The sequence below is a fragment of the Hemibagrus wyckioides genome, linkage group LG20, assembly GCF_019097595.1.
Source record: "Hemibagrus wyckioides isolate EC202008001 linkage group LG20, SWU_Hwy_1.0, whole genome shotgun sequence".
NCBI lineage: Eukaryota > Metazoa > Chordata > Actinopteri > Siluriformes > Bagridae > Hemibagrus > Hemibagrus wyckioides.
The window spans coordinates 12,899,029-13,043,207 of record NC_080729.1 but is presented as its reverse complement, the minus strand read 5'-3'; the positions used below and the strand labels follow the sequence as shown (position 1 = coordinate 13,043,207).

The window sequence follows — 144,179 nt, the reverse complement described above, 5'->3', positions numbered from 1 at the left end:
GTTGGAGGTTTCATGGCTAAATTTGACCAGCCTGGTGGCCAAGCTTCATTGATTGCACATTCCACCAGTAAGAGCAGAGTGTGAAGGTTTAATTAGCAGAGTAATAGCACAGTTTTGCTTAAAATACTGCAATGCACACAACATTATGGGTGATATATCAGAGTTCAAAAGAGGACAAATTGTTGGTGCACGTCTCGCTGGCGCATCTGTAACTAAGACAGCAAGTCTTTGTGATGTATCAAGAGCCACGGTATCCAGGGTAATGTCAGCATACCACCAAGAAGGACAAACCACATCCAATAGGAGTAACTGTGGACGCAGGAGGAAGCTGTCTGAAAGGGATGTCCGGGTGCTAACCCGGATTGTATCCAAAAAACATAAAACCACAGATGCCCAACTCACTGCAGAATTAAATGTGCACCTCAACTCTCCTGTTTCCACCAAAACTGTCCGTCGGGAGCTCCACAGGGTCAATGTACATGGCCGGGCTGCTATAGCCAAACCTTTGGTCACTCATGCCAATGCCAAACGTCGGTTTCAATGGTGCCAGCAGCAAAAATCTTGGGCTGTGGACAATGTGAAACATGTATTGTTCTCTGATGAGTCCACCTTCACTGTCTTTCCCACATCCGGGAGAGTTACGGTGTGGAGAAGCCCCAAAGAAGCGTACCACCCAGACTGTTGCATGCCCAGAGTGAAGCATGGGGGTGGATCAGTGATGGTTTGGGCTGCAATATCATGGCATTCCCTAGGCCCAATACTTGTGCTAGATGGGCGCGTCACTGCCAAGGACTACCGAACCATTCTGGAGGACCATGTGCAGCCAATGGTTCAAACATTGTATTCTGAAGGCGGTGCCGTGTATCAGGATGATAATGTACCAATACACACAGCAAGACTGGTGACAGAGTGGTTTGATGAACATGAAAGTGAAGCTGAACATCTCCCATGGCCTGCACAGTCACCAGATCTAAATATTATTGAGCCACTTTGGGGTGTTTTGGAGGAGCGAGTCAGGAAACGTTTTCCTCCACCAGCATCACGTAGTGACCTGGCCACTATTCTGCAAGAAGAATGGCTCAAAATCCCTCTGGCCACTGTGCAGGACTTGTATCTGTCATTCCCAAGATGAACTGATGCTGAATTGGCCGCAAAAGGAGGCCCTACACCATACTAATGAATTATTGTGGTCTAAAACCAGGCGGTTCAGTTTCACTGTCCAACCCCTGTATATATATATATATATATATATATATATAAAAGTAATAAAATAAACCAAACAAAAAGTCAGTAAAAAGAAGAAACAACAGCAAGTGACATGGACAGCAATCAGACAGGGAGCAGCCAGCACAGGAGAAGAAAGAACTCCTCCCAGTGTCCTTTTATCTGTTGGTGGAAGCATTTCTGATAGCAGATAGGTCAGCAGCGTGTTGCTTAATGATATCTGACAACTGCGTGAGCCAATCGGCAGTCAAGGGAGGCAGCCTAAGAAATCGACAGAAAAAAAAAGCAGGCAGAACAGAGAGAGAGAACAAAACACAGGCACTCCCACAAGAACATTTATGGACGTAACACCCAGAAATACAGAGAAAAAAGAAATTAGCACATCTAGCATTAGCATCTAGCATTATTGTAAGGAGAGAGCTCCCTCCAGTGTTCAGTCTCTCTGCATGACGTGACAATTATACATTTGACACAATATTTGGTTACCAACACAACAAATAGGAAGTTATCATGATAGCCAAAGGACTGTAAAATTTTGAGGCATGTTTTTGCCACGTGAAACTGTTTTTAAAATGCCCCTCTTTCTGTGGAGAATTACCAAAACCAGCATTCATAAGTCTGCTAACGTAGAATTGGCCAGAGAATAGAGCCCCAAAACAGCTGTCTAGAAAGAAACCATATAGGAAAATATGTAATATTTTTATGTCCATGAACGATACATTACATTAGATGAATAATATTATTAACTAAATCAAGATCACTACGTCTTAGTTCCTGTATTTTGTGGCATCTATTTTAATAGTTATTCCTCTTTATGACTCATGATTAGGATTTTCCACAGGGTATTTTATGTAATAAAACTAGATGCGGACTGTGAAACTACTGAACATAATGCCAGTGTCCAGGACATATTGGAGACGTATGAGGACATACTGAGTAACATTATATTGAGTTGGATGCAGCACTGCTGTAGTCTGTTGTAAAATGGTCTGGGCTTAAGAGGAGTCCCAAACTGAATTAAGGCTAAATAAAGGCTAAATAATTTAAAGAATTCTTGTTTTCACTCAACCTTTTTAATATCAACTAGCCACAAGAATATTTTGAAGAGTCCTAAAAGACTGCTTTTTCTTTTCTGTAATAATTTTAATGTTTGTATATCTTACTATTAGTGATAACTGGTGTTTTTTAATTCATGCCTTTTATAGAAGTCTATATATATCTGTTTGTGTTCTGCTTTGTCTGTTGATCTGGCCTTCTGTTTAATCATCAGTCTTTCCTAATAAGTAAAAGCATCTAAATGCTTTCCCAAAACCAGGTTGATAAAATCATGCTAAAAAAGTAAGAAAGTTGCTCACTAGTTAACTAAATTTTACAGAATACAGCATTGACAGCTAGCTAGGCTACTGAGAAAGTACTGTTGGATACCATGGGCTGGTTCTGCTAACTACCAGATTGTAACACTAAGCTGGATATAAAATGCACCTTAAATCCTACCTAATTAAAAGAATTTGATTCAGCAGTGTTGAGTTGTTGGCATTAATTGGCAAGTTATAACTGCAGCTGGAAGATGTAAATGATAGGAAGGGAATACAGTCCCCAAATACAGTCACTGATATGGTGAATGTAAGCAGAATTACAGCAGACTGGGTGATATGATAAGTTTCTCTGGCTATTTACGAACAGGATTACTGATATGTTTTTCTATGCACCCTGGATTTTTTTGGCTGTATCGATGGTAGTCATGTGCGCATCCAGGCACCAACTAAAAATGAGTACCTTTTTATACACAGGAAGGGATTTCACTTAATTAATGTTCAGGTTGTGCGCAAAGCAGAGATTAAATTCATTTATGTGGTGGCATAGTGGTATGGGTTTGCCCATGATACATGCATCTTGTTTCTGTTTTTTCACTTGTTCTTGTCTGCCCTACTCCAAGCTGTGGGTTGAAGGCCTGAACTGTGCTTGTTGTTTTGACCTTCAGTATTGTCTGTCAGTTTGGATCTCCGCCTTTGTGTTAATAAAACTGCTTTACCTGCAATTGCATCTGTCTATAAAACTCTTTACTGCTACATAGATACATGGATGGCTGGACTGGTGGTAAACAGTAACACAGGTGTTAAAGTCAGCTTCAGCTGTCTGGAAACAAGGAAGTGAAAGCAGAACCTTCATCATGTGGTTCACTGAGCTGTTGGTACCTCTGTCTCTTCATATCTTCACATAGTCTGTCAAAATGCAACGCTTTAACGCTTTCTCTTCACAGTGCTAATTAACTAGAGGAACAGGCATCTATATGATCTATATCTATCTGCCCATAGAACCTTGGCCAATAAAAGTCCAAGCCATTGACAGGGGTCCTATTGGGGAAGAGGCATCATACCCTATCACGCTCTAACCCTCTTTCTGCGGGTTGGCATGCTCCATCACAAGCACATTAGGCTGCTGATTACCACTGTTTCCAGGCATCCTGTGACCTTCCCTAGATTCAGCTCCACAACCTCTAACTGTCATGGCTGGACAAACAACTTACCCATAGGTCCCCTTCCAGCCTTAACCACTGCATTCAAAGTGCCTATTCTCATAGTTGCTGGCACATCCATAGAAAGACCCAAGACAAACACACAGTTCAATGTTCCCCCTAAAACCTGGACGTCAATGAAGGCTTCAGGATAAACAAGGCCAACCCACTTCCCCACATCAACCCTAAGGCTGTGCAATAGAACTGCTGAACACTGATGGTCATGTTTACCACTTGTTTAAGGTGGAGCAATTGGCTATGGAGGAGTACTGTTGCAGTAAAGGAAGAGGCCACTTCTTAAAGGCAAACACAGAGAGAAAAGGAGGAGCTTTTTACCACGAGCAATTTAGACAGTTTAACCAGGACAATACATAGAACCTGTATTTTTCTAGATTTGTCTACACAACACAAACTACATCTTCCAGGTTTTTTGTTTTGTTTGGAGAATATTGTTATACTATATATATATATATATATTCTGATTCCAAATCTATGCAGACACACAAGGAATTTGTTGTGGTTTTTAGGGTGCTCTTGGTACATACATACATATATACATATCTGGAGTGAGACAGTAAACATTAAAATAGATAGACTTAACAATAGATAATAATATGTGTATGAATCTGGAACAGAGGATTTATTTGCAGATTTCTACATTATACACTCTATATACAGCTGTATAAATAAAGATATATATCTTATGTATTTACATGGTTCTTGAGGAAGATTCTTCCTATTCTAGATGGAGAATAAGTTACAGAAATGAATTACAGAACACAGGTAATCATTCCTGTGTTAGCTGTTCAAGCTGGAGATAGATGTTCTAGTGCACAGAGATCTGTAGCGTGTTCCTGAAGGGCAGGAACAGTGCAAACAGGTTATGGCCGGTATAAGAGGGGTCTGTGATGATGTTATCTGCCTGTTTCTTCACTCTAGAGTTGTACAAGTCCGGAAGATTGGGCAGGTGCACACCAGTGATTCATTCTGCTGACCTAACAGTCCGTTGCAGTCTTCTTATATCAGATGACCCAAACCAGACAGTTATAGAAGGGCACAGAAACGACTCAATGACAGCTGAGTAAAACTGTGTCATCTACACCTGTGGCTGGTTGAATTTTTTCAGTTGACGGAGGAAGTACAACCTCTGCTGGGGCTTTTTCACAATGGAGTCAATTTGATTGTCCCACTTCAGGTCCTGGGAGATGGTAGTTCCCAAGAACTTGAATGACTCCACTGCAGCCACATTGCTGTCCATGACGGTGAGTGGGGGGAGAGCAGGGGGGTTCCTGCAAACTTCATGAGCTTTGACAGAGGGGTGTTTAGTGGTGGAGTCATTTGTGTAGAGAGAGGAAAGCAGTGGGGAGAGAATGCAGCCCTGAGGAGCTCCAGAGCTGATGGTGCGGATGTTAGATGTGTTGGATGTGAGTGGTGATCCACTGACAGATGGGGGTGGGTACAGGGAGCTGTGTCAGTTTATTCAGGAGGGTATCTGGGATGATGGTGTTGAAAGCAGAGCTGAAGTCCACAAACAGGATCCTTGCATAAGTCCCTGGGTTGTCTAGATGTTGGAGGATGTAGTGCAATCCCATGTTGACTGCATCAACCACAGACCTGTTTGCCTGGTAAGCAAACTGCAGGGGGTCCAGCAAGGGTCCAGTGATGTCCTTCAAGTACTGTAGGCCAACATCAACCTCTCAAATGACTTCATGACCACAGATGCTAAAACCACAGGTCTGTACTCATTTAGTCCTGTGATTTTTGGTTTCTTGTGTACAGGGATGATGGTGGATCGAAGAAGGAAGCGATTTTGCACAGCTCCAGTGATCTGTTGAAGATCAATGTAAAAATGTATGATAGCTGGACAGCACAGGCTTTGAGGCACCGTCTGAACCTTTGGCTTTCCTTTGCGGATATCATCTTCACAGATCTTGAGTACAGGCTGGGGAGCAGTAGGGGGCGAGGGAGGGGGGGTGCTGATGGCTGTGTTGTGAGATGGGCAGAGTGAGTGTCAGACCAATATGTATACCAGTGTGTGTATATATATATATATATATATATATATATATATATATATATATATATATATATGTATATATGTATATATGTTATTTAGCCAAAGCATTAACACAATTTGTTTATAAATTATTGGCATTTTGTTTTATTTGAGTTATTAAAGCTCTGCAAATACTGCATGATCTTGGGTTATTTTTGTGTTGTCATTTCCTTTAAATATACACTCTAAATAACAGTTATATTTTGAATTTAGGAGAAATATTGTCAGCAGTTCACAAAAAATGAAACAAAACTGTTCATCTCACCAATACATGCACCTGTAAGAAAAAACATAAGAATCTGGTTATTTTGCAGTGGTCTCTTATTTTTTCAAGAGCTGCATATATATATATATATATATATATATATATATATATATATATATATATATATATATATATATATATATATATATATATGTATTTGCTGTTTGTATATATCTATTTGTATATGGATGCAAGATATGAAAATTTATACTGATCCCGATAACCGATAATTAAGTCCTTCTCATGGCTGATACCGATAACCAATAAGTTCATATTTTTATATTAGAATTTTCATATAATCTGCTGTTTGTGCACCCAGGAGAATAGAAAATCTAAGATGCACTGATGAAACTGATATTTTAGTAGCTCTGGCCTAACTGTAATAGGAAACATCAGACTCTTCAGATGTTTTGATTTTTTGTGTAAGGCACTACAATAAGAACAGAAAGGGTTTAACAGAACTATGACAGAGAACTATGGTTTATCTGCAATTAACAACTCATTAACAACAAATTTATATTAAAGTATTTCATGCATAACAAAGAAATGCATCTATTCAACCTTCTTAGTGCATGAGGATGAGGAAGGTACAGTATATAGCCCTTAAGTCACATGCTCCGTGTTTTAGGCCTAGCGCTAGTAGCTGCTGCTGCCGCGGCTACTTAATATTCTTTTAATACAGCTTCACCGTGATGACGACCCTTCATGTGAGATATAAGCAAATAGCAAATAGCAATGGCATTGTCCTCCGCTGCCACCGAGAAAAACTTCCAGACCGGCAAAGACATGTTCACAGATGATGTCCTAATGAGCGCGACACAGACTAAGAGTCACTGCAGGTTAAAGCTGTGAAAGCAGTCACAAGCACTCGGCAAGCGGATGAATCTCGGATAAATCAGACTGATTGATTGATTTACCAGCAAGCGTACTTTATTGGATCTAGTTATCGGATTTAATTTATTTATCGGAGCAATAAAAATGACATCATTTTCACCCATATCGGCCGATAACTTCAATCAGTCTGATAAATATTGTGCATCCCTAATCTATATATATAGATATATATAGAATTTGCAAGATGTGTACAAGATGTTTTTAAAAAAAACATGAGTGAGAAGGCAAAACAAATTTATTTTATTTCTTATAGAACTCAAGTTCATATGTAAGGCATAACAGAATGGCACAATCATCAAACAAACATGACAAATAATCCCTGATCAAAAGTTTGCATTCCTTTAGTTCTTTGTATTACCCCCTTTAGTATCAATGATTGCCTGCATATGCTAAACATTTAGAACATATTTCTGTAATGTCTTCAGAAAAGCCTGAAGACTTTGAGTCACCATGCACTGCTGAGGTGTGAAAGAAAGGATGTGGTTAAATTTTGACACAATTTTGACATTTGCTTGGTGCATTTAACCATGATTTACCAGCCTTTTGTTTTTGACAGCTGACAGAAAGAAAATATTTTAAGCAAACATTATTCAAGTCAAGTCAAGAGGTTTATATACTGTATAACTGATCAAGTACACAGTGAAGTGAAATAAGTGCTACACAAAACAACACAGAACTAGGGCTAAAGAGTAAGAAGAAGAAAAAAATAACCTATTGGCATAAAGTGCATGTGTGCAACAGTGCAAGACAAGAGACTGTGCAAACAGACAATACAATTTACAAGACAGTTACAGTTACAATAAAGACACATAAAGACAGTGCCAACCAGTAAACAGCAGCATTTAGATTGCTGAGGAGTCTGATGGCTTGAGGGAAGAAACTGTTACAGAGTCTGGTTGTTAGGGCCTAAATGATTCTGTACATTTTCCTAGATGGCAAGAGAGTAGAGTGTGTATAAGAGGTGTGTGGGTTCACGGTTGGCTTTGCAGATGCAGCATGTGATATAACTGTCTGTGATGGAAGGAAGTAAGATCTTCTCAATTGTCCTCACCATCTGCTGCAGAGTCTTGAGTTGCATAAGAAATTTCACACATACTGTAAAAAGGTAACACACACATAAGCATGAAACACAGACATGATCAAATTTAACAAGCCACAAGCTACACTAGTAGTCCACTAAGACTACAGATTAATCTATCTATCTATCTATCTATCTATCTATCTATCTATCTATCTATCTATCTATCTATCTATCTATCTATCTATCTATCTATCTATCTATCTATCTATCTATCTATCTATCTATCTATCTATCTATCTATCCATCCATCCATCCATCCATCCATCCATCTACAGTAAACTCTTTAATCTTAGTTGTGTATGATCCTGGGAAGATTGGGGATTTGATGTGACTCATATTTATTTATTTGTCTGTATGATTAATTATCCTCCCATTGCATCTCTGTTATATTATTTCTGGCGCTTTAATTTGTAGTGATAAAATGCAGCTGTTTTGCCATCTAGTGGTACAAGCCTCTTATTTAGAATACAAAAGAACAGAATCAAAAAGAATACATTGTGACTGATGCTACTCTAAATAGTAATATGAATGCTGATCAATGGCAATTCCAGCCAGCTATGGCAGTTGGATCAGATTTGACTTCAAACCAATAGCTTTCTAAACTATTCTTTCTGCTTCGATATGAACTAGCCATTCAAGCTAAAAGTAGATGCCATTGGTGTTGGCGCCAGTGCTGTGCTCATTTAGAATGACGACCATGGGGTGGATCACCCATTGTGCTATTTCTCAGATAAATTCCTGAAACATTAGTTTAACTACAGAACAAAATTGAAAATTAGACCTTTGCCCTGTTGATGGCACTTTAAAGTGCATTTTGGTGACAGTACTGCTCCATTTCATGTGTACACTGACCACAACAAGTGCATAACACCAACCAGAGGCTGATGCACTGGTGTCTAATTGTCAAGGGGTTTAATCTGGTTAACCACTGTAAAGGTACACTACATAGTTGCTGACACTTTCTCATGTTGCTCATGCCCTATTGTGTGTTATATGGGTTGCTAACCAGTGGGGGGGTGTTACAACCTGTGAGTTATGGGTTGTGTTATGTAAATTGTCCTGTGTGTGTGTTTAGTCCTATAGATTGGTCCACTCTGTACTCCAGCCCGGGCCTTCCTGCTGCTCCAGCTTCAAGCATTACCACTTCTGCCTTAAGATGACGTCATCAATGGTGACAGTAAAAGGCTGGGATGGAAGCCAGTACCCCCTACTTCAGTGCTCACTTGGCATGTTGTGGTTGCGTGTAAGTTGAGATTCCATTATGTGTTTTTGCTTATGCTAATTCTGGTCTTGACCTTTGCCTGCCTAGAGGTCAAGATCAGTCTGTTCCTGGTTTCTGGTTTGGATGCTTAGAGTTAATAATACTTATTTGTGCTTGTAAATATTGATACATACTATATATTTTTCACCAGTAGTTGGAAGGGCGTGACTGCCATTAATATTGGGGAGTGGGTTTTCTCTCTGTTTTTGTAATGGAGGTTAGGGAAGGTAATTGTCTTTTTTTGCTTTTGTTCATTGCTTTTTGTGTAGGTCAGTTAGTCCTTAATCCCAATGTGTTTCTGTTTGTTATTTTGTCCTTGGCCCACCCTGAAGTCATCTTAAGTGATGTAAATATCACTATATCACAATATATCACCTTAATTCACTGCTGTGCTTTGTGACTCATTCCAGTTTACTCTGGGGTATCACATACATGTTCTGTTCCACGTCCTATTTATAACGCTGTGTTGTTTCCATGTGTGTTCCAACCCTAGACTGGATTATAACACAGAGATGACACATTTTGCTCTCTGAACCTGCCTGGTCCATCCTGACTTCTTGTTGTAGTTCTCATCACATGGAAACAACTTGCTTCTACAGAAGATGGCCCCACATGGACAGCCTGAAGATACATGAAATGACAGCACTGTGAGACATTTCAAGATGTTTAAACTTAGAAAGAAATATATATCTTAGAAATAAATATTCATCTGCTGCCTTAAAAATGTAAACTCGACTGGAAGATAACCTTTATTTCAACACCCAAATAGTTAAAACAATAGATTACTTTAAGTTTAATTTTGAACTTGAGTGCAATATCCAAAACTTTTCATGCCAATTGATGTTAAAAAGAAAAAAGAAGTTCACATAATTCATTCATCAAGTTTTGGCCCTGTTTTGCCCTCAAGTCTCCGTCACTGAACAAAATAGACTTCATGTTAAATCTAGAATAAATTTCCTGTTTACACAATTGCACTTTTTGACCATGTAGTACAGTTATAGAAGAGAAGTTATTTATAATCAGACTCTCTGGTGTTGCCCAGACAATGATGGGTTCTCTCAAGGTTTTGCCCTGGCTTTTATAAATGTAAAATTTTGTTTATTACTGCTGCTTTATAACGATGTTCATTGTTAAAAGAGCTATACAAATACAATTTTAATTGAATTGAATTTCATAATTTTTCCCATATGCCATAATAAAAAGCTCAAAAAAGTCTTTTTTGAAAAGGCAATTTAAATGTTGCTCTGTCATTCTTGTATGTAACAGTGACTTTTTAAATACCAGTTTTGCATAAAACGTCACCTCTACCATCTGTCTCTACGGAGCCATGGCCCATAGCACAAGACTTTGTATTGCTTTGTTTATCTGCATCCCTGAAGTAAAGAAAAATAGAGATCACTAATTTACATGAAAGGTGCTTTTAAAAAAAACTATGCACAAGGTCAGATCTGACCCCTGTTAATTACTTGTGGGTTAATGTATCAAACTGAACAGTGAACTGCAGCAGTATATTGAGGGAGGCCACTCATATTAGCCAAGCTTACCAAAATGCCAATATAGGGAGGACACAGGTTATAAACAGCAAGCAACTTTAAAACAGGGTAATGGAAGACACACAGACTGAGGGGCTGAGAAATAATGGCTGTGCAGCTTTATGTAGCAAGGACCTTTTTGTTTTTTAAATGTCAAAGGCACTCAGGTCAAGTAGATCTACCACCTTTCACTACAGACCCATGACCCATAGCATAACATACTTTATTTTTGCATAGTTTCGTTTATCTCAATAACTGAAGAATATGTGACTTGTAAGATCTTTCCCCAGTTTTGGTCCAAGCTAAAATACTGTCTATATTTTCTGTAATAAATGGTCTGATTTTCCTCTTCTGTTGTCAATTAGGATTATGTTAATGTAAAGAATAGGCACTTGGACTTTTACAGATTGATGATGCCATTGCTTGACTTTGCATCCTCCTTAGCCCGTACCCTCTTGGATTAGTAGCTGCTGTTCAGTAGGTTCAAAAGCTAAAGAATGTGAGCAGTAATGGAGCATTGCATAATGATCACTTTGTGAACATTCAAGTATTCTAGCAGCATCATTGTTGTCAACTTTGTGAAACACTGAGGGACTTCATAGTTACATGCTGTAATGAGCAACAGAATAGTTTGAATATCTCTACAGAGTCTATCACCATTTTAGAAGGAAAGTGAAGTCCTCCATAGCCTGTAAAGAATATGGCACCACAGTGTGCAGAAGGTCTGACTTGTAGAGATGAAAAAAAAAGAATAATACCCTCATTCAAATATGTATTTTTCAGAAAAGGAAAAGCAGAATAAGGCCATACACAACACTGTGCAGCTAGCAATAGCCACTAGAAACTAGTGTGTGTGTGTGTGTGTGTGGTGAGGGTGATGAAATTTGAGATGAGTAAAGGCAAAGCAGAGTATGTAAGTGAGCTGAATTTTGTTTTGCAAAATATTTTGGAAATCTGAAACTGGAACTTCTCCTGGGTCTATTTTGTTGTTATTGTTTACAGACTGAATTGTGTTCATTGCTAATCGTACATTTGTGTGCAGTGTAACTGATTACTAGCACACATAACATACATATACAGTATATATATATATATATATATATATATATATATATATGTGTGTGTGTGTGTGTATACACACTAACATTCAAGCATTCTAACATCACCATTGTTGCCAACTTAGCAACTTTGCCACTATATTTAGAGACAAACCGGCTAGTTGCCAGCTAGTTTTGCAAAATCAAGGCAAAGTAGAGCGCATGCACGCCAGTGAAAATTGCACCATATGAATGACCAAAAACTCGGTCGTGCAGTGTAAAAGGAGCTCTGACTGAAAAATACCTCGGCGATGAGCCAATGAGAGAGCAAGATACAGGCCAGCGGGCAGTTCGGGGAGGAGTTATAGACCACAATATCAGCAAGCACAGTTTCAGTTGGAGCACAATATTATAGTTTAATAGAGTTTATAGGTTTTAATCAGAAATAATGTCCTAAATATAGTTACACCAGTATAAATAACCTTTACAATTACATCAAACAGAAATAAAGCAGAAACATTTGCTTGACCAGCCGAATCAGCAGCTGCACATTGCAACTTATCAATTCTACAGAACGCACAATCCTTGTTCCCCCACACTGACCATTTGGGTTGCGAACTTTTTGCGTAGTTAGATTTCCAGTCTCGCACGAGAACTCTGATCTCATGGGTGATCTTGCGTTATTTCCTTATCATTGGTTGTGAAACGCAGTTTGCGGACCAGGCAGAGTTGTTGGCGATTCTTCCTATTGTGAAGTCATGCAGTGTGAAAGCTCCTGTCGCCGATCCACCGTGCAGTGTGAACACATCAGCGACTGAATGCTACCCTAGATAGTCGTGCAGTATGAAAGCAACAGTGATACGATGACTTATAAAATCGTGCAACGTGAACTCAGCATAAATGGAACATCTTTGGTATCTAGTCAGAGGCTATGTGAGAGAAAAAAAACGTGTGTATAATGATGAAAATAAAATTATAAAAATATATAAATATATATAAAACCAGGATTAACAGTGCAGAGCTGCATCTTTGAAATGGCATGGAAATGATTGCTGGTTAACATTTAGTCTTAATGCACCATGTTTTAGTCACAATTTCATACTTATTTCATTGTTTGACAACAGAAGGAGAATAAAATGGAAAAATATAGAAAATTATCACATTATCCCTTGTCCAGAATGACTTACAGATGCTTTTGAAGTCACTGTCAATCAATGATCAAGACTGGTAGTCTTGATGCACCTTCCTTGTACCCTGAGAGATGGTGGGACGGAAGCAGTGCTAGAAGATTGGATGTTGCATGGTACAGTGAAGGGTTTAATAATTGCTTTGAGGTAAGCAGGTACTAGATGTTTTTGGTTTTGTAGGCAAGCATCAGTGTTTTAAATCTGATGCAGGCAGCTACAGGAAGCCAGTGGAGGCAGCATAACAATGGGGTGGTGTGGAGAATTGAGGAAGGTTGAAGAGTTGAACAAGTCACACAGCTGCATTCAGGATCATTTCCATGAAAGGCTGAATGGTGCTCAGATGTAGACCTTTTTTAATTTTTCTTTAAAGCTATCATGTGGTATTACAACCAACAGGCTTCCTCCACCAAAAACATCTATGCAAGCTGAAATGATATGCTGCAGTTCTGTAAGAAAAAAACTAAGAAAATTCATAAAACTTAAAATTATTCAAGTAAAAGCTGTATTAAAACACTTGGAGGTGTACTATGGATTCAGGAAGTCATAGTGAATGCTGAGCATCAACCTTTCCAATATATAGCATGAATACCTGGAATGATGCTGTTTACACGTATGTGGTATTTTTCTCATACATTCATAGTTTGCATAGTGCCTTGGGCCAGGGAAGTTTGAAGGTGATCCCAGACAAGTAAAGCAAACAAAACTGTATGGTCCACTTCAAGGAAAAAAAAGGTCCTAACTTACTTGGTATTTTCTTAGATTTGTTTATTATTTTGCATATGATGGGGATATTCTGGTGGTCATTTAGAAAATGCTTGCCATTCATGGGACTGTGTCACCTAAGAATAAGATGGACCCGCTTGCATTTTTTCTGATACTGCTCACAGGTGTGTGTGTTCTAACTATGCTACAGTTATAACTATCTTTACAACTATCTGAGGAATTTTCATCAGTTACTCCATGATTTTCATTTAAAATATATAAATTAATACACTGGGTTTTTTTGTTATTTGTAGGAGGCTTTGACATCTCTTCTTCTGTGTTCTACTATGTGAATGAAACTAAAACCTGGCAAGAAGCTCAGAGCTACTGCAGAGCAAATTACATTGACCTGGCTACCGTAGACAGCATGGAACAGATAACTAGTTTGAATGAAAGTGTAAAAATGGTGGATCCTGGATATAATGGTGCTGCCTGGATTGGACTCAAAAGGAGCTGGGGTTGGTCTTCGGGAGACTCACTTAACACCAGCTTTGCTTCTTGGGGCCCTTACCAACTGAATGAAGGAAATACAGAAGCAGCATGTCTGTGGTTTCAGCCTAATGGATGGAGTGACTACTTCTGTACTAACTAAGTTTTACTTCTTCTGTTATGATGGTAAATAAAATGTTTTATCATTAGATTTATATCACAAATATATATTTTCTGCTTCTTATTAATAACATGACACAGTCTCATAACAGGCTCATCAACTTGGGGTAACATTAGTATGTGCTAGGTGTTTAGTGTGAAGAAGGGACAAAAAATGTAAAGAAAACTCAGTTTGAAAAAGTTTGCCCAGAAAAAGCTGTCAGATGTTAACACTGAAAAAGAAAAAAAAATCTGCTTTTGAACTTTTTTTTTTTACCAGTTATATACTTTGACATTTCTACTTTAAGAAATAATAATAATAATAATAATAATAATAATAATAACAATAATAATAACAACAACAACAACAACAACAACAATAATAATAATAATAATAATAATAATAATAATAATAAAATAGATTACACTCTTTGCCTAAAAAGTCATGTTTAACAAATTAAGTGATTAATACCATCAGTCTGCTGCACATTGCTTAAAGTTAAACTAAAAATATTTTTCTCAAAATTTCATTATGTTTTTGTAATATTTTCATAGCATGGCGAATCTAGGGATGTGGTACCTTAGTGGTTAAGGCACTGGACTACTGACTGGAAGGTCTTGAGATTGGAAGCTGCCACTGCTGGACCCTTGAGCAAGGCCCTTAACCCTCAATTGCTCAGTTGTATAAATTGAGATAAATTGCAAGTCGCTCTGCATAAGGGTTTCTGCAATATGCCACAAATGTAAATGTAATCAGATCAGCTTCTCCACAGATGATAGTAGTCATATATTCAAAATTATCTGATTATTTTGCCAAGTAATAAAAACAGAGCTCAATATGAAGAGCCAAGGACCGCTCCAAGTTTTCAAATACCACAAATGACTTTTACTTCTTGAGTTGAGGCAGACTGATGATCAAAGTGCTAATTCATTTCCTGTTCTAAAAAATGCCAGTATTTACAGTATTTTTAATTACTTGGATGAGTTATAAAAAATAAAGGTACACAGGCAGTCTTTCAATGGAATTGCAATGAAATGCAATTTTCTCCCTTTTAATGAGTAATCATGTTTTAAATTGCTATGAAAAAGTTACAAAAGAAAACGGTATTTCAGTTCAAGTAAATCTATAGATAACTGGACAGTATATGTAGAACATGTCAAAACATGTGAAGGGTTTTTGCAATCTGTCAAACAGATAATTAATAATGCATTTCTAACTGCATCCCTCATCAGACTCACCTACTGCGAGCAAAAGGTTCATCCTGATCTCAAGTTCAAAAACTTGGGCAGATTCCCGGACTTACTGCAGACAGTACTACACAGATCTTGCCATCATCAACAGCACTGAAGACTCTGCAGGTGTAAATGCTTACTCAAGGTCAGGATGGATTGGCCTGATCTCATCACAGTGGTCTGATGGAGCATTCTCGACATTCCGGTATTGGGCATCAGGGAATTCAGAGTCATCTGTTGTTAATAAATGTACTGCCATGGTTGTAGCTAATACTGGGAAATGGATCAGTACAGGATGTGACCTCAAATTACCCTTCATTTGCTATGGAGGTAAATGTTAACTAATAATTTTTTATCATACTTATTCAGGACATCCCTGTTGTGCAAAATATTATGCCAAATCTGGCTAAATCCATATGAATCTTTTGTTGATTTTGATTTACAGTAAGGTTGGAATGACTTTTCAATCTCTGAGGAACACTATAATTATAAAACTATATTGTACTGCCACAAGTATGTGGACACCAGACCAGTCATTGCTGATTCACACAGTGTGGCTTTGGGAATTTGCTCATTCAACCAGAAGACCCATAATGATTTAAATAACACTAACTGGCTAGTCAATTTTATTTTTTTCCCCTAGAGTACTGTTTTACTTCCACAGACATTTTCCAAGAGAATCAAGATAAGAGCAACAATTCTGAGACAGTATTCTTGTAACAAATTTCCACCACTCAATTTATGCATTTTCTCCCTTTTTTAGCATAGAAAAATAAGTAAAATAATATTTTCCAGCATATATATATATTATATATATATATATATATATATATATATATATATATATATATATATATATATATATATATAATTTTATTGCTTTTGCTCCCACCAGACTGGATTGCAATAGCCATAACATTTTTTTACTTATTTTCAATGTAGGACTCCAGCATGTTTCTCGTCATTATCACTATGTGGATTACCCGAGGACTTGGGTCAGTGCACAGAGATACTGTAGATACTATGTTTACTGATCTGGCTACCATAGACAGCATTAATGAAGTTAATAGTCTCGTGAATCAAGTTGCTGTTGGCTACAATGGTTCTTTATGGATTGGATTAAAGAGAAGTACACAAAAACAGTGGGGCTGGTCTCGAGGGGATGAGCCTCAATTCAGTTACAGCAACTGGGATGCAGGGAGGCCAAATGGTTTTGGACAATGTGTGGTTAACATCAACAATGTTTGGCTGTACAGTACCTCTATATTTTGTATGCTACCATGGTAAGTAAATGTATTATTTATGTACAAATGTTCAGTTTTGATTTAATAGAATGCTGTGATAGTAACCTTTTCTATCAATGCTATATTACAGAGGGAACAGGATACATCATGGTTCAGTCTAACAAAACCTGGGAAGATGCACAGAGTTACTGCCGAAGTTATTACACTGACTTAGTCACAATCCGCTCTCCATGGGAACAGAAGAAGTTAATAGAGCTTGTTGGTAGAGGGGTCTTTGTCTGGATTGGCTTGTTTCTAGACACATGGCAGTGGTCTGACCAGTGGGGACACTTTTTCAGAAATTTAGGACATTAGGACAACCAAGAAATTTAGGCATTAGGACAACCAAGTTCCACATCTGGTGACTGTACTGCTATGGCTACAAATGATTCTGGAAAATGGACTGTTCAGAATTGCACTGCAGCACTTCCTTTTATCTGCTATGGAGGTGAGTCTCAATAGACAATTAGATTATTATGCAACATAAAATTAAAAACTAGTGTGCTCTTATTCTCTTTATGATCAACGTATATCCCTTTATGTCACTTTACAGAAGAAAAAAGATGATGAAGAGAAAAAAAATAATAAAGATCAAAATGTCTTACAGTGGAACAACAAATCTGAATGACGTCTCAATGCAGGCAGCGATCCTAAAAAAAGTAAGTCTCTGTGTGGTGCACAATGTACAAGTAACTATATTTTATAAATGGAATCCCAAAGCAATCAGGGACACAGAAAATTCTGATCATTCATCACATTATTACCTGTAACAGAATCCTGTATACTACCTTCAAAAATGAACCATGGATGATAATTATAAAACCTCTTCATTTCCCTGCTAAATTATGCAAAACTACTGACCTAAGGGTGCCAACTTCAATCCTGTTTTCAATGTTCAATGTTTCTACAACCTACCTTTATAATAACTTTGAGATGTTATTTGAGAGTCACACATTTTGTGTGCTAATAGCCATTTAATATCCATATATTTAAATGTATGATGTCTGATTTACTTGTATTTTTTTGTTGCAGATTGAAAAAAAAATATATAGAGTGGAACATGGCTAATGATACCAAACTGAGCTGGATTGTAATGGGTGATGGAAATGTTTTTTTGAAAAGCGAGTGATCAGTGCTGATTGGTTAGAATTCCATTCACTATAAAATATTTAAAAGTCTGGGATGCTCATTTATCACATATTATTCAAGAAATAATCATATTATCCTTTAATCAATATTTGTATATTAAGAATAATAAGTGACACACTGCTCCTGCAATTTATTTTTACTCAGGATTTAATCTACCCTCTTGATTTATATGATTTATAATGCTTATTCTTTTTAAAGCCTTAATATTACCCTTAATATAAACTTATAATATAATATAAGTACTCTAAAACATGCTTTGGGGTTGGGTTCATCTTTGTGCTTCATGTTAATTATATGGTTCTGATTTAATTTTCTCCTTTCATACTTTCCATGCTACTTTAGTGTGCTTTATTGGCGACTGATAAATGAATAAAAAACATATTAAAGTTTGCTGTTTTTATTTATGACATTTTCCCATCTGTTTTAACTGAAATACAACTTAAATACAATAAAGTGAATCATATAATCCTTACAAAAACATTTTAAAAATATATTACTGTATTTATTCATATAAAGTATAATCATGCTGTACTTAAAGTACTACTACTTTATATACACTATCTATGCATTAGTATTTAATTATATGTTACAAGTTTCTCTGATAAACACTTGTCTCTTTTACCTTGTGACAAAAGTAGACATGTTAAGACTTGTGACAGAAGTAGACACTCTTGGTGGTTCAAACCACATATTATGGCAATTACAATCAGCAGATTGTGTGGTATTTCTATAGTTATTCCTAATCTAATCCCTGAGAGTTTCTGTTATGGGTCACCAAAGCAGGGACACTGGACCGGGGAGCATGTTCGGGTGTATACCTTCCACATTTCCACTAGTGCTCCCTGATGGAATAATTAAACACAACAGACCTTCTTTCTCTGTTTATTTCTCATTGTATTCTTGTCACTTACCTGGTAGTCGATTGCCTGCTTTAACCTGAGTTTGCACCTTGGCCTCACCTCACTCAAGCCTGCTGTGTCTCACTGCATCTCTGTCTCTGTGATGTGTCGATTGTGCTTCTTACTTTTATTCTGTTAAGCCGAGTTTGAATCCCTCCCTCCCTTCACACCACTCCAACTACCACCAAACCGTCCTAGAGCACATTTTTAATTTGCAAGAAAAGTACATTCTGTGTCTTTTTGGCCTACTTAACTCTGCTTATTATGTCTCCACTTTATACATATTGTACATATTGTTAATCATGAATGGTGTTTGGTGTTTAACATTTTTAGCAAACCATGTACAGGAAGATTTGATTGAAATCTTTAATCTTGGAAGAAAATTGGAAGTATTGGTTTTTGCATCCAGAAGAAGACCACTACATTGTTGGCAGTTTTACACAGTTTGCTTCAATCAAAAGTTCAACAGTACCTCTGCAATAAGTAGTATTTTATGACGAGTAACAAAGTAAATTTAATTTAAAAGTTGAATCGATCAAAAGACTTGCAGTTGCTGACAACTGAAGAATTACTACTATTTATCTAAGCTTTTTAGCTCATTGCTTAATAATACGGGACACACTGCTCCTGCAAGAAAAAGTTTTTATTTTCACTCAGGATTTAACCTCCCCTCTTTTTTACTGATTTATAATGCTTAGTCTTATCTGATAATGTTTAGTCTGAACTGAACAAAGTTCCCAGGAGTAAAAACCTATTTATTCATTTATTTATTATAAACTTGCTGTGTCTTTCATCTGTAAATTATGTTCTCCATAACTGATTTTGTTCAAGCCTCACTTAAGGAATTTTCTGAATAATGTATTGAATTTGTGATGGGTTTTTTTTTTTTTTTTTTTTTTTTTACAGGTTTAGAAATCACAACCCACCATTATCAAAAATATAAACTATTAGACTATAAATAATGTTAACTTATACCTTGTGTGTGCCTTCCAAAAGAGTGTGCCAACTTTCTAGGTTTCACCAGAAGAGGGGGACAAAACACCACCTGTTATCAAAACATAGCATAGTGTTCAGTGCAGTGCAGCAAGAGAGAGAATTTTAATTTTAGAAGGACTTTATTCAAAGCAGCAACTAACGATTATTTTCTGATTGACTAATCTGCTGATTTTTTTTTATTAATCGATTTGTCATTTTTATTACTGTAATTTTTTATTAGGCTAGTGATTATTAACATTTTATTTAAGCATAGTTTTTATCTATTTATTTATTTTACAAATAAAAATGTTTGAACATTGTCCTGGTAGGAAGTGTGAAATGTGTTAATTATGTCATGGATGCCCTGACCCTCCACAATAGAAAGAAGCCTTATATCCTTTGACATATATATACACTACCACTCAAAAGTTTGGACACACCTAATTCCATGGTCTTTCCTGATGTTTATTTCTTTCTACATTGTAAAACAATGCTGAAGGCGGTCGAAATACACAATAATGTCCTCTGAACAGTTGATATTGAAAATGTCTTGGTATGCTGAAGCATTCAGAGTTCCTTTCACTGGAACTAAGGGGCCAAGCCCAGCTCCTGAAAAACAACCCCACACCATAATCCCCCATCCACCAAACTTTACACTAAGGCACAATGCAGACAGACAAGTACCGTTCTCCTGGCAACCGCCAAACCCAGACTCCTCCATCAGATTGCCAGATGGAGAAGCGCGATTCGTCACTCCAGAGAACGCGTCTCCACTGCTCTAGAGTCCAGTGGCGGCGTGCTTTACACCACTGCATCCAACGCTTTGCATTGCACTTGGTGATGTATGGCTTGGATGCAGCTGCTCGGCCATGGAAACCCATTCCATGAAGCTCTCTGCGCACTGTTCTTGAGCTAATCTGAAGGCCACATGAAGTTTGGAGGTCTGTAGCGATTGACTCTGCAGAAAGTTGGCGACCTCTTCGCACTATGCACCTCAGCATCCGCTGACCCCGCTCCGTCAGTTTACGTGGCCTACCACTTCGTGGCTGAGTTGCTGTCGTTCCCAAACACTTCCACGTTCTTATAATACAGCTGACAGTTGACTGTGGAATATTTAGGAGCGTGGAAATTTCACGACTGGATTTGTTGCACAGGTGGCATCCTATCACAGTTCCACTCTGGAATTCACTGAGCTCCTGAGAGCGACCCATTCTTTCACAAATGTTTGTAAAAACAGTCTGCATGCCTAGGTGCTTGATTTTATACACCTGTGGCCATGGAAGTGACTGGAACACCTGATTCTGATTAATACTGAGAAATGAGAAAGCAAATACTTTTGGCAATATAGTGTATATATATACATACATATATATATATATATATATATATATATATATATATATATATATATATATATATATATATATATATATATATATATATATGACCAGTGAGGACTCTTTTCCAGAAACTGGGCATTAGAGCAACCAGGTTCGACCTCTGATTACTGTACTGCTATGGGGCTACAAATGATTCTGGAAAATGGACTGTTCAGAATTGCACTGCAGTACTTTCTTTTATCTGCTATAGAGGTGAGTCTCAATAGGCACTTGGATTATTATGCAACATAAAATTAAGCACTAGTGTGCTCTTATTCTCTTTCTGATCAACATACATCCCTGTATGTCACTTTACAGAAGAAAAAAGATGAAGAGAAAAAAAATAATAAAGATCAAAATGTCTTACAGTGGAACAACAAATCTGAATGACGTCTCAATGCAGGCAGCGATCTTAAAAGAAGTAAGTCTCTGTGTGGTGCACAATGTACAAGTAACTATATTTTATAAATGGAATCCCAAAGCAATCAGGGATACAGAAAATTCTGATCATTCATCACATTATTACCATTATTACATTCTAATTATGATGCTAATTATAAAACCTCTTTATTTCCATGCTAAATTATACAAAACTATTTCAACTGACTGAAGGGTGCCAACTTCAGTCCTGTTGTAATATTCTACAACCTACCTTTATAATAACTTTGAGATGTCACACATTTTGTGTCCTAATATCCATATATTTTAATGTTTGCTGTCTGATTTACTTGTATTCTTTTTGTTGATGCCAAACTAAGCTGGATTGTAATGGGTGATAGAAATGTTTTTTTTTTAAGAGACAGTGATGATAGGTTGTGCTGATAGGTTATAATCTCATTCACCATATAATATTTAAAAGTCTAGGATGTGCATTTATCACATTTTAATCAAGAAATAATCATATTATGTGTTAATCAACATTTGTATATTAGGAATAATAAGTGACACACTGCTCATGCAATAATTTTTTTTAAATTTTCACTCAGGATTTAATCTCCCATCTTTTTTGATGGTTTATAATGCTTATTCTTATCTGATAATATATAGTCTAAAATGACCAAAGTACCGGTTTTTACCGGTTTGGAAATCACAACCCACCATTATCAAAGATATAAACTATTAGACTATAATGTTAACTTATACCTAATGTGTTCTGGTAGCAGAACTTTTATATTACAGTTGTCCATGGCTAGAAAATTTGAGATCTCCTGCCTTCCAAAAGACTGTGCCAACTTTCTAGGTTTCACCAGAAGAGGGGGACAAAATACCAACTTTTATCAGAACATAACAAGTGATGTTTAAGTGTTCAGTGCAGTGCAGCAAGAGAGAGAATTGGAATTTTAGAAGGCCTTTAATCAAAGCTGCAACTAACATTTATTTTCTTTGAAGTACTTTATTTTAAGTACTTTGACAATTTTTTTTTATTAATAGATTTGCCTTATTATTATTCCATGTACACCCTTTCACATAATATATATATATATATATATATATATATATATATATATATATATATATATATATATATATATATATATATATATATTGCTTATTTTACCATGAAATCTATTAATGAAGAGAACAACAGAGAACAACACCATTTAAGACGTAAGTTAAGATTACTCTAGTGTAGGCCTAATTCGGAAAAGTACTGTTTACTATACACTGATATTACTTACTACTGATAGTGTCATGGTGCATACATGAAGTATGATTTACTTCAGTGACAAGTGCTGATAGCAACTAGAAATGCACTTCAAATATTTATCTGCAGAAGGTTGCTTACACAGACATACACTGCAAAGATAATGGAAACGTTATTTAGTTTTATAAGGTTATACGTGCATAAACCAACTAATTACAATTTGTAAATGCTATAAACCTGGTGTTGCCAGGCTAGCATTAGCATAGGCTCTAGGGAGTCTTTGGTTTAAATCAGCACTACTCCCAAGCACAAACAAAACATAGTTTAATAAATACTTACGCTGCTGTCTTACCGTTTTGAGTTTGGAGAGCTACAATATGCTTTCTTTTAATGTGCACAGGACAATTTGATCAAGTCTCTGTTTGAAAAAAAAAAAATCTATGATCGGTTTCAGGCTTCTGGGAATACAGCATAGTTTTCACCACATGCTGCCATAATTGGGGATAATAGTAAATATTGTGTAAACACTGCAACGCATAGATGCACACCATGCAAATCGATGTATATACGTTATTACTCCGACGGGTCGTTTCAGCCCTACCCTTATTAAGTTAGTCAAATATAATAAGATAACATGAAAAAATGCATTGCATATTGTAACAACAGAGGAAGAAAAGATTAAAAACCTTTAGAAGAAAAAGGCAGTCTAATCAACCAGCATTAGAAAAGGGGAAAAAGAAACCAAAAAACACTTAAGATTTATGAAAAAAAACCAAGCAAACAATAAAAAAACTCAACATTTAACAGTAAGCTGTAATTATCCTTAGCCACTGTACATAATACTCAACTTATCCCTCAAATGCCTATAAACACCTGCAGCTTCCCCTGACCCAGTACTAACTTGACCAGAAGAAATTACACCAGGTTATGTATGTATCCCAGATCCCTGAGAAGGGAACAATATGCTGCATCATGGCTGATGCTATAGATACGCTTTTATGTGGAAGTTGTGTCTGTGTCTTTCACTGTGTGAAATCACGCCGATTTATCGGCTTGGGTAGGTCATGTGACGAAGCAGAGTGCACCAGCAACACCATAAAAGGGCATCTACATCACATTACTCCAGATTCTACTTGTCTGAAGGAAGCGTGAGTGAACGCCCAGGGTGTGGCAAGCGATGCAGCATCTTGTGCCCTTCTCAGGAAATCGGGTTACATACCTAACCTAGTGTAGTTCTCTTTCGAGGAAACTCAACACTGCATCATGGATGAATGCCAATATCAACGCCGACACATCGGGAGATGTCTGCCCAGGAGGTCGTGAAAATGCACAAACAAGCCAGGAGCAAAAGCAGCACCTTGTGCTGGGTATTTGTAGCTAGCACAAATGAGCCAGGAGCCTAAAGCGTCATTAGCCCTGTAAGACCCAGGACGCAGGAGTGGGACCCAAGGTGAGAAACCAGGGTCTGTCCACATAGAAAGGGTACGAAGCTTGTGATGTGCAATCCTTGCGACCCTGAAAAGGGGGTCTGCGGGGGTGAAAACTCCTGCTGCTGAGCAAGAGGTCTCATGTGTAGCAGACCCCAAGGAATAGCTTTGGCTGCTACAGTGATGAGCTGAGCACCCTCTAAGCCTGAGAGGTAGAGAGGCACTGGCCTAGTCAGACTTTAAAATCAGACCTTTATGGCAAAAAGGATGGAATTCTCCAGAGCAGGAAACAGACGTGCCCGCGTCATGGCTGAATCCCAAACTATGCCCCAGAAGGTGGTTCTCAAAGAGGCGGAAAGCACACACTTCACTGGGTTGAGGCCTAGGGACCTCATGTGGCCAAGTACGACATCTCAATGCCTGGCTGCCACTTCCCTCAACTGAGCCAAGATGAGCCAGTCATCTGGATAATTGAGTACATGGATGCCCCAGGGTGCAGTGATGCCAGAGCAGCCTCAATGAGGGTTTGCCTCTTGCTGTTGTCACCTCACATAGTGCCCTGAAATAGCAAGCTGGCAGGGGCTAACCCAAGAGGTGGCAACACATAAGAAGCAGGAGCAATGGGTGGTCATGGCTGAACCCCGAAGCACCAGAGGTCGTGGGGTAGGCAGCAGTGAAAATGGTCCTAAAGGGGCATCCCTGAGAACCTTAGCCCTCAGGTGTTAGGATTCCTTTCTGGCCCACATGGTGGAGATGGTTGTCTCTCACCTGGGGGACCTGCCCCTAAGCACTGTCCAGCCATCCAGATTTCACATAGGGTGGCTGAGACTGCAACACTAGCCTTCTTTTCCTGCCTCAGCAGGCCAGGCTGGGGTTGGTGGCTCCTCACTGTGGCAAAGGAAGAACAGGCCCTTAGGAGACATCAGGATGTCTAAAAGAAAGGACTTTCTTTTATCTCTGTCATGAAATGGCACAGGCCGTCTGCTTTGTGGCACAGATGGCTAAATCTGTGGCCTGGCGGAGTTCAAACCTCATTGATGAACCCCTTCCCACAGATTAGCTCCTTTATCAGGTCAGCTCGTTACGACTGTAAAACTGCCATTGTGTGCAGCACCGCAACAGCTTAACCTGCAGGACTGTAGGCCTTCCCTGTAAGGCCGATGTGGCCCGACAGGGCCTCAATGGGAAGCAGACTTTCTCCATGCAGCCAGTGAAGGGGAAAGATAGCCTGCAAGCTTCTCTTCAACCGTAGACATCGCCAAATATCCCTGTTCATCAAAGTCCACAATGGCTGAATAGTCAGCAGTGGCTGAGGAGAACAGTCAGGCAGAATAAGAATTATTCCACAACCTCGACACCTCAGTGTGGAGGTATGGGAAAAATTGGAGATGCCTGCATTGGGGTGGAAGGTGGCATGAAGTTAGTCAGAGATTGTCAAGCTCATAGAGGACAATGCTAAACTTTCATCATGCCAAACTAAGCTAAGCAACAGCATGTGTGCTCACCTCCAGGAGCTTTTCAAACACCACAGAATGTTGTGGCAATTCGAATGCTGTTTGCTCCTTGTTGTCCTCATTGAGCTACTCAGAGTCCAATGCAGATAGCATTATATCCTCATCTAGGTCAGGAGAAATTGCAAAGTAAATGGGGAATGAGTTTAGCAACAGTGCGTGAAACTCAACATCAAAAAAGCCACTGATTGCTTTCTCTCAAGAAGTAATTCAGTGGCATACAGCTCATCATTGCCCACATCAAGCTCCTCACACAGAGTTCGATGAAGACAATAATTACTCATTCGGGCCGGGAGAAATCGCAAAACGAGCTCCCGGAGCTGAGGTGAGGAAATCTAAGTCTGGATAGAAGGCAAGAGAAAGGGGAACACCCAGCTCAAATTCCACCTTCAATAACTCGACCTGTGAGACCCATGATCTGAGTCGGCATGCTGCCTCAGCAGATGCCAGACCTGAGTCATGAGGCGCAGGCGATTAGCTGGAGAAAACAGCCAAGCAAGAATGGAATTTATGGTGAGGAAAAGTTTCGCAGCACACGCAGCCGGCTCCCTTGAGAAACTTCTTTTTCCCTAGTCTAGACAGACAGGACAAACGATTGACACAAACATACACAAAGCGCTTCCTGAAGATGAAGAAGCTGGAGTAATGTGACGTAGATGTCCTTTAATGGTCTTGCTGGCACGCTCTGCTTCGTCACATGACCTACCCGAGCTGATAAATCGGCGTGATTTCACACTTTTCAAGCTTTTCCATAGCATCAGCCATGACGCAGTGTCGAGTTCCCTCAAAAGGGAACTTGAAAGTCCTGTACATCATTGTAGTACACTAAGTCTGTACCAAGTAGAGGCAACCAAGTTATTGGCAACTAAATCTCTCCTTTTGTCTGACAACTAGCCTAGCAACGATTTCCATTTAGACAATTTGGTGCACACTATCCACTATAACCTCCCAGTTCTGATTCTCAGAGTAATCTGTTTCTAAAAAGACACCCAACACTTTGCTGCATCGCTGTGGAAAATGGCCCAGTTGTGCCTGACCAGCCCATAAAGCCTCACTTTTCCACCTAATTCACTGTAGTGGATGAAGCCTTCTGAAACAACTGAAGTGCTTCAGATTGGGTTTTGATGTCCTGACCATTAGTAATAAATAAAAAACTGTAACATCATCTACGTATGCAGAAATGGTCACCTAGCTCTCAAGAATGAACCCACATAATTCTGTGATAGAAAAGTACTGGTTCTATGGCAAAGCTGTACAGCTGACCAGACAATGGACAGCCTTGCCAGATTCCTGTTGAAATCCTTATAACCATGCATAATACGCAGCATATAACAGCTGTCTCTGGTTTAAAATGTCTCTTATACCAAAAGGTTTAATTACACTAAACAGGTAATTGTGGACAAAAGCTTTTTCCTGGTCAAGTCAGATTAGGCCAACAGAGATTTACAGATATCTAGTACATCACAACAAGAAATAACTTATTCAAATCTGATCTGTGTGGAATGTGGTATGTTTGGTCTTGATTCTCCACTAGATGGAGGTACTGCTTTAGTCTCTTAACCAGGCAATCCAAGTGCAGTTGTTGTTTAAGAGAGACGGGTCCCACTTTTCGGGCAGTTAAGACAGCTCTGCAGATCAATATGAGACTGGTCAAAGATCCTCTATATTGCATTTCTATAACACCCCAGAGGAATCACCCCAATGCAGTTACAGAACTGTTTATCAGTGTCTAATGGTAAAACATTAAAACACCTGCCGACCATCCTGAGCAGAGCAGATTCACTGCAGTGGTGACTTTCCCCAGTATGATGTAAAAGTCTATGCACCTTTCGATTCATAGTCCATTTGAGGAAATATATGAAGAAATACAATCTCTGTCACAGTTCTCTTCAGTGTACAGGGCAAAGTAAAAACACATGCATGCTGACACATTTCTGTCATTCCATCAGGAAAGTAAAGACATGCCATCTGTTTCTGTTGCACTATTGAGCGCTCTATATTGAAGTATAAGGCAATTTGAATATACTGTACATATCTACAAGAGTTGTGAAGCTGGATCTCTGTACTCTCATCTACAATGGATAGAAAAAGTCAACACACCCATGGTAATATGGCAAGTTGGATAAATGGATCCTCCTGAATCATTCTGCCATCGAAGACCTTGATCCACATGTACCGTCTAACTGAGGGATTTTTTTTTTCGCCCCACCTATCTAAGAGATACTTTCTGTTTCGAAAAGCTAAAGGAGGATTGTGTGTGCGGCTCCTCAGTGGTGCGATCTACACACACACACACACACACAGAGAGAGAGAGAGAGAGAGAGAGAGAGAGAGAGAGAGCATACCCTTTGCAGCCTCTGACAGCTCAGAAGTGACCCACTCCAGTCTGCAGCTCTCTTCCGTCCCGGTCTCATAAAATCAGCGAATAATGTGAAAGAAACAAATCAGCGAAGAGTTTGATCGCGTGACGTTTATGATTTTCTTCTTTGCGTTTGGTTGCGACTTTGGGATTCGCGACGTCTCCAAGCGATCCGCGCAGACCTCTCTCTCCTCAAGAGATGCTGCCATGTCCCGAGGGCTGTTCCCGCGAGTGAACGTGTGCTGGATCGCAGCGCTGCTGCTCGCGCACCTGGACGTGGCGTCCGCCGCGCGCGCGCACACCTGCAGCGAAGTGAAAACGGCCTTCCAGCTGCGCCAGATCGGGCCACTCAAGTGGGTACCGGAAGCACCTGCCACAGGTGAGCCAATTTCACGATTTTTTAGCCAGCGCGATAGATACTTGTAGAAAAAAGTTGATTACAGAACCCTAAATATCCTTTTGTGCTTCACGATTTGTGCTGCACACTGACATCTGACAACATGTGCCATAAAGGTTCTCGGTTGGTTCCTTTGGGTACAGATTTCCAACCCTGGTCACGGACACTAAAAAAATTATGTAAGAAAAAAGAAACAAAATTCAATCACATTTTATTTCAACTTTAAGGCTAAGTTTACTTTTCTTTTTTTTTTAAGTTAAGAAAAGAAAACCTTAAAATCCTCTTGTCCTGCATGTTTTCCCTGCTCCCAACACATCTCATCCAATTAATTCGATAAGCTAATTAACAGTACCTTGACTAATCAATCTATAATTGTATTATCAGGAAAACATTAACATGTGCAAGACAGGACCAGGAACCTGTCTGGAACCTGTGCCATAAAGGGTTCTTGGTTGGTGACTCAGTGGTGCATATTCCCAACTCTGCACACAGACACTAAAAAACAAAACAAAAAACCCCAAACAAACAAAGTTGAGTTTTCTCTTTTTAGTCAAGCAGTATTATTGTAATCATACACAGCCCATTTTACTACTAGAGGGTCATACAAATACATAGGCATGCAAAAAGATCATATGTTTTAAATATACACAACCTGGTTCATTTACACTCATCTATAATTTAGTCACATGTATTGTATAATTAAGTCGCCTGCATGGATCTGCACATTTTAGTGTTCTCTTTGTTTAACACACCCACTAAAACTCAGGAAGGGAGTTTAATTAGGTAATTAGTGGATTCGGGTGTGGAAGCAAAGCAGGGATTCCAGGACCTATTCAGAGAGGGTTTTAAGTTGAATTCTTAAATGTCTTAAAGTATGAAGAACCTTTGCTTTGTAAGCACATATATTATATAAAGTACATATACACAGAAAGGCCACATTAGGCTACGTACATTATATTCAGTATCTTTAATCCGGTTAGCCAATTTAAAATATCCTCTTACATGCTCAGAAATAAAGGTAATTGTACAGTTCATTGTACAGTGTACACTGGTGGTGCTTATGGTGCAATTATTCATCCATTTATCATCGGTACCGGTTTATCCAGGTCAGGGTCTCAGTGGATCTGAGGCCATCACAGGGTGCAAGGCGAGATTACACCCTAGATGGCATGCCAGTCCATTGCAAGCCACCATGAACACACTCATTCTCTGCTACAGGCAAATAAGCAAAGCAAGTTTACCTAAATGCATGCTATTAGGAGGTGCAAAGAAACCACTGAATTCCTATGCTGATGCAGAAAAAGATAACAGAGATAACCCATGCTGGTGCAGAAAGAACATGTAGAAATCCACACAGGGAATAACCAACAGAATTAAAATATAGAGAGAGCATACTTCCTCTGTCATTGATTATACAATCTGTACACCAATATGGTGTCCAACAAACAATAACCCATTACAGTATGCATAGAAAAGACAACTGGCAGCATATGCACTATATTAATTCTTATATAACATTTAAGGTGGAAAAACCTTTTTTACATTACAAAAAACTGCAGTTTGATGTCAACTTTTTAGACCTTTTAGGTCCACTGTATATAATTTGCATATATTCTGTGCATCAGATGTGAGTCATTGCACTGACTTTAGGATAATTTAGAAGTTACATGAGCCCCTTGACTTTTTACAGGCTATATTTAAGTTTATTGCACAAGGATGCCTGAAAACTTTCAGACACCAACAATCGACAAATTCATACCCATTAAATCTTAAATTAAATCTGAGTTTGCCAGCAAATTACACAGTATATATATTTATAGTGGTAACTTAGGAGTGTTATTGCAAATTATTTAATTTTCTTGTGGTAGCAACTAAACATAGTTTATTGAGAAGCTTCAGATGTTGTACTTCTGCCCCTGTGTGGGCTCCATCTGGGTAATCCAGTTTCCTCCCACCTCCCCAGACCATGCATGTAGATGGAGTGGTTTTGCTAAAATGCCCCTGGCTGTGCATAAGTGTATGGATTTGTTGGTGCATGGTGCCCTGACATGGACTGGCATTTCACCCACGGTGTATTCTCACCTTGTGCAGTAATCCTGTAGCAGGAAACAGCTACTGAAGTTTAATGAATGAATGATAACTGTAATGCATCAGCGGATACTAACTGGCTAGCTCCTGTTCTTTCTTATATTAGCACTGCTTGCTTAAATGACCTCTTTAACTATGAACACAGACTCTGTGACAGCTGATAGGCACAGGGCAATGACACAGAGCTTAGTCAGCTTGCAAGACTGTAGACACAGACAACAAGAAGTCTGGACCAGGAGTCTGGAATGCCAGGCATGCCAAAGTGTTTCTAACCACTGACACTGATGAACCCTGTCACAAATAGCATTTTATCCAGGGCTGTTTAGAGGATTTACAAAGTACAGTTTTATTTATGTCAATATTATTTTGACGTGAGAGCAATACTTTCACAGTACAAAAGCAATATAGTGATCAGTTTATATTGTATCTGTATATTATACATATATATTACAATTTAGATTTTGTCATTTTTCCTTTGTATGTGGTTAAATGATAAGCACAAATTATTAATATTAATCAAAGACATGAAAAAAAAATACAAAAAATAGAATGCATTAAAAATTACTAAACTGAACAAGGTATGGTGATTTGCTAAGTTTAAAAAAGTTACAGACACATCATATGCATATCATCATATGTTCATTTGAAAATAAATTAATCTGATAAAAAAATTTAAGAGATGTTTGAAATGTAACAAGAATGCAAATGTTTTTTGTCCATCTCTCTTTTCTATCATTTCATCATTAGCTTAAAGTATAAAATCCTGCCAACAAGGGTTTTTAATTAATGATAGTGGCATTTAGCCAGGGATAGCATAAGAGCTTTAAGTAATCAATGCCACAAAGTTGCTTATCCACTGGTTTACTAAAAGTTATGATCTGTATTAATGTGTCCAAGTGAACTATATCAGGATTACGTGCTGATGTTACAAAGCCTTTGCCATCCATTACTGAATGAGGAGAGAGATTGTTTTCATTGAAAACATCCTGTTTTCAGTATGCTGCTTAGGTTTTCAGTCTGAGTCACTCCAAATTCTCCTATAGAAACATCTTTCACATTCCTAACTCTGAAAACTCAGGGTAGCTTTAGTTACATTGCTTTGGCATTGCTATTTTGGTATTTTTTCTCTATGCAATAAATCTAAAACTCCATTCTAATAAAATCGACACTGCTGTGGATTACTCTCTATTAAATATGACACCATTATGAATCATTTTTTACAACATGGCACAAGGACTTTCAAAAAGATACAGAACCCTCTGCATGTACTTCATCAACCCCATCGTGTGGTTCTTTACAGAACTGAAGTTAACAAGACTGTTATTTTGGTACTGCTGGCAAGATATTGCCGAAAGAATGAGAGCAATATTAAGATTGCAATCAATATATTTTTTTTAATATCTGTATAACTTCTTTTTTGAGCCTTAGCAACTTAACAATTTAGACCCAATTTTTTTTATGCCATTATGATGAAAGTAGTCAATAGGTGAAAAAAAAAAAGTCATTTTAAGAGACAACCAAGTTCCGTTACATACTTGACTTCACAATAATTTCAACAGCTACATGAATAGTTTCACTTTGGTTTTGCTAACAAATTTCAGTATGGTCATACCATATTATAAAAATGAAATTATGTACTCTTATATAACATTTACAATAACTTGCATATTTAATGAGAGAAAGTGTGAACTATAAATGATTGGTACTCATTTAAGCACTGACAACTCAGTTGGATGGCATTTGTTATTTCTTTTTGAACATTTGGCTGCACGATTGCTAGAGAACCCTGATTTACTAAAGTTTTTATATGTAAAATACATCAATTTAACTAGACTTGTAAATAAAACTCATTTAGGTCAGCTGGGTCCACAGAGGATTTCATCTTTCATATGATCATTTTCTATCTGGGTTTGTCCTATGAATCACAATACATAGTTTTCTCTCTAAAGGCTTTCAAAACAAATGTTCTACCCAGTTTTATTTAGAGAACCTAAAAGTCCCTTTGGAAAGTCAAAACTGTAATAATAAATTAGATTGCACAAACAAACATATTAGTATATTTGAGTGAAATGTAGGAAATTTGCAGATACATTTTTTTTGTCAACAATACAAAATCTTTTATTAAGATACTAAGTCGTAGTATTTAATTCTCCTACATTTTTAGACTATAAAACACACTAATGTCTATGTTTTACAACGAACTCATGTTTAGGTTGTTACGTTGCCTTTATTTAAACTTTATTTTGAATCTCATTTGTATTTTCATGCAATGTAATTCACAAGTTTTTTCTTTGTAAATCACCCACAAAATGCCCAGCCATTCCAAATGCATATTAATTTCTCTTATTTTGAATCTTAATCCTAACTAGAGGCCTATGCTCCACTTTCTGCCATGTGGCCTAACAAAAACCTGATTAGCAGGTGTCATGGAATAGATTCATCTTTTGGACAAACTCTTTGACATATGAATAAATGAATAGGATCTATAAAAGTCTGAACTCTAGAAAGACTGGTATTATTTTAGGTAAAATTGATATAATGGTCAGATTCCTATTTTTGTCAGCTGGTATACAGAGCAAGGAGTATGTTGTAAGGAGCAGGAGCCGACTCCCTCCCACCATGTAATAGAAGCATTCTGACTTTATGGGAAATATTATTTTTGTTACCCTTACCTTTACCTTGCTAACTTTGCTTATTTAGAACATCAAATAGCCTTTGGTCAGGGCATGAAAGTGGGTTTGCCTCTTTGATGGGAGCGTTAGAACAGCCCCCACATTCATACAGCTGATCTCTGGCACTAGAAGAAAGTCTTAGCTTCTCAAGTCCTATTTACTTTTCTTCAGACAGCCTTTCAACATCTTCTGCACCACTCTTTACTCAGTCAGCTACTTCTTACTGTACCACTTCATGCCTTTAGCTGATTGCTGAAATCAGTTCTAAATCAGTTTAACCCCGTGCTTTTAATGGTGCTGTACTGGGTGTTAAATTCAGTGTTTACCATAGCATTAACCCTGTGATGGCCTTGTGCCGAAGCTATTGCTTAAACTAGGGCTGATCTCAGCATTTAGGCCAGCCTTCTGTACATTAAGAGAACTTCTAAAACATTAACAGTACTAACATAAGCTCAGTTTGTGTTATTTTTTCCCCTTGTGAATTCACTTACTTTGAGAAGAGAACAGAACTATATGTAATATACAGGGACATTTTCGTAATTATCATATTTGATTATAGGCGCTGGCTGAAGTTTCTTGCAGTTGATGCAAATAAACACCTATATTGCTCTTCAGCAGATGTCTATGGCTTTTAGCAGTTTTAAAGGAATGTCTGGTATGTTAAATAACCAGGTAGATGGAAGAGTTTTGGGTTTTTTGTTTGTGTAGTAGAGATCATTTAAGGTCATACTGGCTCTGTGTGTGGTGTGTGTATGTGTGTATGTAAAGTGCCTTTGCTGTCCTGCCTGTGGTTCAGATTGGACCTTTGAGGCATATATCCAGTTTTACTTTGTGGGCTGTGTTTTACTTTGAGACTATATTTTCAAAGCTCTATTTAGTATCATTTCTAGATTTTTAACCTAGTCGTAGTGAAGTTTTTCCTCCACATTTTGAATCAACCCTGCTTAACCTTCTATCCAAATACACCCCAAACATTTACCTCCCCCCATTTCCTGTTCTTGGCCCAGTTTACACACTCTCTGGTTGGCACACTGTGAGTAAAAGTGCCAGTTTGAAATAAGATAAATATTGCGGGCATCTGCAGAAAATGCAATTTTATTCCCCAGTTCTTTTGGAGAGAAGTTTTCTTTAAGGAAGGGTCCTTAAAAAAAACCAACAGTTAAACATTTTGTTTGGCTGAATTATGCCAATAGTTCAAAGCATGATGGGTTCCTCTATTAAATGCCATTAAAATAAGGGCTAATATCAGTAGGCTACTTCCACTATTAACTAGTAAAACTAGGGTGGAAGTGGTATATACTGTAAATAAATAAATGAATAAAACCCTGAAACAGCATAATTAGGAACGGTTTTAAGCCTGCGTCCACCCTTGAAGTCATGTTGAAACATTTAAATTGCAACAACATTTGGAGTACACAAAGACTGCATTTACATAAAGACAAATTGAGTTAGTTTGGAACGCTAAATTTTCCTTCTCTGCTTCAGCGCAAATATATTTTATTACCTTTGATCATAGAGTTGACTTCAGCAATGGAGCAATAGTTAAAGATACACTATATGGCCGAAACCTAAAAGGCTTAACCCAAACTTGTTTCAGTAAGACAGAGCCCCTGTTCACAAAGAATGGTCCATGATTTTTTGAACACTCCAGCCAAAAACCTGCCTTAAAATATCAGGCACAATTCTACAAGAGTCTTTTTGCATTAGGTTAAATGACTGTGCTTTTAATGGAAAGATGATGATGACATTTTGAGAGAGAAACTTCATGTGCATGTAACGAACATCCAACATGCTATTTGCCAACATTTCTGAGAAAAGCCAAGATATTCCTTTGAGATATCTTGCTTGATTTGTACCACACCATAAACGCACAAACTAAATAGATAAATAAGTGAAAATCTCTGATCTGTCTGAAAGTTATGGACTGGGGTTTGCTGTCTGTCAACTTGATTGGCTGAATTTTCAGGTTACTTCATATTTTAAATTTCATAACAGTGGGGAAAGAAAGAGATGGTGCAATCTATAGATAACACTGAATTTTTCATGATATATTGAGCACACACACACACACACACACACACACTGAAATTGCTCAGCATATAGTCATGCAGGATCTATTGGCTATTTCATGTACTGTTGTTAATGGCTACATCTGTCCAGGCATTGAATATCTCACCAAATCTTTACACTTTTGGCCTCCATCACCTCAGATCAAAAGCACATTGCGAAATTCGTCATATTTGTTTGTGAGGGTGTGAGCAATGAGAATGGAATTAAGCTCTAATCCAGCCAATTAGACAGTGTGGATTGGTCACCTGTGGGCGATTAGGGGTTTAGAAGACTAATGTAGGTCTTAGTCAAGAGGACCCATGGGACTGTGTGTGCAGAATCAACTCTGGAGTGAAATCTTAAAAACACAATTACTAATACAATTGCGTAATTGAAACGTGTGTATCTAGTTACTTTTACTATAATTACTTATGGGACGTTAAAGATCACAGTTTTTTTCCGCAGTTATTCCTTTGGGTTATTTTTGGCCGACAACTGACAATATTGAAAGGCCTCTGCTTGCAAATCTACAATGGTACGATACAGTATATTAATAGGTTATTTTGACTGAAATTTCAGCCAAAAGGTAGGCTACTATATACAATTTCCCATTTCTCTGTCAAACATTTTATATCTTACTAATACATTTTATATCATACTAATGCTTAAAATTGCATTGTCTTGATCCTGTTTAGATTCAGAACAGTGTTCACAGTAATAAAAGTACTGCACCATTGTTATATGAAAAAAAAAATCAGTATTCTGATAATTGGTTCAAAATTGTTAGTCATAGTGCAAAATAGTTAAGCACATGCATTAGTCATGCGTTATTCTTTCTTTATCTTCCCATACATTAAAGTTTAGTGTTTTATATATTTTTTTAATATTTTTTTTGTTGGATCAAACATTTATGACTATTGAAGGCTACACAAAAATTGTGATGGTCAGTGTACTGCGAAGCTCAGTTTAATACACAGCTAATGTTGTTTATGAAATGGCAATACAGCCAGTATTTGGTAATGAATGGAGGCATAATGAAGGCATGTTAGTTTGTTCATGTTAGTTTCTCAATACATTTTTGCTCTGATAAAGGGCAGTCTTTTCCTCTCCTTCTTGGCCAGCATAATAGTCTGCCTGCTACGTGGAAAAAGTAAGAAAACTTCTGCGAGCTCATAAAATGTGACCCATGGCCTTGTACCACCCCAGGGCATGGTGGCTGGAAGTATATTCTGTAGGATAACAAACATGAGCAAATCGACAGTGAGAAAATATGAAGTAATCCAAAGAAGCTCTATTTAAACTTTTGGTCTATTATTTAGCCAGCTTGCTATGCCACAGCTGAGTGTTTAGGTGTGAGGTGTGGTGTATATTGTGGGCTTTTGGCTTCAATTTTGTTCGAATCTGTTAAGCTCATTGACATTCTTCCTTTCTATTCATATGTCAACATACAGAATCAAATCCTTTTATGGGTATTTTAACAGTATCTGGTATTGTGTTGTGTGATGTGAATGTGCAGAAGCATTTTGCTTCAAACTACTATATTTGTTTATTAATAAGTACAAAGGCTTTCTAGCCAATAAGAACAGAGTTTTTTTCACTGCTGACTGATGGTTTGGTAATACAATATACTTACTGGAAAACAAGAGAATACTTCATGGACCACTGAAATGACAATAAGAAGTTCATATGAAAGGCTGCATGTTATAGTAAGTATGAATGTTAAGTATAAGAACAAATAAGAAAAAAGGGACAGAGGTTATGACTTCACTCCTTTGGGAAACACAGCAGCTGGTGCAACCTAGATAATTAAGCCACACTGATGCGCTTGCCAGGTTATGCTCATAGCTAGAGATGGCGAGAGCTATCCACCCCTATTGTGTTTCAAGGCCAGATTTGGAACGGGTGGCACAAAGCTTGGGTCAGGGTTGAGGAGTGATAGTGAGTGAATGCTTGAGAGACATTTCTTGGGGTCAGCTTTCACTGCATAGGTTCTCTGTCCCTGTTTCCTACCCCCTTCCTTTTCCCCCAATCCCCATCCTTCCCTCTGTGGAGGGCCAAGGTGCTGCGTGCAATCCTGGGCCTCAATTTCCGAGGGCTCCAGTATCATAGCAGTTAATTCTGTCTGTGATGTCAGTATGGTGTGTATGCCAGAATGTTGAGTGTGTGTATGTGTTTGTGTGTGTGTGTGTGTGTGTGCACTCAAGAATCTTCATTACAATTGGGTTGTCTTGATTTAAATGACAGTGCAGAGTCTCCCTGCTATGTGACTGCAAGTGTATGTGTGTGTGTGCTTGTATGTGTGCATGTATGCATGTGTGTGTGTGTGTGTATGTCTAACAGCACTAAGGTTTCCAGTAGCAGCAAGCATTAGATCATCACCCTAATGAGGAAATGAAAATAGATATTTATAAGAGTGTATTTATGACTAAGCTAGTACATTAAGGGACATGATCTAATAGGATCTCAAAGAAATGAGTGCTAATTTGTATGTGCAGTTTGCTGTGGGTGATTTTCGAAACGAACAAAAAAATTGCAGAACTGCATGAATGATGAAACTGTCAGTGGCAGAGATGGCTGATATTGCAGGTACTGCTATATTATGTAATGGATAGGCAAACAAATGCAATGTGCCAGTCAATACCATGTTCAAAAACAAGCATTTTCCACAAACAGGGCAATGAGGCAAAATCAGAAAAAAAATCCCAAATCAGATAAGGAAACCTGGTATGCCAAGTGAGTAAAGAATGCTCAGTGATACTTCATCATTAACGAGTGTCCATTGTCAGTATTTATAGGGTATGTAAGTGATTGAAACCATTTGATTTGGTAATCTGGAGGCCTAGAATGTGACAGTGAATGTGAGTGTTGGTATTTGTAGTCTATGGTGGCTATAGTTGAAGGCCAAGTTGCTGCATGGGAGTTAGAGTTTGATGCTAATTGAAATGACAGTGACAAGTAGTAAAGGAAAGAATATGTAAATGAAGTCAATTTGACAATGGGTGAGTAAACTGTTTAAAATAAAAAGAAAAAAGAGGGCACACCATAGAATATACTGTATATGAGTGATACCTTTTCCAAATGTTATTTGAGTGCTACTGACAATGCACTTATGAATGTGTGTCAAATATGAAGCAAACATAATGTTCCAGTGATAAGAAATCATTTTTGTTTTGAGATACTGGGCAACAATAAGTTTTTAATTTAAGAATTTGCTATTTGACAAGTAGTGCTTGACAAGACTTAGTCAGACTTGCCCTTGCTCTCAGCTGTATCCATTTGTGTAAGATTGCAAGATTTGTTCCCTGTAACTCCAGGCTGAACCAAATGACCCATACTCCTACTTGGTTGAAGGCATGTCTCTATCTCTTGTCACATAACTGCTCCAAAGAGATGACTCTTAGGCAAATCCCCACAGAGTAAAAGCAGTTATTGTTAAGACTCAGCCACTTTTCCTGGCTTTTACTGAACAAGCATTTTTCAGGTCTTTTGTTTTGGTTTGCATTGCCTGATTTATTTTGGACACTGTGCCTGGCCTTGCCTGACTTTCCCATTGCTTTCATCTGTGTTTGGCTGTTTCTCCAGATCTTAACCGCAACAGACTTATCAATAATCAAGAGTATGACCATAATCTCTCAATAATGATTTTTTTAAACAATGATGTTGATCGTTTATGCTGAACATGATTTAATCTCAAATCAAATAATTTTCTGCTTTGCCAAAATTTATTTTCTTTTTTGGCAAAAGTGATGTACTTGTCTATGCTAATGAAGTCAGCCATAGCATGAGCCCAATATGGTTTTCTTCTTTTCACCTTATCTATTATATCATCCTTCTTTTCAGCTCCTTCAAATTCAGTAGGCAGGGTATTATAAACCTCTATTGCTTCATTGCATAATGCATGTAGCCGGATGTCTATTTTTACCATCTTTGGCTTGGATTCAGCACCACTCACAGTCATGTAAATGTGGGAGCATCGTGCCAATATCCTCCAGTTTTGCTTCTAGAATCAGTGATGGGGAGGATTAAATTGGTCAGTTTACCAGGTCATGTATGCATATGGACTGTTGGATGACATTGAAACTGGGCCGTGCCATTATAGTCATTTTAAAATATTTTTCCAGTTACTGACTTTGTTATCTCAATACATTATATACAATCTGAGTAGCCTTCTGTAGTATGCAAAGTCAGGGCAATACTAGAAAATATTTCAGGGCACAATATACAGTACATTACTATATGAGATGTAATAAAAAAAGATTCTTTGTAATGACAATAGTTTTTATTGGCCTTTTAAGGTATTACAGTGTGAACACCACTGATATATGATAGGGCACTGATGGGGTATGGGGGATATATGGGGCATGGTGGCTCAGGTGTTAGCATGTTTGCCTTGCACCTTCCTTCCTCCTTACGGTACTGAGTTTGGAAGGAGAATAGAATGGATAATGTGTAACAGAGATTTTAGCTCAGACTTAATCATCTTCTAACAGATTGTCCATGACTCCATATGAAAAAAAAAATTAGTAACATATCCCAAATATAACCCTTTGTAGACCCTGTAACTAAAATCCCTTTTAAATTTTACCCATAAGTTACATGTTATGTGTATTGAAATTGGATACTAAATTAGCTTTCTTTCTTCCAGATGTGAACCTGTTGGTGTGTAAGCATGTTGGGCCATCCTGCTGTACGCGTAAGATGGAAGAGAGCTACAAAGTGGCAGCAACGAGGGATACTGTGCAAAATATAAAGTCATTCATCTTCGAACTCAAATTCCTGTTCTTGAACCATGCTGCTATCTTCCAGGGTATGAATAAATGAAACTAAATAAATTAATTTTAGATATAGTATAACCGATCACATTTTATGAACAGTCATATCAATGGCAAGTCAACGTCAAAATTAGCTTTATTGTCACTTCAACCATATATAGCAGATGCAGTACACAGTGAAGTGAAACAACGTTCCTCCTAGACCAAAGGTGCTACACATAAAGACAAAGTACAGTGCTTTTACGTGCATCACATGGAACAATTTACCAAAAGGGGCACAAGCAATACATTTAGGACTGGGATTTATAGAAAGGATTTATAGATAGATTAAAATTCAATGGTAGATGGGCAGATTGGATGTTATGTTATGGATTAAATGAATACTGTTATGCTGCATGTTTGTAGTATAAAGTGGACTTAAGCAACTGACCAACAGCTCAATTAATTGATTAATTAAACATTAGAAGCACTCCACTAAATAAAACACTCATATTTCACATAATCACATTTTCCCACATTAGTTTTTTTTTTTTAACCAAACAAAGCAGTTGGAAACACAATTCTTACTTCGTTTCTGAAAAAGCTAAGTGTATTAATGTTGTGTAGCTAATGTCTGAGGTATCTAGCTTTTGTTATACAAGACTGTCTGAGGCAGGATGGATGGTTTACTTTGTGTCTGTTTGGTCTAGATGTTTTTTTTCTTCAAATCACATTGATCAGTTTTTAATTTTAACTAGAAATATCATTGGAGAATGGATTTCAGGATTTCTGGCTTTTAAAATAAAAAGTGACCACTTCTAGAAAAGCTAGCTGTTCTGAAATGCTTGGTATGTTTTTTTTTCTCTCATCCCTAATACATTTTGTATTTAATAACACGTTTTTCTCATTCCAATGTCCAAAACAGAGGCTGTGTATTTGTCTCTGGGACTGTCTGGACAAAGTTCCTGGTGTTGGCTTGTTCTGTGCCAGGAGTCCTTAAGCATAAGAGCATTTAATCAGTAATTAAAGCAGGTTTCAATGAGTCAGCTACTGTGACCAGTTGATATCTGTTCATTCCAATGGAGTGGAGAAGTAAACATAAATGCTGTAAATACAGTGAAATACATATTTATGTAAAACCTCAAGGCTATTATATTTAATTTCCGTTAACATGGCCTTTTTATTAGAGCTCAGACAGAATCATTCTTAGTTCTCATGAACTAATGATGCAGCAAGACACAGCTGGTCAATAACAGCTGAGCAGCCAAAGTACTTTTAGTCTTCTAAAATGGGAGGACTTTGTATAGAGGGCTGTAATTAAGCTCCCAAGTGGTGCAAATGTCTAAGGTTTCACCCAATCATTGGGAGATCATGAGTTCTAATCCTAATAATGCTATAACCAACTGTGGCTGGGAATCCAAGAGAGGTGCAACTGGCCCTGCTCTATGAGTGGAAAGGATAGTCATTGTCTTTCCCCAGTCGATCATAACAACATTAATGGACAATGTGATTCCAGGCTATGTGGTAGCTGTCATGAACAGCATACTTTATTTAGCATTACAGTAGCCAACAAACCAGGACTTATATACACAGTCTCTACATATACACTATATTGCCAAAAGTATTCGTTCACCCATCCAAATAATCAGAATCAGGTGTTCCAATCACTTCCATGGTCACAGGTGTATAAAATCAAGCACCTAGGCATGCAGACTGTTTTTACAAACATTTGTGAAAGAATGGGTCGCTCTCAGGAGCTCAGTGAATTCCAGCGTGGAACTGTGATAGGATGCCACCTGTGCAACAAATCCAGTCGTGAAATTTCCTCGCTCCTAAATATTCCACAGTCAACTGTCAGCTGTATTATAAGAACGTGGAAGTGTTTGGGAACGACAGCAACTCGGCCACGAAGTGGTAGGCCACGTAAACTGACGGAGCGGGGTCAGCGGATGCTGAGGCGCATAGTGCGAAGAGGTCGCCAACTTTCTGCAGAGTCAATCGCTACAGACCTCCAAACTTCATGTGGCCTTCAGATTAGCTCAAGAACAGTGCGCAGAGAGCTTCATGGAATGGGTTTCCATGGCCGAGCAGCTGCATCCAAGCCATACATCACCAAGTGCAATGCAAAGCGTCGGATGCAGTGGTGTAAAGCACGCCGCCACTGGACTCTAGAGCAGTGGAGACGCGTTCTCTGGAGTGACGAATCGTGCTTCTCCATCTGGCAATCTGATGGACGAGTCTGGGTTTGGCGGTTGCCAGGAGAACGGTACTTGTCTGACTGCATTTTGCCAAGTGTAAAGTTTGGTGGAGGGGGGATTATGGTGTGGGGTTGTTTTTCAGGAGCTGGGCTTGGCCCCTTAGTTCCAGTGAAAGGAACTCTGAATGCTTCAGCATACCAAGACATTTTGGACAATTCCATGCTCCCAACTTTGTGGGAACAGTTTGGAGCTGGCCACTTCCTCTTCCAGCATGACTGTGCACCAGTGCACAAAGCAAGGTCCATAAAGACATGGATGACAGAGTCTGGTGTGGATGAACTTGACTGGCCTGCACAGAGTCCTGACCTCAACCCGATAGAACACCTTTGGGATGAATTAGAGCGGAGACTGAGAGCCAGGCCTTCTCGTCCAACATCAGTGTGTGACCTCACAAATGCGCTTCTGGAAGAATGATCAAAAATTCCCATAAACACACTCCTAAACCTTGTGGACAGCCTTCCCAGAAGAGTTGAAGCTGTTATAGCTGCAAAGGGTGGACCGACGTCATATTGAACCCTATGGATTAGGAATGGGATGTCACTGAAGTTCATATGCGAGTCAAGGCAGGTGAGCGAATACTTTTGGCAATATAGTGTATTTGCCCATATTATACATATACAGTATGTTTAATTATATATAAATATGCTTGATAATAATAATAATAATAATAATAATAATAATAATAATAATAATAATAATATATCTGTATACATAGACATCAAAACACAAACAAGAAAATGCAGAAAAAATAATAACAATTGAAACATTCTGTTTTAGTGTGTGTTTAGTTTGACCAAGCATAAAAAAAACACATTGTAATTCATGGCCTTTTTTTTTTTTTAGATTAAATCTCCCATTAACACTATCTCACTGCCCAGTGACTTATAGACTACATTTTCTGATGTTTGGTTGAGAATAGCAATTGTCCCCACAAATTTAATGAGCTGTTCAGTGTTCTGTCACCTTCTGCTTGCTTTGGCACGATAAGCTGGCTACTACTGATGCTCACTACACACCCATTCATGTGTGTCCAGCTCTGCATTAGTGAATGAATGCTGAACCATAATTAGAGCCGCCCCTCGTCACAGCTCCAAACCCCCCATTCAAACACACTCTCATTCAATCCTATCAACAAACAGAAATTCAAAGACTTGCACAGGCAGAATTTCAAAGTCAGACACTCACAAATATGAGAAGATGATACACACCCACACTATTTAAAAGAAAGACTGTACTGAAACAACATGAGAGGCAGAGAGTAAAATAGGTTTGGAGAGCTGCATCTGTTTCACATGTTAATTAACAGGATTTTGGTTTGATGTTTCACTATTGCAACTACACTATAACTGTGATTATTGTTTACTACATGATGTGGGCTTTAATGAGCATAGAAAATTTGTTCTGCACAATTTTTATTTATTTACTTATTTATTTATTTTTAAAGAATCAGGCTCCATACTATCCTACAAGTTCTTTGACTACTTTATGCAGGTGCCATATATAGAGTGAAATATTGGCTTAGGGGTGACAGATTAAAATATGCATATTTAAATGTATCTGTATTGATGCAAAACACAAAACTATTAAGGTAATCGGCATCATTATTTTAAATTAATGAAAGAGTTTTTCATAATTTTGACTTGTACAATAACAATTTTGATGAAAGTGAGGGTGGATGTAATGTGAAGTAGTGAGAGGCGGGAGACAAGTGTGTAAAGCATGGTATTTAGTTAAGTAAATCTCCATAATCTGTAAAGAGGGTCGATACACATGCAGGCAGGGTCAAGAGGATATAATCCAAAATCATGAATAAAAGAACAATTGACCGTCAAAAAACAGGAAACAGAAATAACTACTTAATGAACTAAATGCAGAATAAGACGTCACAAAAGACAGAAATAGCTGCATTTAAATGAGGGCTGTCCAATCTCATCCAGAAAGGGTTGGTGTGGTGCAGGTTTTTATATCAACCCAGCAGAAGCCACATTTGAGTCTGCTGAAAGTTAATACCAACTGATAAACTGGTGGTTGACTGGAATAAAAACCTGCACAGACAACAATCCTTTGTGGATAAGATTGGACATCCTGAAATAGATAGACAAATTTATGGCTAGACAGAGAACAGATGAGTGCAGTCAGGAAACAGGGGTGGAGACAAGACTCACAACAAAAGGCACATGGTCAAAGTAATGCTGGGGCAAGAGAGAGGGGAATTTGTGAGAGTGAACTGGTTGGTCCATTTTTTGCTGCAATTCCACCATTCGGCAAACCATAACATGCTATACATATGCTAAATTCAGTTAAGTTACTCTCCTTGTCCATCTACTAAGCAAGTCACTATTTAGCTAGGTTTTTTTCTTATTTTTTTCTTCCCTGTCAGCCAAGTAAATTTTGCCATTCTCAAATCGGGCCAAATCCCATATAGCTGGCCATTGAGATTTTTTTGCTTTCATCATGGGCTATAACATATTGGTGGTGTACATGGTGTGGAATAAAATGTATTTTTATAATAAAATGTAGACATTTTCTACATCTATATATTTATCTGTTTGTTGTTAGTTAGTATTTTTGTCTTATTACACCTATTAAACCTATATTTTCATTAAACATTAGAGTATGGGCACACATGGGTGTACTTATAGCCATTGAAACAAACTTGCTGTGTCTCAGGCTCAATAGTTCACCCTCTAAATGCAGCATGGAATATTCTGCTTTATTACTCATACATCTTTACTTCCCATGCCTATTACTGCTTGTCATACTTTCACGGTTTACATTATTTGACTGGAAACTGACATGTCCTTGGCCAAGATTTGGCTAGCACTTGGTTTGCACTTGCATTTTACAGCATTTACCAGACATTCATATCCAGAGTGATATACAGAAGGTCACTGAGGTCTCTGTCGATAAAATTGATTTGTTACAGAACCATGTTTTTGTGCTGTTTGGTGGAAAAGCGCAATTAGTTAGTCGCTTGGACTCATTGGTGAAAGGTGACCTGAAGTCTATGTCTTTTGGGGAAGTTAAGTGGTGTAATGGGAGTTAAGTGAAAAAAAAATGCTCTGGTACAAAAATGCAGATTACCTGATTTAGTTAATCTATAGAGTTGCATTTGACCTAATTTAAATGATTCACCTATGATATAATGCTAATGATGCTGATATTGTTCATGCTCTTTGGTGGCGCCAACCTTCTGGATATAAAGTAAACCCTGAGAGAGCACAGCTGTTATTGTTAGGCATGTCATAAATTGGTACCTTGTTATTCATATGTCAAAAGCAGCCAAGAGGTCAAAGGAAAATGACTGTGGACACTGTGTTATCTCACTGTGGACATCTGTAAAAAGTGTGTTTTTAATGTATTGCTTATCCAGACTAGAACAGCGTTCCTCAAAGCATCATAAGGTTAAGATTATCTAAGATAGATAACATGCACTCTGTAAAGTCTCAGTTGTCATTGTCCTGTAATACTTTTGGCAATCTGCGGCCCTGTGTCTTGTCACGGAATGTTTATGATGTTCAGATATTTTGGTTGGGACACTGAGATTAAGATCCCAACTTTATTTTTGCAGGGAATGCATTTGAATGACTGTTAGTTGCCTCAATATCACTTATGGAAAAAGCTTAGGACAAACTGATTTAAATAATCACAGAACCCTTTTTAATCAGAAAGGTAAAATGGTCTCTCTGACATTATTGTCTTAGACTTTTCTGAACTTAGTGTTCTTGTAAATAAACAATGGTCAGCCATTAATAATAATAATAATAATAATATATATTTATTAGTAACTTTGATATGATCTTAGTGATATCAACTTTAATTTGAAGATTTCAGAAGTGGCTGATCTCCTGGAATTTTCTGAGTCACCTAGAGTCATTTACAAAGAATATTACAGTATGGAAAACAAAACAACAACAACAAAAACAATCAGTGAGTGGCAGTTATGCAGGCATAAATACCTTGCTGCCACCCAAAGTGAGCAGGAAAGCATCTCAGAATGCACAAAACCTGTCAGCCAAAAACTGGAATCTGAGGCTACAGGGCACAGGCTTACTGAAACTGAACCGCCACACATTATCAGGTTATCACATACACAGTGAATTCTCAATTTAATTTCTTTGTAAGATGTATGCGTGTTCATGTGAAATTTATCCTTTAACTCCCCAGCAGATTAAAATTTCTGCAACTGATATTCATAATGCACTTTTAAGAGTCCGTTATTCAAAGTGAGCCAGATGAACCATGAAAAGTAGAAAGAATATAAAGCATCATCCAGTAAAGATACACTGAGTTTCTACATTAATGTTGTCTGTTTTGAGACAATCTGTATTGCAAGACACCATAAAAACAAAAAATATTATTTTTTTGTATTGTTTATAAATAAAACCCTATCTAATTAAAATAATGAATCAGTAATTATTTCAACTAAATAAAATAAAATAGTGTGTCTAAGTAATTGTAGCATTTAAGGAAGTTGTATATCTAGACTGTGGGAAGTAGCTGTGGAAACAGAAGGCAGTCAGGGTGTATAAGTATGGGTATCATATCAACAGACCCTTGGCTCTGTAGGAAACCCTCACACCTCACAGACACTGTGACTGCCAAGAACAAGCAGAAAAAAAACACTTGTTCCCTGTCATTGTTATTCTGCTGTTCCCTCTTGTCCTCAGCCCCAAACGCATGACTTCACAAGCTCACGGAAACAGTCAGATTGAATCATGCTAGTTTCATCTCCCCTCCCTTGGCAGATTGGTCTTTCTCAGACTTATGCTTTGACTAATTGGACTCGCCATGTTGCTTCCTGTGTGAAGCTGGAGTGAGTGATCCCAGAGAGAAAGAAATACAGACAGACAGAGAATGAAGAATGAGGGAATGTAGTATTAATATTGGTTCCACCCTTATAGTCCTTTGAGATTTCCTGTGTCTCTTGTTTCCAATAAATAAGGAAAAAGTGAGAAATGAAAGAAAATAAAAAATAGAGCGGTCTCTCATAATTCTATTGATTTTTGTTACTTTTGGAATATATAGTAATGTCAATAAAGTCAGTAAAGCTTACTGGAATGAAAGGAATTCAGTTGTGTGTGTGTGTGAGAGAGAGAGAAAGAGAGAGAGAATTCTGGTCATTTTCAAATTGGACCAATGACGACATGGTGACACACCTGCTGCTTGACGACAGTGTCCAGCTGTTATGGCTGGACTCGGACAATGGCTAACAGACATTGGCATTTGGTAGAGTCTTTTCCATATACGTACAAGTACTTTTCCCCAATGAAAGCTATTTAAGAAGACTACTTCATGCAATTTCTGTCACATAATCATGACTTAAAAGTCAGGTCCAGATTTACTGTTTACCTTTTCAAATAGGCAAAAAAATTTATTCACCAAATTCAGACAATCTCTTAAAATTTAATGGCATTAACCAGGAGATACACACATTAAAATCACCACGGGAATAGGATTTCAACATAAAATAGTCGCTATCAAAAATGGATAAAAGATAGATATAGAAATACATAAAGCTAGAAACACAATTAAAGCAGGAATTATATACAGTAAATGTTCATGATGGACTACTGATGCTTTAGGGCTTTTTTTTCCACAAAACTTGGCTGCCTCTGCCTCAAGGTTAAGACTATTAGCAGAGCTTTTAATGGCTCTCAATTTTCACCAAAACCAAATTTCATAACCAAATTATTATTATTATTATTATTTTTTATTATTATTATTATTATTATTAAGTAGAAAGGAAAACGTTTTGCAAAACTCTCTGGATCTGAACCATGTTAAAACTTTATAGGAGAAGTTAGTCCATGTGCTCAGACCTAAGAAATTAGAAATTGTACGCATGGAGTGGTCCGATATTTTGTTTAAATAATTTGATTAATTTTTAAGAGGAACAATTAAACATTGCTCTTTACAAAAAAGGTACAGTTAGACAATAAAGCAAAAGAAAAAGAGCAGCTTGAATAAAGGAATAAAGAACAAAGAAAAAAATGATGCAGGATGGAGACTATAAAATTTAATGGAGGGAGGGATATTCCTCTCAAATTAAATGTTAAACAGAAAAGGAAAATTACATGTAATGGGAGTGGGGTCTGTGAGGTGAAAGGGAGTGGTCAGATCTCCTGGGTGTTATTACTATGCTTTGTATACTCAGACAGAGAAAGAGGTGCTTAGATCCAGCATGGCTATTATTCTCTTCAGAACCTTAATACAATTTACCAGCCCTGTGATCAAAACCCTGTCATCTACCCTTACAACCCCTCTCTTCCTGTTTTAGGAATCATTAAGTTGTTCCCCAATTGCCCTGTTGCATGTATCTGTGATTTCATATCCAATCAGAGAGTGTGAGAAAAAGGTTGTGAGAAGTCTTCATATGGCCCATGTGACTCCAGTTTGATTTTCATCCAGCTGTTTCATTTCACTGCCAGGCCTTGATGTGAGGGTTTTAAGGACAAAGTTAACCTTTGTAAATAACTTTTACTTCTAAAAGCAGTACTCTATAAACTTAAAAATTTCTACAAAAATACTAAATGCAAGATTTTGGTGTTGGTCCATACAGACCACCTTTTTTATAGATCAGTATTATATGTCAAAATCATATAGAAATATATTGGGACTCATAAATGGTATAAAAACATGCAAATAAATCTAAATCACACACTAGAAACTGCCTTGCTCCTGTATCCCTGTGATATTAAATATTTGATATTACTGAGAATCTCTGATACTCTGATATTTGGCAGAACCAAAGAACCCAATGAGACAGCTGCTTTAAAGAGGTTACTGCACTTATTATGTTGATTTTTGCACGTCATACAATAGACTGGTGTCTCACCCATAGTGTTTTCTTGCCTGGTGTTCCTTATTTTCAGTGTTCATAGAAAAAAAAATATTCAGCCATGCAAATGTGACTCTGTTAAGTGCTAAATAATATATATATATATACATATACAATATGTATAATTGTATCCTAAAACAGGCAAGCCATGGTTAAATCCAGAACGGAAGACTGAACTGTTTAGCATAATATCACACAAGAGTAGACATTATAAAGACACTTAATACATATAAATATGTACTGTATTTACACTGACTAGGATTACATACCAACACCTAGTAAAGCAGAATAGATACTATCAAGGATCAGGAGATATAAGTAGTGTAAAATGTGGAAGCAGACAAAAGGGAGCCGAGGAAAGCTATATTATAGGTATGTTTTGGATCATATTTTGGATTAAATGCTTGTTTATATGTTATATAATGCATTCTTCACCTTTAGAGTCCCTAGGAATAATGTATCTGACTCATTAATTTCTCATATCAGAAACTTTGTCCTCATTAAGCAAATTAAGGGATAAATAAAAAATTGCAAAATGTATGCAACTGGTGTGCTAATAAGTGGTGCTCTGGTTATAGCTCATGGTGGACGATATGAAGTACATGGCCAATGCCACCACTACCAAAAGTGGGTTAGCTCAGCATTATATCAGACGTACATGCCTCATGTCTTCGTGTGACAGGCCTCTGAAACCTGACCCTCTGATGGGATTAAGGGGCTTTTTTGAGGGTGATGGATGACCAGTGAGAGAAGCGCCCCTGTGTCTCGGATCGGCGTGAATTCAGTTATGCAGGGGGAAAGCCAGTGAAGACTGTTCATGCAAACGGTAAAGTGGATGTGGAATATTTTCACTGTCATTAAGCTGCTGTCAGCACTTCTATTTGCATTAAAACTGTAACACAATCCAACTATCTGTATCTTCTGTACATGTACTATATACGTTTCTGTATCTGTATGTTTAATGTGCCACGTGCAAATTAAATATGAACCCTACTATGATGATGGACAATGCTGGAAAAATACCAGAGGTAGAAATGCCAGCACTTTTAGCTCTGACAGTTCCTCAACCTCACTCCAGTTTATAATTGGTATCATCTAGAGATTTGTTTTAAACCCACTTGCATAGTTAGAGTTTTTAATAGGGCGATTAAGGGTTGAGTTAGTACTTTCCCAACATTTATTTTCATCACAATGCACTGGGTATGTTTTATTACCTAGCCTGTTGGTTTAAAAATTACCCAAATTGTTGTTATTATTACTGCAGCTTCATATCTGATCACTTATATGAAAGTAAAAACCTTCACAGCCCATCCCAATGCTTGCTTCTAGTCACAACCAGATTTCTGTCAAACTTTCTCAAATAATGAATAATAATAAAAGCAGCAATAACAATAATATTAATAGTGGGATATGGTGGTTTAGTGGTTATCACATGGAGTCTGTATGTTCATTCTGGGCGTCAGCCATTTCTACCAGGTACTCTGGTTTCCTCCCCCATTTCAAAGACATACATTGCAGGCTGATTTGCATCTTTAAATTGTCTGTAGTGAATGTGTGTGTGTGATTGTGCCCTGCAACGGGTTGGCTTGTGCCATGAGTCTCCTAGGATAAGCTCCAGCAATTTTGGTTTCTCCCCATCTGTTTAAGAACTTTAATTTTGTTGTGTCTGAGCAACCAAAAGGGCATTGTGGGCATCTTAAAATTGCTCTTGGGTGATTATAGAAATGAGTAATTTGTGAAAGTCTTTCATGGGCCATCTTAAGAAACAGTAAAACTTCCCCAATTACAAGGCTCTGCTCTTACGCATTGGCACAGCCAACAGCACTGTTGCTGAATTGAGGCTTATTTTATGTAAAATGTAACTTGGCACTGTAAAATGGTCATCTCCACTGAGGTGCTGATCACACAGGCTCAGCATGTCTGTGCTGAAAGTATTTAGATTTATAGTCAAGGCCAACTCTGTTTCAACGTTTCATTACAAATATAAAGAATGAGCTGCTGGAGCATACTCTTGCCATTTACTGAATAGAGTGAGGTTTTTGCCAGAATGCTGAGCCGGTGTTCACCTTCAGTGGTTTATGCCACATGGACTATGCCTGCTCTGTCTGTGGCAGTATAAAAATAAAAGGCTCATTCAAATGTATTTAAATACTGACTTTATTAAATCAGTGGTTCCCAACCACCAGCCTGATAATCTGGTCCCAGGCCCAAACAATTTGTCTCAAATGCCATTGAGATTTCTGTGGGGGTTGGGAAAAAGATTGGAAAATCTCTGGTAAAAGAAATGAAAGATGTAAAAATCTTTGTAAAGAACAAGCTGTCTGAACAACCAGCACACAGGCATTCCAAGCCATCTTGTTATCTGTAAGCTTTCACTTGCTTTCACACACATGCTATAACTGCTTTGTAGCAATTCAACACAGCTCTCAAGCATATGATCACACTTAATGAAAACCCTAAATATGTTCAGAAAGTTTAATCGGAAAAATGTTCGGACATTACCACACTAATAACAGTTCTCATCTTCATATGCTTTTAATAGTCTTTGATTTACTGGATCAGGTTCAGTGAAGCCCCATGACAGATCTTTAACCATTATTTAAAAAAAAAAAATTCACGTCCCAAGAGCTAGGGCTGGCTGATAGTTCAAGCAAGAACTTTAGGTGATTTATGACCCGCTTATAGCCTAATTCCTTCCGAAAACAACAGGGAAAGACCTGTGTCCTACGGGTCTTCAGAGTTCTGAGTGAACATCAGATGAAATGTAGGATTGGTGGCGAGGGCAGAGGAAATTTGTCAAAGTCAAAGTGTGTGTGCTCACATACACATGGTAAATGTCAGTCTCTGTCAGTAATTACATGCAAAACATGTCACTGGGAAAGCAGTTTGGCATGTATGCCTCTGTAATGTAGTGTGCATTCTCTCCCTCCTTTCTCTTCCTCCCCAACTCGCTCTTTCTCTCTCACCCTCTCACATGGCACAAGCTTGCCCTCTGAAACTCTAGCCTGGCACATTCTACCTCATGTGCGGTTAGCTTCTCTCCTTCCAAAACGTCTCACCGTGTCACGCATGCACGCAGCCCAGAAGTTGGTAATAACCTTTATGTCATTTTTTCTTCCACATTTCTTTAATCACGCTTACCACATTCTTTTTCTCTACAGTCTCTTCTATAAATCTCTCATCACCTCTGTGCCAAGCAACACAGGATTTAGAGGCTTTGGAAATAGAAGAAATGTAAAGACCATTTCGTTTGAGAATATTTTATTTCTTCCCATTAGATTCAACACATTCAACTGATTATTCAGGTCAGGTCAGCATATAAAGGTGTAATGACTAGGGCCCTACCTGTGGGGTGGTGTTTATATTAGGAATATCTTACAGTTTGCAGTTGCCTTTTTTCTTTTATAAAATTGCAGATATTAATTGATAGAAGCAAACAAAAAGGTGAAGGCTAGGACTGATTTGGGTGTAGGCATAACATTAATTAGCTCCATTTATAATTATGGAAGGACCTCACAAGGGTCATAATATAAGTGAGTGTGTACTTTATATATACAGGATTTGCGCATAATAACGAGACATAATATCACATGGTGAGCCTTTGCCCACTGTATCCAAAAAAATCTATTTTGTTTGTTTGTTTTTTGTACCATTCAGTGTAAAGTTCACGATTCTGTGCAAATCAGCAGTAAATACTCAAATCAGCTTGCCTGACACTAATAATCGTGCTATGATCAAAGCTGTTGGCCCTTATCTGCATTAATTTAGGCAGTGTACTTTTTCCACATGATTGGATAAATGGATAATTGTATGATAATGCAGGTGTACAGGTATTAAAGTGGTGGGTACACAGGATATGTATTAGACAGTTTCGGACAAAAGTGTTAACCCCGGTTTATTACTGTCAGTACAAAGCATTTCGGAAACTACATGAGTTATATCTAAGACAATTTTAAAAAGAAAGGCAAATTATGTTTTTTATTTTTATTTCATCTCACTTCTCCTTTGAGAATCTTACCCATGTGACACAGTACTGTGTATTTTTTATGTGTACGTGTTGATGTTTTGCATATACTTTAATCTGTACTCATGTTTGGAGTACACATACATGTTTGTTAAATGTGTGTGTGTTTTCATGTTAGTGTGAGGTGTTCAGTCTCAGTTTCACTGCAGTTGCTGCTGTTTCTCCATCTGCTAACATGCCTTTAATCTGACATCAGTAGCCCAAGAGAGAACGCCACTGTGTGTGTGTGTGAAAGGAGGTGGATGGGGCATTGCAGCACAGCTGAGTAGACAGGTCACACCAACTGGCTGTTGGACAAAAAACAAGTTTGGGCATGTATGTTTGCTTAACTGTGTGTGTCTGTGTGTGTGTGTGTGTGTGTGTGTAGCAGAACAGAGAAGAAGGAAACACCTTAGCACCACCTTCTTATGCACTTGGTTTTGATTTAGATAGATAGATAGATAGATAGATAGATAGATAGATAGATAGATAGATAGATAGATAGATAGATAGATAGATAGATAGATAGATAGATGATCAAGTTACTCATGTCATTGTTAATCATATCTAGGTAGGTATATAATTTGGTATGTATCTAACATAACTGCCTTGTGTTATGTTATATATAATGTGTTTAAAATAAATAAATAAGCCACTGAAACTGTCAGTAACATGCCAGACACTTCTTTTTCAAGCTCTCTATTTTACAAATTACAATTTTAAAAAATTTGAAGTAATAATTTTAGACCAGGAACTAAGACTTGGGACAGGTTTGATGGACAGATCATAACAGTCCAATATCCAACTGACTTTCAATTCCTCTGCTCTTTCTTTCTCTTTCTGTCTGTCTCTTGTTCTCTCTCTCTCTCTTTCTCTCTCTCTCTCTCTGCAGATATGCACCAGTCTTTGTTCACTTTTTCCCAAGGACACCTGAGCTCACTTTTTGAGAGTACCTACACCTCTCTGACTTCTGGAATTGCTCCTCATGTCATGTCCCTCTTCTCAAGTCTTTCCAACTTCATCCAGGACACCTCCAACATTTCTGTGGATGCTGCTGTCTACCGCTTCTATGACAACCTCTTCCTGCTAGTCCACAACCACATTATCAAGCCAGGCACTATCGAGGATAGTGACCTTTCTGAATGCCTCCGTGCCACACGCCAGGATGTGAATCCATTTGGCCATCATGCTCAAGAAATGGTCAAGGAGTTAGCAGGTGCCATGCAGGCAGCCAGGGCATTAACAAGAGCATTTTCCATGGGTGAAGACTTGATGAACATCACAGAAGTTGCACCTCTAACCAACGAGTGCACCAGAGCACTTCTAAAGATGCAATACTGCCCACATTGCCAAGGCTTAACCCTCATACGGCCTTGTCCAGAATTCTGCCTCAATGTTATGCGTGGATGCTTTGCGAACATGGCAGAGCTAGATATTCCATGGAGGCACTACGTAGCTATCCTGGAGGACCTCACACAAACCATAGTTGGAGACCACGGCCTGGAACTTGCCCTGCTTGGGATCAGAGAGCATGTCAACAATGCCATATTGCACGCACAGCAACATGAAGCCAGGATCAGTGCTACTGTGAGTAAAACATTTAAAACACATCTTGTTCACTTGGTGCCATGTTCTTTTTGAAGCTGTTTCTCTTGTGTTTGAATCCTAGTTTTATGCTCCTAAAACATGACAAACTAAAAAATAATCAGTCTTAAATTTGTCTTCTCATTCCTACATTCCTAAACCTATGTGGGGAAGTAAATAGAAATCTAGTTACATATGTGAGAAGTTTAGCCTAAAATGCTGCATGCATGATTGCCATAGGATTTAAGCGGATAATAATAAAACCTATGAAATGAAATGATTCTCCATGAGACTACACTTGCCTGTTCTCATTTGAAATATATTTAGTTTGTAATAGATTTGATGTTCTGTCAAATTTCACATGACCGTGGGATACTAAGGCAGCATTGAAGTCTCAAAAGTCAGCCAGTCAAACTGGGGAAAAGTTGTAGTATTGTTTTAAAAGGAATCATTAATCATTCAAATACTTATTTATCCTGCTTGAATTTTTTAGAGGTCATTCAAATGACTGTGTGACTGGCTGATATGGAATTCTTGGAGGAGCTGGGAGGAGACCCTTCACATTACGGAGAAACAGATTTTTTGGAAAGTAATTTCCAAAATTGCCAGTTGTGCTAATCTCTCTGAGAAAGAAATTTATTCTTTCTTTAAAATTTCCTTGTCTTTAATTCCTTTTATATAATGAGCCAGACAAGCACAATGTATATAAGTATAATGTCAATACCTGGAAATAGAAATTATTTTTGGATGACAAGTATGCATTGAATCTCTCTCTCTCCCATGCTCCCTCCCTTTTAACTTGGTATCATAATTTTGGAACACAATGTATTATTGAGACCCGTCTGTTCTTTGTGAAAGTGGTCCAGGCAATTGCAAATGAATTTTAACTCATTTGGAAAATCAAGACCAGAGCTCCTCTAAAGCCACAAATGACGGTGTAGCCATGACACGTTCTTTTTGGCACCTATGAGCTGAGGTTAGTAAAGCCTCTTGTGCACATTCACATGCATGAGATGAATAAGAACAGAGTTTCTCCTTACAATGCTGCTAATTGGCTTGAGAATACTTTGGGTTGCCTTGGCACATGTACAGCCCTATAATGGGTTCAGTCTGTCCATAGGTCCTATTCAAAATCTTAAAATAAATTAAACTGTATGTGCTGGTGTTCAGTTTTTTTTCCACATCATGTGTGTGTTATGAAGAGGTTAAGGTGCTGAAAGGTTTAAGACTTGTTTTATGTCTGGTTTGGAGATTGGACCACTGCCACATACTCAACAGTCTGAAAGAAAGGAAAAAGATGAGAGAAAGGGAAAAGAAAAGAAAAAAAAACATGAAAGTGAGTAAGAAAAATTACTGTCGGTGATTCATATAAATTGGCCTAAGTGAGGTTAACATGCTTAAAACATTCTGAATAAAGTTAATGTAGACATTTACCACTGGCCAAGTTCCCCCCTGGGTTTCTCATCTATATAATGAAAATTGCTAGCTAATTTAAATGTTCAAGAAAATATTTAAAGGAGGTTTCAATGATTTTTAAATGAGAGCATTTTATAATATCCAGAGAGTTTATTTTTTTTGGGCTGGTGTAAAAAAATAAATAAAATAAATCTGCTTAGAAGAAAAACTTAATTCTCTATGGCGCACTGTAAACCGAAGAAAAAACTCACATGATGTCATAGATCAATTTTTTGACCAATCAGCACAAGGAACAACCTTTACTTGTTTGTCTATCATGTTGCTAATCAAAATCCCAAGAGCTGTCCCTCTTGTACTGGAATTCAAGAATTCCAGTACAAGCATGTGTGCATGTGTGTGTGTTTGGGTGGGGCTTTTGTTTTTGATGGCATTAGAGGACACACTGAAGTAAGGGCTGTAACGGTAAACTCCCACAAGTATGACTGATTACACCTTTAACACAGGACTATGTGACCTCTGAAAAAGCTGCACAATTACTATCATGTGTATCATCATCATCATCATCATCATTATCATCATCATCGTTGTCATCTAGCCCTTATTGCTCCATATAGACTCTAATTTATGTCCCGTGCAGTGATGTTTCTACTTCTCCTTTTAACAAACAGTGTTCTTTATTCTGTTTGAAAGCAGATTTTTCTACCTCTAAAAATCATAAAGAGAGAAGTAATGAAGTAGCTTGTGTGTGTATGTGTGTGTGCAAGATATTAGTGAAATTGTAGTGGTGTAATGGTGTTGTATTTCTCTGTCATGTTTTCCCAAAGTGCTTGCGGTTGGCATTCTCTACCCCCCGGTGTGCTTCCTTGAGATAGCACTGTGCCCTATCAAATGTGTGTGTGTGTTTGTAAGAGAGGGAAACTTGGATGTGAGTTTTAATGCTCACAACATACACACTCACTGAATGTTTCTGTGTGTATATAGGGACAGGTTTTAGCTCTATGGGTGGTGGTTTCTTGATGCTTCACACACAGTGCACATGCTGGGTGGGGTGATAGAGTTTTCACACATATTTCTGCATACCTGTGGAGTTTATAAATTATGTACATGTATGCCTGTGTGCTTGTAGGTTTAGATATCTGTGCATCTCCAATGCATGCATATTGTACAAGTGTATATAATGATGTGTGGCCATTATTGCTGTGAATTGTAACTGAAAGAGTTGAAGTGAACTGAAGTACTGAAGTGAACTCACATTTTCTGCGTTTATACACCCACCATAATGGCCAGCTTAACACATCTACATCTGTCATGTATCATTATTAGTGTTCAGATTCCCATGCCACAGCTGGAGATGGTGATTGAGCACATCTGTGATAGATTTGGTGTAATATGAGAACAAAATCTGAATTAATAGTGTAGTGTGAAGTGCACTTGCATATAAATATCATTTACAGAGTGTGATGTGGGTATAGCTTTTAGCTTTTCTTTTCATTTGAAGTAAACATCCTTCCATACTTACTACCCACTGCCCTTTCACCCCAGACTGATTCACTGTCATTCTCTCTTATTATTTCATTTCACTTGTGTTCTTTATTTGTTACTCAGCTTGTGCATTGTTATTGCATTCCACTTCCAATATATTTTCGCTTTCATCAATATTTCTTACATCCTTTATACCTTATATGCTTTCATTATGTTCATAGTCTGTTTGCTATTCCCCCCTCCCTCTCTGTACTCTTCTTCTGTTCTGAAATCCTGCCCTTTTTAATGGTTTTGTTTTCATGGCACACATTATAAGTTTCCATTCAAAAGCTTACACCAGTTTCCCGAAACCAGCATAGTTTGGCTGCAGTAATTTGTTATTAAGTTCTCACCAAGTGTTCTCACTGCCATCCTATAGTGACACTTGTGCGACCCTTTTCCAAGTTTCAGAATCTCACTGTAATTTTTAAACAAGAGCAGGTGATATGGTTAGATTTACTTTTCAATTCCATACAAATGGAAATCAGATGAAAGGGTCAATAGTTCCACCTCTAATCTTAACATTAACCTCAAACTTATAAACTGAGACAAGTGGGTACATACAATGAGGGAAAAAATTATTTGATCCCCTGCTGATTTTGTACGTTTGCCCACTGACAAAGAAATGATCAGTCTGTAATTTTAATGGTAGGTGTATTTGAACAGTGAGAGGCAGAATAACAACAAAAAAATCCAGAAAAACGCATTTCAGAAAAGTTACACATTGATTTGTATTTTAATGAGTGAAATAAGGTGTCTTTTATACAGGTAAGGAGCTGAGATTACAGTAGGTGCACTCTCAGGGAGTGCTCTTAATCTCAGCTTGTTAACTGTATGAAAGACACCTGTCCACAGAAGGAAGCAATCAATCAGATTCCAAACTCTCCATCATGGCCAAGACCAAAGAGCTGTCCATGGATGTCAGGGACAAGATTGTAGACCTACACAAGGCTGGAATGAGCTACAAGACCATCGCCAAGCAGCTTGGTGAGAAGGTGACAACAGTTGGTGCGATTATTCCCAAATGGAAGAAACACAAAAGGACTGTCAATCTTCCTCAGTCTGGGGCTGCATGCAAGATCTCACCTCATGTAATTTCAATGATCATGAGAACGGCGAGGAATCAGCCCAGAATTACACTGGAGGATTTTGTCAATGATCTCAAGGCAGCTGGGACCATAGTCACCAAGAAAACAATTGGTAACACACTACGCCGTGAAAGACTGAAATCCAGTAGCGCCCACAAGGTCCCCCTGCTAAAGAAAGCACATGTACAGGCTCATCTGATGTTTGCCAGGGAACATCTGAATGATTCAGAGGTCATGTGGTCAAATGAGAACAAAATCCAGCTCTTTGGCATCAACTCAACTTGTTTGGAGGAGGAGGAATGCTGCCTATGACTCCAAGAAGACCAACCCCACCGTCAAACATGGAGGTGGAAACATTATGCTTTGGGGGTGTTTTTCTGCTAAGGGCACAGGACAACCGTACCGCATCAAAGGGACGATGGATGGAGCCATGTACCGTCAAATCTTGAGTGAGAACCTCCTTCCCTCAGCCATGGCATTGAAAATGGCTCGTGGATGGATATTATAGTCTGACAATGACCCAAAACACATGGCCAAGGCAACAAAGGAGTGGTTCAAAAAGAAGCACATTAAGGTCCTGTAGTGGCCTAGCCAGTCTCCAGACCTTAATCCCATAGAAAATCTGTGGAGGGAGCTGAAGGGTCAGCCACAAAACCTTAATGACTTGGAGAGGATCTGCAAAGAGGAGTGGGCCCAAATTCCTTGAGATGTGAGATGTGTGCAAACCTGGTGGCCAACTACAAGAAATGTCTGACGTCCGTGATTGCCAACAAAGGGTTTGCCACCAAGTACTAAGTCATGTTTTGCAAAGGGGTCAAATACTTATTTCACTCAATAAAATGCAAATCAATGTATAACTTTTTTGAAATGTGTTTTTTTTTGTTGTTATTCTCTCTCTCACTGTTCAGATAAACCTACCATTAAAATTACAGACTGATCATTTCTTTGTCAGTGGGCAAACGTACAAAATCAGCAGGGGATCAAATATTTTTTTCCCTCACTGTAAAGTGACACAATATTTTTTTGAAGATGTGGTTGCAGTGTAGACTTTTAACTTTAACAGACTTTTAGCTTAGACTGCCAGAAGACTGTAACCCATTAACCTTGAGATGCTTTGCCAGTCCTTTAGTGCAGCTACCTGTTGCTGGGTTTTTTTTTGGTCTTTATTCTTTAGTAATTGAAAGGATGCTTAATTAGGTTGAAGTCAGGTGACTGTCTTTTACAAACTTTCCATTTCATCATTACCTTTTTGGTTGCTTTTATTGTACGTTTTATCCAAATGTACTTGAATAACTGTCTTATCAGTTTTGTAGCATTTGACTGATTCTGAGCAGAGTATAACTCTATACTGTTCATAATTAACCCTGATACATCTATCAGCAGACACATCATCAGAAAACAACCATGACCCAGTTCCATTGGCAGCCATACATGCCCATGCCATTTTACTGCTTCCACCATTTTTGACGGATGATGTGGTATACTTTGGATCATACTGGATCCACAAAGGGCCGGTGTGGGTGCAGGTTTTCACTCAGCCACACCTGAGTCTACTGAAAGCCAAGATCAGTTGATTAAACAGGTGGAACCTTGGAACTGTACCTTGTTTATTATAGACTTTGATTATAGACTTTGACAATGATATACCTACCTCCTCGAAAGTGTTCTTTATTTGACTAGTTTTTGTAAAGGGTCTTTTCTTCACCTTGGAAAGAATTCTGTGATCAACTGTCTTCAAAGGTCATCCATGCCTTTTTGGTGTTAGTGAGCTCTTCAGTGCGTTCAGTTGTTTTGAGAATGTACCAAATTGTTGATTTGTCCATTTCTAAAGCTTCTGCTATCTCTTTGCTTTTTTTCACCACTTCTTGTGGGCACATACAGGGAGAGCCTATTAACATCTATTAAATACAAATTTGGAATCAACTCCAGACCGTTTATTTCCTTAATTAGAAACCGCCCATGAAACTGCTTATTTGTCAGTTGTCCAATTACTTTTGAGACTGTAAAAATGAAGGGACTATGTAATATAAAGGCTGTAATAACACATTGTCAATACAATATTTTTTTAATACAACTCTATGAATTGAAGCTGAATGCCTTCATTTCAATAAAATATTGATTTCAAATCTATATGGTGATGTACAGAAGCAAAATTGCAGTAATTGTGTCACTGTCCAAACACTTACGGATCAGACTGTATGAATTGTTACAAATCTAACTTAACTAGGGACAAAAAAGGAAGTCAAATGACTCAGAGATCAATGTTTATATGCAGACAGCAGAAGACAGTTTCAGAAATAAACATGAACAGGGAATAAAATCATAACCAAGGTCACATTTGATTAGTTAGTATAGTATTTTACTTTGTTTCCTCCAGTGTTTAATTACACCCTTATGAAGGAATGTTAATAGCAACTTGTGCTTTGGATAACGGAAACAAGCCTCTTGAGGTTCCTGGGAGTGGAATGGATTTCCATAGAACACGGCCAGTGAGATGGGTCACAGACAGAGTGCCGTCACACTTTTTATTTTCTTTTTTTCTGTTCCCTTCATCCTTCCATAAGTCTAATGGAGGAAAGATGTAATCAAATACCTCAGGAGGTTTTCTTTCATTAGCTCATGTTTTTCCCCAACTTTCTAATGCTTAGAAGACCTGCAGTAAACTTTCACCTTCCTCCTTTATCATTAGCCATTCTTTTTTCTTCTACTCTCTCTATCATCCCCTTGCTTACCTTTCTTTCTCACCTCTTCCACTCTTTTATCTTTTCTTCTAAGCTCTTAGCACTTCCCTTCTCTAATCTGCTGCCTATGCACTTTTTTCTCTAGCTAGCATATAGTCATCCATCTGAATACAAATTTATGGGCACAGGAAAAGCTTATTCTCTGAACAGACTTCGCACCATTTGATATGAATAATTAGGATCTACAGAGTGTGTGCACTCCTGCATGTTTGGAATATAAATATGGAATGAGGTATTTTAAGCATCTACATATGAATAAATATGAACGTGAACTTTCTTCTTCATGCTTGCAATGATGGAAATGGAAAGTCCAACATTTAAATACAAGGAAGAATTTGGCAGAAAGAACTTAATGCTGTAAGTGCATTCAAGCAGAGGACAGCAGAGGCAGAGGGCATTTTCTGTGTATTGACATATGTTTAATACATATCATCGAACCAGCATAAACAGGGAGGAAGCAGACCACAGAATTGATCACGTAAATGTCTTGCTAGCAACAAAACACTGCAGATGTAATAACTATCTATGAAATTCTGGTGTAAAGAAAACTGATTTATTGCTGGCTTATTATTCCATCACTAATAGGCAATGTCATGTCAGGATCCATTAGCAGCATTATAAGGTTTATACTAATTAAATAATCAAATTTTACTGAAAGAATACTGGCTTGGACCTATTATCTCTTGCTTACATGGAGGAAAGTAAATAATGGATGTATAGGGAGGGGATTTGGTTCCCATAAGGGGGTCCTTCTATGTGATTATATCAATTGTGTTGAAGACAATCATGATATTACAACAATAAAAGAGAGCATGTTGCTGTTATTGTATGTCCCAGGATGGACAAAGTGCAGTTAATTTCACTGATAGGCTTCTTGGCCACCATCGTACGGCTGAATGAAGGTGAAACGTTGCAGTTCTGCAACCGCTTCATTGAGTTGTTCGGCTAAATGAACATGGCGCATAGTTGTAACAGTCCATTTATTTAGGTCCCTTGTGGGGTGCTCCTACTGTATGTGATTAATTCAATAGTGGGGTTGACGTAATATTCAAAGACAATCAAAATATTACAATGATATATTAGCACAATCCTGACATTGTGTACTTAATAATTGTAAAATGGCAAGAGTAGATAAAACAGGAATACTATACTATATTTCACAGATGGAAACACTATCATACCTAAAAGAGGGAATGTTTACACTTTTGATTAGTCAAAGCTTTAGGTTTTCCATTTTTTTCTGTATATCTATTTATAGATTAGTATATTCAAGGAAAGAGGTGTGGTGTATAAAAAGACGTTGGAGTCTAAACAATTTTGCTAATGTGACTAACAACATTTTTACTTATGTAGTAAGTAATCTTACTAATGCAGAACAGACAGGGTGACTTTTGACAATATTTTTGGCATGATTTGTGAATATCATTACCTTTTTTGATAAATAGTGTGTTAAACATTTTGAAAAAGACTTTACAATTTATTACAATTATTATTTCAGTAATGTTGCTTTCTAAACCTTTAATTAGTTCATTATTGTACAATACTTATTCTTTGATGACTAATAATCATGTTTTAATATGAATGCTCTAGTTAACACAATTACAAATGGAATATAGTTCTAGCTGATGATGACCACTAATATTCATTAAGAGGCCTATGCCTATAATTCTAAACATTTAAAATGGTAAAGTGACATAACATGTAATTTGAAGCATGTGAATAACACATTTATATAGTTTAATGCTATAGTGATTTTAAAACTTTAATAAAATAAAAAGGTCAAGTCAAGAGCTTGATTATTTTACTATACTGAAAATCTAAGACTTCATGCACAGTTATTGTCAGGTCATTGTCAGTCTATGCCTTAAAATAACCTGGACAAACTAACACTAGCTGCGTATTCTTCACATCATACATATACATTAATGTACCTTTTTTCCCGCTAGTCTGATTTTCTGGTTTTGTCCCAGTTGTTAGTTGAGTTGCGTTAGTTGCTATTGACTTATTTACTTTATGCTTGTTTGCTATTCACTTAACCTGTCTGCTCCTGGTTATTAATATCTATCCCAATATTCCCCCTTTGATTTATTTCCTAGGAAGTCTTATTAAATCTCTATACTTGCATCTGTGTTCTATTGTCTGTGACAGAAAACTTTGCTGCTGACATGGGCACAGCAGGTTTCAATGATCAAGTCCATTTGTCCTGGAGTCCTTGTCCTTGCATCAATAATCAATAAACTGAGACTGTATCTGGCAATTTGATTCACTCATTGAACTAGCTATTCATCCTGACATGTGTTTCATGGAAATCAGGAATCCTGATCCTATACAAGGACCAGTTATCACAAAAAAAGAGGTATAAAAGGGGTTATCCTCTTCAGAAGCCATGTAGATCTGTCACACTAGCTCACTCTCCACAAACATGACAAATGACTGAAAGTTATAGCTATTATACTTCTATGCTATCACTATTGAGAAGAAGAATTGCCAGTATCTTCATAAATTGCAACACTGTTTATTAGCTACAGATTTGTGTGCAACCATCACATACTAAAATGCATTTGCAAGTTATGAAAGGCAAACCAGTTGTCTAGGGAGTCACTATGCTTCAAATGATTCCTAACAGCAGCACCTTACATAGTGAGAACCTCCCTCATTTCACAGAAACTCCCCAAAACACCAAGGCACAATTCAAGAATTTTGTGGTCTGACATTTTATATTTGATGTAACTATTGCCTCCACATACACTGAAAGCCCCAAGAGTGAGGTGTCAGTTAACATACCCGGTCTGTTATGAGGAATTTCAGGAAGTACTCAGAAAGGTTCTGAAAGGTCAAACTATGTGCTTTTCACCCTCACACTATGTCATTGATTTAGTCCCCAATACTACTCTTTCAAGGTCAGAGGTTTATCTCAAACTGAAAGCAAAACCATGAAGAATACTCAGTTGCTGAAAAACAAAATTATGTGTACCATTACCCTCTGCCCCCTTTGTGCTCTGCCTTGGAAAAATGAACAGTTGCTGTATTTTCACCAAACTCAACCTCCACAGTATAAATTGGAAACAGCATCTAGTATGACCTCTGGCCACTGCAAACACTTGATAATGCTATATTGCTTGAGAAAAGTTTTCAAGAGCAAATGTTCCCCATCACAATCCGCTGCAACAATCCATTTGCTATCACAATTGCCTGGCCCCCTGCCTGTTGATTACTACCTGCATCTTTGGGTTCTTTGCACAGAACATGAATATACTAAAGAAATGCCTCATTGAGATTATATATTGGTTTCACATTTGAAAATATTAGCATGATTTTGTACCTCTCAAATGCAGCCAATGTGTGCAAGAGCATTATGAGTATTATTTATAAGGCAGACAGGATACCCAGAAGTACACCATCATACATTATGTATATATGTGTGTGTGTGTTAGTTGATCCTTGTAAGAACCCAAAGCTCAGAAAGTAAGTGGACTATAACGTGACTCTTGTTGTTTGACCTCTGTGATCCCTACATAGGATCATTGGATAGCAGGGGAAATAGTGTAAAAGTAGCCAAAGGGTGGGACTTTGCGAAAATTTAGTGCATAGAATGTAAACCAGCAGTAGACAAAAGCATGAGACTAATACCCACCATGCACTGCAGTGAGGGGCCAGAGAGGGCTGAGAAATCTGGGATGCTTCTGTAGCTGATCCCTACATAAATAAACATGCATCCCCGGCCATCACCACACACGGAAACCCAATACCCCCAGAGCACAGAGTGAGATGCCAGTGACTGGGGCAACAAGATGAGCAGCTCACTCCCAATGAGGAAAGAAAGGGATGTGGATTAAGATCTTGGAAGGACTTGAGTCTCATTTAGTCCATCAGCCCATTAGACAATTAGAAACAAAAAATTCTTCTATAGTTTCTTAGCTTTACATATAGGTTCTCATTTTAAACCATTTCAGATAGGGAAACATTATGGCAGCATTGTGGTAGCAATATTAGCAACATTAGTAAATAAATGGTATATTTTAATGAATTATAATTATTAATTTTAATCATTTCAAATCACTTTCTACAATAATTATTGCAACTCAAGCAGGAAAGACCATGTCTTAAATTCATAACAATTTGCATTTAGTTGATTAGGGATGGGTTTAGGGGCTGTTTCTTTTCTTTTGACTTTATCACTTTTGCCTTGTTTGTTGAAATTTATATGAAGGATTCCAATTACAATGTTGTCATCAGATATTGTGATAAACATTCCTCGCTCTAATAAAATTACTATATCCAGTTAAATCAGAATTTCAGATAATGGCAGTATAGAATATAGGAATAGTATTCATGCATTAACTACTACTGTTGATAGTGGTGCCTAAAATTCATAATCAAACAAAGCCACCACATCCAGTTACGTTGGCTGCCCCAACAAAGAAATGATCAAGGTGTCGAATAGTCAACAGGTACACACACGGTGGACACATGCTAAGTTAACACCTTCATTCCAAGCTTGGCACTGGGGTTGCAGTATGGAATGGTATGTACTCTAGTGATGTTTGATCTCAAGCTGTCAGTGGAGAGATTTTCAGAATTCTCGGGCAAACATGTCTCATGAAAACTTATAGTTTGTCATGTTTCTTGTATTTGTTCTCAGATGTTTTCATTTTGGAGCTTGTTTTTATCTGGAAGTCCAAGAGCCAATTACCTTTATTCATGAATCATTCCTTCTGAAATATCCATGTCTCTTTTTGGCATTTGGCTGGATAAAAAAACAGCTGAATTCTGTGTGTGTATAAAATATTGCTTTATGTAAGCCAATGGAACAAACATCTCTAAGTGATCCTTATCTTAATTTAGCTTTGTCTTCTAAGAGTGAAAAAGCAGACTCTTTGCCTCTAAACAACCTATGAATCCACCAAGTGGCATGCAACAAACATCAGATTGTGTAGGATTAATGTCATTTGATGAACTAATAATAATATTATAATACTTTTTTTCAGTACGATTGCATATTTTTTTGGTACTCGTTGATGTTGAAAATCAGTGTTTAGGACTCCCGTGGATCATTTTATTTAGCTCTGTTTATTTTGGTTACATCAGTGTGCTGTAAGCAATGAACACCTCATGCTGAGTTCCATGTTCCAAATATTATCCATTATAAACAGTATTTTAAGAGAGTGGAAGACAACCTTGAGCCTTCAGAGAAGAATCAATGTGCATTTTTATTTAAATGAGAACGGTACAGTGAATTGCATCTCAACTTGCATTGCCTGATGCACAATGTCTAGGCAGTGGCAATGACACGTCAATGTGCTCGCCGAACTCAAGTGCTCTTTTGCACTGGATAGTTTTCCTGCATGTTTATTTTTATTGCTTTATGCTAGCAAATACCAAGGTATGCACAATTCACAGCACCATAGACTCATTTTTATTGACCACATTCACTGATGGTGTTTTGTGCACTTAGGTCAGCCACCTCACTTCAAACAAGGGATATAGTAACTGATTCTTCTATGAGAGAAAAAATATTTCACTGTACTGTGCTTGAATATGTGGCAATAACAAGGCTATGGAACACAAAGCGGCAAACAAGACATGGTAACAAAAGTATGACAAAGGGGTAGACAGGAACATTAAGACAGACATTAAATTTAATAATAAATCAATGTGAAACAAGAAACAGGAGTGAATGATTAATGGAAATGCAGAACAGGAAAGACATGTGACCAGGTCATGTAACATGCAAGTTGTTAAAGATTGTGAGGCTCTCAGTTTTAGCATTGAGTTTAGTGTTGCCTACAACCGAGTATGGGTGATGTTAAGTACTCTGCACGTACTTCCAAAAGCACAAATCCGAACACAAGTTTACTTAATGGAAAAAAAAAGTGTGTTTTCATGCTATTTTGGAAAAAAAGATACATTTAAATCAATGTCGGCCACATCAATAAACATATGAAATCATGAAAGCTTTATGCAGGGTCATATGTCATGGAGGTCAATTGAGTGTCCGGCCACCCCAGGGAAACCTTCAAGTTTAAGACAGGATGTTTTGGTCTATTTTTGATTAGCCTGATTCACATAACCAAGGGCAGATGGGCTTCTTTACAAGCAGTTCTATTACTTAGAGCTTATACAAGCATGGTTATGTATTTCGTAATTTATATGTAGTGGAAATAGCTGATGTTGCTAAACATTAGAACATTAAGCTTAAATTTGTATGTACAACAAATTCATGCCACTAATCAGGACTAAAAATGCATGGAAAATTGACACATACCTAGATGTTATCTGAGGAGACAATGTTGAGCAAGATGCGTGTGAGCTAAAATGTAGTTAAATTCACTGTACAGGTTTCTCAACTGCATCAAAGCTGCATCAGTAACTAGCCAAAAAGAGTTGTCAAACAATGATAACAGTCACAGCTGTAATCTTGCAATCTTGTTGTGTCGTATATTATACATCATTAACTTCCCTAATCATTCAGAAACTGTTTTAGCAATAACAAGTTGATGATGTGAGGCAGCTTCACTAACAGTATATATATATATATGGTTAAAATACCTAGTGAATATCTTTGCTAGCAATGCTGCTGCCCCCACTAAACTTCTCATACTGCAAGAATCTTGTGTCAAGCTTTGGCAGCATTTACTGTTTTTGTTAAACTGGGATAGATTTTCTGGTATGTTTATAGAGGAGCTGTGGTTTGACAGTAGTCTTTCATTATTTCTGCCTCTGTATAGTTGTATTTTTCACCCCATGTTAGGTGTGTGCAAAATATGTCAATGCATTCCACAGTTGGAGCCACTCCACATTACGGAGCCTTGACCCTTAACACAGACAATTCTGTAAGCATATGCGAGGCTGTCTGCAAAAGTCTGAATTTTGGAAAAGAAAAAACTGAAAAGTCTTAAAACAATGTGTAATGTCTGAAATGTACTTTGTGATTGATAGATCCGAAAGAAAAATATTTTTGTTCAAAACAACAAAGAAGAAAATTTCAAAAGTTAAGTGTTCTTGCAGGCTGCCATACATAGCCTTGTCCAGATTTAATTAAAATATCTGTTAAGAAGCTTAATAATAGCCTTTCTTTTTTGGTTTATATGATGTCATACTTGAGTTTCCTTCTTGGCCATCAGGGAAAATAAAACCTAATGAATAACCCTAATTCCTCTTTCAGTATAGATAAATTGATTATAACTTAGTTTTAGTTTATGTGCTTGTCCAAACAGACATTTTATCTGGAAGATTAGTGAGTCTGAAAGCTTTCAGTCAAATGAGATTGTATTGATCAGTTGCTAGGGCTGTGTGTGTGTGTGTGTGTTTAGAGATGTTTATTAACGTCTAGCTAAATACACGTGTGTATACTGTCTGTAGGTTTTCCTGACTATAAATGTTCTGCTAATATAATAGCATATATAGTGTTAAGCAATGAGTGATAGAATGAGTGATTAGTGTTAATAATAAAATTAGAGTCAAACATGTGATTACTGAAAAATATCACTGCATAATCCATGGAAATATGCTAAACATTCTGTTTGAGCATCATCACATATTGCCTCTTCACCACAACTCTTTAAATATATCAAAAGATATTTAACAATTTTGTATCATGAATAACTTGAAATCATGCTGTCCAAATTTGACATGTATTGAATTAACCCTTTAGAAGGAGTAACAAAAAGTTTTTATAAGCTTTATAAGCTTCGTTTATAAGACTTATTTCTTGTTGCCAGCTGGTGGCATTATGGAAATGAATCACTGTTGGCATGTGTATGTGACTATATCCCCAATTAACATAAATTTGATCCACATTGCATGCCATAAAATTCCTCGTCTGATGAGTCTCATAGGAGGATTATTTAAAAGGTAAACCTGTAAAACTTACAAAATCCAAAATGGCTTCTGTTCAAGATCACAGTGGATCCAGAGATAGTAACACTTGACACCAAAATATAATCAAATTTTCATTTTCAAATTTCCATTTATATTTTATGTTCAGTGAGTTTTCTTTACACTATAAGGTAACTTCTTAGTCTTGAAGAGATCTTCTTAGATCTGATTATTTTTGCACTGCTCTCTCTCTCTCTCTCTCTCTCTCTCTCTCTGTGTGTGTGTGTGTGTGTGTGTGTGTGAATACATTGTTAGAACTAATTCTATTAGTGTCTCTGCACTAGCAGTTTCTAGAGACTATCTATCTTGATATATCTGACCACTGTCACCTGAGCTTGAACTCTCAGTCTTCTCAAATTCCAGTTTGCAAGACACTGCCAAGACACATAATGCAAAAGTATTTAAAAACATACTAGTGTTTCTCACAGATCTGCAGTGTTATTGCATGGTGGTCGTGGGACTGAAGGTTTGGGGGATGGAAGAAGAGGGGATTTAGGGGGATGAAAACTGCTGGTAGGTTTAAAGGTTGATGATATGTTTGCAGTTGCATGTGACCACATATCTTTGCACAAACAAATGATATTGATTTAAATGATCTTTATATATAAGTCAAATTCTGATATGTGAAAATGATGACTAATGACTAGATAAAAGTGACTAATGACATTTTAGTCACTAAAATGACTAGATAATGACAAGTGATGATGGTACAGATTGTGTTATCTGCTTAATAAGTGGGAACTAGTGAAGGTAAATAGTGCTCTAGATGGATCCATAAAAAACATTAACATCCTGTTTGTTCATCATGGTTGGATATGTCCAATATCCAAACAGCTCAATCTTCCTCTCTCCACAGATACATTTATGAAATTAAAACTTAAGTTAATCTAAATATAATATAATACAACTGTTCTTAGGGGGCTGCAGGAACTTGATAGAGAACATACTTAAACAAACAGCATCATGAAGACCCAAGAGCTATCACAGCAAAGTTCTGTAAAAAGTATCAATGAGAGATTAGTTTCCAAATAGTCCACAAACATCCTACTAAATGAATATACTTGAGAAAGAATATGGCACAACTGTGACTAAAGGAAGCCATCCACTTAAAGACACTTTATGGGTAAGGCAGGCATATAATTCTAAATGGGCTAACAAAATCCACACCACAGATGTGAGAAGCTGTTCACACGACAACCTTAACCCAAATGCTACACTATTACAGGCTGTATGGAAGAGTGGTAAGCCATATGAAATCCCAACTGGTCCTTGCCAAAACACATTCTTGAGACTCAGCAAGCATGAGGAAAAAGGTTCCCTTACAATGGAACTAGACACTGTGTCATGGCTGATGCTATAGGAATGCTTCTTTGTGGAAGCTGTGTCTAAAACTCTGTGTGAAATCGTGCCGATTTATTGGCTCGGGTAGGTCATGTGACGAAGGAACATTATGAGCACTAACAGGTGAAGTGAATAACACTGATTATCTCCTCATCATGGCACCTGTTAGTGGGTGGGATATATTAGACAGCAAGTGAACATTTTGTCCTCAAAGTTGAAGCAGGAAAAATGGGCAAGCATAAGCATTTGAGTGAGTTTGACAAGGGCCAAATTGTGATGGCTAAATGACTGGATCAAAGCATCTCCAAAAGTTCTTATGGGATGTTCATGGTCTGCAGTGGTCAGTATCTATCAAAAGTGGTCAAAGGAAGGAACAGTGCTGAACCGGCAGAACAAGAGAGAGGTGATCCCCTTTCTCTCTTGACTTGGATTTCCCTGCGAGCCAAACAAGGAATTATTTATTGGACTCTGAGGAGCTCGAAGTGGCCGATGATGAGTGGTATGACACTGAATTACTTCCTGACAGAAAACAATCAGTGGCGTTCATGCTGTTGAAGGCAGTTTTGCGCACTGTTGCTAAGTTATGCGTCTCATAGTTTCATGAATCCCTTTTTGTCATCCTCTCATGAGACCCTCCTGACTCTAAGACCTCTGCTTCGACTCCAGCAGCTTGCTTTGCGATTTCTCCTGACCTAGATGTGGATATAATGTTGTCTGCATCAAACTCTGAGGAGCTTGATGTGGGCAACAAGGAGCAAGTAGCAGTCAAATTGCCACCGCATTCTGTAGTCTCCTGGAAAGATGATTGAAAGATGATGAAAGGTGAAAGATGATGAGAGATGATTACACATGCTGTTGCTAAGATAAGCTTAGATTGGTCTGATGAAAGTTTACCACTACCCAAATTCATGTTGGCTTCACCTCCATGTAGGCGTCTCCCATTTTTTCCCAGACCTCCACACTGAAGTGCCAAGGAAGTGAAATAATCCTTATTAGGCCACTGCTATTCAGCCATTGTGGGCCTAGATGAACATGGGTATGTGGCGATGCCTAGGGTTGAAGAGACGCATGTGACCAATCTCTCCACTTCATTCGCTGCATGGTACTACGCTGCACACAATGGCGGTTTTGCAGGCATACTATACTGGCCTGCTAAAGAAGCTCATCTGTGGTGAAGGGCTCACCAATGAAGTCTGAACTCTGCCAAGAAACAGATTTAGCCCTCCGTTACACAAAGTAGATGGCTCACACCATCGGTTAGGCAATCTGATGGAGATGAAAAGTACAGGACAAAACCTTTTTTTTAGATGCCCCAATTCCCTCCCCACAGCAAGGAGCTAGGGCTTTCAACCAGTAGCCACTGGCCCCAGCCTGCCCTGCAGAGGCAGGAAAAGAAGGCTAGTGTTGCAGCTCAAGCCCCCTCGCATAAAAGCTGGATGGCTGGCCGGCACTTAGAGTCAGGCTTGCCAGGCAGTCATCTCCACTAGGTGGGCCAGCAAAGAATCCTAATGCCAAGGGCTAGGGTTTCTAGGGATGTCCCTTTAAGGTCATCTCCACTGCTGCCTACCCCGCCACTTCCGGTGCTTCAAGGGTTAGCCATGCCCACCCATGTTCCTAGTCCTTGTTTGTCGTTGCTTCCTGGGTTAGCCCCTGGGCTCACTGTTTCAGGGCACCAGGCAAGGTGAGAACAGCAAAAGGCTAACACCTCTCATAGACCACCCGACAGCATGGAAGCTTCTGCCAGGTGTGTTGCAGTGCATGCTGGATACTGTGGAAAAAGGCTACAGAATCCAGCTTTCCACTATTGGTGGCACAGAGCAAAGTTCATTCCTCAGGAGGAACTTCTCTCGAAACTGAGAAAGGGGCCATAGAGTATATTCCCCTCCCAGATCAAGGCTGAAATGTACAAGTTCAAGATGTTAACATCAAGGTCATTGTGTCGCAGATCAGGTCCGAGGACTGGTTTGCAACGATAATCCTGAAGGATGTTTTACATAGATCTTGCCAGAACACAGGAGACTCCCCTGGTTCTCTTTCAGGTGCGAGGCATTCTGGTGCTGTGTTCTCCTTTCTGGCCTAGTCTTATTGTTCACTCTCACTCTTGATTCAGATTTGTTGTCACAGAGAATGATACAATAGTTCACCTGCGTGTGACAGGTAATGACATTCTCACACTGCACTACTACAGTACAGTACAACTATTAACACTTTTTTCTAGACTCACAAGGTTCTTCATATTTATTATCTACTGCCAGTTTGCATGTGTACTGCACTGTAATGTAAATACTGATCTAAATATGGCTAAATCCACAACTGTGCTTTATATCTGCACTACTATGTTTAATTTAACTTATTGTATCCTATATTTAAGGTTTCTCTTCTTTTTACAGTCTTATATTTTTGTATGTATATATACACCGATCAGGCATAACATTATGACCACCTGCCTAATATTGGTCCCCTTTGTGCTACCAAAACAGCCCTGATCCGTCGAGACATGGACTCCACTAAATCCATGAAGGTGTGCTTTGATATCTGGTACCAAGATGTTAGCAGCAGGTCCTTTAAGTCCTCTAAATTGCGAGGTGGGGCCTCCATGGATCTGACTGGTTTGTTCAGCACATCCCACAGATGCTCGATTGAATTGAGATCTGAGGAATTTGGAGGCCAAGTCAATACCTCAAACTTGTTGTTGTGCTCATCAAACCATTTCCATGAAAGGGTGTACATGGTCTGCAACAAGGCTTAGGTAGGTAGTATGTGTCAAAATAACATCTACATGGATGGCAGAACCCTAAGATTCACAGCAGAACATTTCCCAAAGCTTGACACTGCCTCTGCCGACTTGCCTTCTTCCCATAGTGCACCCTGGTGCCATGTTTTCTCCAGGTAAGTGACACACATGCACCTGGCCATTCACGTGATATAAAAGAAAACGTGATTCATAAGACAAGGCCACCTACTTCCATTGCTCTGTTAAACCACTTTTGATAGATACTGACCACTGCAGACCAGGAACACCCCACAAGAGCTGCAGTTTTGGAGATGCTCTGATCCAGTCGTCTAGCTATCACAATTTGGCCCTTGTCAAACTCGCTCGAATCCTTACACTTGCCAATTTTTCCGGCTTCTAACACATCAACTTTGAGGACAAAATGTTCACTTGCTGCCTAATATATCCCACCCACTATCAGGTGCCATGATGAGGATATAATAAGTGTTATTCACGTCAACCTGTCAGTGGTCATAATGTTATGGCTGATTGGTGTATATGTATATGTGGTATATGATAATTTGGGATTCAGCCACGATGTGGGCACATCTGTCCCCTGCTGGGTTTGGGACCAGTCCTAGATGGCCTTTGGCATTTGGGAGGTCTGCTGTCTCTCATGGCACACAGGTTGCCTGAAGCTGGGGGCTGTGTTTCTACTGCTGAAACACTTACTCCCTAAACTCAAAGGCTTCCTTTGATGGTCCCCTCCATAAATCATCAGGGCAGTCTGTGTTTGCGGCCTTTGTTTAGGTTGGTGCACCAGATCTGGCCCTAGGTAGAGACTAGATTTCTCTTTCTGAAAGTGATCTATACTCCAGAGCACATGACTGGCTTCCTGCTGAGGCAGCACCTTAAGCCCAGGGAATAGCATCTCCACTTGTAGGCAGTAGAATGCATATGCCAATATTTGGCAAGGTGGAAGTGGCTTTGTTCGGCTCTGAGGAGTTGACCCACTGTCCCCTGTGGCTTTCTCTTTTCTCTTTCACCATGGTGTAAATATAGCTGAGGCTCCGTCTGTATGCTTTGCCAGATAGCTCTGCTCATGAGGTTCCTAGCCAGAGTATGCAATTGTGAGTCCTCCTGTTACTGGTGGCTTCTGAGTCTGGTTTGTGGACATAATTTCCCTTCTAGATGGTGCTCTGTGGTAGATTACTGTAAGACGGAACCTCTTCTCTTAGTCATAGGGGTGATTCTCCACCTCTGCCCAGAGAATTGGAACCTCTTGGTCTGGCCCCTGAGACCTCTGGTGTAATCTGCATCATCAGGATCTAGTTCACTGCTCTGTTAGTACAGTGATAGAGCTCCTGAAAACACGCCTCTTTGGGGCAGTCATTGCTGTGAATCACATGCCTATTCTCTGGTCTCTCACTTTTTGTGCGGTGCTAGGTGGCTGAGGCTTTCCTGCAGATGATGTCTCCTCTCCTGGGATCTCTCAGAGGCCCTGGAGGGGCTTCTCTAAGCCCACTATGAGCCAATGGAGTAAGCATCTAAGGAGTTTCTGACCTTGGAAACAGCTCTGCTATTAGCCTATCGTCTGGTCTTTTTGCATGTCTTCTGCCCATGAATCGGCAGAGCAGGAGAGACTGCATCTGCTGTGCCCAGTTTGGATTTGCTTTGGTGGCTGCAACAAAAGCAATCTGGTCCCCTAGCGTTAGTCATGAAAGAGTTTCTCCAAAGGGATCTACTTCAGGTTACATTTGTAAACGAGACTCTGCATTGCTGGCCACAATCCAGGTGTCCTCTTGTGCTTCCTTTAGACAAGTAGCAGCTGGAGTAATGTGATGTTGATGCTCTTCATGGTCCTGCTTGGCAGGCTGTGCTTCATCACATGACCTACTCAAGCCAGCGTGATTTCACACCGAGCTTCAGACACAATTTCTGTGAAGAAGCATTCCCATTGCGTCAGTGTAGTTCTCCAGTCTAATTAAATGTACAATGTAACTTTTTGGCCTTCCTATTCCTCAAAGTGAAGCATGATTATAGTAGCATCCTGTTAAGAGTTACCCAAATAAAGCCCTTTCATTGTAACAAAAATTTTAAAAATAAGTTACTTTCAAATAATTAGTATAGAGACTAAAATGGAACATCTAAATACAACATTTTATGGTCCAGTTTCTTAATATTTATTTACTATGTGTTAAATCAAATACAGATAAAATCTATATATTGCAGTAGATTCAAGATTGTAAATGTTTTGGTGTCTTTCAATGGAATTGCAAAAGAATCTAAATGCACTTAATCTTTAAAGATAATTTTCTCACTTTTTGCTTTTAGGGTAAACAAACTTTCAATTTTTTCAAGGTTTTATCAGGCTGCCACACATATTTTCAAAGTGCACGCTTACGTTATCATTCCCTCTAATATTGAAAATTCCACCAAAATGTAATATCATGTTTCTTTTCCCCAGGTGGATAAAGTATGTGGTCATTCTTTGGCTGAGAACCAGAGTACTCACCCCACCACTGTTCAGATGATACCCACAGTAACACTTGCTGCAGAACCTACGACCAACCAGACAGACTACAATTTCATGAAACAGCTGGGAAAATTATCTGATCTACGCAGGTTAGACAGCCCTTAAAAGCCTTATCAAATCTTACATTCTTACCTCCATTTTGATGCATAGAGTATCTACAGTATGTATTAAAGAAGGTAACTTTGCGTCATGACTTTTGAGCACACACAACAGCAGTGACACTATTTACTGTAACTGCACTGTCTAGCCACCAGTAAAGAATCGGTAAGTAATGTGAGATGACTTTTTCCACATAACATATCTTGTATGGGTTAGATATTTTTAACATAACCATTATATGATCTAAGAGGGAATCTTACACCAGGTGACTTAACAGCGGCTGCACTTTTACTTGATTTTGATCAGTACAAGTTAGTGAATAGGTCTCACAGTCTTCTTCAGTGTAAGGGACCTAGGAAGTGAACCCCAACAATGTAAATACTGTTAATTTAACCAAGGCCTTTGAAATCTTACAAACACCAGACACGCATACAGTGGTACTCTCTGTTAGAGTGGTAGTGCTACAGATCCATATTGCACCAAGCTGGCAGACAGTGTGTTGTACTTGGCACTGGGGCTCATTCAAAGCCTGAATGAAAGCATCAGCAGGAGATGGAAGAGGCACTTCCTGTTTGGACTCGTTTTTTTCCTCTCAGCAGAAGCCAGTGAGAAAACAGTAAGACCCGTAAGGAAAAATAAAAGATTACACAAGCTTTGCAGTTGGCATGTCTGAAGTGCTTTAATGTGCCAGATCTAAATAGAAGTAAGGAGTAAATTAGAATACGTTGATTTCATTTAATATATTTACATTTATTGATTTAGCACTTACTTCCATCAAAGTGATGCGGCAGAATCCAATCTAAGCATGATCTAACTGCTGCAAGTACCTATGAAGAGAGAAGTACAACATAGATGTAAGAAGAACAACTAAACAAATGAAACATACACAAAGAAACACAGTGAGAGGTACAGCTAAGAACAAGAAGATGAGAGAGGACTTTTAACCTTCAAGCCCTGTTCTAGACTACAATACCAAATCCTTAGCTAGCTCCAGTAGCAGTTTATTTATTCACAATTTAAAGCTTCACTTGCAAGCTGTTTAGCAAATGTTTTTCTTCAGGGATGAGCCTATGACAAAATAACAAGCAAAAGCAACTGATGTTTTACCAGTATATAAAATAAAAGAAAGTAAAATTACAACAAATATACAAGTGAAAACTGGATAAAATAGAGCAGCAATATAATACACAATAATACTATATTATAATACATTAACAGATGTTTGTTCAGGATTCTATTCTTATTTGCCATTATTTGACACCTTGGAATCCAACTTAATTAAAGCACACACACACACACACACACACACACACATATATAAGTAAGTAAAATGAAACCCAGGGTTCTGAGGTGTGTGCTGCAGTGTCTTTTCTATTAATTCGGCTTTTTAACAAAAAATGTTGATGTTTTCATCAATAAAACAAAATAATAAATAATAAAAACGTAAAAGTTTATCATTACAATTATCATTTGATATCTTTACAGTGTTATTTAGCTATTTTAATTTGGTCATGTTCCAGCATATACCACTGACAAAATGCTTTAACTATTTGGTTTGATTGGTCTGCCAAAGCTTGACATAAACTTTCAGACCTGACTCACTGGTGACTAAAGCACAATAGTCATATAGCACCGATGACTGACCACCTCGAAAGAGAACACTAATATATAGACATACATTCAGAGAGAGAGAGAGAGAGAGAGAGAGAGAGAGAGAGAAATAGTGTTGCCGTTGATGATTGATGGTTTCCCTAAGATGTGTACAGCATGGTTGTTTTGCAGTGCAACTTGACATAAACTTGACATAATTGGTTTGAATTTGCATGTGCATGTCTGACTTTTCCCACAGGATCATGATTTTTTTTATCCCTTTCCCTCGTCTTTCCTCTGTTCTGTGACTTTTTATTTTCTCACATCTCACCCTCTTCCTGCTTGCCTCATCCTCCCATGGACTGATCCATAAACTTGTGTGGCGGGTTGATCAGCTCGCTCCCTCTGAAACCCACCAAACACAATAAAGATAGAAGTCTTAAACAGACTACTCGGTAAGCACACACACACACACACACACATTATATTTTGCCTGCATCCACTTTAAAAGAATAGTGAAAGTTCCCCATTAGTGCTGCCTGTATTAAATCAATTACCACCCACTCACGTCTGGATATCACATGATTGTAAGATGATGTCTCAACTCATCCGTTATTCAGCATGAGTCACTCATTTTTTGGAACCCTCTAATGATTTACAATTATTCCTGTTGTATATCCTCATGTGAAGCTGTGTGTTCATGTTTTTCTTTTAGTTCTAGCTTTACTTAAGTCAATGGAAGAGCCTCACTAAGTACGATAAATGTGTGTGTGTGCCTGTTTATTCTCGTCTAAGATATGTTTTTTGTTTGTTTGTTTGTTTTCTCTTATATCCAGTTTTGATTGCAGATAGCACTATTTTTTTAATTTCTAATTTCCAATTCTGATGTTAATGGATTTGATTTTATACAGTTTTAAGTTATATCAGCCTTTGCGATTTTCTCTTTTTTTATTCTAGAGAAGAAAGACATTATCCTGGGAAATATGAGAACTTTTTTTTTTTTTACGATTGAAATGTTTTTCAATGTAAATGTGAATCTAGTGGGCCCTTATTTTCCAAACTTTCCCATGGATGGTCAATATAAACTACAGCTTTTCATTTTCTGTCTCTTTAGTAAATGAATTTTATCACAGTTCTGTGAAACAACACATTCATTTAATCACTATACTGTATGTGTGCATGTATTGGTTTGAAAATTTAGATATGACCTCATATGTATGCCCCACATCCAAAACATTCATCTAATATTTTATCCTGCTCCCACCCCCTCTCTTTCTATGTGTGTGTTTGTGTGTTTGTATGTGTGTGTGTTTATGTCTGTGTATGCATCTCCTTTAGGGAGTTCATGAAGCATATTGTGGGCTACAAGGCTTTTTTTGCAGCGCTGCCAGAGATGCTGTGTGAAGGAGAGGTTGTGCGAGATGAACCCTCTTGCTGGGGTGGAAACGATGTAGTTGACAGGTGAGTCTCACCTGCTTTATTCTTCTCTGCTCTCAGTTACAATTATTTTTATAGATACTTCTTTTTTTTTTATAGAGACTTAAAATAATAAGTGACATGAGTGAGATATATAGGTCAGAATAAAGGAAGAAGATGGAGAGATGGAGAATGGAGGTGGTGGTAAAATATGCAGAATGATTTAAGACACGTGGGATGATCAAAGTAGAAAAAACACATGGTATAAAAATGAAGACAGTATGAAGATGTTATGTTTATTTTTCTTCCTGTAAATGCATATTCAGCATGTGGTGTGTGTGTGTGTGTGGCTGCATATGCGTGTGGGGAAGTTTGTTTTGGCTTGGAAGTATGCACTTGACTGTTTCACTCAGTGGATTACAGATACAATGAAGGAATGCAATGTGTATTATGAGAGATTTATCTCTCTTGCCTAGAGTCTCACTGCTAATTGCTTTATAATGACTTCTGTAGGCTTCACTGCTGGGGATGTTTAGTTTTGGTTTTAATCTAAGCAACTATGAACCATCTAAAATGGTCTAAAATGCACTTAAACTGAGTATACTTAGTTGACATTATATCATACCAGTCCAAAAAGTGTAATATGTGTGTATGTATGTATGTATGTATGTAGCTGTTGTCATGAAAAACATGCAACCACTATTTCACCACAGCAGCCAGATTTTCTCTTTCTTCTAACCGTCACTCCCAGCTCATGATTGAATTAAACGTTCATTTCAATTTAGGGTGCTGCAATGAGATAATTCTTTATGAATCTCACTTGTCAATATACAGACAGATTTTCTTTAGCTGTATTACAAATTGTGTTCTATTTGAAAAATAGTGCACTACTTGGGTATTAAGGTGGCTTTATGTTACACCCTATATAGGGTAAATAGCTAAATTATTTAGGATAACTGCATTATTCTGTGTGAATAAATGTTAAAGCAAGTTCCTCACGAATCTCCATCAAATCAAGCTACATATATAAAAATATAATTAAACTTGATCTCATTGCAGTACACATACTTTAAGATTTAATATTTGTTTCGAATGTTAAACACAATATTATCCCTGTTCATAGTACTTATGAAAGCAGTGTTTTTATGCTTTCACGTAGGGTCTCAGTGCTGGATGTGGGCCTCCATCGTCCTTGATCCTGTGCTGTTAGGTCACCCAGCAAATACTTGTCTGCTTCTTAAATGTCTGGCTTTGCTTCTTAAAAATAACTCAGCAATCAGGAAAACACTTTCACCATTCCTCCTTTTTTAGCTGCCTCTTATGCCATTTATTCTGTACTTATACTTTTCCGAGCCAAAAGAGTCCCATTCTGAGACTATTTCCATGGCAGCACCCATAGTCTCAGCAAACAATGGAGGAGGCATCAGTGTCTCTAAACAGACAGATAGAGAGAGAGAGAGAGAGAGAGAGAGAGAGAGTGAGTGAGTGAGTGAGTTCAGTTCTAATTTGGTAATGCTCAACATGTACAGATGATGTCATGTAAGCATTCCACTAGCCTATGTTTATAAATTTTTGTCCAGACGGAGACAGATTAGGGAGACGGGATTCTCTAAAGTGAGAATAATTCCATTTGATTGCATAAGGATTAACCTGTTAGAAAAGCAATGTACATCAACCCGTCCCATCACCATAACCTCTTAACCTACTATACAGTTTCAAACACTGACTTGTGATTATTCTTACCTATTTTCCAGGGGATATGTATGCAGTCATTTAAATGTATGTTTGTGTGTCTTTTTGTTAGATTTATATTGTGACATTATTCAAGTAGGAATGAATAGCACATTTCTGCACAGACATAATAAAATAATAGCACATTAATGAGCTTTGCTTGTATATTAACTGAAAATTCTTTAGTTCTAGCATAGCGATGGAACACGGTATCATTAATCCAGAAGAATTGCTTTAGCATAATGCTTCAAATACTGTAATACTTAATGTATAATGAAAATTAGGTCAATTGAACTGAACAAAAGCTTTGGTTTATCAATTCATAAATAAAGTGAGGGCTTGGTGGAAGCCTCTTCCACCATCACCGAAACAAACTCAAAGTGTTAATTGCATATGTAGAAAGGGAAAGAAAGAATTATCAAAATTTTATGAAATAATTCGATTTTTCTGGTCAAATATTTCAAACTAATTTTTGCACATCTGTAACTTCACTTCAGCATTCATTTCGAGTGGTGCGTGTGTTCTAAGCATTTGTTTCTAAAATAATCTTAGAAAGGCATGTAGCCAGATTGATAGCAGATGAGTATTTTATCAGTAAACCCATGATATAATAGTATTTTTGCTATCCAAATTATGTAAGCTATCCAGTAGGAGGAACTTGCAACCTCTTGTTTGCCTAGTGAGTGAGGAGGAAAAAAAAACTGGGAGATATCCCCTACAGCCCCATCCCCAAAGGAAACTAAACATAAATCTTTTATCTACCTCCCTCTATGAATGCTGACTATATTATGCTGTCTGTCTAATCATTTGTATCAGTGAGGGAAAAATTATTTGATCCCCTGGTGATTTTGTACGTTTGCCCACTGACAAAGAAATGATCAGTCTGTAATTTTAATGGTAGGTTTATCTGAACAGTGAGAGACAGAATAACAACAAAAAAATCCAGAAAAACACATTTCAAAAAAGTTATACATTGATTTGCATTTTATTGAGTGAAATAAGTATCTGACCCTTTTGCAAAACATGACTTAGTACTTGGTGGCAAACCCTTGTTGGCAATCACAAACGTCAGACGTTTCTTGTAGTTGGCCACCAGGTTTGCACACATCTCACATCTCAAGGAATTTGGGCCCACTCCTCTTTGCATCCACGAGCCATTTTCAATGCCATGGCTGAGGGAAGGAGGTTCTCACTCAAGATTTGACGGTACATGGCTCCGTCCATCGTCCCTTTGATGCGGTGCGGTTGTCCTGTCCCCTTAGCAGAAAAATACCCGCAAAGCATAATGTTTCCACCTCCATGTTTGACGGTGGGGATGGTCTTCTTGGAGTCATAGGCAGCATTCCTCCTCCTCCAAACACGGCGAGTTGAGTTGATGCCACAGAGCTGGATTTTGTTCTCATTTGACCACATGACCTCTGAATCATTCAGATGTTCACTGGCAAACATCAGATGAGCCTGTACATGTGCTTTCTTTAGCAGGGGGACCTTGTGGGTGCTACTGGATGTCAGTCTTTCACGGCGTAGTGTGTTGCCAATTGTTTTCTTGGTGACTATGGTCCCAGCTGCCTTGAGATCATTGACAAAATCCTCCAGTGTAATTCTGGGCTGATTCCTCACCGTTCTCATGATCATTGAAACTTCATGAGGTGAGATCTTGCATGGAGCCCCAGACTGAGGAAGATTGACAGTCCTTTTGTGTTTCTTCCATTTGGGAATAATTGCACCAACTGTTGTCACCTTCTCACCAAGCTGCTTGGCGATAGTCTTGTAGCTCATTCCAGCCTTGTGTAGGTCTACAATCTTGTCCCTGACATCCATGGACAGCTCTTTGGTCTTGGCCATGATGGAGAGTTTGGAATCTGATTGATTGCTTCCTTCTGTGGACAGGTGTCTTTCATACAGTTAACAAGCTGAGATTAAGAGCACTCCCTGAGAGTGCTCCTGCTGTAATCTCAGCTCATTACCTGAATAAAAGACACCTGGGAGCCAGAAATCTTTCTGATTGATAGGGGATCAAATACTTATTTCACTCAATAAAATGCAAATCAATGTATAACTTTTCTGAAATGCGTTTTTCTGGATTTTTTTGTTGTTATTCTGCCTCTCACCGTTCAAATACACCTACCATTAAAATTACAGACTGATCATTTCTTTGTCAGTGGGCAAACGTACAAAATCAGCAGGGGATCAAATAATTTTTCCCTCACTGTATATCTAGGCTGTGCCTGGACCATGTAAGGCCCTGCAATTTGCCTGTTGTCAAGAGGAAAGAGGTTTCTCTGAAGTCTGATGTGGGTTATTTATGTACACATACATCTATATTGAGCATATGCCTAGAGATTCACTAAATTGTGGCCAAAGATGCATGCTAGTTTTCAAATTAATGTATTTCTTTAGGTGTTTAAAAGGTATGAACATGTACAAGGATGTGTCTATGAACAGAACTGCATGCCTGTGTGTGTGTGTGTGTGTATGTGTTAGAGTTTATTAATACAAGGCCAAACAAAGGCATAGACAGAAAAGGGGACTCTAATGTAAAATAATATAGATATTTGACAAAAAGTCAGATGGGATGACAAATTTTTGAAGATGCAGACAGACAGTCTAAAGATACCTTCTCTATTCTTCCTCTGCAGTACCAGATGTGTGAATGTTAAGCAAATGGATTAGTGTAAGCAGTTAAAAATTTGTGGCATTCTGTATGACAAACACTCAAGCAACACTCACACAAGCATTCACATAAAAATGTGTGTGTCACATGGAAACTAGCAGCCACAAGATCTCAACACAGATTATATACTTTTACTGAGGCTTTTATATGCATCACTGTCTTCAGGACAGAAAACAGGAATAACACAAACATAAAATCCATAATCAAACATAAAAACAGCTAAAGTCTGAATCAAAAAGAATCAAAATGTTTTTGGGAAACAGTGCAACTAAGACATAACCAACTAGGTTTTATCCTAGTTACTGTTGTGATGTGTGTATTGATTAATAAGTTAAATGCTGAGGAGCTTGTGAGGAACTAAAAGAATCTTGAATCGCAACTAGATATTTCTGTTTCCACTGCAAGAACAATCAGTATTATACACCAATTAGGCATAACATTATGAGCAGTGAGAGGTGAAGTGAATAACACTGATTATCTCCTCATGTTAGTGGCTGGGATAAATTAGGCAGCAAGTGAACATTTTGTCCTCAAAGTTGATGGGTTAGAAGCAGGAAAAATGTGCAAGTGTAAGGATTTGAACGAGTTTGACAAGGGCCAAATTGTGATGGCTAGATGATGGATCAGAGCATCTCCAAAACTGCAGCTCTTGTGGGGTGTTCCTGGTCTGCAGTGCTCAGTATCTATCAAAAGCGGTCCAAGGAAGGAACAGTGCTGAACCGGCAACAGGGTCATGGGCAGCCAAGGCTCATTGGACAAGAGCCTTGGCTCGTGTGATCCAATCCAACAGACTAGCTACTGTTGCTCAAATTGCTGAAGAAGTTAATGCTGGTTCTAATAAAAAGATACACAGTGCATGATGTGTCAGGGCTGTTTTGTCAGCGAAAGGGGGACCAATACAATATTAGGCAGGTGGTCATAATGTAATGCCTGTCTGTAAAGTAATCTGTGTATATAATTACATAATCAACTGTATATTTACCTACTTACAACTGAGACAGAATTTTTTGTGCTCATCTGTGTGCTTGTAACAATTACCACAGCCTAGATTTTAAAATATTGATAATAATAATAATAATAATAATAATAATAATAATAAAATAACCTTCCCAACAAGAGCTTGTCTTTAGCTACCTTAACCTAGGTAGACACTGGGATTTGCCAAGTACATGTTTTCATGATTTTCTGATTATTAGCAAGTTCTTCTTTTGTGATAGCCTGTTAGCTCCTGCTATCTAATTGCTAAAAATATTGATGTATGCACATACTGCTGTTATATAAAACAGTACATCTTGAAATACCCTGTACTAATAAGCAGTTCCTCCAAGTTGAGTCTTTCACAATGACGTGGCCCCAGCTGCACACTCTTGGCTTTCTATTTGCTCCAAGATTAGTGGATTTTCAGGGTTAAAGTTCAGACAAATTTGGGGTGAAGCAAAATCAGAGGAGATAGATGCAATATTACATTTTTCCAGAAGTGGATCTTTTTTTTCACATTCCAGGTGGATTTTATTAGTGTTTAATGAGAACATGATTTAACTGTGCTCAGTGATGATTATCATCTATCATTCACTAGCTTCCCACCATATTAGACAACGAATAAATGATTAGCTGTTCAGCTACAAAAGAAAGCTTTAGCAGCTCTGCATCCTTTTATCCTCTTGGTATAACATTGGATTCTTTCAGTCTCTCAGTCCCATTTGTTTTGTTTACACACACTATCATTCTGTTGCTGTGCATTGTGCCAATCAGTGAGTAGCCTTTCTTGCTTGGGGTTGGTGCATGATTATGTTGAATGTATCTGAGCTCAGGGTAGACATATGATTACAAATTTCATACCAAATTCTGACTAAGATGATACACCACTGAATATGAATTAAAATGACAGGAACTCAAGAGCATCAGGCTATAAAGCAATTTTCCCCTTACAAAAGCAAACTAAATGGCAAAAGGGCATTGTGGAGATTAAGGTAGCGCTAAGAACCCATTTGTGTAGATAATTTCCATGTTCTGGTCTGGAACATATAACACATATAGTGCATATGCATTTTGATGACTGTGAGTTGTGCATTTCTATTTCATATTGCATATGCATATGAACAACTCTCTTCACCCCAGCACACACAGAGATGATTGATTGGTTCATTTGATTGATGAACTGGCTAACAGCAGATGAATACCGTGTGAATGATGCTAAGTGTATGTATGTTGTTGAAGGCTGATATGAGTGCATGTGTATAATATCCCTCTGTCAATGCGTGCACTTGGAGGGCACATTCCCAGGCTAGGCGTAGGGATTCTCTCTCCCACTGTTTCCCACACCCTGTTCACAGGAGGGCCTTTGTTCCTTGTTCAGGCTGTGCTTCAGCTCTGAAGTCCACAATGAGGCTTTCTTCACCCCAGCAGCCCCAACACACCTCTGCACCGGCCAACCTGATCACCAGTTAGATCTATATAAACAAGACATTTGGACTTATTGTTGTTTCTGTTCTATGTTCTATTGTCACTAAGTCTATCTGTAGATTATTTGTCTGCAAAACTTTGTTCACACCAGTCACACTCTTTGGCAATCTGTGAGGAAATTACCCATCTATAATTACAACAAATATTGTATTACTACTAATTTGTTGATATTAAATCTAACTTGGAGTCTTCCAGCAGGAGACAGTCAGTGCTTTCCCATGATCTGCATCTTCTCCTGCAGGCTACAGGCTTGACCTGAACAACACACAAATGCCCTTGGCCCTCTGAAGTATTATACAGACACACCCATGCAAACACACATGCCTGTTCTAATATGAACAAATACACTCTTGCAAATCCAGTCCTGAAAGCAGATTGTTTGTGTGGGTGAGTATGTTTTCTAGGATGACTAGATTCACTTTGGAACAACAGGATGCTCCGCATGAATTATAGCCACAGGCAGAGAAAAAGGAATGTAGTGGTGGGGTGTGTGTGTGTGTGTGTGTGTGTACTTTTGTAGGAAAAGGTTACATAGTCCATGGCTTGGGAGCAATCCTTAATGCCTCATATCAGAAAGTTCAAACAGATCCACCAACCATAACATTGAACTTTTTATATTGGGCGTGGAGACAGAGCAATAGTTTGAAGGATTGAGACAGCAAGGCAGGGAGAAAGAGAAGAGCAAAACACAACAGGTGAAAAATCTTAGTAATGTAAGAGATTACTTAAAAAACTGACTAAGTGAAAATAACAGACTGGGTGCAAATAAAGTGCGCAAAAAAAAGAAAAGAAAAGAAAAAAAAGAGAAGTATAGAACAGGCTATATAGAGCACTTTAAAATAGAATGTCATGTTCATATATTTAATATTGCAGTACATTTTCAGCCAGTGATCCTGAACTCAACATAGCTCCATGTACAAACTCCTCATCAAATGCATGTAACTCAACTCTATATTCAGGTAACATTTGTTAAATAGCATTTGTTAAATAGCAATGTAGCATTGTTGTGGACACTTTTTTGTGAGTATGCCTTCACTTGGTCACATAAAACCCATCTTCCTTAATAAACCATTTGCATGTGCAAAACATTATATTGCCTTGACTATTTTGGGTTGGGCCATGCGTTATATCACAATGTCTCAATCAGTGTCATAATAAGAATGATATAGGACAATCTGTTACACACTCACTTATCAAATATATTTTTAGGTGTTTAAATTGTAAGGCTTTATTAGAATTGTGCAGTGAACACCAAACTCTGAACACCAAACATGGTAAACATAAAAAGTATAATCCTTTTCTTCATACCAACAAAAAAAAAAAAACCCTGTAATTTGTAAACTTTCATTAGACAATATGTGCTTGGTCTATATACTTTTAGTTCCTCATTCATAGACATCATAGGAAAACAGATAACAGAGTAAATAATCCATCTTGTTCATATTTATTAAACCTGTGATTACTTCCCCATGTTTTCAGTCACTGCTGATGATTTGTAACAGATGAGTCAAAAATATAGATTAGATCTAATCAGACATGACTAGTAATGATAAAATGCATGGATTTATACATTCTGGGCTAGAAAGAAATCAGCCCCAGGCTCAATCCTTCCTATCATTACGTTCATTCAATCATTCATTCATTCATTCAATCATTCCCCTCATTTTCCATTGAAGGCTGATAGCTAGCACCTTGATTTAAGGCTAACACTGAGCATGTGAAGATATATATATATATATATATATATATATATATTCAAACTGCTGTTCATGCTGCATCACAGGGCAGCATATTATTTGGATGATAGTGTTGTTCGCCCCATCCACATGCATGTGCTCACAGAGAGCCATGATTGGCTAGTGTTTCTGTGATTGACAGGAGGAAAGAAAGTCTTTACAACCCTTCTCATCCAAAAAGCATGGAATACTGTATCTTCATCAAGATTCAAATTCACAATCTCCGGACTGTTGGGCAAACCCTTGCGAGCTTACTGTTTTTATTTCATTCTTTTTTTACAAGTATTGGTAGTGCTGTTTTGTTGGTTCCACAAAATTGGAAAATAATCTGACCTAACAACAAATAATGTGCTATAGATGTTTTTTTGTTGTTGTTTTTTTTGTTGTTGTTTTTTTAAAGAATAGGAGTTTTGCTTTTAGCTTTGCTGGGAAGTTAGCTAGTGTAGATACAAACTTCACATGACTCAATTTGTATCCACCCAATCTTTATGAAATTGTTGTTTATGATCTTTGCTAAATTAACACTACATAACATGCTCACTGAGGCTTGCCATCAACTTGACATGTTAGAAATATGCAATCCTGTGTCCTGCATTCAAAGCGCCATTACTTCATTCAATTTTTTTGACTTACTATTTACTGCCTTGTTTTCTTTCTCCTCCAACTTCCTTTCATTCTCTTTGCTCATCTTTCTTCAGCAAGGAACAGATGTGATGCATTATATCATTTAATACAGAGCCATGCTGTAACACAGATACATTTGCAGCTACATATGGGACTCCAACTGGAAGAGAAGCTGAGAGGAGAGAGATATATACACAAACTGAGATATGGTGACTTGTAAAAGCACCAAACAATAGTTGGGAGATGAAATAAATAAACCAGAGTGAGACAAAGAGAGAGGCGGCCAGGATGGATGAGCTGGATTGGTTTTCTGGAGCACTCCCTCTGGGAAGATCAGAGAGACAGGAACTGGCAGTGAGCAGGGAGTCTCTGTGTGATCAAGCATCTTAGACCCAGTTCCAGTATGTAGGCCTGCTCTGAAGATGCCTTCTTTACTCAGATCAGCTGCTTTCTAAGTGCTGATCCGTCAACAATGTTCCCTTCACCCTGCATGACCTACTAATTCCTGCAGTCCACCTTTGCACTGCCATGTTCTGGAATCACATCTGAAGTATACATATTTAAAAATCATTTTACAATTTTTTTTTTTGTTGTCTTGGTGTGAAAGGCAAATGGGATGTACCCACATTCTTTCAGTTCAAAGCCCAATAATATGAAGACAAGTAGCTTCTGCCAGAAGAGAAAAAAATTGTAAGATGATTGACCAGATACACAAAGGAGGACTTTGAATTGAATGAGAAAAAGTGCTGTGAAGTTTGGGAGAGTCATGCTGAGTAGATGTTTGCATTCTTTGGCTAATACCGGCTAGGCCAAAAGGATAGGTTGGAAGGAATTCTCTTTCTGCTCAGACTGTGCAGACAAACTCGGAGCTTGATTTTGCTTGTAAAACTGTATTTATTTGTACTTTCTACACAACTCTGACTTTACAAATGGATAGTAACAGCATGACAATGTTGCTCTTTCATGCTAATTATAAAGTATAAAGAGTTGTGCAGTGTGAATTGAGCGGAGGTTCACTAGCTGAAAATTCAGACATGGGTATGCAGCCTTTTTGAATTCACCTGTCCAGCCAACCATAATGAAAAGAAGAAGAAAAAGGAACGGATTAAAAAACAAACAAACTGCAGTACAGTACTGACAGAGTATCAAAGGAAAAGTTCTAGAAACGAAAAATTGAAGAGAGACGAGGATAGTTGAGTAAATAAAAAGATGTGTTGCCACAGAGTGCTCTGAAACATGATATTATTGGGCAAAGATTAAAACACCTTTCTTAATCCATTCTGACACTCAGGCTGTGAATTACATGCTTGCCTGGGCTTGCATGTGTGAGTCAACTTGCTCTTTTCACATTTTATTTCTTATTTATTGCTCTTAGCTTTTCTACAGAGCCTCAACCTAACACACTATGAAATCTATTAGCATTAACATCTTGGTGTTTAGATGGTGTCTATGTTGGACGGGATCATTTTATTGTTGAATGGCTACCATTAGACAGAGTTAATGATAGGAGGTCAGACGTGACTGTCCGGTAATGCCATACATTTTGCGGTGCATGGTTTTCAAATTCCAGGACACACAAACACATACACAGGGATCTCATGACTTGGCAACTTGCAGTGCACATGGAGAATCTCACACCTTGTCTCCTAGTTATCTTGCTCCCTCAGTCTCTTCATCTAAGATTCATGCTGGGGGTCTTCTGTGCTGACCAGTCAGCATTTTAATAGCAGTCTGATCCTGTGTAACTGACATTCAGCTCTAGATTTAGATTAGCGGTTGCTCTTCAAGCATTTTGTCCTGGCTGCCGAGTGTCACTGCTAAAATGGAAGATGAGAACTTGGAGGAGGTTGTGATAATAATGTTATACTGGAAGTCAGTACAGGAGCCAAAGATAATGATGTTCAGCTGAATTCAAATGAGCTCACGTGGCTTTGCCCACTGCTTTAAAATGTCCTAGAGTGATCAGCTCCTTCAATTTCCATGATCTCAGCGACTTCTGTTTCTAACTAAGAGTCCATGCCATAAGGTATTAACTTAAATATGGATGGAATCAGACCAGTGGTTGTTGACCTTGACTATGAGTCTTTAGGTTAATCTTTGTCAGCTCTGTCATTATTTATTCTCAACTGAAGTTGTTGCAGAAGGTGGTATCTGTTGTGTTATTGGGCAGAAAAAAAAATGGGCATTCCAAAAAATTAATGAAGCTTTGTCAAATCTGCTTTTTATTATTTGATGTATTTGTTACCCATAAGGCATGCTGTTGTACATACAGTATGTGCCAGGAACTTTTTCATGCATCCCCCCTAGCCTGTAAACAATTAGAGTGTATTAACTGAAGTTTTCCCACACTCCCATGATGTTATAATATCTAGTCAATTGTATTAATCTCAAAAAGTTTTTGATTTTATATTTATGATTAATGATATTTTTAGTGTTGCTGTAAATGTAATAATACAAATTGAAGCTTGAAGGCTCAGCAACTACAGCAATGAAAATATCTATTCATCTTATTCAAAAAATACTTAGGCTGAGGATTGAAAATGGTAACTATTTTATGGGGCACTAGTCCTCACTTTTTTATGAAGGAGATTTTAGAGGAGACTTCCTTGCACACAGAGCATTTTTAGGGTTAAAGGTTAAGTATTACATGCTTCAAGCGGCATTATTATTATTATTTACATATTTAGGAAGTATTATTATATTGTCTCCAATGCATACCTGACCCTGACCCAAAATATTCTTAGCTTGACCTCCATACTTTTGATATAGCCTAATAACGACAAATGCAAAGACATTCATTTTTACATTCATTTATTTAACCATCTTTAAGGAACCCTTAAGGGCCAGTGTTAAGGGATAAAACAACAAAGTTATTATTTCAACATGATTAAAATCAAAAGCAAGTTTTTAAGATATTACTGTGGTAGAGTTAATTAAATATGTATGCCTCATGCATCACAGAGGTACAGCATTGGCCACTGACACCTTCAGGGTGTTTGGTTTGATCTGTGCTGATCTGTGTAGAGTTTCTTTGCATGTTCCCCCATGCCTGTGCGGTTTTCTTCTGTTTTTTTTTTTATTTTTTTTTTTTTTTATTTGACTAGTGACTCTAAATTGCCCTCTAGGTGTGAGTCATTTTGCATGTGCATAGTGCACTGTGATGGACTGCCATTCTATCTAGGATGTAACTCTGCCTTATGCTCAGTGTTCCTGGATCCACTGTATTCTTGATTACTGTAGGATAATGTAGTTGCTGAGGATACAACTGTGTGGCTAAGTTTCCAGTAGTCCAGTTTTGGTATCAAAATTATTTTGACATATATTTGACAACTTTACTTTAGAGCATAGCTCATATGCACATCTCTAAAAGCCCATCATGACAACTGATGACCCAGACATTTCTAAAAGTGCTTTCCATGTGCCATCAGTAGTGGTGACATAATTTATGTCTGGAAAGTCTCATAACACTAACCCTAACCCTAACACTAACCTTGTGTTAACTAAAATGTACATGTACATTGGGTGTTGTAGCATGTACAGTAGCATGTTCAGCAAATTCAAGAAACATTTTTTGTTATTCGATTGCTTTAAATACATATTTAGATTATTATCAAGATTATTTCTAGACATTTTACTCAGTTTAACCTTGAAATTGTTTGATTCTATAGGCAGATATTTTTTGCTTATTTTAAACATTTATAAGTAATTAGTAAAAATGAGCAAATATATGTAAAGTAGCTTGAAATGAAAGGATTATGTAATGATTGTTATATAGCACTATGAACACTACCAGAAACCTGTATTTTAATATAATTTTAATACCAAAACAGGAACATTGGAATCGTATTCGTTGGGCATTCAGTTGTTAAATTAAAATTAAGACAATATTTTAATGTGTAGTGTACTGCAGCAGTTTTTTGGCTCACAACCTTCAATGATAAGGGAACTGGGCCACCATTGGGATACCATTCTAAGGGTTTACCAAGTTCAACTACATTTCTGGAAACTGTTAAATACAGCTCCTAAATTCCCCTTTGCACTTCCATGAATTATTATGTGAATTATTGTGTGATTCCAACAGGTAGTGTCATGTGAATCCTCTGAACAGGTTGCCAAAGGCCAAACACATTAATGAAGAGACTGCATATACACATAGTCATTATGTCATCATTTAGTCATGTAATATGTTTCTGGCAGCCAGAACCTATTCTCCTTACCTATTTTTCCAACTCATTACCGTCACCTTTTCCACAGCCAAGGGACAGACAGACTTTATGTCACTTTCAATATCTAGTAATATCTGGATTTCTGTCACCATTCATGTTCTACATTCACATAAAACAGGTGGATGGAAAACCCCACTTGTGGCATGTTGTGTGTACTTTTCACGGTGTGATGCTGCTATCACAGGACTGAATTACTCTCCATGCTATTTGTGGCTGTGCATTCATTACTTACAGTTGGCCTTTAGTAGCGTCGTGCCAAATTTCACCCCTGGTAAGTGTGTCACCTGTTAGTTAAGAGACCCGGCGAGGCCATATGCTGTCTGATGTTCTCTATTGTATGAGGCCACAAAAATTGTTTCACAGTTCCAGGTTAGACCTTAATGCAAAGAACTGGGATCATCAGGATGTGTTTTTTTATACAATGGGTCTGCGTTGAGGGATATGTCTGTGTTGCACTAGAACGTTGCAAAGTCTTGGATTTGACTTAGGCTCTCTCTCTCTCTCTCTCTCTCTCTCTCTCTCTCTCTGTGTGTGTGTCTGTTACATTCTGGGTATTAGACTGCCTCTCTTATAGCAGCTGACAGGCAAAACGCTTCTTACCCCCATGTGTGTGCACATGTACACCCTTATGTGCATCTTTATGTATGTGATGAAAAGGCAGGGAAAGTATATCTTTATAAGGCTAGTCATATTGTTTCTTTTAGAATCCACAGGTGCCAGAGAGAGTGTGTGTTTGTACTCAAGTGTAGTAGAAGTATGTGTGTGGTCTAGTAAATGTTTGTGAGTTCATGTGTCAGTTTCTGTGTGGCTGCATGGGCATGTGTTGAATAAACATAAAGCTGATGGTGGTGATGGATGATACATTTTGACATCTACTGACATTTATGATTTCTCAGCATGTGTTGGTTCAAGTGAGCCATTCCACTAGCCTGTTTCATCCTTAAGTGTGGGCAGTGTGTGTATGTATGTGTGTGTGTGTGTGTTCTGTTTTTAACCCCATGCTAAGGCCACCCTCACCACACACATTCTTGCCCTTTCATACTATTTATTTGAGAGAGATCACTATGACTTTCTCACACAGCCTTAATGTTGTACATGAGTTTGGACATTTTGAAGCTATGGCAAATATAGATTGCTCTGTAGCTTGCACTGCCTGGTTGATGGTTTTTTGATATATAGTACATAACTAAATGCACTCAACTGAAGTCTGGGTCAAACTAATCTCCATTTTTTCCCAATTTGGAAAAAACATGTCAATTCCCACCCACCAACCACCTCTCCATCATATGACAGCTACATAATAATAATAATAATAATAATAATAATAATAATAATAATAATAATAATAATAATTATTATTATTATTATTGTTATTATTATTATTATTATTATAATTATTATTATTATTTGGACAGCAAAATGTTTAAGTGCATAGATATGACATTTAAATGGGTATGGGTAAGGCAGCCAACACTGCCACCTACTAGATAAAGTGTGGAAAAACATAAACAACATCCACATTGTCCAACAGCTGTATTTGTGTCATTTACAAATACATAACATTTACATGGACTTTGCAAAGTAAATGTTCAGCAGTTTCATTAAACTGTTTAACTGCACTTGCATCTGTCTAATTCTTTTAAATGACAATGAAAGCCTTTCGAAGTCTGATGCATACAGCACATGGATACTGGTTCACTAGGTCACTGACCAAGAATACCTTCAGTCTAAAACTCTGTTGGGAGTTAATACAGCAAGAAGAACACACAGACTGATTTAATTTTTGCTCAAAATAAAAGACTCAATTTTACTCAATTATCTACAGGACTCATACAAAAAGTGCTCCTTTATTATAAATGTATTATATTACCTGATCTTTGAATAAAATGACAGAAACAGACAGAAACAGTGTCATTTTCAATATATGTATAATTTACAATGTACAGAACTTCTTTCAAAAATGTGTTACATGCAATGAATAGAATGTAGCACATTGAAATGAAATAGCACATTTCTGCACTCCAATAAAATGAACTACAGCACGATGAAGTCTTTTATTCCACAGTGACACCATAAGCCTGGCTGATACTCACAGTGGAGCTCTCTCAGACTTTTTAAGTCTGATTTGATGGCTTCCATCTGGTTTCAAGTCCTATGTGTATTGAACGCAGGCTCCCATTTATATTGTGTAGCTCTAAAATAGAGAGTCCCACGGAAGTACATACAGCAGATACAATGGCACTTCTTGTCCAGCAAGCTCTATTAAGTTCTAAGACTCCAACAAACCACAGATGGTTCCAGACATATAGGATGACAACCAAACAAAATGCATTTAGTAAAAAACAGCAAAAATTACATTTAGATATAATTGATGTGACTGCCTCAATATCTAACAGCATGGGTGCTGCTAATGGTGTTAATGGTACTAATCTGTTTAATACATGTCCCAACTGACCCATGGTGTACAACTGTACCAAATAACAAGCTACTACTCTGCATTTTAGCTGAGGATTTGGCAATTTATGTACCAAGCAAAGCAATGACTGACTTTGGGTATATGTGGCCTCAATACCCCAAGCACAGGCCAATAAAATATACTCTTTCTAGACAATGAAACAATAAAAGAAGAAGGCTGGATTTGCTTGGAATGTGTTACAATAACTAGTTAGAAAAACAGGATTCCAGTAATAAACATGGCAGTTAATAGACTGGCTATCAAAATCAGTGTATGTGTGTGTGTATGTGTACTATTAAGCAAGCTGATTTGTTTACATGGATCTTTTTTGTTATCTCGTGAGAGATTACTTTTGAAGTCATACATCTGTCTCTTCTTATGTGACCTCAGCACTCTAGAAGTTCCATTAGCCAAAAACACTCATCCTACTTCCACACACAAACTCCCAAACTGTTACACTCATGTTTCGTGCAATATCATAAAAACAACTGTGTATGTAAGTGTCTTAGAAGATAGTCACAGTAAACCAAATTCTTGGCTAGAGTGCCGAATTGAATCCTGATGAAAGTAAGTTGTTATACTCCAAATAATATATCAAAAATCCACTGTGGAAAAATTATTATTAACATCTTGATAATTAACAAGTACAAGATTCTTTATACTTACCATATTCTTATATTAATACATTTTAAAGGTATCTAATCAGCCAATCATATGGCAGCAGCACATTGCAAAAAAATAAAAAAGAAGTAAAAGAAATCATGCAGATATTAGGCCGAATGCTCCAGATAATATTCACTACAAACAACATACTGGGGGAAATATGCAATCTCTTTGACTTTCAACATAGCATTGTTGTTGGTACCAGATGGGCTACTGTGTGAACTCAAAGAGTCCTTGCCATTTTGCGAGTAATTTGGACCTCAACATGAGTAGTAAAAAGAGTCTCCCAGGTCATATTTCTGTACTTTGTACCCCTGTCATACAGTTGGGATTGTCATTTTTGGGCTTGATGCAAAGTCTGCTGTGTTTTGGTGACTTAAGGGAGAGAGTTTTCTTCCAGAATTACTGAATTTATTTTTTACTGTTAGAAAGTCCCTCCTCCCAATTTTCACTAATGATGTCTAAGATGCCATAAGGCATTCATTGATGCTTAAACTTTTGCTGCAAATAACAGGGGCTCAAGCTACTGTGTCTGAATAAACAACTCTACCAGGCCATCTGTTTGCAGATAGTGAACATTCATCTGCAAACTTGGAGTATTGTCCATGGCATAAACATAGTGCCCTGGTCAGTCAGAATCTCTTTCAGGTTTCCACAAGAAGTGTGATCAGATATTGCACAGAGGATAAACACAAAGCAATATCCTTGTACGCATCTTTCTTACAGCACCATTCCATGCCAATTCTTTTAAAGGGGATCTCAATTAACATATTCCACACCTGCTACTGTGGGACCCATCTGTAAATATTTGCCTTACTAATGACTGAAACCCTGGACAGCTTATCCCAAGAATTAGGAGATGGGTAAATGAGGACAAATTGTGACTCCACTTTATGCTTTTGCACCTGGAGTTTAATAATAATGGGCACCAGTAGATACATGAGAACCCTGTGCATACATATCATCTTCACCAATCATGAATTTCCCAATTCCTTGCAATGCATCAAGCTTTGATGGATGGTGGTCATGCCATGTGTATTGCCATGTGTATAACATTGGTTGATGCTGTAAAAACTCCAGCTATGTCTGTAGTGGCAGCTGCTAGGTGATAGGCTTCCCCCAATAGCAAGAGGAGATGTTCCAGAGGCCAAGGGGGGACTTCCATGGCCATTACAAATAATCAAAACAGATCTATGCATGCAGGTGTGTGTGTGTGTGTATACATGTCTTGTATACTCTGTGAGCTATATCACTCTCTGTCTCTTTCGATGGTAATGGGATTAACAAAGAAACACTGGTGGTAATAAGATGTGGGAATCATCACACTGCTTGTTCAACCTGCCCCAACTTGATCCACAACTGATGCTCAATCACTGCTTAAAACAACATTTTCCAGGCGATCAATTATGAGAATTACATGCATTACTCATTGCACTCATTGGAGACTGGAGTTTAAAGATTCTGCTGTGGACAGAGGTAAAGTTCTGTATTTAAAAAATCCATTAACTTGCTCTGGTGGATCATACTGTGCCTAAGCAAGCCCTATGATCAGTGAGGGCTATGTGGAAATGACTGCCAGTTTGGGTGGGCGGGATGTTTGGGGGACGGACAGACGGGTAGTCACTGGCCAGCTGTTTGTGTACTTTGGTTTGTAATGACCATAAGCGGTTAGCCAGTTGTGTAAGTTACTGTGCACACATAAGGTTATGTTACTAATCTTAACATTGACACAGCCTTTAATACATGGTTCTATGATTAAATGAAAGACTGCCAGTTTCCCCTCATGTTGTCTAGAATGGCCAGAAGATAAGCAGTATGTAGCAGGGACTACCCTCACATTGGGTAACAGTGATAGTAATAAGGAGATGATTGTGAAGCAAATGGGAAAACAAGTAAAGAATGAAACAGCCTTGGCATTCCTCAACTAAGTCACACAACCATTGACAAGCAATAACATTTTGAACAGGGTTCTGTGCTGGGGAACAAGATCTAGATCTAGATCTAAAGATTAGTTTAACTTTTTTTTTCTGTAATGAGATTTACTAATTTCTTACAGGTTTTCTCTTTCCCTCTCAAAAACATGCCAATTGACTTTTGAATTGCCCCAGGTGTGATTGAGTGTGTGATGTGAATGTGTTTCCATAATGACCTGTGATTGGTTGGTATTCCATGCAGTGGTTATCTATTTAAGTTGCTCTTCTACTCCCTTTTCCAGTTATAAAGGTCGAGTGGTGGGCATTGGAGTTCTTGCTCAGAGACAAAACCCTGAGGTGAAAGTCAGAGGTCCAGATGCTATGCTAGCAGCAGTCAAGGAGAGACTTGGACACTTCAACCAGGTGGGGTTTTGCCTTTTCAACAGAGACTTGAAAGTTTTCATAATTTATTATTTATGAACTTTTTGAACATTTTGAGTAAAAGTAAAATTTACTTTAGACTGTTATTCCATACTTCCTGGGCTTATTATTCTATTCTATGAAATAAGTGTGTTTTATTGATTATCATCTTTGCACTAATGAGTGTATTAAACCCAGACAGCTGAAATGAACAAAGATTAGCTGTAGAAACAGGATAAAAGGAGAGAATGTAGATATCAGATCCTGAACAGAAGAGCATTAGATGCAGTGACAGACAGGAAGACTGGAAGAGTGAAGATGCTGATGAGAGCCCTTAGGAATAAATGCATATATCAGTTATCAAAGGCATGTGGTATATGACCATAGTCTGCCATTCCCACTCCCTCCCCTCTTTCATTCTTCTGCTTTTTCTTTCATAAAGCATGTGTGGGTTATGTCTGCAGTGGACAGTATCTATCAAAAGTGGTCCAAAGAAGGAACAGTGGTGAATCAGCGAGAGGGTCATGGGCAGCCAAGGCTCACTGATGCACATGGGGAGCGAAGGCTGGTCCAACAGATGAGCTACTGTTGCTCAAATTGCTAAAAAGGTTATTGCTGGTTCTGACAGAAAGATGTCAGAATACATAGTGCATCACAATTTGTTGTGTATGGGGCTGCATAGCTGCATACCAGTCAGGGAGCCCATGCTGACTCCTGTGCACCACCGAAAATGGCAGCAATGGGCACGTGAGCATCAGAAATGGACCACAGAGCAATGGAAGAAGTCTGATGATCTGATTGTGCCAGATACCACAGGACACCTTCAGGGATCTAGTGGAGTCCATGCCACATCAGGTCAGGGCTGTTTTGGCAGCAAACGTTAGGCAGGTGGTTATAATGTTAACATGTTAACTAACCTGTCAAGGCTTGAACTCCACTAGATCCCTGAAGGGGGGCTGTGGTAAGAAAAGCCATCACGGACCACCACAATGGCAGCAGAAAAAGCCTCCAGGTGGCTTTAGATAAAAAGAGCTGAATAATAGTCTTTTGATGCAGGGACACAGGCTGGGATCTGATCAACCTGAGCTGGATCACCTAAGTGCAAGATTAGTAAAAAATCATGGCATTGTACAGAATGTTGGTGTCTACTTTGAAAAGTAGTACATTGTCAATCTCAATCAAAGATTCAATGTTCAACCTAACCTCTCCCCAGACTTGCCTCTCATCTAAATAGAGCATCCTAGTCTTTTTGCTTTTCCCATGAGATGGACTAGGTGCTGATTTTTTTTATCCCAGCTTCTTCACACTTTACACAAATCCACATTCTCTTTTGGATGGAGTGTCCTCTCCAGAGCCCTAACATAGGCAGTAATGTGACACAACTATTCATTGTTTCCAGTCCAAATGCACTGCCCAAATTTACCATGCATTGTTAACAATACAACCCCAACTATGCGCAGTAGCTTCAACAACTGTGGCCAAATCGACCTAGCTGCAGCCTTGTTGCTATAAAGTTTTCATAGCTGCAGTAGTAACCTCAGCAAGACTGATGGACCTGAAAACATGGATTTCTAGTACATCCTCAAGAACAGGTCCTATTGTCCTTCAATAACAAGTTAAAATGGATTGTTTTGAATTACCATTATTATAGTTATATAATTAAAGGATTCTAAGCATACATACCATTGAATTTGCTTTTATACAAACACTAATGTTACACAGTTTTTTATGATGATTTTTATCATTAGTTATTCTGTTACTTTTGGTGTACATGCTGTTAATTTGTGTTTTATTAGGATATTCAGCAGCACATGCCAGGAATGGGACAAAGGGATTCATGGGACCTAGGAAGTGGTGAGGACAGCAGTGGGGAGTGTGACGATGAGGATGGTTGCCAGGGGTCAGGAGAAGGCACAACTAAATCCTGTGAGTAAACATGTCACACTTCACAATTAATAGTTAATGTAATTTTTTTTTTTCTTATAACCTTACAACCTAATAATACAAACACAAAATAATAGCATGGCCATTTTTTGATTTTCTAAAATAAAATAAAATAAAACAAAACAAAACAAACAAAAAAAAAAAACTAAAGTAAATTTAATTAAGTTTAATTTAATTTAATTTAATTTAATTTAATTTAATTTAATTTAATTTAATTTAATTTAATTTAATTTAATTTAATTTAATTTAATTTAATTTAATTTAATTTAATTTAATAGGGGAAGCACATTTAACACATTTGACTTTTTTGCTTCCTGATAGCTTGTAGCTAAAGAAGTGATAGTCAGAACTATACCCAACAAATTTCAGAAATGAATGCAAATAATCCAACTTTATACAGTTTAATTACAATATTTGTTAACACTGCAGGCACCAAGTAATTCTGTCTGGCACCAATATATTTAAGTTGTGATTTTTCAGTGACTGGTTGAGCTTATTTGGAGAAGCTATACATTCAGGGGACAAACTCTTGGTTGTTCTCTTAAGGAGAGATAAATCACATTTCCACATCAATTTTGATATCTGCATGTTGAATATACTTTTATCTATAGTACAGTGATTATTTTGTGAATTATAAAGTCTAACTTTGGTTGTAGAAAAAAATGTGTAATCACAAGTCACAAGAAACATCTCTGTTAGATGACACATGATCATTGTGGGTTTCTGCAAGGTGAAAACTGATTTCATTTGCAATTACACAAAAACACTATATACTTTTAACAGCAAAACAGATAATAGATTATAATTCGAATAATATACTACTAATAATAATAGATTATTCTAGTAGTTGATTATAATTTTAAAAAACTTTCTTTTTCTTTCTGTATCTCTTTGTTTCTTTCTGTCTTTCTTCATAAATTGTTGAACATGCCTTGATTTTTTTACTTATTTACTTTAGTCTTTCTGTTCTTCTCTCATTATCAGTTGCACCCTGTGTCCACTCTGTTTTGTGTCTCTTGTTCACATTTTTGGCCTCTCCTTATTTATCTAACAACCACATTCTCTCCTATTCTCTCTCCAGCTAACACAGACTCGAGTGTTGACACAGAGGTGGTGGTGAAATCTCCTCCTCATGAGGCTCCTGTTGGACGCTCTAAACCCAAACTCCGCAACGCCGCTCATCTTGTTCTCCCCTCCTTCACCACCCTCATCCTTATCCTGGGACAGCAATGGACCTTGAACTAAGAGGATGAAGATACACAGAAATATAAATGAAACACAAGATCTCCTTCAGCCTGGATGCTTAAGTCTAGCTCCATATTGTCTTCCAAGACTGCTGCCATTTTTTCTGGCAGAAAAGAGCTAATATATACTTAAAAGATTTTCTCTTACATACACATGCATATGATCAAGCATATCAATAGTCATTTTAAACATATTTTCTCAGATTAAATGTCCTTTAAATATCACAGCTTAACCTTTAAACAGTGAAATGCATGACAAAAGCATTAATGGACAAAGACAATAACTGATCAGCAGGGAATGTTCTTGTTATTAAACTGACACACAGGAAGAAAGAGAAAAATGAAATATTATTGCTATGCTCAATATAGTCTGTATATAGTTATGATTCCATAGTGAATACAGTTTTAATATGGAAATACCAAATCAAATTCCCAGCTAGTTTAACCCAGTTCAGTGCACACCAAAAAACACATCTTTTCAACCATTATGAAATGACACTTATCGATTCTACAAAAAATCATTAATTACCTGTTAAATGTTTGTAATGGAATGGAAACATGCATATGCATCAAAAAAAAAATTTGTAATACTGCAGAATTCATCTTGGTATTAATATGTGTAATATGTCTTCATGTTGTTTGTTCACATTTACTACCTAGGTTACTACCATTTTTAAAGGACTTGTTAAGTTTCCATTCACTCTAACTTATTATTAAGTTCCAAATTCCAAAAGAGTCCTGATAGTAGACAGAATTCTGTTTGCAAATTCATAGTTGAAGCTTCCCATATTAACAGGTTCAAGCTCCACTGCACAGTAAAAGAGATTTCCAGTTGCCGTGATGGAAAAATCATTATTATTTTACATTTGAATTAGCAATGGTGGGATCGTCAAACATCAGTTCAGTTTTCCATCCTTTATTATTTGCTTATACAAAATTTTGTTGCACACCTTTATGTATTTTTACATAGCAATCGGACAGCAGTTCCAAGTTTCAAGGACTGGTAAGGGAACTACTTGTGCTTCCCTTTCACCTTATCAGCATTAAATGCACAATGAACATTAGCATAGCATATGTATAAATGTATATATTAGATCATTCACTGTTTTGTCTGTGTATTGCTTTTTTTCTTTTATATTGTGAAAGGTGCAGTGAGACACAATGAATCCATGTAGAGCTTCTGAGTTTTTTTTATAAAGGAGCATATATATATATATATATATATATATATATATATATATATATATATATATATGTATATATATAAAGAAATAGAAATGTATTTTTTCCTACTTCCCACACTTCTAGAATGATTTACATTTGACATTCCCTTGGCCTTGGAATCTAAGAGACTGAAAAGCAAAAAAAATGGACTATAACAGCCACATCATTTTAATCTGCAAAATATTACGTTTCTGACATACTAACTTTTGCATTAACAAGACTTTGTTGTCAATTTGGATAAACTGCATATGCAAAAGTAATAAATGCCCTTGGTTGTACTAGTTTGCACACAGAAATACTGTCCCTGAAGTGACTTAGTAAGTCACATTGCAAGTGCAGCATGTATCGGTTTGCATCGATGCTACCGTATATTTTGCACCTTTAGGTTGAAACAGCCTTGCATATTGCATATTCAATAAGATATGTTTGCCTTGTTGGTAGATGATTTCATAGTAATTGAACATGTTTGCACATGTTTTTTGCACAAGTAACCCTTTAATAAATCAATCCCTAACTGTTTTTAACTACTGAACAGGAATGAAACAATGGATAAAGTGTAATGATATACGGTTTGTTATATCTTTTATTTTGACAATTTTCTTAATTGACAAAATACAGTATATTACTAGTAGCACTGTTTATGTTACAATAATTATGTTACACTTGGCTCATGATACACAGGTTCCTTTCAGTCTGACTGTCCTTTAATTTTTTCAGTGATCAGGTATGTCATCAAGATAATAGTTCAATATAAATTACACAGCCTTAGCCAAAAGTGAAAACATGTTTCTTTGGATTTAAAATGAATTGAGAATGATTTATTTAACAAGACATGGATGTACATCTGAAAACATGACTGTCAGTTAACTGTCAGTTAGCTGAATGTATGAGAGCTTACCTTTCTGAATGTAACATTTCTACATTACATGTTAATGCAAGTCAGCTACATGCTTATTTTAAGTACTTTATGGTTTTGACTTAATATGCTGTTGTACAAGTATGGTGGATACTTTTAAAAGCCTTATTTGCTTTTGTTTGTTTGAACAGGGGTTAATGTCATGAGTCTGGGGTCTTGCCATAAAGTCATTATTTCTACAATTTCATTAATACATTGTTTTAAATAAATCTCTAAATTTCAGATGCATGTTGTTATTTGTTTTGAGATCATAGTAATTATGACAAAGGACTGGCTTCTAAGCTATCTGAGCTACATGAGTTTGTGTCAGTCTCACTTTGGATCACATTTCTGTTGGGATTGCCATGCAAACTTTTAGTAAAATTGTCCAAATGTTTTCATAGGCAAAAACAAACTAAATGTAATTGTTTGAGACTGACAAAGTCACTTAAGTGACAAATAAAGTGGTACATGAGTTGCTATAGGTTGGAATATTTTCTAATCAGGAAAGAAGATATACAAAAAAACATGATAATGATAAAAGAAAGGTGTTATTTTTTCAGTTGTATATAATGACATGAAGCTGGGGGAATTCATCTCGTTGAATTTAAATTGTGAGAAGTAATTAAGTTATAAGTTATACTTTGCGACCGCTAGATGGCAGTCAAAGAACACAAATGAGGGAACACACACACACACACACACACACACACACACACACACATTTAGAGACTAATATGCATATCATTGAACTGTTTTCACAAATAGCATTTACTTTGCAAATGATACAAGATGACTTGTATCTTGTATTAAACCTGCCTTTACTGGCTTCTGGTACCTGCATGCATCAGATTCACAACACTGATGCTTGCCTACAAAGCCAAGAATGGACCGGCGCTCTATTACCTCAAAGTTCATATCAGTCCTCCCACTGCACCTCCAATCTACTAGCACTGCTCGTCCAACCTTCTCTCAGGGTTCAAGGTAGGTATTCATCTAGACTCTTTTCTGTTCTGGCACCGAGGTGGTGGAATGAACTTATCCTAGATGTCTGCACAGCTATGTCACTGGCCATCTTCGAACAATGGATGAAGATCTACCTCTTCTTGAAACAGTTAAACTACCTCTTATTTTCCCTGTTTGTTTTATGTATTGTTGTAAGTTGTATATAAAATAAGAACCCTCCCAATACAGTTTTTTAGATGGCATCCTAAGTCTTTGAGCTATTTAACTAGTGTTTATGTATTCATTGATAGAATCTTTAGAGCGCTTTTGTACACGGTTCTGGATAAGAGAGTCTACCAAATAGCAGATATGTAAATGTAAATGCTGCCCAGGTGCAGAGGGTACGTGGCCTCATGAGGCTATTCCAGCGCTGGCTCAGGACCTTTTCTTGGTCATAAGGGTTATGCATTTCATACTCTTCTTATATGGACAAGACCCCAGTTTCTCACCTGGTGTCCCACTCTTGGGGCATGTCAGCATCGCAAAACTCTTTCAACGGATGCCATTACAATCCTAGATGATTGCCCTGCCCAAGGGTGTGTGTGTATGGTGGCGGGGGTCGGGGTTGGGCGGGTGGGGGAGGGTTGGGGGGGGGGAGTTGGGGGATGAGTGACGGGGGGGACGGTGTTCTTAGCACTGAAACACTTTTTCACACAGCTGAGGGCTACCATTTGCTGGTTCGCTCCGACATTGTTGTAGTCTCCTACATCAAACATTATGTTCATGCCCTCTGTACAGGTTGGTGCAGCAGACCTTGCTCTGGGCAGAGACCAGATTTCTTTTGCTAAGAGCAATTTACATTCCAGGGCAGGTGAATCAGGAAGCAGGCTTCATGTTGAGACAAGGGCTGAGGCCCAGGGGATTGTGTCTTCACCCTGGTCATACACATATGGCAGATCTTTAGCCTCCAAGGAGCTGACCCACTGTGCCCTGTAATTCTCTCTCTCCCCTAACCGCTCTGCCATCTCAGGATCCAATTCACTGCCCTGTTGGTACAGTGCTGGGGTTTCTGCAGTCACACCTCTCTGAGGGTTCCATCTCTGAGAAGGCGACACTGCGTTGCTTGCTACACTCCAGGCATCCACTCACGCTTCCTTCGGACAAGTAAGCTGGAGTAATGTGGCATAGATGCCCTTTTCTGGTCTTTGCTGGCATGCTCTGCTTTGTCACATGACCTAGCCAAGCCGATAAATCAGTGTGGTTTCACACAGAGCTTCAGACTTCCACAAAGAAGTGCTCCCATAGCATCAGTTCACTTCTCAGGGAACCGGGTTACATACATAACCTGGTGTAGTTTAGCATGTTTGCCTTACAACTCCCGGTGATGGTTTGTTTCCTGCCTCTACCCTGTGTTTGCAGTTTTAAACAGGGGTAATGGTGGATTTCCTCCAGGTTCTCCATTTTCATCTGAAAATACTGAACAAATTAAGAGCACAAAAGAAAAATGAATTGATTTGACAAGAAGGCTACAATAATTTGAATAACCACTCTTTGTAACTGTGGTGATTAGAAAAGCATCTCAGAATAGACACACATGGAACCTGGGGAATTTGGGGTTTTTGAGTGTCCAGCAATGTAAAAATATTACTATTTGAGATTTGCTATTGTATATGTTTCACAATTATGGGGCAGTGCACTTCAAAGATGAAGTGAGGGCTAAATCTCACTAGCATTGGGATTTTGGGATCAGCATTGTAGTTAGCGTAGAACAATGTTAACTATAGTGAAATCTAAGTCTGAGACCACTTTAAGTATCTGGAATATTTAAAAATAAATAAAACTGGATATCTGGATTTTTTTAATAGATTAAAGTCCATATTTCAATTTTTTCAGATTTTCCTCATGCTTAATCTGTTTTTCTCACACATTTGGTGTCAATGCTAAATCAAATACACACTGTTATTAAAGCAACAATAGGACATACTAAATACTAAGAAACTCTGAAATTCATGTAAATATTTAAAAGATTCGAGTTTTTGCTCATCATCTTTTCAATAATATAATTTGTAATGAAATTTGTTGTATTAGAAAACAATTCAAAATAGAGGCATTTTCACTAGTGGCTTTTGGACCTCACTGTATATTCAGGTCGTTCAGTAAGGACTTTTCTTCAAAGTTACAAATGCAGCATGTTGCTGTGATTGTGTAATGTTGTGTATTACCACCAGGTGGCAGAAGTGGTAGCTCAAGTGGTTAAGGCTCTGGGTTGTTGATCAGAATCCCTAGCACTGCCAAGCTGCAACTGTTGGGCCCCGAGCAAGACAATTAACTCTGTCTGTGCCAAGGAGGCAGTGTCACTGTGTTGTAATGTTTATGTAACAAAAATAAAGGCTTCTTCTTCTAAACAAAAAAAGTGGTCTATTTATTATACTAACATCTGCAAATAAAACAAACTACATGCAGATGCCATTTAAATGTGATTCCTCAGACTGCCTCAGTATCTGACAGCACTGATGCTCTGCCTGGTGAGAAACGATTACTAGACAGAAAGATCTGTCCTATCTGTTTGATACATGTCCATACTGGCCCATGGTGTCAGCTTCAGGTCCAGAAATATCAGTTAGATCTAAATGTCACCTAGTGTGTGTGGGTGTGGTTGTGTAAGAGACTGGGCATGGGACTTTATATTCTAGAATGCCAGTGCCAACCCATGACAGTACTGGCACTGTACCTATGTAGAATTTTATACTTGGAACCTGAGAGAAAACCCCTGAAGGGTGTTACAACCACATTTGTGCCAAATAATGTTTCCAACTGTGGATTTTAACTGAAGATTGCTGAAGCACAAATGTGGCCTAGAGGTAAAACACAGAACCAGAAAATACAGTTATCCTAGAACAGAAGTTCTTCATAACCATGCAAAGGATGAAGGTTTGATACAAGAAAAAAATAATTAATGTAAGGGAATACATATTAAAAATGAATTTAGAGCTGAAAATCAGTAGCATAGCTTTGCTTGGAATGTGTTGCAATGTTGTTGACGATGCCGACGTGTGTGTGTGTGTGTGTGTGTGCGTGTGTGTGTGTGTGTGTGAGTTTATGGACCAGCTGATTTGTTCATGTGGACTCTTTTGAGTGATAACTCACAAAGTGTCTGTGTCCTTGTCCATGCATCTGTCTCTCACTGTGTGAGATCATCACTCCAGCTGTTCCATTAGCCAAAACCACTCATCCTGCTTTCACATGCACATATCTCTCACACTCATGTCTAAATTCTCCATAGAAAACAATAATACAAAAACCACTGTACATGAATAACCAATTTTTTTACTGTGCTGGGTCACCTTAGCAATAGAGCTCATCTCAGGAATACTTGGTACAATGCCAGTGCATTGTATATCACCAATTTAAAATGTGGCAAATCCCTAATCATTTTCAAGACTACCCCTAGTTAATCAGGTTCCCTTTCCCAAAAAGCATACATAGTTTCAACAGTTGGGGTTAAATAAAAGAAAATGTAAGGTTTTTTTTTTTTTTCAAGTAGCAGTGGGTTCTAAAAATCTTTACTCTACTATACTGTGTCTCTATTCTGTTACCCAAGTGTGTGTCTCTTTACTCTAGCTGACAGATAGCTAAACACAATGAAAGGTAAGAATGAAGATTCTTGCTACTTGTTTCTTGTTACTGTAGACTTTTTATCCTGTATTCATCTCCTTTCTCTTCTGTTTTTTATGTGAAATTACAAAACATAAATAAATAAATAAATGATGAAGATAGATGAAGGAAATAAGCTTTCCTTAAATGAGATGAAGAATGCTAGGTTAGCAGTGCAAATACATTTTGCAGATGTATTGAATGTAATACAAAATGATCCTGACAAGCAATGCTTTTCCTCAACATGAGATTGAAAGAAAGAAAAGATGAAAGACTAGATCTAATCTGAAGATTAGAGTATAGCACAGCAAGGCTGAAACTGAAATATGACCTTAAATGACATGGCAAAGATGTAGCACAATTAAAACAGTATATTCAAAGTGTATCTTTGTATCAAGCATAGCCAGTAGATGGTGCTATAATACTTTAAAGATTTAGAAAATGCATAACACTTTCTACATGGTATTAAATTCAACACCACTACTAACAATTCCAATTACAGGAAAGAACAATAAATGAAACAATGAAGAATGTTCATATATTAAAATTTAGTTCCCAGCAGACACAAGTGGTATCTGCAGAAACATCTTAACTGTCCCACCTTTGCTAATGATTAGTTCTAGCATTCTGATCTTTTTGTCTATATGGGTCTTTGTAAAAACTAACATGGGCCACTCCTTATGTTTCATGTGGCTAACCTTGAGCAGGACCACATCACCATCTTTGATGTTGGTGCAGCACTGCAGTTCTGCAAAGTCACAAGAAATTCTCTCCACCTGCCACAAAATGTGTTTGCAAAATACTGGACTCTTTCATCGCTGATGGTAGAGATATCCATTATCAAAAGGATCCTTAAATAGGATTAGAATGGCAGATATTCAGACATAAAGTAAGAATCATTGCTTTAGTTAAGAGATAATTAGGGTCTAAATAGATTGATATTAAATGTCTTGTATTGATTATGGCACAAATGTCTCCCATGACAGTAGATAGTACATCATAAGTAAGGCATGGTGATGGTTCTTGAAAAAGCATTTATTCAAATGAGTCCTTCAGTTGCTTTCAGGCACCTTTAAAGTCTCCTTTAGTCAATGCATGCGATCTTTGGGTACACATGGACAACCAGCTGTAGTTTACTCTCACATTGCTAATCATGCTCATGAGAAAGAAAGAGAAAGGCATTTGTGCATTAGTTAAGGAGTGACCAAACCACAGTACTGGAGTCTGGATTGGCAAAATCAAAGGAAGGGTCTTCTGATGTATGTCACTTCTGAAAAAAGCATAATCAGTGAGTCATCTGATTTTGGTAAGGAACTGTGTTGCAACATCTGCTAGAATCAGATGTGTAAGGATATAGGATACAACTCCGGGCAAAAATCCTCCAAATTCATTGCACTCTATTTCTCATGTAGACATAATATCTTAGGTTTTACTGAGCACTTTATTGGATACATCTGTATACCTGCACATTCATGCATTTTTCTAAACAATGCAAAAAATAAATAAATAAATAAATCATATAGATATGGGCTAGCAGCTTCACTAATATTCATATCAACCATCAGAATAGGAAAAATGGAATATCACTGATTTTGACTGGGGTATGATTGTTGGTATATGGTATATGGAGTATATGTTGTTTGTCTGCACTGTCTTTCTTGTCTTGTCTTCCTGTGCACTTCTGTTATATGTCTAGTTCTTAAAGACTGCAACTTAAGTATAGTTTAATTTTTTTCGTTTAATTTTAATTTTTAAATTATAGTTTAATCTCTGTTATAGCTCTATGTTTGTCTGCGTCAATGTACTTTGTCTTTGTTATGTGCAGCATGGTTGAAGTGACAATAAAGCTTCTTTGACTTTGACTGACTTTGGTTCCAGACAGGCTGGTTTGATTATCTCTATAACTATGGATCTCATGGGATTTTCAAACACAACAGACAACATGGAATGGCCAGAATGGTTTGAGCTGACTGAAAGTCTATTGTAAATCTGAATTTGCAATGTGCACAGGTTCACCAAAACTAGACAGTTGAGAACTGGAATAATATATACATAGACTGTTCTGTAGGGTCAGAATAAGCCACTAACAGCATGAATCCATGGACCCAGTCTGCCTAATGGTAGGCCATGTCTTCTATGCCTTTTTTGATTGTTCAAAAACATAAGAATTTTCTTTCTAGAAGCAGACATGTTGTAGTTTGACCTCACAGAGTCTCAAAGTGAGTGAAGACTTGCAAAGAGTCTTTACCAACAAGGTATTCAGCTTCCTTTTCAGCAGGGGAGGTTCATCCCAATCCACAATGGAGCTGGTGAGTTCTTGTAGGATGAGAATGCCTTTCACAGTGATAGAAGCTACTGTAATAGCATCAAATAACTGTTAACTGCATGTGGCAAGAATGGTTACCTTGAAAATGAACGTGTCAGTTCTGCTGTCCCAGCTCAGTCTTAGACTGTGCTGAACTGGGTGTGCTTCTGTATCTAAATTAATTTGTTCTTATAGTCCTTGACTTTTGGAGGTTATCTTATGAAATCTCAGATTAAACAAAGTGAGCATACCTTGTGCAGCTATAGGAAAACAGCTGGTATCTGAGGGCTAAGGCAATGTCAGGTCAAGTCATGTCAAGTGGCTTTGTCCTTTCAACCATAAACATCTGGTACAATACACAGTGAAATGAAACAATATTTCTCCAGGACCATGCTGCTTAACAAACTAACACAGCACTACAGTACTAACCCAGTAATACAGTAATTAGTTAAATAAGACAATATGCAAAATGGCATAATGTGCACACAAAAAACAATATTTAATATTGATATAATAGTAAATGTAAACATATAATTTCATACTAGTTGGTAAAAATGGATAGGGTGTTGTCTAGTCTCTGGGTGTTGAGAAGTCTGAAGGCTTGAGGTATGCAACTGCTGCACAGTCTGACCATGAGGTCCTGAATGCTTCAGTAATTTTCGCCAGATGGAAGAGGAGTGAAGAATTTGTGTGATGGGTTTGTGGGGTCATCCAAAATGCTGAGGACTTTGTGGATGCAGTGTGTGGTGTAAATGTCTGTGATGGAGGGAAGATAGACCCCAAAGATCTTCTAAGCTGTCCTCACTATCCACTATCCAGATGGTGCAATTTCCAAACCAGGCAGTGATGCAGCTGCTCAGGATGTTCTTGAAAATCCTTCTGTAGAATTTTGTGAGGATAGGTGGTGGGAGATTTCATAGCCTCCACACTATTCAAATTCAAATTTTATTTGTCACATACACAATAATACACAGTATGTCATGACATGATTTTTTATGACTGTGTTTAAAAATAGAAATAGATTAAAAAATCAAAAACAGAATTTAAAAGTAAAACAAAATAAGATCAAATAAATATACCAGTGATATGAATGATATTTCTAGAGTTTTGTTATTAAGCATGGGAAGAAACTCCTCCTAATTGCCTTCAAGGAGTAGAAGTGCTTGCTGTAGATTGGCTGCAGGTCAGGCAGCTCTGTGCAGATGGTACTCTCAGCTGATCCCACCACCCCTTTGAGAGCTTGCTTATCCTGCTTGGTACTGTTCCCAAACCTGGCAGTGATGCTTCCCATCAGGATTCTTTCATTGTTGCAAGTAAAGAAGGTCCTCAGCACCAGAGAGGACCATTTAAAGTCCTTTAAGGTGTTAAAGATGCTGCTGAGCCTTCTTTAGCAAAGTGTTGATGTGACAAGACCATGTCAGTTCCTGTGTGAAATCTTAATACTACTTTGCCTCCTTCACCACTCTGCGCACACTGTGGGATGCAACCTTGTATTTGTCCATATTCATGGTGGTAGGCTGCATGCTGTAGGCAGCAGAGCAGGATCTCAGATCATCGCAGATGGTTTTATCCACCCGCAGCCTCTGGTTGGGAAACATTCTGTTAATGGTTTTGTGAACTGTATCTTCCACAAGTTTTCTGAGAAATCCTGCAACTGTTTCTGTAAACATATTTACTTCATCAGAGATGTGCCTGAACATGGCCCATTCTGTGTCTTCTGGAGCATCCTGCAGAGTGGCCACTGTTTGATCTGTCCAGTGCATGACCTCCCTCTGAACACTTTCTCTTTCAGACAGTTTTCTTATAGCTGTGCTGGTGGAAGTTTCACACTAGGCATTTAAGGTTGCCATTGTTAAAGTCACCTGCCAAAATGAGTGCAGCATCATGATGTTGTGTCTGTTGCAGAGGGAGAGCCTCAGTGTCCATGCCCACCTGAGGTGGAATGTAAACGGCACTGACATTGACCAAGCTAAATATGCGAGAAAGGTAGAAAGAGGAAGATTTGTCAGGAGCTCCAGTTTGGGTTCGCAGATGCATGAAAGGTAGAATGCTCATGTTGTCACACAAGCTTTCGTTTACCATCAGAAATACTCAACCTTACCTTGACTTTCCTGACTCCATTGTTCTATCCATGCAGTGATTTGAGAAGTACTCAGCCAGCTGGACGGAGTGGTCTGATACCGCAAGGCTTAGCTATCTTTGTGAAGCAGAGGTTAAGTCCTGAATGTCCTTTTGGAAATTAACCCTGGCCCTGAGGTCACTGAAATTGTTTTCCAGACACTGGACATTGGCAAACAGGATGCTAGGCAGGGGAGCAGAGTGTGCACATGCTCTCAGTCTGATCTTGATGTTGGCTTATTTCCAGCTTTGGGTCACCCCCTTTGTTGTTACTCCTCAGGATCTTGCTTGGCCAGATATTTAGATAGAAATAAGAGTGTCTTAGTCAGTGATGATGCCCAATGTGAAAAAAAAAACAGTAAAAAGTGAAAAGTGGTAAAAGAAGTAAAAGTGCAGAAAATAAACAAAAAACAACAACAAAAAAATCTTCATGTGTGACATCAAATGATGCCAACCTCATCGGCATCATCAAATGAAGTTGTGATGCTGCTGGGTTTTTTTGGGTGTGGAGCTGGTGTTGAGAGTCCAGGTGCGGTTTTGCCAGTTGAACACCAAGGAATTTGGTTTTCCATGGAGAAGCTCCATGGAGGAGCTATTGAAGTTCAGCAGAGAAAGGTTGCTCTGTGCTCTCCTTAAGTCAACAACCATCTCCCTTTTGGTCCACATTGGATTTAGACCTGTCCAGTAGCCATTGCACCTGCTCTCTGCATGTGGACTCATCATTCTTGCTGGTGAGACACACCACAGTCATGTGATGAATGATGTGAGACAACAGCATTTGTTAAACAACAGGGTGAACAGCAGTAAACTGAGCACTCAACCTTGGGGTGCCCCAATGCTCAGTGTGCTGGAGTTTGAGATGCTGCTCCTGATCTGGACTGACTCAGGTTTTCCAGTTAGTCCAGTATCCACTTGCAGAGGGAGGTGTTCAGGCCCAGCAGGCTTAGATTTCCAAACAGGTGCTTAGAAATCATACTGCTGAACTGAGATGTATGAACAGCAGGTCCTTTTTGTCCAGGGTGTCCATACTGCAGGGTGTCCAGTACAACAGGGTTATGATGTGCCTTGTGTGGAACCTCGTGAAGTACATCATGATGATGGGTATGCAAGGGTGTGCAAGGGATGGTAGTCATTGAGGCAGGAAACTTAAGACTTCTTCAGCATAGGGATGATGGTGGCTTGCAAGCATCTTAGAACGACAGTAGTGCTCAGGGAGATATTGAAGATGTCAGTGAGGACATCCATCAGCTGGTCTGCACATCCTCTGAAGATTCTGCCAGGAGCCAGCAGCCTTCCTTGTCATCTCCTCTGAAGGCAGAGTCTTGGGTCCTCAGCTGAGCATGCTTCAATATTATCCACAGCTTCTGGTTTGAGCGTGAAGTGAAAGTCATGGAGACAGTGACGTCATCATTGCACTTGCTGATGTAGCTGGGAGATGATGCTGTGCATTTCTACAAGTTGTTCACCCCTCTAGTTGCAAACTCCAGGAATTTAGGGAGCACTGCCATGAGATTTACATGGTTGAAATCTCTGGCATCAAAGAACAATCTGTCAGGGTCTGCATTCTGCAGTTCGTCAACAGCTCCATAAAGCTCAAAGAGCACCTTCTTAGCATTACTTCTCTAAGGACAGTGGTAAAATCCTATGGTAAATTCACCATTCCATGTTGAAACACAAGCCACCACCATGAATGATTAAAATCTGAATACAGTTGTGAATATTTTGAGCACTAAACAAATGTAGATAGTGGCATTTCGTTACACCCCTACACTATACTCACCTAAATCAGAAACACTGAAAAAACACTGGAAAAAACCCAGAGGCAGAAATGCCAGCACTGTCAGCATGGACTGGGAATACATTTTGTCAACCTCAAATTCATAATTGGCTCTCAACTAGATATGGGTGCAGGATATTTTCTTCCACTGTTTTTTTTTCTTATGCAATTAATTAGTTTCTTTGTAACTACTTATGGCATTTTCCAACAAATTTATTTGTTTCTATTTCTCAAAATATAAAGAAACAACTTAATCCACTGTGGCCATAAGTTGTTAAGAATGAATGAATGAATGAATGAATGAATGAATGAATGAATGAACGAACGAACGAACGAACGAACGAACGAACCTTGCAAAGGCATTGCGCTTGTTTACATTCACATTAATGAATATGCTGCCCTGTAAGCCTCAATGCTCGTGTGATTTTGTTGTTGTAGTTTGTTGGTTCCTATGGGATCCCATACCTCTAGACCCAACCAGTAAGGGGAAGTTGTATCAATATTTTCATTGCAATTACAACTCACTTTGCAAGCAGTAAAGGTCTCTAAAATTACAAACTGCACTTTTAATCTTTATTCTTTTAATCTTTATTCAGAACTTTCCAAATTGGATCATGCAAATTTCTCATGCAAAAGTCTACAATGGACCATGATGAGCAACAAAAACAAGAAGAGCTGATAATTGCAAAACCATATAACATATAACCAAGGAGTTCCTTGTATCTTCCAATTTGTGATCATCTGATTCAAGAATGTAAATGCACTGAAACACACTTACAACCATATAAAACTGTGTACTGTGTATATACATAGGCTATATATATATATATATATATACAGTACAGTCACTTTTATTCAGACCAGTTCAATCCAGTCCACTGGCCTTCACCTTTTCCATAAGATTGGCACATAAAATTATTAACAGCAGTCTTTGGTCTTAGTCATAGCCCAAGGGACAGGTTAGGCTGAGTCATACTGTAGCTCTGGTTGGGGAGGACCATTATTTGTACCAAATCTCCATTGAAAATCCTTCGAGCTGATTCTTCCCTTTAGTTGTAGTACCATATGAAATCTCCTTGCATGTGTGCATAAAACATTTCTCAAGAATAGAGATAAACAATATCCAAAGATGTTGCATGCATGCAACAAACACCCTTTTCAGCTTCCTTTCAGGGAATGCTGCGCTGCTTCTTTTAATGGGTAGACATAATACTTGTTTAACTGGGTTTGATTCCTAGTGGTGTTCAATGGAATTACCATAAAATAACATGCTTCTTGAAACGGTATACACTACAACCATCTCTTTCTCAATTGTTAAAGGTACATAGTATATAAAAACTAAATGAAAAGTAAATTACAGACTTTATTAGTCATTGCATGTAAACAATAAACATGTCTGTTAGTGAGTTTATAGGTGTGCAAGGTAGTGTGCTACCTGTGTGGATTGGGCCTGTACTTGAAATAATTGACAAGCATGCACACCGCACTCATTACTTTGGTACTGATATTTCCACAGCATTGTGACCTCTGGATAATAAAGAGTTCAAATACTGCAGTGGGTTCAAAGAACAGGACACGCACAGTATGGTGTGTCACCCCGATCAGTGGGTGACTGACATACACACACATACACACACACACACACACACACACACACACATGTACACACACACACACACACACATGCTTTTATGTTCACATTAAAGCTGTTTTCACTCTGCCTCTGCTAAAACCTATTAGCTTTTCATCTTTTTAACAGAACTTTTAACAGAACTGTTATCATCAAACATAAATATATATGCCACTAGAAAGAATTTACTGTATATTCTAAATATATAAGTTTTTGAATGTTACTATATGCATGTTACAGAGAGAGAAAGAGTAACATTATTTACTCTTAGGCTCTAATGGCTGTGGTTTTTCTGGTATGCTGCTAAGGGACGGGCACTTAGATGTGCCATAAAATTCTGCCCTCATAAAAAACAGTCACTTCCTTTATATGGGCTAATTTAGATGCTATGACATGCCTGCAAATGTGGATTCCTTTGTACTTCATTCATTCATTCTCCAACACAAAGATGTTTACCGAGGACACTGGGGGTTTGGGTTGATTCCAAATCAGATGAGTCTTAGTTCAACGAATAGGCAATTAAAAATAGCTGACATGTGCAGATACAGATTTGTCAGTATTTGCAGCTGCACGAGTGCAATAAGATTTTTTTTTGTTGTTTTTTTCTAACCCAGGTAAATCTATTCTTGAAAATATACAAAGAAAAATACCCATCACATGGTTTACTATGCTGAAAACTGCTAGCACTAAACCTTCTAACATAAATTTTGTCACCGACTATAAAACAACAACAAAAGGCTCAGGATCCATCCACCATGAACCGATTATTGATGAAGAATGACTGAATGACTTTCTCTATATCATATGTTAACTTGTGATAATACATTGGATTGCCTATTGACCCTGTCTCAAATGGTCCTTTAATGCTGACAGTCCTCCTGTAATTCTACCCTTCAGTTCAGGTGCAGATGTGGCCTTATGATACCCAAGTACTTTAATGGCATGGAAGAGATAATTATAGACAGTTCTCTACACACTACCACATTGCAGTATGTCTGCTTTTCAGCATGGTGCTTTTTAAACAGTTTGTCAGATAACAGTCTGAAGAAGTCACAAAGTCATTATTCACCCAATTACTCTTGTCATTCATTTGGAGACAAACAAGGTACAGAATTATTTCATCACCCTGTTCACCAAAGCACAAGATAAATAACAAATAGCAGTTCCTTAGCAGTTCTTTATCACATGATTTTGATGAAATTGTAGCATTATTGCTCATGCACTACATAGTAACCTTTTTGTTTAATGTGACACTGCTCAATGATAAGTTACATTAATGTTAACAGACACTCTCCCTGCGGCAAATCAATACCCTTAGAGAAGTAGGAAGAAAGAACTATACACTGTAGATAAATAGAGAAATGCGGAGGTCTACAGCCATCTGGAACTTTACACAAATGAGGACCATAAGACTTGCATTTATTTGCACTGCCTTGTTACTGGTGCAAGAGTCACAGAAGCATTGCTACACTGTAGCATTGCTATGTTTTTGCCATGTTCAGCTTGTGTTAACCATGCATTAGTCTTAAATCAGTGGTCTGAGCACCTTAGTTCGATTGGTAGTTCTTAACCCAACAGAAACACTGTTTAGAATCCCACTTGCTCCACTTGACTACTGCTACCATTCCTGAACCACTGCTGTGCTGAGACTGCTAACTGCAATCCTTTGAGGGTTCCTTTCCATGAATGGGGTAAAAGTCAGTAACAATTTTGCACATCTCTATTTAATTGCTGCCATCAACTGCTGCTGGTGGATGTGGTAGCTTAGTGGTTAAGGTGTTGGCCTACTGATCAGAAGGTTGTGAGTTTGAATTCCAGGTCAACCTAGCTGGGCCCCTGAGTAATGCCCTTAATCCTCAGTTGTGTAAAATGGGATAAAATGTAAGTAACTCTGGATAAGGGTGTCTGCCAAATGCTGTGAATATTTACAAAAGTCCTCTTATTGTTTACACCCACTTATTTGCACAATGGTCAATTACAGCTGGAAATTACTGCACACTGTTCGGTGCGATTTTATGTCCTGTAGTGTATTGTATTGTCTGTCTGCCCTGTCTTGTCTGCATTGTTTGCACACTATGCACTTTATGTGGCTAGAACAACTTACTTTTCAGTCATTAGTTCTGTTAGAACTAGTTAGTTCTAAGTAGCTCTGTGTTGTTTAATATAGTTCTTTGTTGTTTTATGTAGCTCTGTGCTGCTTCATGTAGCACCATGGTCCTCTATGTAATGTGTAAGCTATATATGGTTGAAATGAAAAGCTTCATAAACAATAAAATCTTGACTTGACTTGAATTACCACATGGTACAATTACTAACGTTTACAACAGTAAAAATGTTTACGACATTTAGTTGAACAACTTAGCTGAACAATATTCAATAATGAGTGTGTGTTTTTTCTGCATTGTGGGAATGATGGGAGTACCCATGACACTAGGGAGACTTCTAGCTCAAGTTAAAATTATTACAGCAGAGCCAAAGGTTGCCATTTTCTCCTACTGTCTATCTAAGTTTCATAGCCTGGCATGATGACTAACCAGCCCTCATTGCCCTATTCACAGGCCATTCCACAAGCTTTCCACTACATGCCACATATAGTTTTTGGAATAGATTTTATATTATTTTGGTTGTTCAGTTTCATTTGCTTTACACTTACTTTTATATCACATATTAGTGGATCTGGTCTAAACCATATCCTCTACTCTTGGAAGATCAGTTTAAAAAGTCATAGTCTGTGGGAAAGAGAAAGCAAGAGAAAAAGACTTATACATAAATACAGTGAAGCTACTCTAATCAGATGTGCTACATTCATAACTATCTCATAAGGTATGTTCACTCTCTTTCCTTTCTTTCCTCTACTTTCATTCTAAATCTCTCTCACAGATACACAGCTGTAGCCCATATGGGCATTTGCCCCTGCCACTGGCATCCACAACCTGCTTTCCCATGAGTTTTCTGTGGCAGAAGCAAGCTTGACACATTTCAGCCATCCATGTGGTTGACCCTTTAAGCATCTTTTATTATATCCAATTTCCCTTTATCTTCCTTCATTCTCCTTTTCTCTGGTATTCTGTCATATTTTTGTTTATCTCCATTTACTAGTCACTTAAATTAAACACAATCATTTAGAGTCTTTTACTGATTATAATTCAGATGTTAATGAAATGTTTCAATTAAAACTGGTTTGTGAAAAAAACAAGAGAAAGACACTGGACAGCTGGAAATACTGTTTTTCTGGAAAAGAAAGTCTAAGAACATTCTTTGGAAAATAGTTTTTTGAGTTTTTCCCTACATTTGGTTTATTAACCTCTTGAGCACTCCAATTAACTGCCATCATTGGTGTATTGGATCATTGCATCTCCAAATCAGTTTACAGTTCATCAGCAGCTGAAATGCTTGAAATCAGCTTGATTGTGTGCCATGATTGACGATATGTATAGCAAGTCATTTTGTTGTTTAAAGTCTTTTTAAGAGCCACAGGGTGTTTATGATCCCTCTATCTCCTTGTTTAAGCCATTGTTCCTGTCTACAGCATTATTTACTGACTATAATCAGCAAGTCTGCCTTTCCAATTTTCTGACATAATCACACTGCTATATGTTCAAACTAGGATGAAGCAGTTATGGTCTGTCAGATGTCTGTGGTATAGTGTGTCTCAGCACACACTGATTAGCATTAGCAGAACTCACTAAATGGTGGCAGACGGTTTAGCATCTGTCTTTTGATCTGTTTGTGCTGGTGAGGCTTCAGAATGTAAATTTGCCCCATGAGATGAGCTGACAATCATACTATGCTTTGTCCCTTGTTCCAGTACCTTAGGTGATACGTTATGCTAACACCATACCTCATAATATATGTATGAATATCTTAGCCATAGTCATTTCGAATGGCAATATTTTCAGAAGAAAAAATTGTTGACTTCTCAAACTTCAGTAACGTTGACAAAAAATGATTGTCAATAATAAAAAACAAAAAAATGTCTATAAAAATGTAAATAATACAAAAAAGAAGATGAAGAAAAGTCAGCACTGTGAAGAAAAAAAAAATGCTGATTATTCTGAAAAATAAATACATTATGAGGACAATTTTTAAACCGATCTGAAAATGGGTTAATACTGTTTTGCAAAAATTCCAAAACATTAAATGTAACTATACATACATGAAACGCAAAATGTGTTATTGGTTTGTCAATAATAAATAAATAAATAAATAAATAAATAAATAAATAAATAAATAAATAAATAAATAACATTGGCAAATTGCTGTGGTGCTAACAGTAACAGTGCTTTGTATCTGCGCAATTTTGGTAACATCACATCTTGCCATTCTATATTCCCATTAATGGGCTTCTTTTTATGTGTTTAATATTTTCTTATTTTGAATGTATAGATTGCGAGGTATGCTGCACTTGCTTAATGAAAATAATCCCCCCCCCCAAAAAAAAAACACTAGGGCAAATGTTGTGTAAGTAAACTAAACTTGTGATGATAGTTTTTTAGTTTTTGTTCTGTCGACGTTTGAATCATCTGGACTTTTTTTTTATAATAAACACTGGTGAGAAACGTTATAATTTACCAAATGGTGGGTAGTTTCACACCATTTTACCCTCTGCATATCAGAGAATTTATTTGCTTGAGAACAATAAAATCTGTGAATTACTGTGGCCATATTGTAGGTAGATTCCATATATTCAGTCAGCATTGCTCACACGTTGCTTCTTTGGCTCTATTTTAAAGCAATTGTCACATCCTGTACAGAAAGCCACTACACACTATGTAATTAGCAATGGTAAGCTGGGTCACGGCACCAGCCAGATGAGTCAGGGTGAGTTTTCCTATTAAGTCCTAAGCGAAGTAAACAGCACTCAAAGAAGTGGAACACAGCCAGCAGCTAGATCAGCAGGCATTAAGATAGCTTTGATCTAGTCTCTCTGAAATGTTCATTCACATTGAGGGCTTTAATCTTTTTGGATAAAAAGAGAAAGAGAGATCATTGGCTATATACACTTACATGCTCAGAAATGATAATCAAAGATTGGTAGTAATTTCAGTTATAAATTACTATTTGTTTATTACTTTCTAAACATATAATTAATTTGTAATATAATATAATGGTGCTAATTAAAAAAAAAGGAGACTTATTAATGCCACAGGTTTGAGGATTAAAAGAAGGAATTTTCAAAAATAATATTCATGCTGTTAGCATTAGTTGCTTGGAAACCTGTATGTAATGATTTTTGTGTGTTTTGGTGTGGTGTCTAAAACCCATTGTGTATGAAGTTTGGGTAGACAACTGTCTGTGTTTGACCAAGGCGAAAACTCCCACTTCTGTTCTCTCCCTTAAAACACATGAGATGGAAAAGAAAGGAAGAAAAGGAGAAAATGTGTCTCATGCCAGTGAAGTGGGTGTTGTGTGTTCCATATGGTTGAGTTATTTTAAACTCTGCTGCCACGTTGATCCTGTCTAAAAAAAAAAAAAAGACACACCAAGTTTGCTCTGTCATCTGTAACCTCAAAACATCAGTGAGGGAATCATAGATTGACAGTAAATATGCATTAATCCAGTATGAAGCAGAAATAGAACAGGGAAATTTCCAGTACAAATGGACCAGTACAAACTGGTCACGAGCATGATTTATAAATATATATATATATATATATATATATATATATATATATATATATATATATATATATATATATATATATTATTTACACTAGCCAAATGATTTTATGTTTGCCAGTTTCTTAATTTCTCTTTAATAACTGCTGAAGTACTTGGAATTAGGATAATTGCACACTCCCATGTGCCTGGTTATCTACTTCATGCAAGACCTTCTACATAATTGTTAATTGTTGCCCAAATGTGGGCCATGCACCACTGGAGTAGTATAGCAAAAAAAAAAAAAAAAAAAAGCCAAGTGAAAGACAATAGCTTTCTCCAAAGTGCTCAGCATGCAGACTTGAATTCAGCGACAGGCCTAGCTAGCAATTTACATGTCTGTGACAGGATACTCGCTGCCAGTACAGCAGAGGCCAAACCTATAATCCATCCAGAATTTGATTTGCACATTCCTAGTGGTTTTCTTTCAGCTTCTCTGCTTTGCAACCACCTCTTTAATTACAGTGTAGACAGCATGTTTGCAAGCTGATATCTCAGCTCTCTCTCTCTCTCTCTCTCTCTCTCTCTCTCTCTCCTCTCTCTCTCTCTCTCTCTGGATTTTCTATGTGACTGCTTTTCAAGCTCCACCTATCTCTCCCTTATTTTATCTCTCCATCTTTTTCTGTCTCTTCCTATCAACTCACACACCTTTGGCATAACATATCTTTCTTTTACTTACTTCTTTTATTCTCTGTCTCTCTGTCTCTGTCTCTGTCTCTGTCTCTCTGTCTCTCTCCCTCTCTCTCTCTGGATTCACACAGTTTTTCTCTTTTTGCCGCTCTCTTTCCAATGGCATTCTGATCCCTTCTTTATAGATTTGTTTTTCTCAATTTTATCATGTATCCTTGTGTTTTTCAAGGTCTGGCCATTTTGTATGTCTTTACATTTCATTACCTAACTTCTCTCTGTGTATCTGATTTTCTGTGTTCCCTCATTCCTCTCTCCCTTTATTTCCTCTAATGTCTCTGCTAATTCTCTTTGGGTCTGGCACACTTCCATTTTCTCTCATTTTGTTTGCCCTTCTTTATTTTATCTCTGTGGTTTTTTTTCTTCTCTTGTGTCTCTCACTTGCTATCTCTTCTTTTTCTTCCTTTTACTTTTCCTTCTTTTCTTCCTTCCTATGCTCTTGCAGCTTATGCTCTCTTTCTTTTGCTTCTGGTTCTCACATGTATCTTTTATTCTCACTTACTCTTTTCTCTCTCTTCTTTTCTCCATTTATCTTTCTGCGTATCTGCTTCATTCATCTCATACCTCTTTCTCACTCACTGCTATGCTTACAGACACATTAATACATGTAACTTTTTTTTGGCTTTATTTACTTTCCACTTAACGTTACATGTATGTTTTTTCTTTTCTTTTCAAGTGCAAGTTTGTCAATTGTAACACCACTCAAAGTGCTAAAAGTTACTTGTACATAAGGGGAAAACTATGTTAAACTGTCATAAATTCATTGTTCTGTGTGATATGCTTTGACAGCATGAAAAATATGGATTAAATTTAATATGCGTATCATTGGATGTCCATTTGCACGCACATAGAACATTCGCTCATTTAAATGTTGCTGTTAAACAATTTAAAGGCAACAAAAGTTGTTGCATAGCAGGTTACAAAACAGATGGTAAAAGTTTGTGCTGGGTCATACCTATATCGCTAGAGAATATTACAGTGTATTTATCTAGCTTTTCATAGCACCGGAGCACCCTCTGTGGCATCTCTCTTTCTGCACAGCTTACTTCATCATAATCCAAAGTCTTTCTGTTATACTTTAAATCAAACTTACTTATAATAATAGTTTTTTATCAAATTTATGTCAGATCAGTCACAACTACTCATTTTGTACTTTTCCGCCCGCTTCCTTGCTGACAAGTTTCTTCACCCTAGTGTTCTCTTCATTTTTCCATCAATAATAAGTGATGTATAACAGTGACAGACATAACTTATTACATTCTACATTGGGAATCAACAAATCAATAAACCACCTAAAACAAAGGGCCTATGACTTGACAAAAATGGAAAGGGTTGTAAGTGACAAGATTGATGACTACTGATAAGCCACAAACTTACCAAATAGTGAGCAGAGATTTATTAAGTTGCTCAAAAGTGTTTTGTTTATTTGTACTTGTTTTTTTCAAAACTACTACTGAAAACATGTGGGATGTTTAATATCAAGATATAAGAGCTATAATAATAAATAATGAGACAGATTAATTCTGATATTTTAAATCAAATTCATTTAGTTGATCATTTATATGCTATTTAATAAATGAGGAAACATAAATAGTCAATAAACCAAATCTGACTGTGTCTTCATGAAATATATATTATGATTTGCCCCGAATGTTTAATCATTGGATAAACTAAATAAGGAAAATCCAAATACAATGTACTGGAATTAACTTTCACAATGTTATTGTGTGGCTGCTTTGTCGGACATCACAGGTCCTTTCTGACACACATTCCACATTCACTTCCTACAGTAAATCCTAAATAATACAAGGCCAGTAAAACCACTTTAAATAAAGATGCAGCTCCCACCAGCACATACTCTATTACAAAGAGAATAAAACATGAGGTGTGGTTTCCAGGTCTACATCTACCACCACCTACCACCTTAGGGAGTCTATGCATATCTTCTCCTTTTATTCCAGGTTTGTTAGAGAAGTACTCCTGCATTAAGAATGCATCCTTTGGCTTGAATAAAATCCTTGGTAGTTATAACTAAAATGCTACTAATCTTAAGATTAATTCATAGCTGGTTAAGTTTGCCTGAGAACAATAGGGTTTGTTTATTTATTTATTTATTTTTAGAAAACAAAAAAATATATATATTATATGCTATTGTATGTTATTATTTTAAAGTGGGCAAAGTTGGAATACAACTTACAGGTCAGAGTTAATATGCTAGGAGTTTAGTTGCTATTATTTAAATAACTCTTGCTAAAAGTCTTGCTTGGTTTGTCTGGGTTTGAATCTAAATGAAATTGACCATCGCTTGAGAACATTTATATTCATTTATTTGGCACACGCTTTTATTAAAAATGACATAAATTAGATGCAATACAACAGAAATAGATTCTACCTTTCAGTTCTTAAGAGTGTCCAAGAAGTTCTGACAGTCCTAGACAAAGCTTTGGTTTAACTCTGCCCTTGGACATTTGTATAATTTGAGGACATGTAGTGGGGTCTTAGTTATGTATGATTCTGACTTACGAACTTAAATGGATATTTATTCCGAGGTATCGGTTTGAATGAGGTATAGAACAAAATTTCAGAAAGAAGAAAACATCTTGAAAGGCATATATTTCTTCAATGCTAATAAAGTAAAAGTAAAAATCTGGCAAACCCTGAGACACTTATGAAGGGAATGAGCAGACTCTATTTTGTAAGGAAGCTCAGATCTTTCAATGTTTGTAACAAGATGCTGGAGATCTTCTACCAGTCTGTGGTGGCAAGTGCCATTTACTGTGTTGTGGTCTGCTGAGGGGGCCAGCATCAGTGCCAGAGATGCCAGCAGGATTAACAAGCTAATTCGCAAACCTGGATCTCTCTTTGGACACAAACTGGAGACGTTGGAGTCAGTGAGGAACAGGAGGTCACTGAACAAACTGCTCTCTATCAGGGCCAATCCATCTCACCCACTCTACAATACACTACAGAGTCAGTGGAGCTCATTCTCTAAAAGACTCATTCAGATTCGTTGTCACAGAGAATGTTACAGGAGATCATTCATACCAATCACAATAACATTGTACAATAGTTCACCTAGAATCTCAAAGTATTTCATATTTATTATCTACTCCCAGTTTGCACATGTGTACTGTAATGTAAATACTCATATACTTCTTAGTCATAGATCTATCTATCTATCTATCTATCTATCTATCTATCTATCTATCTATCTATCTATCTATCTATCTATCTATCTATCTATCTATCTATCTATCTATCTATCTATCTATCTATCTATCTATCTCATGTCAGTTTAGTTAACATATTGGCCCAAATAGAAAATATCTTAAGCACCTACTGAATATGGTCCTCAGTCAAATATTATATTGCAGTCTATTGTAATGTCCATCTATAAGGTCTATTAGTCTCCACTTTTATTAAATTGGCCAAATTATGTTGTAAATGTAAGATCATTTGTAAGTGTTTTAATAATAAAATGTGTCTTAATCTAAGAATAAAAATATGGTGGTACAGTAATTCAGTGCTGATATATTGTAACCAATAAAGGCAAGAAAATGATCAGATTTCACTGTCTCTGGCAAGAGTCATCATCTTCATCATCACTGTAAGTGATCCTCTTGATTAGCCTCCAGCTTTCATTATTTTGTGACAAACCAGCTAATGTTTATTACAGAATAGAGAATTTGATACTTTAAGTGTTTAAAAGTTGACTTGTCAGTGTCCTCATATTACCCTTGCATGCACTTTTTGTAACCTATTAATAATACATGACACTCACAGAAGGGATATAAACATTTTGCTTGTTAATTATATGATCAAATTTTAATAGCCTAAAGTGAAAACCCTGTAGATGTTTATTCTGTATATCAGTGAATATGATTTATATTATTTTTATACACATCAAACCATTTATCAAAGTAAGAGAGTAGAGACCATGCCCATAAGGATAGAAGCAGTATATCATAGGATAAAAGTGTTCAGTCAGAATAACTTGAAATTTGGGGAAAAGGTGATTTTTCTAGTTGAAAAAATAAAATAAAAAAATACTGGAAATACTACAAATAGTCTGCTCTTTTATAGTTAAACCAAATACATAGCTATTCATTTAGGCCACTTTATATTTTTGTTTATTATTATTATTATTATTATTATTATTATTATTATTATTATTATTATTATTATTATTATCAATTGAGGCTACAAATTACAGTTTCAGATTCAGTGCTCTTCTAGGCTACACTGTTAGTGATGAAAGTTAATCAAATTTGTGTAGTACATGTGCAGAATAATACATCTTTGTATCATATTATACTATTTATAAAAAAATTTTGTTTTCAGTGACCTTCCTTCTAAAAGAGACAAGTGGACCTAAAAAAAATATGCGTGTGTGTATCTGCCCTGATGAGTAATAACTCTCGTGAGTGCCTGCATCAGATACATGAATAATGTATGCCTGACCGTGTGGGCTGATCTGCTTGTGCATCAGTTTTATTAGCATGTATGCTAGCTTTAGCAAGCTGTACTTCAGGCACTACCTACACATTCTGTATCTTCCAGAGAGCGTTTCACTGACATGCTGATCATTGTGCTTTTGTCAGTGATAGATATTACTCTACTATCCCATTTTCTTTCTCTTCTTGCCTGTTGTCCTGTTCCTCTCCTGCTCATAGTTTTTCTCCTTTTTCTTTTCATGGTTCTTTCATTGGCCGAACAGGGACAGTAATTGGATCCCTGGTGAGTACTGAGGCCTCACTAGGCCTTTTCATGGACATTTGGACAGCCAGGCTCAGTCCAGTCCTCATCTTCTTATCTTCTAATCCTTCCCAAACTCCCTGACCCCTCGCATGCTGTCTTTTCTTACCCATCAGTACACACAATCCTTGTCAACCCCTTGTTACAATAAGTCCAGCCAGTAGGTCCTCAGTCTGCACCCCCTAGGTTTTTCCATGTCTCATCATTTTGTAGCTTTCCTTGAGCATGTTTCTCATCAACAGCTGACTCCACTTCATTCCACACACACACACACAAACTCACACACACACACACAGAGAGAGAGAGAGAGAGAGAGGGAGGGAGAGAGAGAGAGCGAGACAGAGAGTTTTTCTTACTATACTAGTGAGGATAGTTTTAATCGCAGATAATAAAAAGATGCAACCTAAATTAAACCTTAACCATAACTGTAGTAACTAATGGGAAACATCTAGCCTCGTTTAGTTGTTGTAAAAAAAAACAAAACAACAACAACAGACATTCTCATAGAAATCAGCCAAATATCTGCACAAGGTCAAAACTACAGGATTTTCTTCGTATTTTTTGGGAAGATTTGCTCCTCACCAAGATCATAATATTTGTGTTTCCCCAGTGTACCATGGATTCCCCCCACCTCCACTAAATGAGTGTGAATCAGTGTGTGTGTGTGTGTGTGTGTGTGTGTGTGTGTGTATGTATGCTGGTGCCCAGTGCTGGTGCCTAGTGATGAACTGGCATACCATCCATATACCTGTGTACACATACCCAGTGTTTTCCTGGATCAAGTATCCACCATGACCCTGACCAGGATAAACGGTGATGAAGACTAAATAATTCTTTCCTTATTGTATTATGTTGTCTTGGATGTACACTATATGGCCAAAATTAAGTGGACAATGGATTATTATCACATCTATATGTGCTTTTGATCATCACCTTCCAAAACTATGGGCATTAATATGGCCATTTGCTTTATTCAATCAGCTTTAGACAGCTTGGGGACTGATGTTTGACAAGAAGGTCTGGTAGATTTTGGTAGTGTATCAGAATTTATTCACTGCAAACCACCACATGATAATTAATGTAATTAAAATTAAAATATAAAATATATTTTAGGGAGATTGTTTTGTAATTTAAAAACTTTCTTTCCAGTAGTCTAAAACTATTTTTTTTTCTGCAAAGGTAGTAGGCCTAATGCTTTTATGCTTTTTTATTTTCATTCTGTTTTTTTTTCCCCCAGTTTGACCACTGGCCACAACCTACTTCTTAAAAAGCACAGTATTAAACATCTGTTAACACAAAACCATAGAATATATTGGTCTAAAAGGTCAACAAAATACATAAATAATGTGTCTTTAATTGATATTTGCTATGTTCCATGCATCTTGAGCAGCCCACAGATGGAATGCTTACATAAATCAGTGTCTAAAGTGAGAAGTCAGCTTCAAGCCTGGTATATATATTTTTCTCTGAAACGCCTACATAAAGTGCTGCTCATTCCAGTGATGTCTTTTCTGAAAATATTTAACTGTTATTATGTAACTTTTTAGTTACACAAGGCAAAAAATAAGAAAATATGTCATACACATCTTTTGCATGAGAATTAAGAAAAATAAAAATTTTAATTCATTATTATTATTTAATTATTATTTGTTCTGTCTCTATTTGAATGTAAACATATTCTATGCAGTTAATTCTCTGAAAGACTTTAAAATTCATCATTAATGCTGTGGGAGTTCAGTATTGATGCATTTCCCTGACAGCTTTCTTTGCACATTAGCTCTAGACAGCAGTTTGGCAGGGTGCATGTGCAGTCAGAGTTAATTAGGACAGGTGCATCACCAATATATTTAGCATGCATAGGGAAATTAATAGGTGAAGTAATTTTGTAGCTGAGAGGCAATGTTGGATGGATAAAAAATCCCAAAATAATGAAATCAAATCGGAAGACAAATGGGAAAATGGGCAAATATGACTCCAACTTAAAGTTAATTATTTCTGCAGTTTTTCACCTGTTAAACATTTTCATTGCCATGATATTTAATTTTAATTTAAAATGTTTTTTTTTTTTTACAATTCTACTGCTTTATTTATTTATTTATTTATTTATTTATTTATTTATGTATTTATGTATTTATGTTTTGCATGCATAATGATAAAATTAATCACTTGGTTTTAATACCCAAGTAATATCTCAGTGTTTTGTGCTTGGGAAGTTTCAAGTTCATAAGACCAGAAGGTTTCAGATGGCTCTGAAGGCTTTCTTTTATTGTTATTCTATTTATGGTTCACTGAGATTTTAGGAAGAAGTGGTTGCATGAATGTTGGATAACATTACACTGGTTATTTGCACACACTCATTTTATATGCTTTCAACTTTTATTGCAGGCGGTCCAGTGGTCCAGTGGGTAGGATTGCCATCTCCCAGCTCCAAGGCCCACAGTTTCGGGTTCCTGTCTGTGCACAGTTTAGTTTGTTCTCTGGGTGAGCATTCTACAGATTCTCGCTTTACTTCCATACAACATAGAATGGATTAAGGAATCTAAATTATCTCTAGGTGTGAATGTGTGTGTGTCACAAAATGGAGGCTAGCAGCGGTGGATGCAAGTGATGATTTTATTGTATTACATGAGTTATAGGAGTATTACACAAACAACCAAAACTGTGAAAGAAAAAACATAAACATAAACATGAGATATAAAGCAAAAACAGGCAGCCTATGAGCAAAGCTGTGAAACACATGATGACATGTATGCATGACAATGACAAAAGCTTGGCAGTGAAACTTAATGAAACCAGGATTTTTGCTTGTTAGTATTTCCTGGAATTTAGCACTGGCTTGGGTTAGGAAATTCACACATCATTCTTCATCTGAAGTTTATGTTGCTCACTTTGTCTTCTATTCTCTTTCTAAGCTATGAAGGTGACATTATGGGCAAAGGAGCTTACAGGCTGAATCCTGAGTTAAGGAGTGACTTGTGCAGATCAATCAAGTGGCATTTTGCCTGTTCATAAGACACTTAAAAGTTTCCATATTTTATTCCCCAGTGTTATTTCAACTTATAACATGTACACTGGACTATTGTCTCTTACTATACTGTATTATTCCCTTTTATACTTTATAACACTGCTGAATTCCTGAATCTGTTTGGTTAGAAGGTGTCGAATAATTCTCTGGAACAGCACAGCTCTGACAATATTTCCAGTTATAAATTAAATGAAATGTTGATATTAATCCAGCTGCTCTTATACATTATCATAGCAATTCATTCACAGAGACTTGGATGGCAGACAGACCATACAAATCTACTAATATAATGGATAAACAAATTTGTTAATATTTAACAATGAAAATTTTATAATCATTGTGCAACCTTTTTCTGTATTGAGTCATTTAACAAACATTTAACATTTATCAAAGGAGTATTAGGGGTTAGAACTTTATAATAGTTGAGCTTTCTGCCACATGATTCTTAGGGATGGGTGTTTTTTCAGTAACATGACAAACTGAATTTTTTGGTTTCAATATGAAACCAAATGAAAAATAGGCTTGTGAGATAATGATTATTTATAAGATAACTATGCATATATGTATACACACACCATCCACTTTATTATTATTCACTTGTGCGTTCATTCAGTTAAAAAAATTATTCAAACATGAAGCAGCAGCACAATGCATAGAATCATGCAGTTCAGGACTTTCAGTTAATGTTCATGACAAAAATCAGAATGGGGAAAATGTGATCTCTGTTTCTTTGTGTGTGGTTTGATTGTTGGTACAAGATGGTACCAGAGTAGTTTAGAGACTCCTGATATTCTGAAAATGATTTTCACACACAAGGATCTTAAAAAAAGCACTTTAGAGTGGATGTTCTACAAAAGCAGATGACCCATTGGTTTGCCATCTAGCCAAGAACAGAAATCTGGGGCTACATTGGGCACAGGCTCATTAAAAGGTCTGGTTCCCTGTGTTCAACTGTTCTGTTTAATGGCAGACAAGTGGAATTTGATATTGTCTTCTGTTGTAAAAATCCATCCAACTCAAATTTTCATGCATTCTGAAATACTTTTCTGCTCACCAAAGTGCTTATTTGTGCTTATTTTTATCTGTGCTATAGACTTTTTGTCAGCTCAAACCAGTCTGGTCATTCTCCTCTGATCTCTATCTTCAACAAGGTGCTGTAGCCTGTAGCAGATCCTCTGCTCACAGAATCTTTAGTTTTACATATCATTCTGTGTAAAGAATACAGACTCTAGAGACTGTGCTTATGGGGTAAGAAGATATAGAACTAGCACAAACACACACACACACACACACACACACAGACTTACTGTTTAACAAGTTACCTGTGAGTCATCTGTGCCAGTAAGCAAAAAACAAGATATAGGAAGATCAAGGCTAAAATGCAAATCTAACACACTCTATAATGACATAATGACACTCACAAAATATTTCAACTTTCCTTCCCAGGAAATCGCATACATGCAGTGTGAATGAAATGACATCACTAGCAAATGACATCAATGCTGTGTTTTCATCTCCTGGGATTTAGACACTGCTTAGTCATCATTGTGGGTCTGTGTACAGTATCCTGCCCACTCATTCTATTTTTCTCTCTCTAACATCATTTTTCTCTCTCTGCCTTTCTCTTTCTGTTTCTTTTAATGCCTGTCTGAATTAAGATCACTTTCGTTCAGTACTGTCTACCTCATTTTAGTTCAATGTAATGTTCTGGCATGGCAACTCATTAGGCGTATAATTGTCTGCCTATATAGGTTGCTGTCTGTCGCTTCTAATAAAGAGGAATGGAGTTTCTTTGGAGTTTATTTATTTATTTATTTATTTATTTATTTATTTATTTATTACCAAAAAAAAATGCACCATTCAAGAGAAACAGGAATTGTTCACAACAGGGATAAGAAAAATGTTTGAACACCAGTGTTCAAAGCAACAGCAACTAAAAATGGCACCACTGACAGCCATATGATAGAGAGAGAGAGAGAGAGAGAGAGAGAGAGAGAGAGAAAGAGAGAGTATGTATTACTGCAGTCTTTGGAGTCATCACTGATCGTTCTTTCATCAGATGCTAAAAATTAGGATTGATTTAATACAAAATCAATAAACCTGATCTTTACTTAAATCCAGATTTTTTTTAGATTATCATGCACTAACCAAGTAACTTGTACTGTTTTAGTTTGTTTGTTTTACATATTTTTCACATTTATTTACATTTATTAAATTATACAAGTTAATATCTTCATATCTTCAGTGGTTATCTGGAATATAAACAACTCACTATAGCCAATGTTATAGACATCAAATCCACTTTGTTCCTATCATAAACAGAAATACACTACCACTCAAAAGTTTGGGATCACTCAAAAATTTTATTGTTTTCCAAGGAAACACACATGAAATTAGTCTGAATAGAAAATATAGCAATAAAACATGTCAGAGTTAGTAATAATGATGAATTTGATGGAAATGATGAATGTTTTCTTCAAACTTTGCCTTCATCAAAAAAAAAAAAAAAAACACCACCAATTACAGCCTGGACATTCTCAATCTTTTCAAGATAATCTGATGAGATTTCACCACATGCTTCCTGGAGCATCTCCCACAAGATGGATTGGCTGATGGAATCTTCCTCTGTAGCTGAATTTAAGCTGAAATATGCAAGTGATCCCAAACTTTTGAGTGGTAGTGTATATCTGATGGCTCTCCTTAATGGACCATTTCTTTTTCTTTTTTCACTCTGCATGAACTGGTCCATTTCCTAAAATAGAAAACTATGTATAAATTGTGAAAAAAAAAACACTCCTTTTACTCTTACATGTGTTCCTTACATTAGTTCTACTGTTCTACTCTGAACTGAAATTGTCTCGCTTATAATTTCCTTCTCTGTTTAACTATGTATATATGTACTGCTTTACATGCACTTGCATTTACAGAATGAAATAATATTTTAATATATGAATATATTTTAATATATGAATATATAATACATGGATATACAAAGTGATTATTTTTGTGGGCTGGATTTTTTCACACTGAAGGAGAAAAGAGAAACTCTTCCATACTCACGGTGTTGATGGGGGCACCTATCATTGCTACCATTTGTGCGTCCTAGGGACACATTTGCTCATTTGCATTGTTGATAGGCCTTGACCTACTGTACATGCGAGCCAAAGTTCATCCCTATGGTGACTTCTACTGATCATTATATGAAGCAGACTTTGTCTTGCTACATATGCACCTGTACACCTGTACCTGTGTGTATATTGTTCTACATTATATGTAGTTGACTGTGAAAACCAGTACCAGGGTGTACATAGCCACCCTGATATAAACTACCATATAGTCTACACTATTCATTTAAGTTTACTTAATACTTAAATGAGAATGTCGTTTTACCTATGAAGGGGAATTGCAGGTGTGAGCTATGCCAATAGGCTATATAGTGCATTTGAGTCTTGTATCCAGCAGCATTAGCATAATGCCAGCTAGGTATTTATCCACTCATGAGCTAATATTATCTTCCCTAATGAGATACAGTAAATTGCATTAATTAATTTATGGATTTAATAAATAATTATTTCAGTGAAGTAGTGCTCTTAATCCACAGTCTCATCATTTGATAATAATGTTATGACAATCCTTGGTAATGCTAACTCTACTGAACTGAACTCTTCTGGCTGTCTTAGATTCTGAGGGAGTAGCTTTGTGTACATGGGACGGAATGAGATGTGGGCTCAAGGACTAAGAAGATCATTTCAATGTTGCTATACTTCAGCTACTTTACTGCTAGAGTCCCAGTATTGACTAATCCTAATTAATAGACCTCCTTACACATTTTTCTTCATGAATTTCCTTTCCAGTCAGTAGTGCCAAGCACATACGCATACACAGACTTCCAGCACTGCAATCTACTTTTATTGTGGTACCACCTGAGAGACCTTCTACATTAAGCTATTTAATCACCAAGCTAAAATAAAAAGCTTGTGAAAGGTGAAAGTATAAGTGGGATTTAGGGTTTCTTTTTTCCTTTAATACTATTAAGACTGAAAGACTGACTAAACACACACTGAATGTAACTATAGGTAGGGAGAAACAAGGAGAGAAAAGCAAAGTGTAAGACACAGGGCTAAAGAGCCACAGACATGGGGAAAGATAGACAAGGATAGGTAATATGATGGTGAAGGACCAATACTTTAGAAGAAAAATAAATCAATAGATAAAAATTATGGGTTTTCTTTTTCTTTTCTTTCAACTTTTATATTCTATAGAGCTCTTTGATGTTTGTGAACAGAAATAGTTTAGCAACCTAAAGATGTTTTGTAATAATATGACTGAAAAATCTATCAAGGATTTGATCCAGGAATTGGATTAAACTAATAAAATAATAAAATGTTATCCAGTAATTATTATGGACGGCAACTAAAAGACAGTGCTATTCGGCTACACTAGCACTTTCTAATGGCATGTCTCTAGAAACTTGCTGTTCTCTCAGTGGATAAATAATGCCAAGTGATGGTCTTACCTTTGTTGTTTCAGGGCATGTGCAAGACATAAAGTTATATGAGTACAACATCAAGGGTATCATACCATTAATAGCCAAGGTACTGCCCAAGCAGAAGCCATAAACTCATTTGCAATCTGAACAAAAATACGTTATATGGGTCCCCGTTCCAGTGAATGGAAATTGTAATGTGCATACAAAGACGTTCCACAATTGTGCTTCCAAATTTGAAAAAAAATACAGGAAGCTACACTGCTACAGCTATAGCTACATTGAAAAAAGCCATTAGCAAATTATATCTTTAATCTAGTCAAATTTATCTGCTATTTCCTATCATAAGAGTAGAGTCAAGTCAAGTCAAGAAGCTTTTATTGTCATTTCAATGACATATAGCTGACGCAGTACACAGTGAAATGAATGAATGAATGAATGCTACATACAGACAACATACAGAACAGAAACAACACAGAGCTAGGGACAGAAAGTTTGTCCTAGCTACATAAAGTGCAACAGGTGTAACCAGGTGCAAACAGTGCAAGACAAGACAATACAAAAAAACAGCATCGAAAAAACATGTGCAACAAAACAAAATAGAATGTGCAAACACGAGGAACTGTAAATCCAGTGGCATCTAATAACATATATGTTTGTAAACATATACACTATATTGCCAAAAGTATTCGCTCTTAAATATTCCACAGTCAACTGTCAACTGTATTATAAGAACGTGGAAGTGTTTGGGAATGACAGCAACTCAGCCACGAAGTGGTAGGCCACGTAAACTGACGGAGCGGGGTCAGCGGATGCTGAGGCGCATAGTGTGAAGAGGTCGCCAACTTTCTGCAGAGTCAATCGCTACAGACCTCCAAACTTCATGTGGCCTTCAGATTAGCTCAAGAACAGTGCGCAGAGAGCTTCATGGAATGGGTTTCCATGGCCGAGCAGCTGCATCCAAGCCATACATCACCAAGTGCAATGCAAAGCGTCGGATGCAGTGGTGTAAAGCACGCCGCCACTGGACTCTAGAGCAGTGGAGACGCGTTCTCTGGAGTGACGAATCGCGCTTCTCCATCTGGCAATCTGATGGACGAGTCTGGGTTTGGCGGTTGCCAGGAGAACGGTACTTGTCTGACTGCATTGTGGCAAGTGTAAAGTTTGGTGGAGGGGGGATTATGGTGTGGGGTTGTTTTTCAGGAGCTGGGCTTGGCCCCTTAGTTCCAGTGAAAGGAACTCTGAATGCTTCAGCATACCAAGACATTTTGGACAATTCCATGCTCCCAACTTTGTGGGAACAGTTTGGAGCTGGCCCCTTCCTCTTCCAACATGACTGTGCACCAGTGCACAAATCAAGGTCCATAAAGACATGGATGACAGAGTCTGGTGTGGATGAACTTGACTGGCCTGCACAGAGTCCTGACCTCAACCCGATAGAACACCTTTGGGATGAATTAGAGCGGAGACTGAGAGCCAGGCCTTCTCGTCTAACATCAGTGTGTGACCTCACAAATGCGCTTCTGGAAGAATGGTCAAAAATTCCCATAAACACACTCCTAAACCTTGTGGACAGCCTTCCCAGAAGAGTTGAAGCTGTTATAGCTGCAAAGGGTGGACTGACGTCATATTGAACCCTATGGATTAGGAATGGGATGTCACTTAAGTTCATATGCGAGTCAAGGCAGGTGAGCGAATACTTTTGGCAATGTAGTGTATATAGCAACATTTGAGAATTACAAAAAAATTACAATAAAGCAAATATAAGACTACTAAGCCTATTTCGAGGAGTAATCTTTTACTAATTTTAAGCTTAAAATTATTTATTTATTACTTATTCTATTGGCAGATAATTTTGCTTAATTAATTAATTCAAGAAATAAATGCTAATCTCAACACATTTAAGATATTTAAGATTATTAAAAAAGGTGAAATATGTCTAGAAATAGATTTAATAATCTTAGATTTGATTTCTTGTAATATACTATTAGGAAATGCTAGATCATGTTGTCTATATTCAAGATACTGGAAATTGCTAAGATGACATTTTTTGTAGTGTAGTTTCACAGTGTAGATTTTAGCTAAGCCACATAGATAAAGGAATATAAATTTAACATACACAACGTTAGCTGGCAATCTGAGTCTGTTAAAATCTTAGCAAGCCAACTTCACTGACTTGATATTCAACAGAGTCAATGAAGGTGAAATGATTACTGCAAAGAGGGAGTTCCAAGGACCAATTATGCCTGGATTGTCTGATTTGATATTCAGTAAAAACGAATGTGTTCATAAAGATGAACATGAAGTTCTTTCTCTTTCTGGCACCTGATTTTAGAAGCAAATTCAGCCTTGCTCTTAAAAATAGTTACAGTCTCCATAAGCTTTGTTTTTGCAGCCAGGAGGTGTGGCTCTGTGACATCAGAGTGACGTGTACCACTCATAGGTGTATTGGGAGAGAGTGAAAGAAAGTGAGAGTGAAACTGATAGACAGACAGACAGAGTCGGCTCATGAGCAGTTTTATGTTGTGTTTGCTGAGATGTGGTTATGTAATTCAAATAAGACTGTACAAGGTGAAAAGTTAGAGACAGACTGACTACTGTCTGCTGTGCCCTCTTACTGTCATTCTGGAGTCATACAATACTGCAAGCACACACACACACAGAAAGAGAGAGAGAGAGAGAGAGAGAGAGACACAGAGAGAGAGAGAGAGAGAGAGAGAGAGAGACAGAGAGAGAGAGAGACAGAGAGAGAGAGAGAGAGAGACAGAGAGAGAGAGAGAGAGAGAGAGAGAGAGAGAACACATCACCTCAGGCCTGTCCTGCACACTGTACAGCAATAAATAAGTGTCAGTATGTGTAAAAGGAATCCTGCACTGTGGCCAGTGGAGCAGCTGGATCTGGGTGTGGACACTTAACAGCCGCTCTGTGTTCCCTACTGCATGATTGTGGTTTAGGATGGCCGTTCATTATGTACACTCCCTCTCTCTCTCTCATAGTCTCTCTCACAGTCTTTTCTCTGTTCTCTCTTTTTAATGTAATAATAAATCCTCTGGTATCTACAAATTGTTCTCTTAGAAAACAATTATGTGCAAAATAAAGATGTTTTATTTCTTTTATCATGTAGCCTAACTTGCTATTAACTATTTTATTTATTATTATGTAGCTCTTCATAGTTTGTAAAAGTGTCCATAATGTTTGTCATTTTTAAAAGATGGGCAATTGAATACTGTGAATTCTCCATGTTGTTAGCAACAATAGAAAAAAAACACTCCCAAGCCACTGAGCTCTATGGGTTTCTAGGATCAGAAAGTTGGAGCTGATTCTAGATCTATTATTAATCTGAGGTAGTCTGAGGGCCATATATATGTATATATATATATATATATATATATATATATATATATATATATATATATATATATGAAATGTTGCAACCAGTCCTTGGAGAATGCTATATTGTTCTGTTGTATATGGTATATGGTAGTATGCAGTATAGTATGACAGCAAAGCCTTTTAATCTAGTAGTGCAAAATGCAATCTGATGTAGCTGCACTCCCATTGGAAATTAATGTTCAATTTACTAAAGTTTTAACTTTACACAGAAATTGCACTGGAGCCACCGATTAAATGTGTGCTGTGTGAAACTGTGTAGAACTGCTTAAAAGCTGCTCTTATGTGGTACAGTACAGACAACAGACAAAAAAGGAACTGCACGTAACCAATAAATTCAGTTCTTATTGTGTCAGAACACTGTGTGATTAATACATGATTTTCTAATCAGTTTTAATGAAAAGCCTGCAGTATACAGAATTAAAAAAGATCCAAAGATTCCACTTTTTGAGTAATCATTGTAAGAAGTAAGGAAAGTGATGATATTGTGACATGTATGATACTATGACAAAATTAGTCCAACTGACAAACAATTCTATTATAAAGGACCTAAATTAACTTTTTATACATTTTGTATACATTTTGTTCTAAATAATAATAATAATAATAATAATAATATAACTATAAGAAAGACAGAATGACATAATAAAGAGTGCCAGAATTTAGAAAGTACTCCAGTTCTGAGTATAAACTGTGTACCTGGCAACATTACATAGCTTTCAGCAAAACACATGGGGCTAATTTACTCATGTTTTAAGGAGGTAGACAAAATCATAGGAACCTGGCAGCCACTCATTACCAAAGGTGCATGTAGTAGTTAAAAAACGGAATATGTAATCAGCTGCACTTTCCATTTCTTCGCCCTTTTTATTCTGTCTTTTTGCAAATGCATATGTATGAAGCAATAAGTGCTCTTTGAGTGCTGAAGTATCCACATTGCTTAAATGGTGTGTTTGGATTGCAGATTTGTATGGCAGTTACATAACATTCACTGTCTTTCAGATCTACTCCTGATTGTGAGATGTACATACTGATTCAAAATATGCTGTTTAGTTAAATAAGGATGCTCAAAGAGATTCTCCTGAAAAACATTTACTTTATTGTTTCTTTAGGGATAGATGCATAAGGAGGGAGAGAGAGATAGAGAGAGAGAGAGAGAGAGAGAGAGAGAGAGAAAGAGAGAGAATCAGCCCCATATCTTCCATGTCTGTCCCTCTACAGTCACTGATTTTCATTTGTAATGAGCAAGCCACATAGGTGACCGTGGTAAGGAAAAAGCCCTCAGATGACATGTTGGAAAAAAAAAAAACTTTGCAGGAACAAAACTCAAAAGGGAACCCATCCTCTTCTGGATGAAACCAGAGAGTGCTATTATAAATCTCTACTCTTCCACAACTGGTCACAGACTGGTCACAATTTCTTAATTTCTTAAGATCTTGTCTAAGAGGAGACAAGATCTTCATATTTATCTTAAGGACTGAGTTATACTTGACATTATGGTACATACGATAAGCTACTTACTAGTAAACTGTAACTAAGCCATTTTTAATCTAATTAAAAGCAGGTATAGGTAGTTGCTTAGGTGCCCTGGGCAACCAGAATGGCCAAAAAATGATGAATATTATATTCTCCAGTTTCCTTTTCTGATTAGTATATATCATAAATGTACCTAGGTGTTAAAGAACATACTGTTAGTCCCACCTCAGGATTCAAGATTCAACATTTTACTCGTCATGTATATGTTATACATACAGTTATATACGGTATTTGACTTACAGTCAAATAAAAAATAAGAAGAAGAAGTAATAGAGTATGCTGTGCACATTTTTTTACAAGTTGTAACTGTACAGAATGTGAAAAAATTACAGAATGGAAAGTAATGCACTAAATGTAATAAGAGTAAAAGTGCAGTGTGCAGAATGACATGAAATAAAAGTGTCTCAAAGGGCTCTGTATAATAGACATGTCTGTGTTGGGGAGTTTGATGGCCTGATGGAAGAAGGTCCTCCTGACCCTCTGCATTTTAGCCATCAGACTACGGAAGCTCTTGCCCTGATTGCAACAGGCCAGGATAAAGCAGGATATACGGTATAGTCGTTACTAAAGACGAATCAATGATTTTTCTTTTTATGATTTTTCCAGGCATTTCTGCTGCAACTCACAACTGCAGATACAGCATTTTTGGCCACTTCCTAAGCTTCACACTTTCTGCCAGTATGAATTACTATAATAGGTCAAGTTCATTGTAGAAAAAATATGATGTATCAAGTGCTTCTGAGCTCAGGCTACTGTCTGTTTGGAGCTTCAGTGCACAATGTTCCTGCATCTGTGAAGGATTCCTTCAGGTTCTCAGGTTCTGCTCAATTTACAAAATATACTGTAAGGTGGATTGGCAGCTTTAAATTACCAACAGACTCTGACCTGTGTAATGCAATTACAAACATAAATGCCTGAATGGCTGCATCAAGTGCTGCTGACAGCCAACTAATGTGGCTGGAACTCATTTGGTTAAATTGAGAAAATTGCAGTGATGAAAATGAACATAATGGTTACTGCTAGGATCCGTATTTATGTCCTGTTCATCAGTAGACAGTCTGTCTTGATATGCAGTATTTACAACATATAGGACTAATAAATGCTTAATTGAATCTTTGTCCTTTTCTAATTTGTAAATGATCATATTAGTATTTTTCTAGTTCATTCTTGCTTTTATACTACATTGAACTGCAACCGGCATCAAAGTGATAAAAAAACAATGTACTTCATCAGATCAGGTTTCTGATTTCTCCTTAATTTAAAATGGATTAATCTAGATAAAAGGGGAGAAAACTCGCAAAAGCAATACACATAAAAAGGTCTTGCTAACTTTTAGTGTTCTGCATGCAGATAATTCTAATTCAAATCAGCTGTGGATAAATGTGAGCTAAGCTGCATAGCACAACTTTTCCTGGGTAAATTATGACTTCCCCCACATGACATTTGACTTCACATGCCAGCTCTAAGTTTGCACCCTACATAGTAACCTACATGGGTAATGCAATAATCCTACATGTAGTTCTCTACCTGCATTTTGAAAGCTTCAATCTTGCTGTATCTTGGTTTTCACACAAGGAACTTTCATTTTGCCCAAATCTGAGTGTGATTGGTCTGTTTTCATATAAAAATCACAGTGCATTTGCGTTCTTCTTATGCCATCACAACGCACAAATGACATTTTTTTTGTTTGGTGCAATTGTTGGCGCTCACCTCTTCTGTGTCCCACACCATTCTCCTGGCACTCAAGGTACACATGTGTTTTGGAAACTAAGGACGTCGTAATTAGCTAAAATACATGTGCAAGTCACTTTACTTCCTTAGCAAATGTAGACCCAAGTGTGAGTTGTGCGCACATTCATTGGAAACACAGCACAGTTCAGTGCAGCCTGAACTCAGATCACCTCCAACAGAACAGTAGCATGTTACTCGGTTCACATGACAGCGTTATTAGTAATTTACTACTCACTAGTCACCACATCATAAACCTACAGAGAAATGTTAGTACTTTAATGGAAACTAGCACAACAAACACATGCAGTGTACAAATAAGATTTTGTAGGATAAGGATTTGTAGATTCTTGAGTCTGACAAAGAGCTATTCGATGTCATTTGATTCAGATTCATAACAGGCTCCATTGCTAGTAAATAACTAGTGACAGAGTAATGCGCCTGCAACTATAGTTAGCAGAACAAATCTGCTTGTAAAAAGCATGTACAGAAATAAAGACTCAGCTGTATTTATTAGCGCTGTGTCATGCAGGCCTACACATTAAACAGAAGATTTTTCAAGGGTCTTTTCAATGAATGATAGTTCTAACTTTTTAAAGGGGTTCTTTGTCCAAACTTTTCTGAAAGTAAAGCTTGCTGCATTGCTACATTCTACACTGAATGTTTAGGGGAAAGTGGACTCGTACTAGATCTTCATGTAGCCTTCTTTTCCCTTTGAGTGTCGATCCACTATGTATTCTTATAGTGCTTTTTCAGTCAGATGTATATCAATGCCTAGTGCTAAACTAAGGTGGATATTAACTCTTTAGAGTTTTTTCACCATCAGCCACATGTTCTATATTATAAAATCATCCTCTAACCATAATAATGCTTGCATAAATTATGAAATTATGCAATTATTAGAAAGTTATTAGATGATAAGTGTTGTTCTCATTTTTCACACTTTTGCTCTGAGCAGTTCATTCTTCTTCTCTCAATTGGTGACTCTTGTTTGATTTATGGTTTCATCTGAAAGGCAGTCAAACAAAACAAATCATATATCTAGCTTTACAAACTTTATCACATTCTTGGCAATCATTCCATTAAAAGCTCTGTCTACTAATGAATGCAAGCATGTTGATAAGAAATGGCAATGGCTCATTAATGTTTAGTAGGGTATTTGTATTCATTATTAGCAATGTGAGATGCTGAAGTCTTGTTATTCCCTTAAAGTAACATATAAAGACATACAACAATGCTTGAATCAAAAAAATAAATGTATCATTGTTGTTTGAAAAATCCCTTCTCAATAGTACTGCAGTTTTTTTAATTAATATTTGCAAAAGAGGGTCATGTCTAGAGGCAGAACTAGCTTCAGTTGCCCCTAAATAATTGTTAGTCATTGGCATCTATAAATTGCGCATAGTGTGTGATTGGGGATGTGAGAGTGTGCAATTTTGTAATTGGGTGTGTGTGTGATTGCTCTGTGACGGATTGGTATACTGTGACCCCTATATATACGTTCTCTTAAATAATTACTTTAATTGGCAGCGAATACATTAACATAAACACTGTGGTTAACAATGATGATAATTTCTATTCAGAATCAGGAGAAATGTGCAGCATTGGACTTGGCTGTTTGACATGCATGTTGGTTTGTCCTAATTAAAATACATTTTGCTCATTTGCTGCAGATATAGATGAGGCATTAATGTTTCATTTATTTATGTCAAATTTTCAAAAATCGTAATTTAAAGACAAGATAAATACGAACCTCAGTTTAGCTTGCTTTATTTGCATACAAGGAGTCAAAGAAGTCATTTTAAAAAATGATCTGTAAACTTGAAGAGACATCATATAGACATTATACTATAATGTATAGTATTGCAATGCTGTGAACATTTTCAGCTATACTGTAAGTATACATATAGTATATAGCTCGCTGCCCACTATGAGTGTGAATTCATTGATATCAACATTAGCACTGTTTACTTTGAGGAATTCCTTTAAAGAGCCTCATAGTCTGCTGGCTTCTTTATAGTATTGTACCTCTTTAATCCACAGTGACCCATGTGAAATGGAATTACAGTCTGAGTGGCTCGACTGTGTGACTCCATATAAAAGGCAAACACAAGTATATCCATGGAAATTATGATCTTATTTGTGAGGCAGCAAAAAGTCAGTAAAAATTCCTTAATAGAGGAAGCAGGGTCAGTGGAGCTGCCAGAAAGTGCTGGGTTTGTCTCAGAGTGAGAGAGAGAAACAAAAAAGGTAGAAAGGACTTATATATTGTCAGTTCCACAATATATTTCTCGCACAAAAGAGCGAGCATCTATTTGCACTGCCTGAAAATGGCATTTCTGTCACCTCCATCGCTTTTTCTATTTCAATTTTTCTGACACCATTACACTGTGCACCCAGGTAGTGATAAGGTAATACTGCCTAGTCTGTCAGGATTGGACTCACACACGTGTGCACACAGGCATGCGCGCACACACGCAAACACACAGGAGAACACGTGTGGGTGTGCTGATGACAGACCTTTCAGGAGTCATGAGAATGAAATTGAAAATAGAGCTTTTTCACCACTCTCTCTCTCTCTCTCTCTCTCTCTCTCTCTCACACACAGACACACAGACACACACACACAGACAAACACACACACACATATGGATGCTCTGGTCCTTTTTAACAACTTAAGAATGTCTGCATCTATGTCTCTCTGATGTCTTATTGTCTGTCTCCACTTTTGGTCTGAGTCATAAATCTGTTTATTCTGTACTTCTGTAATTCTTTCTCCAGTCTTGTTCTCTCTCTCTCTCTCTCTCTCTCTCTGGCATAGTGTACACCACACTGTGACCATAATATCATATTTTATTCCGAACTATTTCATATACCTCTGGAATGTGCCTCTGGATCCCTGCTGCTTAGCTTTTCAACAAGCCAACAGTGCTTATTCCATCCCCTTCCCTCCTTTACAGACCCACAAACTCTCTGCATTCATGCACACCAACTAATTCTTGATTCTTGACAAGGGATTGGTCACTCCT

General features: G+C 37.5%; 1 protein-coding gene across 2 annotated transcripts; it reads left to right on the top strand.

Annotated features, from left to right (window-relative positions):
• The first annotated feature begins 28,165 nt into the window (after window positions 1–28,165).
• Window positions 28,166–103,699, top strand: gpc5c (glypican 5c). Of its 2 annotated transcripts, XM_058418549.1 has the most exons (9): window positions 28,167–28,641; window positions 40,114–40,275; window positions 54,214–54,908; window positions 76,071–76,228; window positions 78,224–78,283; window positions 79,167–79,289; window positions 98,032–98,152; window positions 99,946–100,075; window positions 101,175–103,699. In XM_058418549.1, the coding sequence occupies exons 1-9, from the start codon at window positions 28,377–28,379 to the stop codon at window positions 101,336–101,338; spliced, it is 1,878 nt and encodes a 625-aa protein (XP_058274532.1). In that variant the 5' UTR covers window positions 28,167–28,376; the 3' UTR covers window positions 101,339–103,699. The 2 variants fall into 2 exon arrangements, with proteins under 2 accessions (XP_058274533.1, XP_058274532.1); XM_058418550.1 differs by lacking the exon at window positions 78,224–78,283 and having other exon boundaries at window positions 28,166–28,641.
• Window positions 103,700–144,179: the final 40,480 nt, after the last annotated feature.

Excerpts from the sequence above, each read along its gene's own strand:
- gpc5c (XM_058418549.1), top strand. The coding sequence starts at position 28,377 with ATGATTTTCTTCTTTGCGTTTGGTTGCGACTTTGGGATTCGCGACGTC. Across the intron at positions 76,229-78,223 it reads AAATTATCTGATCTACGCAG|CTCGCTCCCTCTGAAACCCA; the intron begins GTTAGACAGCCC and ends CGGGTTGATCAG. Across the intron at positions 79,290-98,031 it reads GGAAACGATGTAGTTGACAG|TTATAAAGGTCGAGTGGTGG; the intron begins GTGAGTCTCACC and ends TCCCTTTTCCAG.